We start from the raw sequence: 144179 nt of genomic DNA, 5'->3' as shown, positions 1-144179 counted from the left end.
TGTGAAATTTGCTTAGTAAGGAAACCTGCACTTTTGGAATCTGTGAGATGTCTGCTTGCAGCTCCTGATGGCATGTTCATTGGGTGAAAGATACATGTTTTTTGTTTACATCTTTTGGTGGAATCGGGTTACCTGCTCTTCAATTATTTTAGCTGTTTGGTGGTTGTTGAAATGTTTTAGCCTGGTACCGGGGGTATTAGGGTTCAACAGGTTTTAACTGCTTATTACTTAATTATTTTGTGTAGTATGAATGGAGGTTTTTATCAGTATGAAAAACTCTAAAACAATTAAAAGTCCAAAAAGTCCTTGTGCTTGTTTGTGGTGAGCAGCAGATCAAACAAGTTAAGAATTAGAGACGGATTTAAGTGCCCATTCAGGCCTACAGGTTTTCTCTTAGCCATTGACTAAGCAAAAACCTGTAGTGATCCCGTATGTGTCAGGATTATCAGAGCAGTTGAGACGCATCTTTTCTAAACACCGGGTCTCGGTGGCTTTCAAACCCCAAAACACGCTGCACCAAAAATTGGTCCACCCCAAGGATCGCGTCCCCCGACACAAACAGACTAACATAGTGTACACTGTTAAGTGCCAGGAGGATTGCCAGGATTTATACACCGGAGAAACCAAACAACCTCTGGCGAAGTGGATGGCACAACACAGAAGAGCTACCTTGTCAAGCCAGGACTCTGCAGTCTATTTACACCTACAGGCCAGTGGACACTCTTTCAATGATGAGGATGTACACATCCTGGACAGGGAGGAACGCTGGTTTGAGTGCAGAGTCAAGGAGGCCATTTACTTGAAAAGGGAAAGACCATCTTTGAATTGAGGAGGGGGCCTAAGGGTACATCTTTCACCATCTTATAATGCTGTGATTGCAGCCATTCCGCAACTCTCTGTGAATGGAATTTGCATAATCATGATGAAGTAACTGACTTCCCAGCCCATTGTTCCCTCAGTGGGCTGGTTTCAGTCATTATGCGAATGTACTGTTTATAAGATTGGGGAAACCTGCAGTCAGCTGAGACTGAAGAAGTCACTTGGATGAGTGACGAAACGTTTCTCCCACTGAAAACGCTACATTCAGATGAACAGAATCAACTTTTGGAGAACACAGATCTCCTTCCTTCCTTCTTTCACATAATGGTATGAGCCAAGTCTTTCTTTGCATGTGATTGGCCACATGGTGTGCCCCCCATCCCTACCTGCATAGATTCTCAGCAGAGCCAATAACAATTGGGCAATTAACAATTGACATTATTAACTGCCGTATGTGGCCTGCAGGCTGGAAGTCTGGCACCCCTGTTGTAAAATACTTTTTTTTAAAGAAACTCAGGGGAGCGTTATTGTAATACAAGCCTTAAGTGTAGTCTCTCTGTCCCCCTCTCTGTCTTTGCTTAACAGAAACCAACCAGGAAGAAAGTTGTGAGAAGCACTTCACACACACACACACACACACACACACACACACACACACACACACACACACACACACACACACACACACACACACAGTTCTTTACTGTCAGGTGCCATGTTTATTTTTAGCTTTCATTTATTGTGACAGTCCGTAGTCTGGACAGCTCCGGTCTCAGCTGATCCCCGCTCCCCCTCCGCTCCTATCCTCTCACTAAAAAAGGGCCATCAGCTGTTCTCACCTGAGTCTCTAGCACCGCCCCGTTGAGCTCACTGCACCACTCCTCCCCTGCAGCCGCGCCCGGGACCACACCTCCTCTACAAAAGTATTTCCTCCTTCTAGTGCAAATCATGTGATTGTCTCACAGGGTCAAAGAAAGCTCCTCCCCCAGTGTTCTTTTCTTCTTAGTGGACAGGAAGAAAGAAATGACATCTGCACCCACAGCTGTCCTGTATGTAGATTTTCAAAAGAATAACAGGATAGATAATCCATAAAAGATAATCCATTAAATAGTTATAATAGTTGTTAAGGTCAGTTAATAAGAGTTTTTGAAGCTGCTTCAACCGTGAGTACTAAATTTGAGCAAACTGGAGTGACTCTTTGAAAGTGAAAGTAAGGCTGCTTAAGGAAAAAAACGACAAAATGGCTTCTAATGTATCACAGTCTGAGCTGGACTTCACCTGCCCTGTTTGTTGTGATATATTTAAGGATCCTGTTGTCTTGCTGTGTGGTCACAGCTTCTGTAAGTACTGTCTTGAGGAGTGGTGGAGGCAGAGTAGCCTTCAGGCTTGCCCGGTCTGTAAAGAAATATTTCCTATGTCTCGGGCACCACGTAACCTGGCACTGAGAAATCTCTCTGACAACCTGAGAAGAGAGAGGAGTCAGGCTGCATTAGCATCTAAGGAGCTCTGCAGTCTGCACAAGGAGAAACTCAGACTCTTCTGTCAGAATGATCAGCAGCTCATCTGTGTGGTTTGCAGGGATGCAAAACAACATAAGAAACACAACTGTGTCCCCATCAACGAAGCAGCAGAAGAGCACAGAGTAAGCAGTGCATGGATATTTGTTTTTAATTTGGTAGTTAACAAAAGTTAACAAATGTTTTTTAAATAATCTGAGTGAAACCTAACTAAGTGATCTCCCGTATACTATGTAATAATTATTCACTTTATTTATAGACTAAAATCAAGATTGAGGTGATGCACTTAAAGAGCAAACTGGGGACGTTTGAAGCAGAAAAACTCAGATATGATAAAATGGCTAACCACATTAAGGTAAGTTACAGACATATAATGCTATTGAAGCTAAACCAAACATTGTATCTTGTCTTCCATCAGAATTGTGTTTCTCCTCAGCTCCAGGCCCAGGATACAGAGAAGACCATCAAAGGAGAGTTTCAGAAGCTTTACCAGTTCCTGAGAGCAGAGGAAGCTGGGAGGATAGATGCAGTGAGGAGGGAGGCAGGACTCAAGAGTCAGACAATGAACCTGAAGATCGTAAACATGACTGCTGAGATCTCCTCACTTAGAGACAAAATCAAAACCTTAGAGGGGGAGATGAAAGCTGGAGACATGGCATTTATGATGGTATGTGTGGTAATCAATACTTTTGATTTAAATTTTGCCATCTAACAAAATCTGAAGCACAGATTTTTAAAAATAATAATTTTATTATAATAATTCCTCTTTATTTGATAGAACATCAAATCCACTATGGAGCGGTAAGTACAAGAAACTGCTGGTTAATGATGTATTCAAGTATGAAAATCTGTCCATCATAACCACTCACTTCTCTTTGAGTGACTACATGTGAACAAAAAGGCAAAATAAATCACATAAAAATCAACGGCGGTGCATTTGATTTGTTTTGTTTAGTTTTGTTTGGCCATTCTTTTAGATCTCAGTGCACACTCTCAGATCCAGTCACTCCATCAGGAGCTCTGATCGATGAGGCCAAACACCTTGGGAAACTGCTCTTCTCAGTCTGGATAAAAATGAAGACTCTAATCCAATACAGTAAGCAAAATATTGTTGTTTCTGACTCACCTTTTTGACCTTATATCTGAAGTTCCCTTTGAACATTTTCATTAAATAAAAGAACAGGGTGTTGTACTAACACCTTCTATTTCTGTTTTTTCCCAAAGCTCCTGTAGTTATGGATCCCAACACTTGCTCCCAGGAAATGACTGTATCAGAACATTTGACTTGTTTAGCATCATGCGATTCTACATTATTTCCTCAAAACCCTGAAAGGCTGCATCAATCAGATATTCTTGGATATGAAAGCTTTAGTTCTGGAAAGCACAGCTGGGATGTAGAGGTAGATGGTTACTGGACTGTTGGTGTGGCTGCTCGAACCAGTGTTTCTTATTCTAAAAAGATCTGGGGCATCTATGTGTGTGTTTGCACTAACATTCTGCGTGAACTTACACCAGAAGGTGATTCCAAAGAGGCAATGGAAAGTTCACCTCCCCAAAAGGTCAGAGTGAACTTAAATTATGACAAAGGAATACTATCATTTTTTGACCTTGGCCGGAAAGTGCCCATACATATTATCAGATACACTTTTACCGAAAAACTCTTTCCATACTTTCGCGGTAAGACAAAAATTCTTCCACCTGAATTGTCAGTAGGGATAACACAAGTAAAATAGACATTCTGCAAAACTACAAAGTCCTCATAAAATAAGGACTCATTTGAAACTCTCTTTTTTGTAATGTTGTGGATATTTACAATGTAACCAAAATTTTCAGTGATTGAATGTAATAGATATACAGTATTTCCACAATGCCCCATATTGTGGCTAATATCGGTCTACATGTATACAGAGTACATGAATGAATGGTTATGAGGTAATACCACATGACAATAGTGTACGACAATCTCGCTCTCTTTTTCAGTCTTTTCACCACTAAAACACTCCCATGTATGAATCCACAGCCGTGCTGATACTGAATCTCGGTGGTATTACAGCTGGAATGCCTGCTATGTTTTTTCAACTAATGAAAGAATGAAGAAAAACAAACAGAGGGGCCAAATTAAAAGAGAAAAGGGATCGAGAGAAGAAAACACTGAGGGAGAAAAGGGAAGAATGGAAGAACGGGGCATACGGCTTCATTTAGTCTGGACTCCTCTGCATGTTTTACACGAGTGTGAGTCTGCTTTTGGCAGAGCTAATGAAGGTTCGAGATGGAGAATGACTGACAAGCCTGCTTAACTGTGGTTGTGAGGGAATTATGTTTGAATTACTTTAATTTGAGAAACGTGTATTTTTCAGATTTATATGAAGGGAATTTTGCTTTTGCTATTTTGAAAGTTGTTTTAATCATCAGTATATTGTTCATATTTACTGAGTTAAAATTGATTTGTAAATGTACAAACCTTACTGCAAACTCAATTGTGTCAAATTTCAATTTCTGGAATAAAAATGTGTTTCCTCTATGGTTTGTTGTTGTTGTTGTTGTTGTTGTTGTTTACTCACACTGTTTTCCCTACACAGTCAATTTCTTTAAAAGTGTAGCAACTGTTTTTCTCTCTCAAAATCCCCTTTAAATAATCAATCATTTGATATTTGAACAGAGAACTGAGCCACTGAGCAGAATATGTCAAATGTTATTTTAAATGAATTTCTCTTTAAATCAAATCTGAGAACTTTCAAAGCTCAAGCCGTTGTTTTTGTAAGTTCGTGGACATTAGTGTTGTCCCAAAACATTACAGAGAAAATCAATAATTTTTTTTAGCACCAGTTAATTTCCTTAAATAAATTAAGAGGGACATAAATATAATCGTTGTGTGTATATTGTACATGGGATTCAAACATGTAGGTACTTTATGTGAGTGTGCTGTTCATAAATCACTGCGCACAGGTCAGAGGTAAAGAAGCACCGAACTAATGAAGCAGGACAAAGATATCAAAAGTGGAGCAATGATGTTTATGAGATTGACAACACGGCTCCGAGCAGGAGTGGTAACAGTAAGCAGGTCACAAGTTTAGATGGGAATAGAAAGAAAACAAACGAGACGAGCAAAGGGAGGGGAGAGATGTGCCAACTGCCCTGAGGTTGGAGACATAAGATCTATAGTACTTCGGACCAGCGCCTCTGTAGTCACACTTGGCTTGGCTTCTGAGGAGATGACAGTGTGTCTCAGTGTATGTGCTCAGTTGGTGATGAAAGAGTTGCAAATGTGCAATACTGTGCCAATTTTCTAAAGAGCCCTTGTGGAGATTTAGATTATTTATCATGTAATACCATCAGGTATCATTTGAGTGACCTCAGATTCAGTCTGCAACATGGAAATGACCTCAAACATGCAGGTTGGTCCTGAATACACTATATGAATAAAATGCCTTATGAAAGTATTGAAAAGTACTAGGCCACACCTCTTGATCTTTGAATCCTGGTCCTAATGCCACAACATCAAGCACCTAACCATACACTGTGCCTTTACAAATATTTGCAAAAGAATGGGTCATTCTAAAGAGCTCAGCAAATACAAGAGTGATACTGTAATATGATGCTAATATTGCCCGTAGATAATCCATTATCAAGTATCAAGTCGTATTAGTGCAAACTCAGCAACAAAGTTACAGAGCGGGTATTGTTATCAGCATAAAAACTGTGCACTGGGAGCTTCATGGCATGGATTCCATGGCTAGGCAGTTCCTATAAGTGCAATGTAAGTGGTCCACTACTTTTGCCCTTGTAGTGTAGCTTGAGCGACAAGAAGAAGTTCAGCAACAGACAGTATGGTCTCCACAGAGCCGTGTGTAGTCCCAGACTCACTGAGTCAGGCTCAAACTACACAAAGAGAACTAAGACACATAGAAAAAGCCACAGAACAGCTTAATTATATGCACTATAAATGGGAGCAAATATCTGTTTTTCTAATTTTTTCACAGTATTATTAAAACCTGACTTTTTTTTTCATTAAGAGCTTGCAAACCTTTGCTCAGTGTGCAGAAATGGATAGATGATGGACATACAAATCAGTTAAAATAAGTGGTGGAATAAGAAAAACAGCTATACGCACAACAACCTGTATGCACACGCTACAGTTACTGAAAACACCACAGCAGTCAGTGTACATAAAGTAATATATAGATAAATGAGCATGAGCATGGAAACACACGTGTGCACTCTTATGCGGTTGTTTTTCCATCTGCTCCTTGTTTTCAGGTCCTTCTTGGTCACTTTTTACTCTTGTTATTGTGGTCTGGATATCTTCAAGAAACAAGACTCCGAGTATAGGATGTTGTCATCTCTCTCTCTCTCCTGCATTATGTTTCGTTTGGAGGCAATCACCGAGAAGAATCTGAGCAGTACGTGTCCTCAGCAATCATAATCATGAACTCCCCACTGGTCTGATACACACACACACACACACACACACACACACAGGCCTGATTGCTCCTCAGTCTGGTCTGTATAATGTTATAGATGCAGATTGAACATGCCAGTCAGGACCTCACAGGAGGACACTGGGAGGAAAAGTGATGCAAGAGAGGAAAGTAATAATTTATTAGAAAATCTGAGTAAAATGTAGCAATGAAAGAAAGTTAGTGCCAAATAAAATCTTTCTCTGACTAAAACGATGCTAGACTTTAAGAGACTGGACTTTCACCCCGTAATAAATGATTAACAAACTGTTTTGCAAATGTTGCTTCTTCCTATCTGTAACATAAAGGCGCACACTAATACACACACTTAACGCTCGTTGAGCTGCGATATTCAAGTGCTCTGATAAAGTGCTGTCTGGTGTTCTCTCACTCTCTAAGCCCCCTGAGACTAGATCAATACTCACTCAGCGTCAAGTTACTGCTAATGTCTTCATGTTTTTAACCAGGCAGTGTGTGCGTGTGGTTAGTGAACCTATGTGTGTGTGTGTGTATGTCCCCCTGATGTGACCCAAGTTATAATTATCATTAGATGTCAATGAAAGTGAAAGGAAGAGTTAGACTCTCCAAAAAATCCCCAAAGTCCTGACCCACAGCGCCCCCTAAGGACAAGTATTGGAAGCTGCAGCTTTCCTGAAAGATTGATTTACTTCTGTGAGAGGAAAGAAGCTCAGTTAACTTATGAGAAATTCAATGGTTGACTTATATTTGAGAATACCCTTATCTCTTCCATAATTAGCCTACATTCATACCTATAAATTACAGGGTCATACAGAAGAATATTGTAGCAATATATGTCCTGAATCAACAGGTATACATTAGCTCCAACATCCAATATAGTGTGGTTTGCAGGATTTTAAATAAAAGGATGCTCTGTTTGATTAGGTGTCTGCACATCAGACAGGAAACAAATAGAAAAACTTATCAAGAATCCTGGCTATGTAGTCAGGTCTGAAGAGAAGAGAGTCCAGCAGTTTATGGAGAGATGAATGCTCTAGGAGCTGAAATCAGTTATGACCTCCCCTGCACATCTACTTCATACCCTTCAGGTTGTCAACAGTAGCATTTTCAGTCGAAGACTGCAACTCTGAGCATCCCAGGAGGTCCTTCATACCCACTGTGATAAGACTGTTTATAGAAAAATAATTATATATTTTTATCTGCATATTTCCCTGCTGGCAAATATTAGTGATTGACAGTTTTATTCATTTATATGTTACAAACTTTATTGGGAATTTATATTGTTCTGCTGTTTGGGATATGTGGTGTTATGTCCGTGTTGTAGTTGCTGTGGCAATGTAATTTCCTGCAAATGATTAATGAAGGATCGATCTATCTAACGGGCAGAGAAAGCACAATATGCATTCTTACATATCAGGAATAATTTTACATTGCAGTCGAAAGCCACAGAGCAGTAAGCTTGGTAAGTTAGTAATCCTGTGTCCTATAGGTTGCATCTTGTTTACCTACTACAAAGATTACTTTAACAGTATTTCCAGTCCAGGAAGTAGACATAAAGCAATAAAAATGCTTTGGTTCTTTTAAGAGAGATCACTGTGAAGTCAAATGTGAAGCCAAATGTTTAGAAGAATTGACAGAAATGGACAACCTGGATAAAAAATAGAATTAAATTGGGTCGTCGGAGATTGATCAAAACCTCTGTAATGGTCTGATTTTTTTCTAGATTTCAGGAAGTTGGTTGCAAATAATGGCCAAAACAGAAAAAATAATGGCAGGTTGAATGAAAAAGACTGAATATACACTTTCAATCATATTCAGAAGGCAGGTGGAAGTCCTGTACATATACAAGCTTTGACTGTTATAATAAAAAGAAGTGTTTTTCCACATTCAGCCATTCTCTGATCTCACCTCCACCTCTCTTTATCCGTCCCCTCATCTCTTCATCCCAATCAATCTCTCTCTCTCTCTCTCTCTCCCTCTCACTAATGCACTCTTTCATGTGCTCTCCTATTTCTCTCTCTCACTGCTGCCCTCTTTCCCTCACCCTGATGTCTCATGGCTCTTTTGTAGGCCCTCTACATTTTTGGGGGTAATGTGATCTCCCCTATTCCTCCCCAGGGTGGTCCACTCCTCTCATTCAAATAACAAGGTCAGGCTGAATGGAGTTGGTGAACAGAGGAGGGACAGTGAGAGAACAAGTCTCAAAGAGAGAATGGGGAGAAAGTTAGATGACGGATATGTAAAACTGCCATTATATCTCATTTGTGTTCATTCGCAGGTTATGCTACAGGTAGGGTGTGCATAGAGTGTGCAATGTGATGCATTGCATCATGCAAGCAGAGTGTGTGTGTCTTAGCAATGTACCTGTACCATCTGTTAGATCCCATCCAGCAGCTGCTGCTGTTTTCAGCCTAACAAGGCAGGCCGAGTATTTTCCCAAATAAGTATTCCATTAAAATCTACCTTATCTTTATTTACACTTACAGTGTAACAAAACATACTTATTTCATGTAGTCAGTACAATTTTTCATTAGAGTACTAATATCTAGTGCTTCACATTTCAAGCCACACTTAGCCATTCACACATCTCTTTTCACACTCAAACAGATGGATGTATTTAGAGCTCTGCCGATATATCGGTCAATATTAGCTATTTGTTAATATATAAGTATCAGTATTTAAAATCGTGGATGAGAGAGATAAGAAACACCTTGTTCATCAGAGGTAAACTTCCCAACTTCCCTGTTGGCAATAGATCTGTTTGGAATACCGTGAACTAAACAACCGACTGATCGCAGCAGAGCGTAAACAAGTAATGCATGACTTACTTTAACAATAAAGCAGGATTCTTGTTAAAAGCATTTTCACTGTATCTGAAAGAAAAATGAGTCCTGCCTAAGATCACTTCGGTGTGCAGAGACCAAACACCAACCTTGCTATTAATGAACTCTCAGCTTTACTTCCTGAGCAGCAGCTGTTTAGATCTCTAACTGCGCATTATGTCTTTCATTTCTTGTGGTACACCAATGGCATACGATACCTTTCAGCCCCCCACCATCCTAGATGCTGGATGAACGCAATGAGAATGATTACAAAACAGTAATGTTACAGGCTATGAAGCCAAATTAGCAATTAGTAAATGCATTCCACATTAAACATTGGTCATCTGATGTACCGCCAATGTAAACATAATAATTTGCGCAGCTTTAAGATTGCTGTCAGAATTAACTTTATTGATGTTTTACCACAATTCAGTAACAAGTTTCTCTTTCTGCAATGTTGTCAACTGTTTTACTTGGATTTCCATATAATGAAACTACAATAAAACAGGAGGATTAAGATGGCATTAGTGAAAGTCGTGCACAGGCCAGTCAGGGTTTAGTATTATTGCCACTCTGTTTATAACAGCAGATCTTACAAATAAGGATTTTAAGCATACAGAATGAAAGCAAATTTACTTCCAAAAAGAAATAATATGTAGTATTATTCCCTGTGTTTCTGTGCTATTTTTTCTGTTTTTATTTCAGTGCCTTTTTCTTGGTTTGCTCTTACTGTGGGTTACTATCTTACATATGATAGACTCACGTTTACCTCTTTTTCTACCACAGGCTGCCATCTTTCTTTCCCCATGCATGAACCACCATGTTTCCTTACCAGGAGATGAGTATGCACATCCACACCCATACACACACCTATGCACACCGCTGCAGTGCCCCAGGCAGCACTCTATAATGTAGATGCCCCAAAGGAGCATGGGTAACTCAGTCCCCTCTATCTGCCAACTGCTGTGACACAAAGAGGCTCGCATTACACACACACACACACACACACACACACACACACACACACACACACACACACACACACACACACACACACACACACACACAATTAACCACACAAGCTCATGCATTTATACAAGCACATACTCCATATTTTAGCTCTGGTTGTCATGACGCAGACACATTTCAAGCACATAATCAGCCAAATTTCTTTCATTCAAACCTGAAGCCAAAAGAGCGAGGATTAAGAGAAGAAAAAAGTGAAACCGAGCTAATGTCCTAACACACTGTCAGGAACGCTTTAAGGCATCGTACACACTCACCGCTGCACACTCGCTCACACAACAACACAAACCACCCATTTGCTTTTTTACCAGTGCACACTGAGAAAGTTCCAAGGACAAGTTACCCATAATTAAACGTCGAAAGCTGTGTGTTCAAATGAAAATCATTTTCACCCTCACTTGTCACCTCACAACGTGCAAATGTGTTTAACAAAGTCTGTGTTTGTGTGTCAGTGTGTGTGCGTTTGAGTTTAAAATTGTTGTTATTGGCTGGAGGAATGAAGTTCAGCTCCAGTTTGGCTGCAAGCAAACCTCAAACACACACACACACACACACACATACACACACATTGGTCTGCTAAAATGTACAGAGGGAATGCTGTGGTCACACCTGGGAATGCTCTTTCAGCTAACCTGCCGAACATTTTCTCTCTCCCCATCATTTCCTCTCTTTTGCGGGGAAAAGTAACATATCAAACTGACTTTACTTATGTTTACTTCTACTTTAAAGCAGAGCTTTAGATGTAGGAAGAAGTGTAAAAAAGGAACCTTTTGTTTGTGGGGAGAGAAAATCAGTTCAAGGGCCATCAGATTCTGTCTAATGTATATGCACTAACACATCTAAAAAAAGCATCCATCATGCATGCTATAATATATATTATAGAGCACATATTTTCTACACTGAAATGAGATAGTTTTTTTTTTCAGTTTGTGCTGTTTAATAGAAATATTTGCTCAAATAATGTTCTTAGTTTTTTGTTTGTTTGTTTCGTGCTCTTATTTCTTAGTTCTGTGAAAATTATTAACCCCTGTCAGGAAACTGTCATAACTATGAAGTAAATATTAAATTAAAGCCAGGAGATGGTTGCGTCACAGCATGTGGACTGGAGACAGATTTTCTAACATTTTCTTTGTTCTGTTGTAAGGAAATCACCTGACACTGAGGTTTACACTGAAATGAAACATATAGGAGCAGTACTGATCATCAATGGGAGTTCCCTTTGTTGTGTTATGTACTGTTGTGGTCAGATGTTCACACACACTCATCATAAATGTCATATAGCTTATAATTTGGGGCTTTGAACGATTTCTGCAAACTGTCCTTTTTTGAGGGTGAAACGATTATACAGCATACATCTTTAATTAATTTAAAAAAACTATAATTGGGTGCACAAGTTTGATTTTTTTATTTAATTTTGCTAACCCACACACAATATATACAGGCTCAAATACATACACTCATTTAAATCCTTTAACATGTGGTACAGAAGGTTCTACACTGCCGTGTAGTTCGAAAATGACTATTAACCTCTGATTATTGATCACGACTGACTACAATCGAAAGTTTCTCTTGGCCAACATAAAAGAGACTTGATTGACTCGCTGGATTGAGAAATACTGAGAACAATGGGAAAGTCCAGGAATCTAAGAAGATCTAAGAAGAAGAAATACAAACTACAACAAAACTATTGTATGTAAGTACATTCAAATGTGTCACCACTTTGGAAGAAAGCCCAAACTGATCCTTGGTGGTTCAGGAGGCTATCATGAACAGGATCATGAACCAGTGTTACTATCCACAGTGAAGTGAGTTTTACATTGCCACTGATGGAGACGGTGTTGACCGGGAAATAAGTCCTTGCCCTGAAATCTACATCTTTAGGCTTGACTAAAATTTGCAGCTGCTTTTTATGTTGTTATGCTGCTTTTTAAGTTGTATGACCAGATGAGGCCAAAAATTAAACAGAATGAAAAGAAATATGTTTGGAGGAGTAAAGGTGAGGCTTTCACACCTAAGAACACTCTACCATCAAGCATGGTGGTGGCATTTTTTGCTGCCAGTGGTTCTGGAACATTGCACAAAATGGATTTAATAATGGTTGAAATTTGGACACAGTTTAGACCAATAGAACAATAGTTCATCAGGAACCCAATCACTTAAAATGAACTCTACCAATTCGTCTAAGAGAAGTGGTCAAATATCCACGCAGAACTATACCAAAAGCTTGTTGATGGATACCAGAAATATCTTATCGAGGTGCAACTGTCTTAGGAACGTTTAAACAAATATCAGTGGAGGTGTATGTGTATATATGTACTTTTTACCCTCGATTCAAACTTGTGTGCCCCGGGGAAAGGAAAAAAGCTGTTAAAAAAAATTAGGTACCCCAGATTACCATAACACTCATGCCCATAATGAGTGTACGTAAACTTCAGACCATAACTGTATGACCCACACATTTTGTTACAATGGTGAATGTTCATATTAAAATTCGACAAAGTTTCAAATAGTCAAATAAAGTTAAAAGATTGGGACATTGGATGTCAGTAAGAGTGAATATCTTTATTGTGGTTAACTATGAGGCACAGCTCTTGCTGTGAGCACAGAAGCCACACCCACCTCCTATTCAAACCTCTTTCATGTAGGAACAGCCAATCACAACAAACTTGGCTTAAAAGAGAAGCTAAAGCTGCTAGTTTCATGCACAGGATGAGCTAAGGAGCTGCACCAGTGCGCAGTAAATGATACATAAGCATTATTTTAATCTGGAAGGCACGGAAACTAACTGTAGTAGTATTCAGGAATAAAGATCTGGAGCTGGAAATAAGAATAACAGGTCCCCTATAAGATATTACTTCAAATTATTTCCTCCTGTGTTATCTTTAGTTACTTAAATATTAACAAATGTCTTGTTCTTGACCTTTCCCTCTGACCACAACAATTAAATGGAATATCATTGTAATAATAGTGCTGTGGTTTCTGTTAAGTATACCCGGTTATAGATCTCCTATCTCTCTCTCTCTCTCTCTCTCTCTCTCTCTCTCTCTCTCTCTCACACACACACACACACACACACACACACACACACACACACACACACACACATAATTTGACGATTTAGCACATAGCAGACTGCTATCACAGAGTGTAGGATGTACATAATCTCACAAAGTGAATTTTAATTCTGATTTAATTGGAATTAAAGTGGTTTTAAGCCAGAGTTAATGGATTTAGACGGACTCTAATCCTGGTTTAATGAATGCTGGTTTAGTGTGCTGCTCGCCCCTTTCATCATCCTAGACATTGGACCACTGCAGTCCAAGTGGTGAATTAATCAGCCACTTTTTGGTAAGCGGAGGATGAGTGTGTGTGTCTGTATGTGTGGTCTTTGCTTTGGGAAACATGTAAGGAAAGAATCTCTGCTAAATTTCTCTGTATAAATTTGTGAAAATGTTTCATCTTTTTCGACTTTAGTGCAAAGCATTTCTGATTTTCTTTCCTAGTTGTTTCCATGATGTGTGTGCGTGCGCACATTCTTCACCATGTTCTTGTGGGTGTGTGTTGCTCGCTCGCTCTCCATCCCTATGTAACTGGAGCCCACCCTCCCCTGTCAAAAATAAAAATCATTTGTCCGTTGCACGAGTGTGTCCATTAAAAATGCATGGTGGAGGGAACTGGGGGACACTGGGGAAGAAACGTGATACTCGACTCTCCGGAAGGGCATCAGAGTACCACGGTGGACAAATGGCATCTAGAGAGAAAGAATGGGATGGAGAGGGAGAGAAGTGAGGGAGAGAAGGGTGAAGTGAATGGGTAAGTAGGTGGGCATTGTGTTCTTCTCCTGAACAGCTCGCTGCTAATGGGCAGACGTAACGACTTTTGGGGTCCTTTGCTCTTCTTGTAGGTATACAAATAATCACACCACACAGATCCATCACGTCACTGTTATATTATATCATGAATAAGCCAAGGTCTTTGCAGATGTGTTTTTTTTTTTATTAAACTAGTACAGAAGCTCTTCTAGATTCCAAAACAAATACCAAGTCAAGAGCTCTACAGTAAATTAGAGTTGATTTCTTTCCCCTTATCGCATGTGTCTCTGTAATGAGAGACTGTTTTAAGGCCAAAACACACAACGCATGACAGCAAAACGTAGATTGGGGCTAATTGAACATGCACTGAATGCTGGGAAACCCCAGAGCAAACTAAAAAGTTTGTTAACTACTGTAAGTTGCTGAAAGTGAGGTCAAATAACCCTCTGTTTGACTATAGAGTGTGCAAACTGCTCTGCTTTTGTGCAGGTCCAACTGAGGACACAATGTTCAAGTGGACGGTGCAGTACTTACTCGTTTTAAAATCAAAGGCCAGGGCTGAATAGGTAGGTTACTTTGTGCAAATTTGCCTGTACAAGCTCATGAAAATGGAACATTATCGCTACTGCACATGTCTTATTCAGCACGGCAATACAGTGGGGCAAAAAAGTATTTAGTCAGCCACCAATTGTGCAAGTTCCCCCACTTAAAATGATGACAGAGGCCAGTAATTTGCACCAGAGGTACACTTCAACTGTGAGAGACAGAATGTGAAAAAAAAATCCATGAATCCACATGGTAGGATTTGTAAAGAATTTATTCGTAAATCAGGGTGGAAAATAAGTATTTGGTCAATAACAAAAATACAACTCAATACTTTGTAACATAACCTTTGTTGGCAATAACAGAGGTCAAACGTTTACTATAGGTCTTTACCAGGTTTGCACACACAGTAGCTGGTATTTTGGCCCATTCCTCCATGCAGATCTTCTCGAGAGCAGTGATGTTTTGGGGCTGTCGCCGAGCAACACGGACTTTCAACTCCCGCCACAGATTTTCTATGGGGTTGAGGTCTGGAGACTGGCTAGGCCACTCCAGGACTTTCAAATGCTTCTTACGGAGCCACTCCTTTGTTGCCCGGGCGGTGTGTTTTGGATCATTGTCATGTTGGAAGACCCAGCCTCGTTTCATCTTCAAAGTTCTCACTGATGGAAGGAGGTTTTGGCTCAAAATCTCACGATACATGGCCCCATTCATTCTGTCCTTAACACGGATCAGTCGTCCTGTCCCCTTGGCAGAAAAACAGCCCCATAGCATGATGTTTCCACCCCCATGCTTCACAGTAGGTATGGTGTTCTTGGGATGCAACTCGGTATTCTTCTTCCTCCAAACACGACGAGTTGAGTTTATACCAAAAAGTTCTACTTTGGTTTCATCTGACCACATGACATTCTCCCAATCCTCTGCTGTATCATCCATGTGCTCTCTGGCAAACTTCAGACGGGCCTGGACATGCACTGGCTTCAGCAGCGGAACACGTCTGGCACTGCGGGATTTGATTCCCTGCCGTTGTAGTGTGTTACTGATGGTGACCTTTGTTACTTTGGTCCCAGCTCTCTGCAGGTCATTCACCAGGTCCCCCCGTGTGGTTCTGGGATCTTTGCTCACCGTTCTCATGATCATTTTGACCCCACGGGATGAGATCTTGCGTGGAGCCCCAGATCGAGGGAGATTATCAGTGGTCTTGTATGTCTTCCATTTTCTGATGATTGCTCCCACAGCTGATTTTTTCACACCAAGCTGCTTGCCTATTGTAGATTCACTCTTCCCAGTCTGGTGCAGGTCTACAATACTTTTCCTGGTGTCCTTCGAAAGCTCTTTGGTCTTGGCCATGGCGGAGTTTGGAGTCTGACTGTTTGAGGCTGTGGACAGGTGTCTTTTATACAGATGATGAGTTCAAACAGGTGCCATTCATACAGGTAACGAGTGGGGGACAGAAAAGCTTCTTACAGAAGACGTTACAGGTCTGTGAGAGCCAGAGATTTTCCTTGTTTGAGGTGACCAAATACTTATTTTCCACCCTGATTTACGAATAAATTCTTTACAAATCCTACCATGTGGATTCATGGATTTTTTTTCCACATTCTGTCTCTCACAGTTGAAGTGTACCTCTGGTGCAAATTACTGACCTCTGTCATCATTTTAAGTGGGGGAACTTGCACAATCGGTGGCTGACTAAATACTTTTTTGCCCCACTGTATCTTTGAAACGGATTTATTTCAAGGGTCCTAATTTTAAGTAGTGACAGCATTTGGTTAAACAAGAGAAAAAGAGACCAATATAAAGGAAATGCAGGGAAAGTGTAAATGCGTTCTGAGTCTGAATCTGTGAGTATTTCAGTAGGGTGTCATTATTCTATCTTTAAATTTTACCAAGATAAGAAAGTAAGGCTTTCTATCTGCCATACATGAAATCACTTTGGGGTTCTTTAGAATATGTTGTTTGTTAAGATAAAAATAAATATGAGAGTGAATTAAATGTCGTCTTTTCTGCTTATGTGAACAATAGTCTTTTTTTTTTGGGGGGGGGGGGGGGGGGGGGGTTGTCTTTTGTTTTACTTTTCTTCCCTCAGGGGTGTCTCTCAGCTGTCAGTGCCGATGACGTTCAGGTGTGACTTGCGTCACTAAGCTGTCACTGTGTACGTGACTATGTGTGAATCAGTGAGAGTCTATGGATTTGGGTTTTTTCCCCAAACTTCTGGCCTGGTGTGCTAAACTCATTAAGACAGTAAGCAATCAGATTTGAATGTTCTGTGTACTCTGGTATAAGTCATACATGCACATATTTTGAGGAGTACGGTGAGGCCGTCTTCCCATGTTCACATTGCTTGCTGTCATCTGTCATGCTAACTCTTTCTATATCTTACTGTGAGCCTTACTGTGCCTCTCTTAAGGGACTCTCTGTTTTCTTTCCTTAGTCCGGTCCATCTGCTTCCTATAACACTCGGGCAGTCCAACCTGGCTTTCCAAAAACGCCTTCGACAAAATCAGACATTTATTCACGTACAACCAAAATAGTCCCCCCCCTTCCAACAAAATAAGCCCACTAAAAAAACTGTCCTGGGCCTGTTTCAATAGGGTGGTCGAATCTGGACCCAATTAAAACAGGGGACCCCCTAAATTTCCTTCACACCCAGCTTGAGGAAGACCCCAGATTAGAGGAATATTTTCCTTATTGCCGACTTTCACTTTTCACGGGACGGTAATTGAGCCCATGTGTGCTCGGCATTGCGAGGTGTTCCCTTTTTTGGTGGAGTGTGGATAAAAACGGCTCGTTGTTAAAGCCATCGGGGCCGGTCACAGACTTGATAAATCTGTTCTTTCTACCTCTTTCCTTTTCTTCTGGGTTTTCGCTACAATCCTAGGAATGTTGTTTGGAATTAATAGGAGAGGGAGATTTTCTTCTTTCTGTGAGACTTGGTCAGACGTCCATGTGGGAAGAGGCCTAGATGTAGATGAGATCAAATAAACAAAGTCACCTGTGAGTGATTCCAGGTTCTAATGAGACACAAGTTTGCCTGTTCAAATGTGCACCCACACACACATACATACTCACACATGCGCGCGAGGCCACACATAGTATGTTCTCGTATGCAATCACAGCCAATTTGATAAGCACGAAAGCAGGTGTTTGTGTCACTGATATCCTGCACATGCCGTATGCCACCGCACCAACATACTGGCATACACATGCACGCTCAGTGAGGATTAGCCACAGCTTCTCATAAACTCCGTGACTCAACAGTGAGAGCTTGTGTTGTGCTCCCCTATGCGGTGACCCATCATTATCCTCACTCCGGCTTTGTGAGTGCTCTGCTCTGACAGAGAATGAATGGGCGCTTGTTAAATAAACTCAGGACATTGCTTAGGTACCACATTTGTCCGCACGATATTATTCTAAGTGCTAATAATAAGAAAAGCATCCGCCTGATTCGTTGCTGTTAAAAAGTCTGATCCGTACCTGCAAGTGCGCTGCGGAGAACTGCACAAGTCAGGCTTTGATTCATGTCTTCCTAATTGTAATAGACCTGAATCCTCTAAAAACAACATGTGGATAACTCTTATGCACACACAGATACCCACATACAGAGGACTGCGTGTATGCACACACATGCACACACTCCACACACAGGTAATTGTGCCCACCTGGGAAAACATAATTTAGTCAGGCGCCCCTTCCTTCTACTAACACTGCTCTAACGGCACGGATGTGTGTTCCTGTGTGTATGTGTGTGTGTGTGTGTGTTAGAGTGACCTTTTTTACCCTTTTCTTGCTCTTTGATCCCAGAATGCGTTTGACTATCAAAACTCCCTAAGCCCTAAAAAATCCAATTACAATGCAACACTTCACAAACTTTGCACTTCAACGTTTGAAATGATCAAAATGCTTGTCCGCGCAGGCCCAGCAGCCTAGCTAAATTAAATAATAGTAATAATAATCATTTATTTGTCTTCTACACTGTAAAACTAAGGCCTCCAATTGCAGACTGGTGCATATATAAAAGCAATTTTTAATTGCTGTAACATAAGCACCAAAGTGCAAACTGACAACCACCATGCTTAGCTCGAATTCCTTCACAGTCTGCTGAATGTGAGGCTACATAAATCTGTGCCTTCAGCGAATATCTCAAGGATGAAGACACAAGCATCTACTCGAGCTTATGTTTTGGTTTCACCAGGAAATTTGTTATTTTAAAACTGTGCTCTGTTGGAGGATGGGGATGGTTGAAAGCACCCAGGCTGGATGAATCTTGTTCTAACCATCTCTGAAGGTGTCTGAGGAAAGTGATGCTTAAGTGACCTTACTGGAAAATCTGTGAATTCTGACCATACCCTCTGAATGTTGCAAGAGAAACGGAGTCTCATTAGCCTCAGTTTCCTATTCCGATATAGCTCATCTTCTTCAATATTCAACATGTTGTGTGTTAAGAGATATAGAATAGAATCTCTAGCAAATGGGCTACAGCAACAGAAGTCCACAGCTAAGAACAGGCAACTGTGGCTACAATTCACACAAGCACACCAAAATTCTGCAATAGAGGACTGAAAAATGCAGCAGACTGTGACAGCACTGAGCAGCTCCTTCAGTGGGAGACTGCGGCACCCACGGTGTGGGACGGAGAGATTTCGCAGGTCTTTCCTCCCCACTGCTGTCAGACTCCATAATAAAGACTTTAACTGATCAAGCACACACATCCATACATATGCAATAATACTAAGTGCAATAATCCTTTCTGTCATCGTTGTATTTTTACTCAGTTGTATATAGTATTTGTATTTGTATTCTATTTTTATCTTATTGTATATTTATTTTATTTTATTCTACTGTATATAGTATTTTATTTTATTCTATTCTGTACAGTTGTGTACTGTATTTATTCTTATTGTATTCTAATTTTTGCCTCATAACTTTTGCACTGTCCACTTCCTGCTGTGACAAAACAAATTTCCCACGTGTGGGACTAATAAAGGTTATCTTATCTTATCTTATCTTAAAATATTGCCTGGTCTGAGGAGTCTCAATTTCGGATGTAACATTCAAATGGTAGATTCAGAATTTGGCAAAAACAACATGAAAGTATGGATCCATCCTGCCTTGTGTCAACAGTTTAGGTTCTGGTGTTAATAGTTTGAAATGTGTTAACTAACTAACACAGTCTAAGTAACTATTGTTGTTATGTGGTGCTATAAAAATTTTTTTTAATTGAAAATGTAATTCATTTATTGCTGGTCATGTCCACCCCTTTATGAGTACAGTGCACCCATCTTCTGAGGGTTACTTCCATCTATACAGTGAAGAGTTGTCCAACTGGGCACGAGTAAAGTGTAACCAATGAAATGGCCAGTGAGTGTAGCTGTCAATTTTTGTGTGTGAAATAAACTGGCTGTTTAAGCTTTTCATGTCTCATTGAAGTCACTGTTGTTTCTTCGTCTTCTGTGCAGAAATGTCACATATATCTTGAAACAAATACGATATAGAACCCGAAGCACATAATGGCAAAGGTGAAACATAATAAATACCTGCTTTGATTTGAATGCATTTACTATTTAAGAAGTTCAGATAAGAGATAAGATAAGATAGAACTTTATTAATCCCTCGGGTGGGTTCCTCTGGGAAATTCGACTTCCAAAAAGCACAGCAACGACCGAAGTTACAGTTACAGAATTGTTATATATATATATATATATATACACACACACACACACACACACACACATATATAAATACAGAGACAAATATAAATAAAATATACAAAGGGGATAAATAGAATAAATAGGAATAAAAAATAAAAATACAAGTGAATTGCACATTTCAAGTATTGAGTCTATTGCACTGTTGACTATTTACAAAAAGTATTGCACAAGGTATTGTACAGTGAGGTGAAGAGGCACTACAGCTTAGTTGTTCCCCCCTCCTTTGTCCTCCTGTTTCCCCTCCCTCTCCCCTCCAGAGAGGAGTTAAACAGTTTGATGGCGTGTGGGACAAAGGAGTTTTTAAGTCTGTTCTGTCAATCTAAAAAAAGTTTTCCATGATATCAACAATTTCAGGGATGAAGACGTGCTGTTGACTCCATAGATGACACCACTGACGTAAAGGACAGAAGTCTGATGGCAGGCACCTGCTGTGCCTTTTTTAATAATCACAAAGTGATGCCAACAGTGACACACACACACACACACACACACACACACACACACACACACACACACACACACACACACACACACACACACACACACACCCCAATAAACATGAGCATGAGTCTGATCTGGGCAGGCCCCAGCTATCTTTGGCATCTCCTCTATTCTGGTGGTTGCTGTGCCAGTCTGCTCAGGCAGTGATGTCAGCTGATACAAATTGACACCACTACCAGCTGTTGCCCTGCCTTAATCATGTTAGGATATGTGGCAATTTTTTTTTTTACAATGCAAGTTGAGCATTGAGTTTTATGTGCATAATTTAAAGCAGCTCGTTTGCACTTACTGTAACCGAGCAGACAACAAATCTTTCAGTAAAACATTTACTCAAATATTGCCTTACACGTCATGAACATTAACAAATTAATGTGCTCATGTGCTAAATTGACATTTAATTGACACAGAACTGAAAAGCAGATTGTCCTACCAAACTTCGTCTTCTTTCTCTTAATTTCTAATTTTGAATAATTAAATTCAAATTAGATTCAAGGCTCAATGAGAGCTTCTTTCTTATTTGAAAACAGAACAACAACACATATTCATTATCGACCATAATAATAAGATCATGCAAGACGTGCGATATCGGTGCCATGAACTACTAAATGCTGTCTACTACAGTACTATTCAGGTAACTGCTGCAGTTACTACAGACAGCTAGCACAGTCACTACTGCCTGTTATATGGAAATGTAGTGGCACCTACAGGACATTAGCAGACCTATATAGGTCTGCTTTTTATATAGGTAAAGCAGACCTATATTTTAACACTTGAGGTATGTGTTTAGATCCCAATGAGAGGGTCCTCATAAATAAAGCTCAATAACTACCTTAGCTTTAGCTCGTCTGGCTTACTGTGCTCCATTTAGTTACTGCTCTACGTTACCATCTGTATAGTTTTTGTAAATGCTGTCCTCTAATTGTGCCCTCAGTGCCTTTCTCAATCGTACTTTTTGTTAAGAAGACTCCTCTGCTGCCATCTACTGGTATAAAAAAGATGCTGCAGGCATCATGAGCAACCCACATCACCCTCTGCATGAGTCTGTGAGTGCGCTGAGCAGTCAGAGACTGAGACACCCTTGCTTCAGGAAGGAGCACTCTTGCAGATTGTTCATCCCGACAGCAGGTAGACTCTATAACTCCTCAACAATGATGTCATGAGTCACTTGGACACTGTGGACATCCAGTGGACTTCCACGGTCACCACTTCATGCATAATGCACCATATATATGTATGGACATGTGCATGTATATGTATATACAGAATATATATATAGATAGATAGATATATATATGTTTAGTGTGTACATGTGTGTATGCATGTACATATCTATACTTAAAGATACTTACTTACATAGTAATAGTAGTAGAATAGTTCAATTTAAATCTTATCTTATTTTATGACAGAATAGTTATCAGAAATAGACAATCAGTAAGAAATAAGCAAATCACAAACCCCACAATCCACCTTTTATGGAAATTCATAAGAGAGACCCTAACTCCCTGATTCATAAGCAACATGCTGAGAGACGTATTAGGTGAGCTGAAGGGGAAGCGTGTGCGGCCGGAGTCACAGATGTGTTCAAGGTGGGGATGGGATTACATCATATCAGCCCTCTCTTGTGTGCAATGGTGACTCCTGCATGACCTCATCTGGTCAGGCAGAATGATAATAATAATAATAATAATAATAATAATAATAATAATAATAATAATAATAATAATAATAATAATAATGATAAAAGTAATAATAAAAAGTAATAATAATAATAATAATAATAATAATAATAATAATAATAATAATAATAAAAGTAATAATAAAAAGTAATAATAATAATAATAAAGGTTTGGGATGTGTCATATTTGGTTCGGCATCAAGGATCATCTAATCTGTGGTAAACATTACATTTTTAATATATCATGTCAATCAAATGCAATTTTTAAAAATCCAATAAAATATCAAATTAATTCAAAACTAAGATACGTACTTATTTTAAATCATAGTTTTCCTGAAATATTTTCTTCAATTTATAAAATTTATATCACATGTTCATTATGTTCTAAACCTGATAGTTTCCTTAATAATCTGAGTATTTATCATATCTATGGATATGTGCAGATATTTTAACTGTGGATTATCCAACAAATAAATGTCATTGTAGAAAAGTACAATGTTTTGAAGTGAATTTACTATAACAAACGAGCTTGCAGATTTTGGCCTCACTTAAATTTTGTCCAGGAGATGGCAGTCTGTAGATACTTCATGCATGGCAAATGCAGTATCCAGAGACGGCATTGTGGATAGGCCTGGACAGTAAGAATAGAAAGAACAAAGTTATGTGAGTCATTGGGTTAAATGCTGTTGTTTTCTGCGAGAGTATGTGGTTTGTAGATGGGCTGGTCAGTGCATCAGTCCTTAAAGAGGTTCTAGGAAGTAAAATAAAACATCAGCTTATGCTGTCGTACAGTAGTGACGTACAGCTAAGCCGAGATCAAGTTTTCAAAGAAAAACAAGGGTCATGCAGATGTGAAACATGATGGGATCAGATGGAACAAAATGTGATTTTTTCGTTTCCTCCCCTTAGTGTGTGGACCTTTTCCACACCACAATTTTGGGAAGCCATCCAACAAAACAATTAGCAAGTATGGGAATCCCAGCCCTTCTCTCATACAGTTCCCTCCCTCTCTCCCTCCTCTATCTCTCCTCCTCTCCTGCTCTTTCCCTGCAGCTGGAGCCAGGAGAGAGGCAGCCAAGTTTATTTTCTCCTTGGTGGTCCCTTTGGGGTGGTGGCGAGGCCCCCGCCGTACTCCTGCTGATGTATTAGGTGAGGGTCCTTTAAGAGATGTCGGTGGGACTCTTTTATTACTGCTGCACTTAATCTTATTGTTCCTGTTAAAGGATACTTGTTACTATTCTTATTTTTCTTCTTCCTCTTCTTCTATTTAAGTAACAACTGTGTGTGATTAAACTCACCTACATCCCTGCTGCTAGTTTGAAATGGGAAGTCCTAATCATTAAAGACGATAGTGTAAAAATCGAGGAAACTGAGAATACACCCAGGGGTTAATGTAAGCTTCATTTGGCAATATTTTATAAAATTATTATTTTCCAAATTCACTCATAAAAAAGATGAGCAAAATACAAAAAAATGACTGACTGGATTGACTTCATGTTTTTTTGCCTTGCTCTTTTGCTCCCTGATGTAGTATTCAGATCCTTCTCAGATCTTTGTTTTGTCTTAAAACAACTCACAATATCCTAAATGAAAACTCTCAAACTGACTCAAACTGAGAGTTTTTAAATGGAAATGTCCATTTAAAAACAGAAGAGTTCAGAGGATTTCACTGAAAGACTCTGATGAGACATTATGAGCTCACTGGCTGATTCTCACAGCGCTCTGGAGACATAGATAAAAAAGTAAAAGAAAACAAAACATCTTCTTCTATTGAATGGCTAAATCTACAGCAATGTAGCTAATATATCATAAATAGATCAAAAGATATGGATGGAAAATCGGCCAATAATTATACTAGCTATAGCCAAACGACTTGGAAAACAGGCTGAGATATATATATATATATATATATATATATATATATATATATATATATATTTAATATATATATATCATTTATATATATATATATATATATATATATATATTTAATATATATATATCATTTATATATATATAAATGAAAAAAATTGCCTAAAAATTCTCTACATTTCTAAAGGTATGAAAACTGCGTGTTATTTTTTCTGACTTGAAAGAGTACTTGACCTCCAGAGGTCATATAGGTTATAGCCTAGGTGTTTAGTTAGTTGTTTTTAAGGAGTAAGTGAAAACTAGTGCTTTCTCCCTTTTTTGCGCTCTCTTTTTTTTCATTCCCAATAAACCGCAGTGAGAAAAGTGAGAGAGACAAAGGGGGAGAGGCCTTGTGTCAGAGCGCATAAATAACTGTCGACGTGATGTAAACACAGCGGTCATAACCCGAGCAAATTAAAACAACTGGTCTGGGCGGGATTAAAGCAGGTTTTCTACGTCTAAAAGAAACAAACTCCAGCGTCCGCTGACCTCCAGCGACTGCCTTCTGATTGGCCGAATGCTAATTAGTCAATCCAATCACCGCATGCGCGTGAGTTGATAAGGCAAAATGCAATTAAGCTAACGAAAAACGACGATGGCTGCTCATATTTTAGCGGTGTAGCTTCATAAATAAGATAATAAACTGTTATTAAACAGCCCTGACAGTTAGGTTAAAACAATTTTAAAAAAGTAAAAGTCAGTGACAACAATGATACTTCTCAAACTGGCACCCGGTTTATTTACCTTTCTTGCATTTACCCTATCAGCAAAGTTAGCAACGAGATAAACGTGATTTGGCCTATTTGGCCTGTTTACGCCACAAGAAGAGTAACTCCTTTATAACGCCCACATAATCTACCAAGGCAAACGTTTGTTTATGTAACGACAGCTTTGTCCACTGTTATCTTTCAGACACAACAGAGGGAGACTCGGGCTATCTGTACCTACGCTTTGTTGGTGGGCAGGGTCTGCTATTCTGAAGGAATGGAGCGATAAGGCGGGTTGCCAGGTCAAACTATTGGCCCACACAAGAAAAAAATAATAAGGACTGATTACACAGAGTGTAAAAGTGGTACAAATATATTTCATATACTTCATGTAATCTGTACAACAATTTGAGCAGGTTTCATGTGCCTTATCCAGCCATCCATCAAATCATCCATCCATCATAAGACAATCGCAAAACACAGGCCTGCATCAGTAAAAACGCATCTGCAGATTATTACTGTTTGTTGGAAAAAAAGGAAAAAAGAAAAAAAAAGAAAGAAAAAGAAAAAAGAAAACGAAAAAAAGCAATTTAACCCTTGTGTGGTGTTCGTATTTTTGTTACTCAGCCAGTGTTCATGGGTCTGGTGGACCCGCTAGAGTTTTGGCTTTCCAAATTAACACCATCAAACAATTTTATGTTAAATTACTCAACAGATGTTTACTTCATCCCAATTACAAGACATATGAACAGCAAACATGGTTAATTTTTTCCCTTTACCTTTGTTAGATCACATTTATGAATTAATGTGCTTCTCGTTTTTCTTTTATATAAAATGTTATAAATAAATCAGTTATAATCAAGTGGAGTGAGTGGAAAGACACAACACATTTACACGTGAAAAAATAATTAATTGTTTAATTTTTCTTTTGAAAAAAACTGAACACGGGTCTCACAGACCCGAACACCATACAAGGGTTAAAGTACAAAGTTTATCTTTGAACCAGCAAAGATAAAAGATCACAATGCATTTAAATAAACGATTTTTTTTCTTTACGGGAACGAAGGAGAGTGGGATGCCCTCCCGTTATTCCCACTCAAAGTCTGCAGAGATGAGACTTGCATTTCAGTCACTATAGGATTTTTTTTTTTCATTGTTCCTTTAAAAAGGCAAAGAGCTGCTGCCACTGAGCTGCATCAAGACGCCGTAGTTCCGCACAACCTCGTTGAGTTCAGCATCTCCTTCAAATCGTTCTCCGGTTTACCTGCAACCATGAAAGGCCACGTCTGCGGAGGAAAACGCAACCAGTTAGAGCGTGCACTGTCAAAGAGTTTAGACTAAATCAAACCTAAATTCAAAGCCAGTATGCGTGGAATCACCTTAAACCACTAGGTAAACATAATAAAAACATCATTCATTTGGAGCAAACAGTCTCACTTAGTGCTCTCGGGTGTTATTAAAACAAACATGTTAGTCACAATATAAAGCTTTAACGTGGAACATTTAACGTTTTCTGGCTCCAATATTCATATTTAATTAAGTTCAGTTCTAGCGTTTGATAAATAATTTTGAATTGCAATCCGTTTTTTTTCTCAATTTGCTCCGAAAAGTTATTTTTAAAAAATGACATCACTGCAACATTAATTTCACCTGTCTCCCCAACGAATCACTGCCGGCACTGACGGCCTAACGATGAAATTGCACTTCTTGGTCTGCAGCCTACAGGGATTGTAAACTGTTGGGTATTTATTACGCTTGCACGAGGCTGGCTGTTTGCTTGTTTGTTTTTTTTTACCTCCCTCGTGCACCTGCCTAGTTGAGCGATCGCCCTCCTTTGTCACTTTACTGAGTAATTGAGGCCTATAATTTGGCCTTTGCAGGCCACGTTAAAATAACGAAACAACATTGGATTTTGATTAAAAGTGATTCAGGTATTTCACTACATTATTATATTAAAACTCCAAATTGGAAGTGTGAAAATTTGGGGAGCAAAAAGGTACAAGCCCCTTAAGCCCATTCTCACCAGGTTAACAGGGTGGATATATCCATTTTCGTATTTGTCGTTGGCCAGTATCTGTCGGAGGTGTGCTATGTAGCTAGACGCCAGGCGCAGTGTGTCCAGTTTGGAGAGCTTGGTATCCGGTGGTACCCAGGGTAAGGAGGTCTTAAGCCGGGAGAAGGCTTTGGACAGGACTCTCATCCTGGCTCTTTCCCGGGCGTTGGCCGCGTTCCTCTGCACCTGCTTGCCCTCCTGTTGTGCCACACCCTTGGGCGCCGTTTTCCTGGACTTTGTCTTCCGTTTTTTGCCGGGCGTTTCTCTCCGTTCCTCGTTTGCGCATGAGCCCTCGCAGTTTGAGCTCTCCTCCGTGCTCTCGTTGGAATCTTTACCGGAGGAACCAAACTTCAGGATGCCGTCCAGGAGCTCGTCGTCGACATCGCTGAGAGACCCGGTGGACATATTAGTAGCGTATTCCCACTGAAGCGGGCTCAAAACATGGGAGCAGAATTCTTCGGCTGGACACGATTGAACAGGATGTGCGCTGGATGTTCATGAACAACTAACTGTGCAGAAAGGAACAGACTTTTTTTTTTTATCTTTGTGACCAGAGAGGGCGTTACCACATGCAGGGAGGAGACAGCGGTACTGATCTTTCTTGCTGGCTCCCCAAAGGTTTCGAGGATCCCAAGGGACCCTGGATGAGCCCAAGATGTAGGACATGTGTTTTATTTTAATCATTGTTCAACCCGGAACATGTGATTTCCTCATAAAAAAAAGAGAGACAGGTGCATAGAATTTCTTTCTTTCTTTCTTGAACCTTTTGTCATAATTACTGAAAAATTACATTGGCAACTACATGCATTGCCCACCAATCAGTTCTGTACATCTACTGTATTTTAAGTTAACCTTTGTCTTGCTTGAGACCTCCAAATTATGTAGTTACAGTGATCACAGCACACAACTGCACTCCTTAAACTATGCAGCCTGAAGTAGGGTTCACAATAAAGTGAGTAATAAAAAATATTTTTTAATGCATTAGTTGTAACATGAATAAAGACGTGCATTCTTAGAAACTGGAAATGAACTAACCATTAGCAAAATACAAATGTAATCTGTGTAGTGATATGTTGTCTCTTAATTACAAGAAAAGGTAGTCTTTTTATTTTTTATTTCATTGAATAATGAATTATGAAATTAGATTTGTGCAAAATAATTGCAATTCAGCTCCAAAAGGATCACAGTTTAGCCAGTTCCGCTCACAGTGTCCACATAACTTTCAGCACATCTTGCCAGTAACAGAATAAAGTGCAAGGACAGTGGGTGTGGGGTTTTTGGAGTGGTGTCACGTCTCAAATGGCAAACTGGCGCCTCAGTCCCCTCTGATGTAATAGATACCTGGCACCCACAATCCCCTGTTTGGCCTTCCACATCATTCCACACTGATGCTCCATGCACTGGCCCACTCAGGCCCAAGTCCAAACAACAGAGGTCTCTGGAGCTCCGGTGGGGTACATTACTGATAATCCCATGCTTCCTGTTCACTTGCTTTTTTTGTTTAAACTGTTCATCATTACACTGAAATATGACGAGTTTGCATGAAGCTTCAGGTCTTTCCTCCTGGGATGCGGGATTGTGTTTGTGGGTTTGTGTTTGTGTGAGCAGATCCGTTGGCTACACAGCTGAAGTGTGCAAGGAAAACAGGTGTGTCTCCTGAGAGCTGACCTTTAACCCCATAGCTTCCGGTGTCACAGTGCATCCAAACAGGTATTATCTAATTTATCAAAAAGAAACACACAGTGAAATCCTTCCATTTTGGCTGGGCTGCACTTCTTCAAGTGGAAAAGCCTTAAAAAGGATAGAGGAAGAACAAAGCTCTTTGGGAAGAAATACAGGGCAGATGTAAGGAAATGAGTAAGAAAGTAGAGCAAAGAAAAAAAAAGATAAGTGGGGGGAAAGGAGGGAGAGGGAAGAGAGGAAGAAGGGGGTTTAATCTTCTGGGTGGGCTGGAAATCAAAGCACTTAGTTGAAAAGTAATAATAGAGTCTGTTAGATTGATGATCACCTCTGAGATACATGGATCCACCAGAGAGAAACAGAGAGTGCGAGAGAGAGGGAAAGGGAGTCGAACAAAAATAGCTCACGAAAACCTTTTTTTCTCTGTCCCGTGAGTTGATAAAACACAGGCCCTGATGTAACACTGTCATAAATATAATTTGTACTCTTACTTAAATTCACATATGGCCTATAAGGAAGAGAAACCCTATGTGGTGAGTGGGCATTCCGTTCTTCTTAATAATAATAACAAATAAAGGTCCTGTAAGTGTTTAGGAGAGCCTTTCAGTGAGCATTTTGCCCTCTCAGAGCCTCACTCATACTCACAGTGACATGAGGCAACAGGTGGAGAGGGGGCAGTGAGAAAGATGGAAAGAGAAAAAAAAAGTGGGGACCCTGGCACTTATGGAGGGACATGCTGCTAATTAGCCGGTTTGGGGCCAAAGGTTAGGCTGGTTGTGTGATGTCACCAGGCAGGGACGGGTTCCAGATGTTGTTCCCAGGGCCACCGAGGGGGACATCTGATCCTGTGTGTCATTATCATCTGTCTCTCTCTCTCCTCATGCACAAGAACACCTCTGTTACATGTTTAAGACAACAGTGTGTTAAAAAAAACAAAACAGCAAATGCTAAAAAAGTCATTTGAAAATTATAAAAAAGAAACAGAAGAAAATGCAATGACCAAGACAATCAGTGTTTTGACTTGTAACATGAATTGGATCAGATAGATATATACTGTTGTCCAAACAGATACTAATGAGGTGAAACTTAAACTAAATTTTAAAATGTTCCATGTGTTCATTGCATTCTATGCAATTTGTCCGATACTTTTAATTAACAGAATATGTAGGTGGAAATGAAAATCCATGATATCCCTGTCTTTGCTTTTACAGGGCAAAGTATAACTGCACAATATGCTGAGCACTTGGTGACAGTGGGAAGGAAAAACTCCTTTTTAACAGGAAGGTGCAGCCATCTGCTGTCACCAGATGAGGGTGAGGGGAGAAACACAGGAAGAGACACACTGTTGAAGAGAGCCAGAGATTAATAATAGCTAATGACTGAATTCAAAGTGGTTTATAAACACATGGAGGTGAGTGAAGAAGAAGCTGTTTCAGAGTCTCACGGCCTTCCACACCACTGTGCTACCCCACCCATACGTAACTGAACCCTCATTGAGAGACTACACAACCCATCATGTTCATATACTATGATGTCTACACTTTTTGTCATAGAAGTTGCCTCTGGAAAGCACAAGTTTTATTCACGGTGGGCATGTAAAGATATGTTCGTGCACCATGACATTGTGCTTCCCCCCCTTGAGGCAGCAGTTTATCTAACACTGCTGCAAGTGTTAATCAAACATGATGAAATAGGTTTTATTTCAGTGTCATTTTGTCTGGCACAAAGTCAAGACAGATGGTTTAGAGGAAAATGCACTGCAAGTATTTCACAGCATCAGACAAATTTATCGTTTACTGAAAAAGAGTCTGATGTCATTATTGCTTGATTAGCGTCTATGCAGTGACATGAAGTTATCAGTGAGCAATGACAATAGAGATTATTTTTTTCACCTCATTTCAGTTTTTTTACAGAGCAAAGATGAATAAGTGTGGCTTTAGTTTCAAGTTTCACTAAAACATGTATCTCTTTTGATTTCTTTACTGAGGTTTCAAACCTTGTGTGTGTTTCCTTAAAAAGGCAAAAAACCTTAAGGCACGGTATGTTGCTGCAAAACAATTGACAAATGAAATCGAAAGGAATCGTGGAATAAAGCGAAAACACTGTTGTGTTTACAGTCCATGCTCATGTTTTTGTGACTCAAAGGGGCTGAATTAAAAAAAAAATGAAACTAGCTGGTTGATATAGCTGTAAGGGGAGAAACTATAACTCTGGAGTGAGGCTTAGGGCGAGAAAAACATCATCCATCTAAGTCTTAGCACACCAGTTCCCTGTCCCTTATCACAGCTATACTCCCACAAAACACACACACACACCACACACATGCATATGCACCTCAGTTCAAGCGTTCCTAAAAAAGAAAATCAAAGAAAAATAATTAAATGAGAGGTTGCAGAGAGTGCAAAGATACAGCGGGGAGAGGAGAAAGCAGGGCAAAAGGATGTTGTGGACAAACTGAGCAATAAGAGAGAATTATGAACATGCTTATGGGAGTGGAAATATCATATTATATTTCAACAAGACAAGACTGCAATCCTTTGATAATCAGTGACAGGAACATCCGGGGGAAGGAAAACAGTGATTTTCTAGAATAAGACTGATATTCTGTCACAGTGTAGGTTAATGACCTGGAAGTCTTGTCCTTATAGTGTGAGGGAGCTGGACTGTAATGGTCTCTGGTATGCAAGTACACTTATCTGTACAAGTGTGTGCATCTGTGGTAAATGGCTTCACAAACAAATGGAAATGGATATGAAGAAAATGAGCGATATCTTGGAGAATTGTGGAATCAGTGAAGTTAAAAATAAATCATTGTCCACTTTATCCGTGTTAAAGTGCAGTGAAAAAGTATTTGTCCGCATCCAGATTTCTTCGCATATTTGTTACACTTAAATGTTTCAGATCATCAAACAAATTTTAATATTGGATATAGGAAATTTAATAAATACAGAGTGCATTTTTTAAAATTAAGATTTCATTCACTAAGAAAAAAAAACCCTGTACAAACCTACCTGGCCCTATTTGAAATAGTGATTTTCCCCTAAACCTAATAACTGGTTGTGCCGCCCTTTGGCAGCAAGAACTGCAAACAAACTGGGATAACTGGCAATGAGTCTTTAGCATCACTGTGCAGGAATTTTGACGCAGTCTTCTTTGAGAGTTGTTTTAATTCAGAGGGTTTTTGAGCATGAATTGCTGCAAAGTCATAACAAAGCATCTCAATAAGATTTAAGTCCGGCATTAACTAGGCCATTCCAAATTTTGTCTTATTTTAACTATTCAGACACTCACTGAAAATGCAAATGGAAATTCGTTTACCTGCAAAAATTATTATATGAGACTTTACTTAAAAGGAAAGATCTTCTGGTTTCTGAAAAGTTGAGTATGTGGTTAAAATGAAACCCAACCCTATCTCTAACTGTAGTTCTATCCCTAGACACAGGTCATGTGAGACCCGCTGGATGCTTAAAGGTTAAGGATAGCACCTGAATCTTGTGACTGATGATGGATATATCCAGTGTGAGTACAGCATCATTTGTTAACATATTATATGTAAAATAATAAAATCTTTCAGCCTTGAGATAGCTGAAATAGGTGAGTTTAAAAAACAAAAGTACCTGAAACAAACTTGTGGATTCAAAGCAAAATTTAATTCAATCTGGTGATTTTGGACAATATCGTGTTCCTGTCTTGAAAGTTGCGTTGCGTGCAGCAGGTTAAGGATAAAAGAACAAGTCGTGTTAGAGTTAGACAGACGGAGGTCGATAACAAAAAAAACCTTTTGATAGAAGCACAAACAGATGTGAGTAAGAAGATGCAGAGTTCAAAGAAAATCACAAATTTGCATAGGGACTGTTTCACAGGCTGTAAGTGAAATGGGAAACGCAGTGATTTCTCTACCCTGGAAACATCTACACATAGTTAATAAAAATGTTGCATCTTTAACTTCAGCTGGCCTGGGTGCCGAGAGCAGTGTGCCGGAAATAAGTGAGACATGATGCAGCTGCAGTTCGAGTGTGTTTGCATGTTTTCTATTACAGCTTACACTTTACTAACCTCTGCTGAAACCTATGACTATGACTTGCACCCCAGTCTGTCTGTGTGTGTATGTATGCACACTCTGACGGTGCACTGGGCAGTATATTACAGAATGGGACCATGCTGGGCTTCAGACGTCTGGTCTCTGTCACTGTGATTGAGGTTACAGTTTATAAACACAGAAAAGGAGAAAAGTCCTGTTCGGTTTTCTGTCTCACACAGTGGTACAGTTTAGATGAGTGTGTGTGCAGGGTAAAAGGCTATGATCTTCTAACAGGGCAGAGATTGCAGACCCCAATGCACCACAGAAGCCATTTGTTCCCCTTCCTACTTCTTCATCTCTTTTACCAAGATTTGTCCTCCATCTCTGTCTGTGCTCACGCCTGACTCCACTCACTGCTGCTGTTTCAGGTCTGGTGAGTTCAGTTTAGCCAAAACAAATAAAGTCAAGATGCAGCCAAACTAGATCAAAAACCAATACCCTTTTTCCCCACAAAGTAGTACTCAGCCTTAATTCTATAGCGCAGCTTGAATATGGATAACACAAGTAAAGCCGATAAGTACAGTTGGAAAAAGAAGGTTTTCACAGGACTAAATACACCTTGACTGCTTCCACAGGAATAAAGAGGGCACGTAACATCCAGCTGCTGCTAATCAAATTAATGATTAATTTGATTTGATTTGATTTGATTTATATAGCGCCAAATCACAACACCAGTCATCTCAGAGCTTTATATTGTGAGGTAAAGACGTTACAATAGAACAGAGAAAACCCCAACAATGAAATGACCTGCTGTGAGCAAAAACTTGGTGACAGTGGGAAGGAAAAATTGCCTTTAAAAGGGAAGAACCCTCCAGCAGATGGTTGGAGTGATGCAATTAAAACAGGATAAAAGACAAGCTGTGGAAAAGAGCCAATATCTGATCAGCATGTGTGAGTAATGTTTTAAAATCAATCTGGTCTGGAGCATTCAGGCATTTGTTAATGTTCCATAAACTAATGCCAACAAGTCTTGAGAAATTGAAGCAAGTTCTAAAGAAGAATTGGCAAAAATTCTTCCACAACAATGTGAGAGACTGGCAAATTATAAAGAAAAATACACTTTAAATTATTACAGCTAAAGGTTGATGAGGAAGATATTAAATCATAGAGAGTGTTTCGTTTATCACAGGACTATCATAACTTTTTTTTAGACATAACTGTATATATGTCTTTTATATATAAAGGATGTTGTGGTACGTTACCTCATAAGCCACACTAATAATTATAATTAATGGGATTTTTTTTTTAGATGACTGAAGATACAAGGCAAAGCATCGTCAGAAAAAGCAATCATATCATATTGATAGTTTACAAACAAACTCATTCAACCATGGACTGTAGATTCTGGGTGTTCATTACCAAACAGTGTAGCAGAAAAGCAGGTCTGCCAGCTATGAAGGTCATGAAACTGAAAGAATTTGAGCTCATACAGAGCAGGTATGAGTTCAGAAAGAAAGTCTAAACAAACAAATACCAAATGCAAGTCTTTGCTAACAGAAAGAAGACTCAGGAGTGTTTGAGTGTGACAATGAACAGTCTTATGCCGGTATTCGCTCCAGCCTCCAGTGCTCAGTTCCAGTGGTTTTAGACTAGTAGAACAGAGCAATGTGCAGACACATACTTGGATTTTAATTAGCACTTTGACACTCTTTTGGTATTTCTGTGTTGGTTTTTTTTGTTTGCTTTTAGATATGCTTATATGTTGCTGTTGGTGTTTTGTATAATTACACACTTTGTGTTTTTATGATGTTCCTTTTGTGCATCTTCTCATTCTACATTCTACAACTAATTATATATGTCCTCATGATTTCATGTTCCCTGTGTTCTTCATAAGAGCAAATTAAGAGTACGTTTATTTTTTTCTTTAATTAGTAAAGAAGAAATTCTACTAGATTTGTGTGAGACAAAAAACCCCAAAACAATTCACAACTGGTCCAATAATACCAATACTTAAAGGCATGAAACTAATCTTTTATTATTTATCTATATGAAATGTGTCTGGTACTGCAAAGTTTAAAACAAAGCAACGATATTTGAGATTCAATGGAAGGATTTTGTGATGATCGGCGTTCGTGTGTTCCAAAAGTGCGGCTTATTCAAAACAAACTCTTTGTATAGAGCCGTGCCAGTCTAATCTCCCACTGATCTCTGAATAAAAAGAGATGTAATGTCAGAAATATCATTACACACACCTAATTAAGTGCAAAGCTGGGCCGTCGCTGGTATTATTCACACCTGATTAGTCAGGCTGTTGTTAACACAAAGGGTGATGAAGGAGAGGGATGATAAACAGTGGTGCGCTCTTATTGGCTGGATCAGATTTTTGTGCTTTGATCTCCTTCCTCCTCATTACTCAGGGGGAAGCGACAGGTGTGTATCTGTAGAAGTTTTTGTAGCATTTTTAAATAATGTGAACAAATTCCTGGGTTGTTACAAAGGGGGAGAAATCTTTTCACTGAGTATGTGTGTTTTATTTATTATCAACATACCTCCTTGCGGATGCTGCAGATGCAGATGCATTTTTATCTTATTGGTCTTTATTCTGAAAGCTTCATCTCTTTTTTTTTTCTTACTCTTGCAAATGATCTCACCATCATATCTCTTCTGTCTAAGCAGCCTGGTTAGATCATAGTTGCACAGACCACTGATTCACACACACACAGACACACTTTTTGTGGCATTCACTGGCGATTGCTGGAGCTCGTGGTGCAAAGGGAGACTGAGTACTATCAGACCCCAGGAAGAGAGATAGGAGCAGTCCCTGAAGAGGCCACACAATCAGGCAAAACATGCCCAAACTTCTTCATGAATGCTGTGCGTGTTTTTTCATATATATGTATTTCTCTGCACTCGGTGGAGGGCAGGGTGGGGGGGGGGATGTCAGCCCGCTCTTGTCTGCATGAACAAACTCCAGGCTTGAGTGAGATACACCCACATAACCTGCCGATATCGCCGGATAAACCATCCAGAGCTGCTGATAGCCAGGGATGTGTTGACTGCCCCAGTTGCAGGAAAACTTCTGGCTTCCTGGGCAAAAACATTACACATATCCCTATCCTCCCTGACTGCTTCCTTCCAGTCTAATCTCCCTCCAGAACCCATGAGGAACTGTCATCCCCACCGTATCCACATCTGCTGCTGATACATCCCTATAGGGGTGAATCAGATGGACAACGAGGGAACTTGTACAAACATTGCACATCTGACTTATATGAAGAATCTCTGACGCGCACCCTCTTGCACAAACTCTCGTACACCAGCATAAAGCAAGGCATTAAATTAACATCAACAAATCTCATGCACTCTTGTAATATAAACATGAAAAGCCATCAGTTGTGGTCATGACAGAAAAATTGGATTCGAAAAGGGGAAAAATGGAAAGAAAAGCAAAAAAAATTACAAAATCTGTCTGTCTGTGTTTTATCCAGTCATTTGTAATATCGCAGTCTGGATGGCATCTGTCTGTGTATTTGTGTTAAAATGAACAAACCTCAGCAGCACCTTCTCACACTTCATTTCACCCTAATCAGTTTTTGTGCGAGTGTGTCTATTAATTGTCCCACGGGACACAGACATAATGCTACCGGAGGCTAACTGGAGATGATTAAGAGGCGAAATGTGAGATGTGATAAGCATGGCCCTGACACACACACACACACACACACACACACACACACACACACACACACACACACACACACACACACACACACACACACAGAGAGAGCTCAGATCAATTCTCGAGAGACCCCTGACAACCTATGAACCCCAAGTCCCCGGGCAGGAAGCAGACAAGAGTGTGTGTAAGCTCATTAGTGCACGCACGTGTTTGTTTGTGTACTTGTGAATGTGACCCAAGCTCCGGTGCAGCTCACAGACAATCCCACTTAGAAGCAGAGGACAGACACAACAGCTCCGTACCTTTAATCACAAACAGATGTGTGCTGATCTCTGTGGTTTCGAATTATTGGATGATCACACCTAATGCTCAGTGTGTTCCTGCATACTTCTCTGATGAAACTGCCGCAGCATGTTGTGTAAAAGTTCAGCATGAAAATAAATCTAAAAAAAAGTTGTTAAACAGACTAAAGCATTGGGCTGTTAGCACTTCATAACTTTAACTGTAATAAATATGATAAATATAATACACTTTCTGCCTTGTTCACTAGCAGTTGGACTTGACAATTCAGGTGCCATTCTCTTCATGAGAGAGAATGGCACCTGGAAAAAGCATAGAAAAAAAGGATAGACTTAGGCCTCAGTCTGCAGTTTGAGGAAGGGAATCTCCTTGGTTGATCAGATCCACAATTACTAATGAGAGGTGTGAGAATTGAGAAAAATGGAAGGGCAGATGGGACACGAAAATGAGAGCAAACAGTCAAAAGTGCAGGAAGACGACATGTAGTCACAAAAACTGGAAGGGAAACGTGTGAGCTATGTCCCGCTCCTGAACTTCAGATAAAGAATTTCGACTGCTGATTAATGTAATTATCTAAACAGCTAATCATATGTAAGCAAATGAGTGCATTTAGGCATGTAAACATGGTCAAGACAACCTGCTGAAGTTCAAACTGAGTGTCAGAATGGTGAAGAAAGGTTTGGTGCCAGATAGGCTGCTCTGAATATTTCACAAACTGCTGATCTACTGGTATTTTCACACACAATCATCTCTGGGGTTTTTAGAGAATGGTTTGAAAAAGAGAAAATATCAAATGAGCGGCAGTTCTCTGGGTGAAAAATGCCTTTACTGATTCTAAAGGTCAGAGGAGAATAGCCAGACTGCTTCAAGCTGATAGGAAGGCAACAGTAAGACAAATAACCACTCGGTGCAACTAAGATATGCAGAAGAGCATCTCTGAAATGCACAACGCTTTAAACCTTGAGGCAGATGGGCTAAAGCAGCAGTAGACCACACCGCGTGGCACTTCTGTGAGCTAAGAACAGGAAACTGAAGCTTAGGTTTGCACTGGCTAACCAACATTGGACAATAGTCGACTGAAAAAAAATGTTGGCTGGTCCGACAAGTCTCAGTTTCTGCTACAGAATTTAGATTGAAGGGTCAGAAATTGGCGTAAAGAACATGAAAAATGGATCCATCCTGCCTTGTATCAACACTTCAGTGTGCTGCTGGTGCTGTAATGCTGCGGGGGGATAATTTCCTGGCATACTTTGGGCCCCTTAGTAACAAAGCAGAGATTATCTCAAACTGGTTTCTTGAACATGATAATGAATTCATTGTATTTGAGTGCCCTCGACAGTTCCCAATAGAGCACCTTTAGGATGCCGTAGAACAAGAGATAATGGATGCGTAGCTCACAATTCCACAGCAGCTGTGTGATGCTATCATGTCAAAGTGGAACAAAATCTCTTAACACCTTGTTGAATCTGTGCTATGAATAATTATTGCATTTGTAAACACAACAGAGGCAAGGTGTAACGTAGGATAATGTACACCTTCTGTTTTCCATCCAAAATTATGACAGGTTTTATTTACATAAAAATGAAGATAAATAAAATAAATAAATAAAGATGCTGGCAAGCCACATTCATGAACGAAAGTGTAAATGTAACCAAAAATGAGATTTATAGCCACTTTCTTGGAAACTGACAGAACAGTCAGTGTTGAAAAATTACAGGAAATGAATGGGGTTATGGGAATGTGTTTGAAAAAAAAGAAATGTTTTATATATCTACATCACATATGACACCTCTTGAGTGGCAGGAATGTTAAAGATAAAGAATAAACAGAAACCTAGTTAGTGATTTCAGATCCCTCGTGCTATAGATTTGTAAACTGTGAGGATCTTTTTTCCCATGGAAAATGTTAGATGACTCAGAGCTGAAGCAGCTCTCCTATTTAAATCAGTCCAAGGGATTAACAACTGTGTTGCAAAATATCTGGTTCCTTTATAAAAAGCTAAACGTCCAAGCTTCTGTAGATGAAATGTGTTGGAGGGAAATGTTAACTACGACTCCCTAGAAGCCGATCGCTTCTAAGTGATCACTGATTTTGAGATTTTGTCATGTCTGTGCGATCAGGAGAGTCGGGTGAAGATTATGCTGTTCAAAGAACAATTACAAAAAACATAATCTTAATCATTCTTTGTCATGACATATTTTATTACCTGTGGTGCTACAATTTGATAAACTGGAGAGATAAAGCATTTGTAATTGCTCCCATTTCAATTCCTGCCTGTGACTGGCTTCTTCTGCTATATGTGACCTCTTGACCAGCCAATCACAGGCCATCTGAATACAAAGGGTGGGATGCTGCCCTTCTAGACCTTTTAGCTTGTCATGCATGTTATCATGTCAAAGCAGTGACTTTGCTGTTTATTCTCCTAGTACGTTAAGTTGCTGTTTCATTTTTCTTCCTTAACATTTTGACTTGCTGCCTGGAAGTGGAGAAAGCTGGGATTTTAGTTATACTCCCTTTTCTCCTTTTCCCCTCGTTGATAAGATGTTATTTTCAAGATTGTAACCTTTCTTTGTGTGTGATTTATTAACTATTGCGATGATTTCATGCTTTCCCCTTCTGTGAAAAACTATTGAAATGTTAAACAAATCTTAATTTTCTCTCCTGCTGCTAATATTCCAGAGAAGTGTTATTGCTTATGAAGCACTCTTTTTCAAACGCACACACACAAGTATAGGCAAATAGTCTCCGTCACCGCGGTGTGTCAGCTGTAGTCCAGCTGTTTAATTCATATTTACTTTCTAGCTTATTTATTTGATAGCAGAAGTCTGCATCTTAAGAGGTGAGAAGTGTGTGGGTGAGTCTGTGCGGGTCAGAGGCTTCACATGAATCAGTGGACAAGGAAGCGTTCCTTGAAATGAGGTTAATACTACCTCAGATGAACAATGAAACACGGCATATGACACTGTGTTAATATTAGTTTAACAACGTCTAAATACACCCTTTGTCATGGCTGGGTCTGTGACCCAGCATTTTGAGTTCATTATATATTGTGTATTTCTGTTTTTAGTATGGGGAAATGTTAAGTTCTTGTTTTTGCATTATTAGTTAGAACTTGAGTCTTTGTTTTTTGTCATTTATTGTTTGGGTTAAGCTCATCTAGCTCTCTTAAACCCCTAAGTTGTTCAGCCTTAGTTCTGTTTATTGGATCTCCTCATTTCCCCTTCCCCTGGATCTTAGTCTCATTTGCCCTTTATGTTCCACGTCTCATGTTGTCAAGCCCATGTTGTTTGGTCTGTCTCACCATGTTTCCTGTTTTATTTTGAAAGAGTCCTCTGTTCTTTGTTCATTGCATTTAGTTTCACTTCCCCTGTCCTGTCATTGGGTTAATGTGTGTCATGTCTCCTTGCCTATGTCTGCTCTTGGGCCCTGCTCTAACTAACACACCAGCGCAACGCACTGTGACACCCTTACCATAGAAATAAAGACGGTAAGTAGCAGCCAGGTGCTGATAGTCAAATGAAATTCATCAGCTGATCATCAGTAAGTGTGAGCATTTCGATTAACACTGAAGATTAGGCAGTTTGCTGGTCTGCAGCAGTCAAGTGTGTGTTAATACAATGTGAAGGAGGAAAGACATCAGCAGTGATCCTTTTTTTTTTTTAATTTCTTCAGGGTGCTTCAGGAAAGTCCCCGTCCAGTCATGCATGTAGACATGTGCTCAAAGTCCTCACCAACACCGCCCAAGCACCATCTACTATGCAAAAGGGAAAAATACACACAGTGAAATACAGAAGCCAAATACAGTACTCAAGCAACTAAAAAAAAAGGGAAATTATGTAAAGGCAGTATGCTGGTTCATGCGGTGAGAAAACCCCGACTCCCATCAAGACCACGTGACTAACAAGAGCCCAAACACCAACAGATACAGTGGTGGTGATGGAAGCCCATACGAAACCAGACACTAATGTTTTCAGCTAGAAACATGCAAAAAGGCCTCCACCAGAGCCCACAATACCCAACAAAGGCCAGACAGCACTGACAGCCAGGAAGAGGAGCCCAGAGGACCACAGGAGCTGAGGGACAGCTAACAGAACCAAAGCCTAGGAAAGGCACCAGCTGGTACAACCATAGCGCCAAGGAGCAGCAATGATCTTAATGAAGATGCCCTTCAATCTGGTGAATGTTAAACTTTAAGTGTCAAAAGCCAAAGTTTTGGAATCTAAAGCTGACTGAGATTTTTCTTAGGGCTCGGTTCAGGTGACTGTGTATGTTGGGAGAAGAGAGTGGTCAGTGGGAGCCAGAGGTACTGTGAGGTTGAAATGTCCTTATTGTGTTTCGTCTTTACTTGGTGTTTTCCTGAGAGGCAGCAGCAGGAGGGGAATGAGCTGACCATGGAAACCAGTGCAGGCAGGTGACTTTCCTAAGTTCCCCTCTCAGAAAACGAAGACCAGCTTAGAAATCGAGGAGAGCTTTGCACAGAAAGTAAAACAAAGCTCACTGACCGACAACAATCTGGTGGAGAATTTTGGCTCTAGCTGGTCCTTAAAAGCTGCTCACTGATTGGATGGAAAGCAGGTGTGTCAGACAAGGATCAGGACCTGAGAAGGCTCCACCACCAGGTGGAGCTCGGAGGAGGGCCCACCCATGGCCACTTGTGGGCAGGTAACAGAAGAACCTCAAGCCAGAACCAATCCATGCCAATAAGGGCATTTCCAAATAATTTGTTATTTTACTGTGAGAAAGATTTTTCATGCCAATCTTCCCAGAAGTGGAAATCCCAGCAAAGGTCAGATTGCTCAGAGAAGAATAGCAAAAAACCCAAGAGCTACATCTCAGACTCTACATGCCTCAATTAGCATGTTAAAGTTCATGACAGTACAAAAAAAATACAGTTTGTTTGGAAGGGTTTCCAAGAGAAAGCCTCCTCTCCCCCCCCCAAAAAAAAATCTGGCACAGCTTATGTTTCCTAAATTACATTTGAAAAAAACTACAAGACTTCTAAAACTTTAAAAAAAAATTTCAATGCACAGCACTATGTATTGCAAAAACCAAACCCAGCATATCAGCACAAACATACAAACTGTCAAACACACTGGTGGAGAGGTGATTGTTTGGGCTTGTTTTGCAAGCACAGGACCTGGACACTTTACAGTCACTGACTTGACCATGAACTCCTCTGTATACCAAAGTATTCTAGACTCAACTGTGAGGTCGCCTGTCTGACAGCTGAAGCTGGACCCAAACTGGGTAATGCAACAGGGCAATGATCTCAGGCACAGCAGCAGCTCTACAAGAGAATGACTGAAGAAGTGGCGTACTTAGTTTTTGACACACCTCTTCTGCATTTGGCTGAGTTTTTATTAAATAAATGATGACATAGTGTAATATGGCATGTGTTGTTATTAAACTGAGGTTGTATATTAAAACCTGCCAAGGTCAAGATGATTTTATTAAATTATGTTTTGATATATAAAAACTAAGAACTGACAGAGGTGTACTTTCTGTATTACTTATGGGCACTTTGGCAATGTTGCCATCAACACAGTTGCCATCTTCTTCACTTGCTAAAGTTGGTGTTTTTAGTAAGTTACTGTCCATACAGTCAAGTCAATACAACCTTCCCATTAAAAAATGCTTTTCAGTCTTTAATTATTATTATTTTCCCTCTGGTTTAGCTTCTTGTGATCATAACTGAAGACAATGCATCCACAATACCCTAAATAAAGACATAAGTTGAAGCATCTGGGCTTTACCAGTACTGATGACACCTCAATCCATTTTCTGGGCTTTTTTACAGCAGTGTTTTTTCTTGGTTTGGGAATAAACAAAGAGCAGATCCATCAGCTAAATGGTGGCCCTTATCTATTTCTTTCCTCCTGGATGCTAATTAAAGATAATAAACCCCGCAGATCATTTCTCTGCTGCTCCAAACTCACCGTCACCTCTGCTCTTCTCACACTCACACACACATGGCCAGATGGGGTAAGAAATCATACACACCCGCTGAAAACACACGGTCACTGGCTTTCCCTAAGGCGGCAGGTGTGTGTAAACGCCGTGTCTCTGCGCATGCAGAATTCACATTTACACAAAAGTGAAATGCGTGTTTAAATAAGCAGCAAATAATAAGTGGCTTTTAAATACACATAACGCTAGATCTTTCAAACACAGTGCATAAAAGCAGACACACACACACATTTTTCTGTATGTCTAAGTTTTAAACCCCTCGTTTATCTTGATTCCACGCCTTAAACACAGGTGTTTGGAACGCTTACAGATGAGACTCTGATGCCAAATATCATGATATCATGTATCTATGTTGAAGCCCTCTCTCTCCCACAAGTCACTCGCAATCATTTCCCACAGAACATTCCCCTCTCTGTCACTTATCACAAACACACGGACTCTCTTCTCACCAGCTCAGTCAATACGCAGATATTTATTTAGCTTAGAAACAGAGTCTCATGCTCCTACGATTTTTATTGAGCAAGAAGATAAAAAGGCGAGTTCTGCTCTGTGTCCATTAAGGCCAAAATGGCCAGAAGAGCGTCTGATGAAATGGAGTAAACTGTTGTGGTTATCTTCCCTCTTCCCTGGCTGCCGCCGTGGAGAAGAGCCAGAGAAAGCTAGACCGACGTAAGTTCACGAAGCTACACAATACTACACAGACTCAAAATCATTCACACAAAATCCAGCACACACCCACACACAAATACACTGCTCCTTGGTATTGCCCATGTCTGTATTTATTTCTAACCATAACAAAGCAGGCAGATAATGGCTGATGGGACAGTCGTAAAAATAACCTGGCACAGGTCTGTTTGGATAAGTCTCTCCTCCTTACCCCCTTTCCCTCCTTCTCTATCCCTCCATCATGTTTTATTGCTCATTGTCCACTTCTTTTCCCACTCTATCTATCTATCTATCTATCTATCTATCTATCTATCTATCTATCTATCTATCTATCTATGAAATATGAAAAGGAAACATGGATAATACATTCTCATCTGCTGTATATTTGTTTTGGAGCAGCGTGGACATCCTTATCAACTGAAAAAGCAACAGGGGCTGCTTATTTTCCCTCCAAACTAGCCTTTTTGTTTGCATAACATATAAAATACTTGTCCAAATATGTTAAAAACTGAGCATGAGGGGGAAAAGGGAGACAAACAGAGAACAAAGAAATGCCGTATATCACCACAAGCACTTCCCCCATGGCCAATTTGAACTTCCAGACAAGCACCCACACATGCAGACGGAACCCTGAGAATAACATGTTAACGTTTATTAAACTCACTCTTTCTCTTGGTGGTATCGTGACATTAAATGAACTGAACATGCACGACTTGGTGGGAAAAAAGTGCAATTAAAACCTGTAATGTGTGATTTTTAGACTTTTTACAGCAAAGGAGAACTGCTGTAAACAGTATATCGGAATAACTGACATGTTTTAATGTGTTATGAAGAATTTTATTAAGATATCATTGTATTATATAAAACCTGATTTAAAAATTCTATATCATCTTAACCTGGCCTTTTTTTTAATTTTATTGTACTGGTCCTAAACTCTGTGCAGACATTTCCAGCAAAAACAAAAAAAATCTCTGATAAGACCACTGAATGCTACCTTTATAGCAACTTAAATCCAGCAGATGAATGATTGCTGGCAAGCTGAAGCCCATGATATTTTTGGCAATAAAACGCTGAATACATTTATCAAATATAAAGCACTAAATACTGGTTTGGATCCAGAACATCCAGAATATGTAAGTAGAAGGGATGCACCAGTTCCAGTTAGATACAAGTAGCCTGGTTACATTTAGATACATGAGCAAAATATTGATCAAAGAGGTTTTTTAACAGTAAAAATAGCAACATGAACAACATGAAGCGTTAAGAGGAAGCACTAGCTGTAAAAAGCTCTGTATATATTGTCACTTCAGATTAATCTATTCGCCTTGAAGGAGAGGTCAGAGGTCAAATGTGAAATGATATTTTAAAACTTATATAGTAATTTCTATAAGTTGATGCCACACTCTGTAAGAATCATAGTTTCTAAGTTATGAGGCTTTTCAGTTTTTGACCAATAAATCACTGAACTGACTTTAAAGATGGATGGATGTAAGCCAGATTTTAATGGATTGCTATAATGACCCTTCTCTACACCCCCACAGAGCTGCTTTCTACTTTTTTCCCACTTTCATCTTTCATAAACTTAAAAAAAACCCCTGAAATTTCTCCTCCTTCATCAACCATCACCTAACATCAGTGCACATGCATCTCTGATCATTACTGTTGCCAAATGTGTGAAATATCCATAATGACTTTAAAAGCTGGGATAGAGGACCATATGCATCTTCCCTACCTTCACCTTCCCTACCTGACCACTAGTGGCTGCACATTAATGAGTGCCACTTTAAGTCTTTACAAACATTACGCTCACCCAACATACTTACTTCGAGAATTTTTCTTTGAGAATTTACATCTGATCATTCCCCAATCTGAATATTTTGTGTGGGAAGATAAACCTTCCCACACTGCAAACCTTTTCATTACCCAGGACGCCCTTTTCTTATGAGTCACATTCAATAAAAAACGGAAACAATTAGGTTGAAACTCAACAACAAGGCAGTTGATAACTTCAGTAAACCTTCTGAACTCCAAAGGAGGACATTGTGGGCCTGTAAAACGCTGATCTTCATGTCTGATGAGAATGGGACGCCAATATTTTATATCTTAGTGGAGGACTGGGAACACAATATATCTGACACAGCTTTATTGGCTTACTCTTTAATGACTTCCTGCACAGAGCGAGGCTTGACGAGACAAAGGGAGTCTAACTCACAGGGAGAATTCTTTCTATTCTTTCTTTCGGTTTTTGGACTCTCTTTAAACTAAATATACCCTTTAACTGCATCTGCTGCTCGCACCCATTCACTGCTTGTATGCTACACATGTGCCGTAGCGATTCGTCACTCGCTGCTTAATGTCATTGCGAGAGACTGTAAAGTAAATGCCTGTTCAACATGATAAGTATATGACCTTGTCCGTGTATTCCTCAGTGTACCTCTGTCTCTCTCTGGACAGCTAAGATGGGGATACTAATGAGCGAATGTTCTGATGATGAAGCCTTTTTCCAAGAATCTTTTCTCCCAAACGCCCGTGGCCTTTGGATGACTCCCCAAGGAGACCATTAATTTAGATATCAGTGTGTGTGTGTGTGTGTATTTCTGTGTGTCTGTGCGTGGGCATGCCTTTTGTGTGTTGCTCATAAACGAGTGGGAGAATTTTTATTTTTTATTTTTTTTGCTGCTTTGTTTTATCAGTCACACATACAAGTCTGTGCAAAAGCAGATCAAGTAGAAAAGGGCAGATCTGCAAAAAAACTCAACAATACCACACACGGTGCAAACAATCCTCCCAGAATCTTTGCCACTAAAACACAACACCCCCCTTATCACATATCCCTCCTTCCCCTGACATCATTCTACACCTTCACCCCAACTCGCTCCCCAAATGCCACCCCAAAACATCCTTCTGTGTCAACACCTCCCCACCCCTCCCCTCCATTACGTTCAAATTTAGGCTTCTACCAGCAGAAAGTTTAAGAGGGTCCTAAACTTACACACACTTGAAAACACACATGCAAGAAAGGCCAAAATGTTGACTATGAATATGGCACCTGTGCTCTGCTTTTACATAGACTAACATGCACAGTATATAAAGGGTTATATACAATCACCTCCACACACGGGGGTGATTGTCCCCCGCGTTCTGTGACCAGCCCACGTGGTTTCCAGCTTCTTCATGTTCTTACAACAGTTTGTTTTCAGAGTGCTCTGTTTTGTAGAAAAAGAGGAAGAAGCCACTCTTCGAAGCTTATAGCAACCAATTCCCTATCCAAACCAATCCCTTTTTTTTTTTTTTTTTTTTTTTTTTGCCTGTCCCATTTGGTTCTTTAGCCATCAGAATTGTTGTCTGAAGACCAACAAGGATACCCAATGGATTTACTTTGCCAAATGGATCATCGTGGCATTGCCGTATTGGTCCATTTGGTCGATCTTTGTTTTTATTATTTATTATATTTTATTTTCAGATGTTACAGACGGGACAGACATGAGTGAGGGATAGGAAAGGGAGAAAGAAAGAGGAAGGAAAGGAAAAACAGAAGGGGAGAGGGACAGTGAGAAAGGGGGGGAGAAAAAAAATAAAAATCTCCTGGATCACCTGTTGAGAGAAGAATAGAAAACAAGCAGAAAAAAAAAACAAAGCAACATACTAAACACAACACCATCGCATTAATCTAGCTAAGTGTAAACAGCAGTAAATACTAAATATTCAATGTTGTTGTGCAGCACGCAGGACAGATGTGCTTCGAAGTAGCAGCCAAGAAAGGTGTAATTTGGGTCTACGAGCAGTGAACACCCATGTGCATACCTGTGTGGATCCGCGCGCTTGCATTCCAAAGGTTTCTCCATGTAATGATCTGCTAGGGAGTGTGTGGGGGGGCCACAGCCCCGTCCTCCGGGGTGTGAAGCGGGTATGGAGGAGATCAAAACTCCAGACATCCAGAGGCCCCCAGAACACAAGAGACCATGGAAGACCAACAGAGGGGCAGCCGCGCCACTGTTCCAGTAAGAGCTGAGGAGAGTCCCAGATGAGGGCTCACTCAGCAGCCGCGGAGCAGAAGCCAGGGGGAGTTGCAGTGACGCGCCCATGAGCTCCGCCGGCCCCCAGCTGTGCCTGAGTGACCGAGCCCCAGGCCGAGAGGCCGGGGGCACCCCACCTCCGAAGGGGCCCAAGCGAGCCCTAGGCTCCAGGCCCCGATAAGCGGCCGCCAAGGAGTGAGCCGGTGTGTGCCTGGACGCCCACCCCCAGACACAAAGAACCACCAACGCACCGACACCTGAGGGAGTCCGCCACTGGCAGGGGAAGTGGTGGTGGGCGGAGATAGGCCTCCAAACCTTGGAGGGCCTGAGGTGTCCCCCAGAGAGGTGGCGTCTGATACCCAACCTGACATATAGACACAGACATACAGGCACACACAGACACAAACATCCATTCCCCCCCCCCCCCCCCCCCCCCCATGCTCTCATATGCACTCACTCCACACTCAACCAACGTGGAGACAGACATAAAGAGTACACACGATCACACTCCCCAAGCGTACTCTACAAACCGGGTCTAGGTACCCTTGCCCCTGGAGGGGGGAACTGCACCCAGACCCAGGTGGTGTTACCCTTTTCCCTGCGGTGGGGAGAGGCAGACCACCCCGACTCCGTAGCAGCAGGGAGGCCCCACACTCCAGACCGCAGTCGGACGGCCAACTCCTCCTAGCCCTCCCGCTCCAGCAGGCCGCAGAGAACGGGGGTGGGAGAAGACTCCAAACCTCACTCCACCCGCTCATTGTAGTGTTGATGCATGTGTGTTCTAAGGTGCAATTAAAACCCAGGAGGGCATGGAGCTACCTGCCAAGGAGCAGCAGGTAAGCGCATAGTCCCTCCTGCTAGCCCTCAATGTCTAAGTGTATTTAAAATCGAGAGGTGGGCAACGACGCCAGGGGTGAGGTGTACACCCTGATGGTAATTTGGACTCCGTGATTGTGCCCACCCCCAAGATCCTATATGTGTGTGTAATGAGAGTGTGAATAATGTGAATGTCTAAGTTGTGGGATAAAATTGAGGCAGAGGCAGCTAGAAGGGGACAGAGGGGGGGGGGGGGGGGGGTAGCCTCCTCTGCACCCTGGTGACATACCCCTACTCCAAGGCCCTGCATGTGTGGGTGGTTGTGGTGGAGCGGGAAGAGGGAGGCAGCTGGAGATGGGGAGGGAAGGAAGGGAGGGGCAGGTAACCCCTCCCTGGGGCCAGCTCCCCCGCTGACCCCAGTAGGCACTCCCATACTCCGCGACCCGCCAGGGAAAGGGGGCCCAGGCCCATCCAGACCGGGGCCCAGTGCAGCAGCGCCCCCCGGCCCCACAGAGCCCGGGACAGTCCACCCAACCCCACCACAGAGAAAACTGCACCCACCCCACCATCCACTCATCTTCCAGACTACATAAGACAGTAAACGCCCAGGCTGAGATCTTCCTCCACCTCTCCTGTATCTCCCCCTCCTGCAGAGAGAGTTCCTGAAGAGAGGAAAGCTCCTGCAAGATGTGACCATCTCCCCCACCAGTTGAAGAGCCCCCCAGGCGGCTCGACGCACCGGCGGCACCCTGCTCCAGGGCTGGGCCCCCATGCACCCACCCGCCCACAACCCCGGCAACACACCAACCAGGACCCAAGCCCCCAAGGCCCGGCCCGGGCCCCAGCCCAGAGACGGAGCACCCCCAGAACCCCACGCCCATCCCGGACCCACCCAGGGCCAGCCAGGCTACCAGGTCAGTAACCCACGTCCGTCAGCACAGACCCTCCCCTAGCCCCGCTGCACGCAGCCGCGAGGAAACAGTCACCTGAGAGCCAACAGAGCCCCCAACCGGACATGACCGCTACCCCGGGTTGAGCCCCCCAAGGAAGATGCCTCCGGTGAACCCCCCGACGCCCTAAGCCTGTCCCTACCCCCACACCAATCACAACAGTGAAGGCGGGACCAAACTATGACCCCCCACCCCCACTAGGTGATGGAGCTGATAAAAGGAGCCCAGAGCAATTGATCTGATGTGGTGGCAGAGGCTGTGTCAAGACTAATGTAATCTAATAGATAATTTCTATATTGGTTAGAATTAAGATTATTTTTATTTTTCCAGTTCATGAGGACTGTTTTCTTGGCTATGCATAGGGCAGTGAAAATCATATGGGCTATATTCTTTTCTGAAGGGACATTATCTAAGCTGCCCAGTAAACACACTAAGGGGGAAGTTGGAATGTTACATTTCAGACACTTTGATAAGTCTTCACATATCTCGCGCCAAAACTTTTGCACTGGTGGACAGAACCAAAGAGCGTGGATGTAATTGTCTGGTGTATTGCCTTGACAGTCTGAGCAGTTGTTGGAAGATGTAAAGCCCATCTTGAACATCCGATGACCTGTATAGTGCACTCTATGTAGTATTTTGTATTGTATTAATTGCAGACTGGGTTTTTTAATTAATTTAAAGGTTTTTAAGCAAATCTGAGACCAGAAGTTTTGGTCTAAGCTGACTGATAAATCTGCTTCCCACTTTGCAATAGGAAGGGATATTGATTCATCTAATTTAGAAAGTGTTCTGTATATTTTAGATAATAATTTGGGGGATTTAAGAGTAAGAAAATGTGCCGCGCTTGGTGGTGTTTGTAATTCAACTTGACTGAGGTTAAATTTTTTTTTTTTTTACTATGGATTTAATTTGTTGATATTCTAAAAATCTTGTCTTGTTGATCCCATATTGTGCAACTAGTCTGTCAAATGGAATAAATTCTGTTCCCTCTAATATATGTTCTAAGTATTTAATTCCTTTACAACTCCATTCTGGGAAATTAATCATATTATTGTTTTGTAATATGTCAGGGTTATTCCAGATAGGTGTACGTTTGCATGGGATTAATGAAGACTCCGTTATTTTTAGAAACTCCCACCATGCTGTCAGAGAAAAGCTGATGTTGATACTTTTAAAGCATTCATGTCTTTTGATGTTTGAGCTAATAAATGGTAGGTCTGAAATCTCTAGATCCTTGCATAGTGCCTGTTCAACATCTAGCCAGGGCTCAACTAAGAAGGTATGTTTTAACCATTCTGAGATGAACTGAAGCCTGCTGGCTAAGAAGTATTGGTGAAAATTAGGCAGATCTAATCCTCCTCTATCCTTGGTTCTTTGTAGCGTTTTTAAGCTGATACGCGGGGGTTTATCTTTCCAAAGTTCGTTTAAACCTGTGACAGGTTTATGAGTTTCTTGTAATAAAACAACATCTGCCTGTAGTTTTTTAAGCTGGTTAAATATCTTTAACCTCTTTCCTCTGGTGCCAGCTCCATTTACATTCCATGTGGAAAACCTCAGCATGCCCATAATTGTGTGTGTATGTCTAATGATGTACGCTGGGTGTTTCGTTTAGACAGGTGGAGAGAATGTGGAAACATCCCTTGTTTGTAAATAGAAAGAGAAAAAGAAGTGTGGTGAGAGGCTCCATAAGTCTGACTATGTGTGTGAATATTCACTAATATGAACAAGCGTGGCTTGCTTATGTGTCCTGCAAGTCTGTGCGTGCTGTGAGGCTGTTGTAAATGTGCTGCCCTTGAGCTGATGTGTTTGCGTGATCGTGGTGTGAAAATATGGAGAAATAGAGGGTGTTGTTTGTAGGTGAGTGGGGAAGTAGGTGACCACAGCAGTGAAAGACAAGAGAAAGAAAGAAACCACCTGAACTGTGAGCAACAACAACAAAAAAGAAACGAAACGGAAACATTCCAATTAAAGCAATGACGGAGGGTGACGGTGTTATATCTGCTATGACATCATACTGATATTACTAGGTTAAACCCATGTTAAAGGGGAAAGTGTGAATGAATAAGAAAAGAGTGTAGCGGGTTCTTATCTGGAGTGCAGTCAATATAACCACGGTGTGGTGCCGGGGTCGCGGTACAGCTGTCCGTCCACGTAGAGCCGGTCCACGGCGATGACAGCACGGGAGCCTTTCTGGATGAAGCTACGTCGAACTGGGAACAGGACCTTGCGTCGTTCCAGGATCTCTTTGGGGAACTGGTCGTTCACGCTGAAGTCCGTTCCTTTCAGCTCTCTGCCGCGACTCTTCACCTGTTCCTTCTGTTTGAATTGACCGAATTTGGCCACAATAGGCCGTGGTCTCCCGGTCCGCGACCGCGCGCCCCCCAAGCGATGTACTCTATCGAAGTTGATGTTCTTTACGGTGTCCTCCGGCAGCTTCAGGTGGATTTTGATGAAGCTTTTCACCGTTGCCTCTGCGTATCACAAAGTATCACACTTTTACACATAAATATAAATGTATGAAACAGGCCTGGCTCCACAGTTTGATGCCTAACAAGTGAAAGATCCCTAGTTTGATTCTGGGAGGAAACACAAATCCTCAAAGGTTGAGTCAGGAAGGGGATCCAGCATATATCCGACCCCTTGCAAATAAGGAGCAGCTGAAATTAGTAAACATATTAGTGTCCGTGATGTTTGTTGTAAAAAATACTAGGCATACTTTGCACATAATTAATTACTCAACCCTTATACACATGTTTAAAATATTTTATGTGCAGATGAAAAGAAAGTTGGTGTTTATATCTAAAGTTATCGACATTTGGAGGCATCAGTCTGTCTGGGGAGAACCTTTACCATTTCACTTGGAAACATAATGCCAGAATAGCATGCTTCCGTACCCATCTAATAGTATCTATTGAAAGCTGGAGATTGGACGACCCTAGTAGGGAACTAGGAAGCTAGACATCAATGACACGAAATGAAAGGAAGAGACAGGCAAGCACGGGTCGTTGATGAACAGCAACTCCAGGCAGCTTAAACAGTGTCACTTACGTGCTACTTGGTTACTTGGATGTATGCCAGCTGAGCCATCAGCTCATGCGTGCTGGGGCTGAGATCAGCTGATCTGCTGCAATTTGCGGCTGAGGTTAGGTTTCCAGCTAACGCTACGCTTGATTTCTCATGTTGCACCACTGAAGGCAGGCTGTGATGGACGGGTGACCTGTCTGAAGTGTTCTCCATATCTCGCTCTACTATAAATCAGCTTCTGTACAGGCTTTGGCCTCCTGCAAACCTAAGTTGGATAAACAGTTAAGAAAAAAAAAATCATTACCACAATTTGCATGCTAATGATGTGAAAACAAGGGCAGGGCAAGAACTGTAAAACTGCTGTGCCTGACTTCTTTTTTTTACTTCAGAAACTTGGATTTCATGCTGAACCAGCTGCAGCACTATTCCCCTTCTAATCTGAAAATAGCAGGTGCATTCTCTGAGGAGTGGGCTTGCATCAGATAATGCTCATGGTAATGTCATCCTTTCCCAAACTAGTCTAAACATGGCTGACTCTGTAACATTTTTGCAGGTGTGTTAATGTTACAGCTGTTAATCTGACATGATGAGTGTTGGGCTGATTGTCTGTCCTCTGGAGTTGTGATGAGAGGAGAGAAGATTTTTACTTCTTTATATATACCCTTTTTATCCCCCACCCTTTTCTTTCTTTCTTTCTTTCTTTTTTTTTTTTGCTGTGTGATCGACAGTAAAAGTTTGCTCTGTCTGACTTTTCTGCTCTACAGTTCTCCTCAATTATTTAGGTGAATGAGCAGAGAGCAGAATTGGGCTCCGCTGACACATTTGCAACTGTTTAGTGTTAAAAATCAGCTCCTCATTATATGAACTCTATAGAAGAGCATAAAAAGATGCAGTATTGTGTCTGTAGAAAACATTAAAACATTGCCTTAAAGCAAATAAAACAGCTGCTGCATTCCTGTTGTTAGTTAAGTTAGGAAGGATTTTCCTCAAATCATGCAAAACCTATAAAACATGATGGATTCCAACAACACCTGCTGCATTTAGGGCTTGTCAGGGATTGTGTACATCTCTCTCCGAGCAAGCCTGTGTACAAATATTTCACATAAGGGCGTCTATAAATTGTATGAGTGTGTATGTGCTTGAGACCAGTGTGTTGGCTGTGCCCCTGATGCCTGGCTGACTGGTCCCAGTAAAGAGTGGAGCTGATATAAACAGGCCTGGTTGTTTCCATGTCTCTGTTTACACTGGGAGACCCCAGAGCAGCACTACACAGGGTACTGGATTCCCTCTTCAGAGCGAACTCGCACACTATTCATCTCTGTCTCATACAGAAACCATTACTCACAAGCATACACATACAGTACACCGGCACGGAGGTACAGCGTACATGCGTCAAAGTGGAAATTCACCTACACACATGTTACTTAAGCATTTCTGTTGTTGCATCTCCTTCCCCTTGTGCTTATCACTTAGACCTTTTTCTTACTGTAAACATTCCACACAAAGCCATCAAACCAATGCTGATCTCAGTTGTGCAACACTCCTGCAAACACTCTTAAAAGCTCTCTAAGTCCTTTTGAAATGGGCCTGTGATGCACACCCAACATAAACAGAACCTAACAAACACTCCCAGTTTACAGGGAAAAGTGAGGTCCCCCCCCCCCCCCCCCCCCACCCACCCTCTGCAAAAGACACTAACATAAGGAAGTCAAGTTTTTCAAAGAAATTTGGTAGACGTTAGAAGGCAGGAAGAGACTTTTTGGTGGAATGTTTCCAGGAGATTTTTGTGACTGAGTCGAAAGAATACCAAACTGTCCAGATCATCTGGGCATTCTGATGAAAACAGACCTCTTGGGGCTTGGGAATTTATGGATACGCAAACAACTTTCACCCTTGTTAGCTGAAATATATTTTCCACCCAATAATAAATGCTTGACCAAAATTATTACCCTTCTATACTACTTTTTGCTTTTGGAGGGTTATACATATGTATTCCCAGGAATAAAAAAAAAGACAGATTTATCTTTCACTTTCCCTTTGTAACTATCTCCTTGACATGCACACACAAAGCAGTTTCAGTGATGGACCGTCTATTTATTCTTAGACATATTTGCATCTCTTAAACCGTAAGTGCTTGCATCTGTGCGTTTACATGCCGTATCATCTGACCTAATGAGAGTAAGAGCATTGTTCCCCTGGGAAGAGGCTGCCCCAGTGATATGCGGCCCAACAAATTGTAAACATACTCCTGCGCCCTGCGTCAGCTATCTCACAACACACACAAGCGAGTGCACGACGACAATGCGAGTGGTCTGACTTTCCTAACCTGCTCTAAATCTGAACCTTTATAGTAAACATCTCGGGACATCTGAACAAGCTTCTTATACGGGGATGGATGTGAATTACAAGGCTATATTTCACCGAGAGAAGACTTGTATGATTAAATGAGAGGAGGGGAAGACACAATTTGGTAACTAGGGAGGAAGAACAATAACAACAAGGCTGAATCATAAAGAAGTTATTTTGCTGTTTTGTTTGGGAGCAAGCCAGGAAGGAGAAGTGTTTGCAGCGAGCCAAGATGAAGAAGCTGGGCCACGGCTCACAATGCGCACGTGTTCATAAGCAAGTCATAAGTCAATGGGTATTAAAGCACACAAACAAACACACATGCGCACACGTACACACAGAAACTTTGAAATCTGCGATTGCTTTAGGCAACATTATCTCATAAAGATGATATGTTGTTCTTATCAGTTTAACATTTATGCTGTATTGTGCAAAGTTTATAAAATGTAAATAAATTAAAAAGAGCTCAAGTCAGACCAACAATATTCATATATAAATTATCAGTCTGCTTAAAGGTCAAAGTCCCCACAGAATGCGACAGCATGCAGGCACCTCAGCATCCATTGACTAAATTCATTCATGAGTCACAAGAGCGACTGCAAACGCTCTCATTGATAACATAAACTTTCCAAACTTCAGTCTGCTTTTGTAATCCCGTTCAGAATTCCCTGGGGAGTGTTTACTGATTCACAATCCTTGGAGATGCCACTAATCCGCACGTCTTAAATGTCAACACATCATAAAAACTGACAAAGGTTGCACACAGCAGCAGAAAATTAAATTTGCCTCATTTTCCTTCTTATGAAAGCCAACCTTCCACAAGGTGGTGCCAAACAGCTTTAAACCAACATACAGTTAGTCTGCCTGCATAGGCAGTACATTTGTATGCGCTGTAACCCAGCCTATTGCAGGGCAGGTAGGCAGTCATGAAATATTAAATATTTGTGATATGCTTTATTACTATGCTTTATGCTTTATTAGTCATAGGTGATTGTGATTCCATGTGCTGTTAAAGTGAGCTTTGTTAAGGCTTTTTCAGTGGTTCAGTACATTCATGTCACCTGGAGCAGTATAGGTACTAACAACCTTGTCTTTAACTTTTCAAAGATGGGAAAAAGGTCGTGTAATTATCATGTTTTTGATAACAAAATCCATGTAGGTCTACAATATCATAAGGCAATAAAAACAACAAAACAAAACTTTACAAAGAAATAGAATACGAGTTAAAAACCAACAAACAAACTGACACAAAATCAAAGAACACACACACTAACTAAAAGCCTCCTCAACCCAATTGGATCTAATTCTGGGAATTTAAAAGACCTCCATCCATGGTGACTGAGATGTCTAATAGACACTGAGAAAGTCAGACTTGTACTGGGGGCTAAAGTCACTGACTGGTTAAAGAACTAATAGCAGTATTTTGGTGGTAAATCTGGATTGAACTGGAAGCCAATAAAATGACTTCAGTACTGGTGTAATCTTTCCATGTGCATGTCAGGACTCTGGCTGCTGCATTCTAGATGAGTTTACGTCACCCTACTGATAATTTGGATAATACTGCACACAGAGCATTACAGTAGTCTAAGCTGCTTGATATAAATGCATCGGCTACTTTCTCAGAGTCAGTTTGAGGTAAGAATTTTCAGAATTTTCATATATTTTTAAGTGGCAGAATGCAGTTCTGGTGACCTTATTATTATGACTATCAAAGCTAAGATCGCCATCCAAAATCATGCCAAGGTTCCTGACAAGCTCATGATAAACATGAAAAAGTTTCTGTCTCTGACTGTTTGGATCAACAGTGTGTCTGTGTTCACCCCCCCCCCCCCCCCCCCCCCCCCCCCCCACACACACACACACACACACACTTACACACAAAGCTATATATTAGGAGTTCTTATTAAATTTTTGTTTTTCATTTTTTTGATGGTTTATAGTTTTTTCAAAAAAAAAACTGTATTATTGCTGCACAGTTGTTTTGCAGTGTTAGTATTATATATATATATATATATATATTTATTTTTTATTTTTTATTTTTTTTTTTTAAATGTAAGCAGCTAGGTACAACTTCGCAACAGAAATATATAGGCATTTGAAGTTCCCCCAGGGATCAATAAAGTATTCTGATTCTGATTAAATTATATTTTATTTTACGATCCGGAAGTTGACGTTAATTTAGCGCCCACTAGGAGCGGCTTTATTTTGTAAAACAGAAGCGGAAGGTGTCGTGTTTGTTACTGCTTGTTTGTGTGCGGAGGAAGTGGTTTGTCCACAAATTTTACTATTATCCGCCTTATTTGTGTTTTGGAATAACATCACAGAAAAAGCGAAAGCGGTAGCTGGATTCTTAAGATACAAACACCAGCCATTAACTTGCTTTAGACAGCTAGTCTGCTAGTTAGCATAGCTGACAACTTTTCATTCATTGCTGCCTGTGTACTCTTCTTTGTTGCTAGCTAACGGAAAGACCTCTTCACAACATTAGCTAGCTGAGCAGTTGCGAAATGTCGTTACCTCTTTGTTTTGCTTACAATCCCATATTAGTGCAGTTATTAGCGCAAACACCGACTCAGTGCATGTAGTTATGTTGAATTAGTTGCCGATTAGCTAGCAACATTTCCTCAAGCAAGCTTATCAGTTGCATGAGCTATAACGCAGTTTATAATACAAAGCAACGGTCTATACATTAAACGTGTCTATAAGTAACGAATTATTGACGTCGAGGGTCATATTTTGCTGTTACTTTCTTGGTTGTTAGTAGCAGTAGAAAGTAGCTAACGTGTTAGTCTGTATCGGTTTTTGTCGGGAAATTAGCTGGACGCTCAGCTAAAAGAATAATAATTGACAAAATAATATTTTCTTGCAGATATCTGAGTGATTCGTGCTTTGAGACACAGTCAAGTCTTTCAAGTGGAGGAGAACACCTTGTGGGCGAGGAGATAATTAGATGGTGGTGTGCAACTGAGGTGATAACCAATCTTCTTAGCATTTTTACTTACACTAACATACTAACTGGACTCATGAATTCAGCAAACACAAAATACATCTGCAAAATTCTGATATAGAGCAGGCACCGCAATACATATTTTTATTAATGAATGAATACATATTCATTCGTGTAGTGCAATGCCCCTTGAAGTATTTCTGATTTTAAATTTCAGAAATATTTAAAAAATGGCTTCATTTGGGTCTTTTTTTTGTTTGTTTGTTTTTTAGCCCATCTTGTCTCCTGTCCCATCGGTGCAATAATGGTGAGGGGTGGCATTTTTCATGAATAAGTGAGAAGAAAAACCTCTGTGGTCCTCTTGCTGCACCACACACTTCCCCATGGATTCAAGCAATGATGAGGCACTTGATATTATTATCACCAATGTGGTGGCAACCTTTCGGACTCGGTGTCACCTCAACCTCCGCACCATTGCCTTAGAAGGAACAAATGTCATCTATAAGCCAGAAGTAGGGGTAAGTGTATTGTTATTGGTGAAACTAGAGAATGCTGCATTCATGTCAACAGTTAGAACTGAGACATGAAATTGTGACTTCTCTTTTTTTGTCCTCAGAAAGTCCTGATGAAGCTTCGTAAACCAATGATAACTGCTTCAATCTGGTCTTCAGGGAAAATCATCTGCACTGGAGCAACAAGGTAGACTGACACTCATAATGCAACATGGATACACACACCTATACCTAACTAAATGTCAAATTATTTGCTTCTTTTGGCCTCAGAAGTCTTGCTACTTTATTTGTGGGGCTGTACTGCTACGTCCCTTATCATATGTAACTAATGCAGTTAGCATTTCTCTCACATGAGAGCTGAATTACTAGTCCCCCGAATGAAATTTAAAAGTTTTGATTTAATTTAAAAGTACAGAGTAAACTAAATACTAAATTGGTATAACTATGTTTCAATTTATCAGCAGTGTAGAAATTTCAACAAGGGTTTGAGCTGTCACTTGGGAAAGCATCATGCCAAACTCAAAAGAAATCGGGTCGGACTTGAGAAAAAGAATTGTTTATGCTCACAAAGCAGGAAATGAATATACAAAGTTATCACATTGGATATCATCAAGAAATTCAAAGAGAGCCACAGAGTACTTACACAAGTGTGGCAAAGGTAGGAAGCAAAAGATTGCAAACACTCTGGAAAGAAAAGTCGTGACAGATGTGTCTAAAGACCAACTCCAAAGACACTAGTGACTGACTTAGCCAAGTCAAGAATTGTGGTAACAAAGAAGACACTCACTAGGATACAGACCAAGAAAAGCTCTACTTCTGCAGAAGAGACATCTTAGGGCAAACTGAAACATGCTAAGAACAACCTGGAGAAGGATTATACATACTTAAAGTGAATTTTTTGGTCAGATTAAGGACTGAAAACTCCAATTAATGACTGGAGACTGTTATCCAGCAGCATCCACGCAATTGAAAATTGGCGTCGGGAGGCTAATGATTTTAACCCTGGTAGTTTTTGTCAAATATTTTTATTTCTCTGTGCAAAGTCAAATAATATAAGCAGCCCAAGTAAAACTAGAATGTGCATGAATAATACTTCTGCCCTCATCTGTATTAGCCCAGTTTAGAGGTTTGGATTGTAAGTATTACTTAATTACTCAAAAAGATGTTAGTTTCTGATTATGGTTTGTATACCAAGGAATTCATTTCACTGAGTTATGCTGCCATTTATCTGTTCTTTTCTCTTCCTTCTTTTTTTTTTTTTTTTTTAAAGTGAGGATGAGGCAAAGCTCGGTGCTCGCAGGTTAGCACGCTGTCTGCAGAAACTAGGCTTCAAGGTAAGAATAATCACAGCAGCTGGTTTTGCATGGAAATACACAGTCAATCTGTTATTTGTTTAAACTCAGCCTACCTGAACGTTGTCCCAACTATTAAGACCACAGAGTCCCCATCTTCTGATGGTTGTTACTAGCAGGGTAACGCACAGTGTCACAAAGCTCAAACTACCTGAAACTGCAGTTATCTACATTAAGGCCATAAGACCTAAACTGGATTTCTCCTTTAATTATTGGACCTAAAATAAAAAGAAGTGTAAACTCATAAATGCGTGTATTTTGTGTCTCATATGTTTATGCTGTCTGTTCAGGTGAGGTTTTCAGCCTTCAAAGTTGTGAATGTGCTGGCAGTGTGCTCCATGCCATTTGCAGTCAATCTTATAAACTTCACGAAGAATAACCGACCCATTGCCAGGTAATGCAGTGCTGCTAAGTCACAACTGTTGCAACATTAATTAAAATCAATGCCATCATTGTCATCGTCATTATAACTATCCTGATCAAGCTGTAGCATATGTTTATCCACAGTCTTATTGCTTTCTGCTGTTTTCTTTGGGTCGTTAGCTTCATGGTGTGATACCATATTGAAAGAAAATAGTGACAACTGTGATTTCAAGTCCTGACATGAGCAGCAATAATGTGCAAAGTGAACGGGGAATAAAAGTTTAATGTTTGCTAGTGGAGGATGACCTCTAGTGGTTAGAGTAAACCTCACCGCATTGAGTGCATGTACCTGACACTACAGTGGAGCAAGCAGGCTGAAGAAGTATGTTTGTGTGTACTCTAGTTGTTGGATTTGGATTACTGTTGTACATGCTATCTGAACAGAATATAGGCTGGCATCTAAACATGCATCAAGTCCGTTACTCACAAAGCTGTAGGTATAACTTTGCCGATGTGCACACATGTACTAAAAACTTTTTACCATTTACAGTTATGAACCTGAGCTCCACCCAGCTGCTACATACAGGATCAAAAATCTAAAGGCGACTATACAAGTGTTCTCAACTGGCAGCCTCACAGTTACAGGTATCTCACTCCTTACGAGGCTCAACACACACAGACACATTAAGTATCTTACCCCTTTTTATGTACAGCTAAGAAGGCACATTGGCTTAAGGGATTGAGGTCATGTAAAATGAAAGCATTTTATAACTTGTTTCAATGAGGAAAGCGGTTTGTAAATAAGCCAATTCCTCCAAGAATTTTACTCAAGCGAAATTGTTTTTTGTGCTTCCTTTCGTGTGGTGCACTGTTTATCAGGCTAAAGTTGAAACCCAAGGCGGTCTTTTTTTTCCTTTTTTTTTTTTTAAAGCTTCTATTCCAGTTCTGTTGTTTTTTCTTTGTCCTGATATATTTTTGCTGATCTTTTTCTGCTTTCACACCATCACTGGATGGCTTAGGACCAAATGTCCAGAACGTGGCCACAGCAGTGGAGCAAGTCTACCCGCTACTGTTTGAGTGTCAGAAACCCCGCTGCAAATGAAACGATACAAGACTAAGGACTCGAGCTATTGAGTACTCAAAACGGACGAAGAAGCACCTTATCCTTGGAATTGCTTGCTTTGGTTTCATCACTATGTGGCAACAGCCACAAACGTCTGAACTCATTCATAGGCTGGGCTTGGAATACCACACTTGTAACGTCCTAAAATGTCCTCGTTATTTTTTACAAAATTTTAACGTTGTTGTGGAGTTGTTGGGATCTTGTGATTTTAACAGCCTAAACCTGCAAATGTCTTCCAAACTTAATATCCTTCAGCAGGCACCCGTCCTCCTCACCTGACAGTGAAGAGGCAGGAAGTTATTTGCTGTAGCTTATTTGCTTTTGGATGTCTCTGCATGGACAGTTAAAGACCATTTTGAAACTATTTAAGATTTGGCTATATATATATGTATATATATATATATATATATATATATATATATATATATATATATATATATATATATATATATATATATATATATATATATATATATATATATAAACCGCCGTCCAAGGTTTGTAAAAGTCCTGCACAGGTACTCTGTATTACCCGTGTTATTGCTAAAGGAGAAAAACAGCAGACAGAGAAGTGGAATATTATCAGTGTACACAATGTAAGAGCAGGCCGATATGCAGAAACACATCCACTTACAACTTAAACACACCTCAAATTTACTTCCTTTTGTTCACAATAAGGCACATTTCATTTCTTGTTGTTTCTTAATAGTTTTAAGAACATTTTGCAAATATGCTTGATGTATTTTAATGTTTTGACATGTTGAACACTTCTCAAAGGTTAAGAATATTTTCAGTTTTCAAGTGACGAGTTAAGCTGTTCATTGAACACAACCACTTGTTAGACAATATTGAGGAGATTTTTTTATTAGCAGAGGACTAAGAAATCATTAAAACACTGTCCACAATTGCCAGTATACACACACACACACAAAGTAGCAAAAACATAACATGAAAAAGTAACTGACTCATAATTACAAAAGCAGCCACTCTGTGGAGTCGTACAAAGTTGTATGGCAGCACTAACACTTGTCGAAAAGGTTTCGTAATACATTCATGTGAATTCTTGAGGCAACCATGAGTGTTCGGACAGGCATAAAGGCAACATGTATGTATGTATGTATATAAATGCATCTGATAGAAAAAATGTTGATTAAAAGCTTAGACATGCTGTTTAAATGTGTGTATGATGGAGTACTTTTTGAACTAGTGTCAACTGAAAAATTGTGGCACTTGGATTTTTGTATTTTGTATAAAAAAAATAAAAGTGAACAGGCAACCAGTGGACTACTGTGTGGTGTATTTGCTTCCCTTTGCATGACATTGTTTTTGTGTGTGTGAACATATCCCGAGTACATGTGGAGAAGGCACTTCCCAGTTGATTTGTTTTTTTGTTTTTTTTTTCCCTAGAATGTCTTCCATACTGTCATTAACGACTGAGATTTCCATGTCAGGCTTTGCAAACACACATTGCAACATTTAAAAGGTGATGTAAGTCAAAGTACAGGTTATAAAATGTAAATGTTTTACTCGTGCATAGGGCATCCGCTATAGAATTTGTATTCTTAAACTCATTACAGCATCGTACTAATAAAAAATAAAAGAAGGAATCGGTCTAAATCACAATTCATGCCAAACATGGCTCCTGAACCTCGTGATTTGCTTTTTTTCGCCGATTCTTTTTAAACATTCAGTAGCCGGTCTTACACAGCTAGCTGCGTGTTCCCATAAAATGCAAATGAGGAGACAAACAATTCCTTCCATATTTCATGTGGGTTTTGAACACATCCACTAACATAACTGGTATGACTGGTTTGGCCCTTGTGTACCACGTTAAATATAACAATGGGCACCAATAAAATGACACTGTGCTTAGGAATAAGCTTGCCCTCCTCCAAAGAACGAGTACCAGTTTGGGCTATTGGTGTTTGATTTTAGTTAATATAATGCCAGATTTGCTAGATGAATTTTTTTTTTACTCAAAACGGAGAAAAAAAAATGTAAAAACTGATGGAAATCTGAGAAAAAGATTTGCTTTTTCTTGAATATAGCAATTAATACTAGAATATAATACTAGCTATGCTCATTTAAAAAAAATCAAAGGCTCCATGATGGGATCACATGTGGGCATCATCATCATCAAGAAACAGCTGTAACTACAGCCAATATAGCGACGTAGATGAGATGATTGTTGCTGAACTGCAGGCTCCTTCAGTGACAGACTGCTGCATCCTAGATGCATGAAGGAGCGTTTCCACAGGTCCTTCCTCCCTGCAGCTGTCAGACTGTACAATCAGAACTGCTCCCAACAAACATAGATGTTTACATCTGCGCTGTAACTGCAATAAGTTAATTAACTAATTCGCACTACAACCTGGTTTGCCTCTTACCTGTAGTTATTTTTATTTAATTTAATAACTGTACAGTACTCTGTTTATAATAACCATTGTCCTTAATGTAAATATGTAAGAAAAATTGTGTATGTTTCTGTTCCGTGTCCTGTGTACTGTTTGTTTGTATATGTGTCTTTTTGGCTGCTGTTACAACCAAATTTCCCCTTGTGGGACAATTAAAGGATTATTCTAGATATATGGATATTTTTGATTGTATATTGTCTTGATCGTTGCTCTTGACTCTCAGGACAGTTGTTGTGTAGGTTTGCTGTCCCTGATCAGGCTCTCTTGAGGCTGAACCGGCCTGGAAATTCTCACCTTAAAAGTCTTCCTGTTAAACAGGGAGGGGAGAAACAGAAGGTAAAAATCACTTTCACAAACCAGTTTACTAGATGTTGATGGCATAGACGTCGAATGTTCAAATTCAAATTCTATTTGTCACATACACAGTCATACACAGTACGATATGCAGTGAAATGCTTAGACTGCTCGTGACCTAAAGAAAAAAAGACTGAATAGGATAGGAAATAAATATGAAAATTAAAATGAAGGGTAAAGGGTAAATTTAGCTAGGAAGTGTTACCACTCACTTCTTAGCTAGCTCTTTTGAGATCTCCTCCAGTGTGCGACCTTTGGTGTCAGGGACAAAGAGGACGACGAATACCAGCAGAACAAAGCTCATGGTGGAGTACAGGAACATAACATTGGGCACACCGATGTTTTCTTTAAAAAACAAAAAACAAAACAATTAATATAATGCAATACCATACTTGCTGCATAAGCAACCCCGTTTCCCAAAAAATTGAGACATTATGTAAAAAAATAAAATAAATAAGAAATGATTTGCAAATCATCCAAATTTAATTTAAAAAGTCCAAATGTTGATACTGATGAATTTTATACGCATGTTCATTTTCCTTCAATAGACCAACAACACGTCCAAGCTATATACCACTATCTTACTATGAAACCTGGGATAACAATTAAGTTCCATGATTGCCCACAATGTTCAGGCAGCAGCGTATTAAAAGCAAAAACTGAAATTTGCACCATGAGTTCAGGAATTTGTAAGACCATATGAGTGCACTACAATATATGACATGCATAACTTGCACATCTTTGAATGGATTATAGCTGAGCAATGTATACAAGGACATCAGATGTTGCCATCTGGTCAACATCTACTTCAAGGAAGTTCTTGCTTATTTCAGCAAGCCATTGCCAAACCACGCTTAAACAAAAATCTTCAAACAGTATAGCGCAGTAACTCAGCTGATTAAGCAAAAATGTTTGACTGTTTGTGTTACCATAGCAACACTACTTGTCACACACTAAATAGCGCTACTACACCTCTGAGTGTTCCCTTTTTTTAATTAAATATTTACCTGTCAGACTTACAGACTGACTTACATAAGGAGACAAAAGGTCCCTAATTTGCATGTTGCAGCAGTAATTATACAGTTTGGAACTTGCCCTTTAGCATGAATGGTAGGACTGCTTTGAGCTTTGTTTGTGTAGCCACCCTACATATGACAGGGAGCAGTATTTAAATGCTATGCTTACTTAAAAAAGACAATGTCAACACATACACATACCGCATTGTTACAATAGTATGACTAAAAGGTAAAAGAGTCCAGGAGCTAAACTGGCTTCTTTCTTGCAGTCCAGACTTGTCAATCATAAAAGATACACACAAACATTTGGCATTTTAGGAAACCAGAGGAACAGGTCTGCAATTGCTTTGAACTTTTCTCATTTTTGACATTTGGGCAACACAGCGATGCACTGGTAACGCTCATAGTAAGGTTTCTTATTTAAAAACCTCTGGACGCTTCTGTTTCTTTCCACAAGATTAACGATTTAAAGTCAAATTAGTCACAAGTATGAATATAAAAGTCTGGGTTTGTCTGTTTTCTGACATAATGAGAATTTGTCTAGGGTTTACCCTGTCTCTTTCTGTATGACGACTATGTATTTTCATTTTTACATGTTACTAATAAAGTAACATTTAAAATATAGCTGCATAACCTAGTTTAGGTCCACTATATAGGCAAATGTTTGGCAAACAATGCCAACCAGGTGCTAAAATAAAGAGATGCCAAAATGTGAACACTAACTAATTGGGTTAGGTGTGGTCTTGGGCTTGATCTTGGCAGTTCTGTTGGAGGATAGTAAAATTGTAAAAATGTGTTTTTTAAAATGATTATCACTTGTCAAACAGAAACTCTGTGTTAATTTTTACAGAGTTTCTGTGAATTCTTGCACTAGTTTAAACATGTCTGGTGCAAATACATGTCAGTGTAGGCTCTCAGTCGTTCAGGCCATGGTAGTCTAAGGAGCTTGGAAAAGAAAGCGATTCGACTTTAAGTTCAAGTCTTTAAGTTTCTTAAAGATGTTTCACTTCTCATCCAAGAAACTTGTTCAGTTCTAAAACCAAATGGTTGAGAGTCCCAGGTATTTAAACCCAGCTGGAAATTTCTGTTTGGTTTGTTGATTGATCATGTGTCTCACCACATGAGGCAAGGTATGAAAAAAGGCATGGCTCATTATCACCAGAGGTTTTAGGTGAAACCATTGTGAGACCCAATGAGATCACCTGATGTAAGATGTGAGTGGGGGTTGAGGCACCAGGGAAAGGATCTCAATGCGGCATTGTAGGTGGCAGAGAGTTGGTGTCGTGTAAGTATAGCTGCTGTAAGTATAGCACATACCACAACTAGCTAGAACCTACAATTTATAAATTATAAGTAATAAAGTACTCACCCGTGATGGTGAGGAAGGTCATGGAGATCAGCAGATTTGTGGCCCAGTTTACAGCTGACACCACCGATACAGCTCTACCTCTGACTCCCATCGGAAAGATCTCACTGAGAACGACGTACACCACTAAAAAGAGATAAAGGACAAAAAAAAGAGGGGTATAAGAAACTCAGTCTAACTCGTTTTATTTATATAGCACTACAAGGATTAACACTGGGAAGGAATGCCCTGCTGCTGGATGCCAAAAAATGTAAGTGTAGCAAAATGCTCACACATGGAAGACTGTGTATAACCATTCCCTTAACCATTTAAGGTTAATGAGAGTTAATGAAATCTCACTGTCTTACCATAAGCTGACTATATTTGCTTTCCATCTCAGATTTTTGAAACCAGATGTCATGATCATTCATTAATTCAAACTTTAATAAGAGGAAAAACTTGACTTGAGCCCAGGAAAGTGTTTTTACCAATGCCGAAAACATTGGATTAACTTTCCATACACTTCTAAATAACAGGAAGTGGTTTTTGCAACCACGGAAGTCGTCCATTAGAAAAAATGCATGTTTGAAGCAAATGAGTTAGCTTCACTTTTCAGACTCAGAAGCAATGTCCCTCTAGATAAATACAGAGACACTGCATGTGTATGTGAACCATAATGTACGGGTACCATAATGTAAGTACCCATAATGTACGGGTACTTACTTGGTCCAAGACTAATTGAGAAGGCTGCCACATACACCAGCAGGCTGATCAATGACGCCCACTTCAGTGAGGAAGACACTTCAACAAGAGTCCTTCTTCCTACTGATTCCCACACTGCATCATTCTCTGTTTTGAGCCCCTGCACCTGTTCAGTGTTCCACTGGTTTTCCAGGTGGGTAGACAAAGTGCCACTATTCTCAAAGTCTGTGAAGGTTTCGTTTAAATCCCATGGCATATGCGTGTTGTTTAGAGGGCTTTGGCTATTGCACAGGCTTGTGAGGTGAGTGTGACTTTGTAGAGTCAATGTACCAAGGGCAGCCAGCGACAATCCCATAGCGACAGCACCCACACACAAAAAGCTCTTGGGTCCCAATCGGTCGACCAGCAACACGGCAGGGATGGTACCAACTACTTTTACGACTCCGAACCCCGTGGAGGCCAGGGTTGCTGCAGCATCACTGTTGAAGCCAACGCTGTGGAGAAGTGGCGAAGCATAGGAAAGGATGTTGGGCTGTCCAGTAGCCTGCTGGAGGAAGACTAAGGCCACACCTATTAGGAGCCGTGAACGCAGATTAGCTTTGGCACTGAAAAGCTCCAAGAAGCTATGCTCTGATTCTTCTTTCAGTCCAACCTGGATATCCCTGAGCTCCACTTCCACACGCTCCTTACTTACGCATCTCATTCTGGCCAACACTTTCTTCGCCCGCTCCACTTTGCCCTGAGCAACGAGGAAGCGTGGACTGGGTGGGAGGAATATGAGCGCACCTATTTGCAGGAGTGCTGGAGGAATTACTAGTCCAAATGTATAGACCCAGCCATGAGGTACGGTAGCAAAGGCGTAACTACAGCCGAATCCCAGCATTACACCAACAACCAACATCAACTCGTACAGCGTCACCAGGAGACCCCTCCTCTCCCTCGGTGAGATCTCTGCAATGTACAAACAAGCTGCTGTCCCTGAAAGAGATGTTCCCATGCCCACAATTACACGGCCAAGTGTCAGTGCAACAAAAGAAGCCACAGCGATGAGCACAACGGTGCCGCCAACTACTAGAACAGCACTCAGGAGCAAAGAGCAGCGTCGGCCGTAGCGATCTAAAAATGTTCCTCCGGCCAGGCAGACGAGGAGTGCACCGAGCAGGTGGGAGCTGACCAGCAGTTCCTGTTCCCTGCAGGAGAGAGAGAGGAGGCCCCGCAGCTGCAGCAGGACCCCAGAGGTCAGCCCCATTTCATAGCCCAACATCAGGCCGCTCAGAGAGGCCGCTATGGCTGCAACCACCACCAGCCAGCTGCAGCCTGCAGAAAGGGACAGAAATACAGAGAACACAGTGAGAGAATGTATCTTAAGATGATAGCTATACTGAATTAAGCGCCAAGTGCAAGTTTCCAATCTCCTAGCTTCACTTTTTGTCCCAAAAAAACAAGACCAAGATTGTAGGTTAACCCAGCAAGTGGGCCTAGTTTTATTGTGTTGTGTTTTTCGAACATTATCAGTAATACAGAGAAATACAGAGAAAGGGTTGTGGGCTACATAAGGTAAGAGGTGCGTCTAGAGTATCCAGGTCCTCTTGTCCCACATTCTGTGACAAAGTTCCACATTTGGACTGGCTCAAGTCAATGCCGCTCAACAGGGAAAATGGCATGTAAGAATGAAGTCACAATATGTGTCAATAATGCCTTTTTTGGCCTTAGTAACGTGTCCCGACATCATCCCTGTTCATTCTAGGTGGGATCCATGACAAGGCTAACAGTCATTTACACTCATACCTACAGTCAGCTTAGAAATAAATCAGCTAAACTAACACACATCACTTTGGAGTTTCAACATACAAAGCCAGATGTTTCCTGCACAGGTGCTAATCACTGCACCCCCATGCCATCGCCAGAAACAGCCATTTAGTCTAGAATGGAGGAACAGGTTGAACCTTATTTGATTGGCCACAAAACGGACTCTGCCCCAGGTAAAATGCTTTTACAACATGTTACCAAATTCCTAAAACAGCTTCCAGAACACATGTATCTGCCTGTAAACCAGATAAGATTAAAAGTTTTTATATAGCATTTGACTACCTCAAAAGATTAAAAACTCACTTAAGGTGATCTGATACCATCTAATGTTTTCTTATGCAAGGACACAGTGCTGTGGCTTCATTTATTAAAGTTACAGTGTGTAAAATCTTACCACTAGATGTCTGTAGACTGGAGACTGCAATCAACTGAACTGTTTTCCTATCCCTCCCAATTCAAGTCCACCATCCTAGCTATGGTGGCCACAATAGAACAAATGTCTCTGACTGCTGTTCAGTTGTAGTGAGTGTGAATGTAACAGTGTTGGATTCGGACACTTAGCAAATAAACTCTCATACGATGTGTGAATGTAATCAAACTGTTTGCCAGAGGGACCGTGAGATACTAATGCTAATAACCAGCAGTTGACGGGGGTGCAGTCGTGTTAGGCTGTCCTGCCAAAACACAATTAGAAGGGACGACCACTTTATTCAGTGTGGTGGAATGACATGGCTGCTTCCACAAACTGTTTCTGTGTATTTTTAATGTATTAATTCTAAGTTTTTGCAAATGTATCAATTCATAATTTATACAAAATTAGGATATATAATTATAAACTTACCTATATATCTTAGTGAGTACAATATTATTATTTTTCGATTAAACAGATTAACCTCTGTATCTTTAACAAAGGCTCATGAGAATTTTATGTATACTTGATAATATCCCTTAAGCAGCTACAAGCAACCGCTGGTCCTTTTTATTTGGTGGTTATGGCCTGTTGCAAAGACTAGTAGGAAATATTAACATCTTGAACTAGTATGTCCTAGACATGTTTGATCTGAAAAAGGTTTACTTGCAAACTAATAAATAGTTAAACATTTAGATTTAAAAAAATAACTGTATTCGAGAATGGATGCCATCTTCTTAACACTGCTTTGTTGTGCCTCACATTTAAACAGTAATACAAACAACCTGTATGGATCAGAATCAGAGTGTTGTAATATGTTCTTGTTTATAACTTGTCAAGCTCATATGCAGGATTAAGAACTTGGTAAACAGAGTGTGGAGGGGCAGTAGATGATATTGCGTAAGCTAATGCGGTACTGTGTCCGTTCACCTTCCACAACAAAAAAACTCTTAAGTAACAAATATTCAGTCAAGTCAGGGTTTACGAAGAGTCCTCAGAAGGTTCACCCGACCATGAAGTCACTTTATTAGTGCTGACTGTGTGGAATTAGTGGTCAAGGATCAGAAGAAGAATGAAGCAATCTGGTAAGGCTGTGTGTTTGTGAACATGTGCTAGGAGTGCTTCACGTTGACTAATAGATTATTGTTACAGATGAAAGAGGAAGAAGATGACTTTAGCATTATCTTACATAATGCATCATTAGTTATATTACATTAGGTGATAATATCCCTGCACCTGTTATTAACTGTACTTTCTAAAGCTATAAACACAAATGTGTATCTAACGACCACACTAGTGAGAGCTTTTATTAGATATGATTACATATGATTTTATTACACACGATTCAAGGAAAGCTAACACAGCTGCAAACTATTAAATGCTACGAAGTTTGCTTTGACAGTTCAGCTGCAACCCCAGCACTCAGCCTCATATCAGTCATTTCCATTAAATGGTTGTCTAATAATAGGATTTTATGTCATTTGTTAGCATGTCACAGCCTGTGATACCTTAACTCAAAATTCACACTGGCACACTTGCTAATACTGTTCTAGAGAACAACCCCACTTTTTTTTAATTTGAAACAAGGAATTGTTTATTTCCAACCATGTGCTAGCCTACCTTAGACGCACAAACACACGTTTACTGTGGCTGGAGGGTCCACCACTGGGAAATGTTTTTTGGCCTACCGTGACCTGTTAGCTGTCCTTATCTGACTACCAATGAAGTCCATGTACAGCAGAGCCAGTGCAGTGAAAGCAAAGTGTTTGCTTCTGCATCCAGGTCAAGTGTAAGCCTGGCAGTACCACACTTCAGTATCTGATTATCATAAAATGCACTCTTTCCAACATGTAGTGAAGGCAAATAGCAAGGTGACTGATGTTTTTCCAAACAGTGGGTGGGCATTATGTGAAGAATTTGTGTCACATTTTTGGCACATAAATACGTCGTGACTGAGACACAAGAAATCAGACATCAGCACCTTTTGGCTTAATCATAAATCACTGTTCGAGAAGCTCAGCTCCTGCAATTCATTAAACTATTCTAAGAAGCGGGTTTGTCAGGTTATCTGGATGCTGAGCTAAACCTAGCTCCTGATTGATGCAAATTATTACTTGGAGAATCAATATATCTCAGTTTAGTGACTTATATTTCTAGCGTGTAGTTTAGTCACATATGAAGCTGACTGGGTTATGTTTTTAACATTATGGATGGATACTTGTGAAGAGCCCGTGCAACGTTTTTGCTATTGTGCAACCAAGGTCAGCATGACCAGGACTCAAGCATAAAAAGCTGTCATAAACATGTTTTGGCTTAATCATAAATGAGTGTTTGAGCAACAGCTAATGTGAAGAAGTTGCTCATGCAGCAAATGCCTTTCTTTTGCTCCAGCTTAATAATCATAGGATTCATGTATCCATTCTAAGAAGCAGGTTTGCAGAGTTTTCCAGATGTTGAGCCAAATTATTACATCTCAGTTCCACATCTAGACAGTATTCCTTGAGCAATCATCTACATCTTCTTTCTCTAAGGGACAGCCAACACTGACTTTCACTATATGCATTCTTAGGGATTTAAGTGTTTAGCAATGTTCAGCAGAGAATCCCCCTTTTTTTAAACCCTATTTAGTCTTTTAAATGACGTAAGATATAAGCTCTAAACGGAACATGCACATGCACACTTTTAAACCTGATAAAAGACAACATCAGTGGCTGTTCATACCTGGTTCTCTGGGTGAGGTCAGCTTTTGGTTCTCAGCTGAGGGTTTGCTTGGGAGGTAAGAGGTCATCCTCTTGGTTTCGCTGCTGGACTCCATCATTAACCGCCACTAACAATAGACCTACAAACAAGTACACACCAGCGTATTTAAACAAACAAATCATTGTGCAAAGGCAAGAAAAAATACAGCAGATATTATTCATGTTGCACAAGGACAGATACATGAAATTCTAATTCACATCAACATCCCAGGCATCATTATAAAATATTTATTATACAGTAACATGAACAGATCCAGACAGAAAAACATAATTAATCATCAAACATGATCCCCAGTCACAGGTGAAGAATCAGCTGATGCCTCTTTGTGGCTCTGGCTGGGCGCACCCAGGTTTCCCTGTCATACAAACCAGCTGTGTGAAGCTCACCACGGACAGCTGCAGCTGGATCTGTAAAGAGCTGACGACTGTGTGGCATATAGTTGTTTAAAGCTGAAAGTGTTGCACGTGTTTTTTGAAAATCTCTGGAAATAGCTATAGAAACTGTGCTCTCTCCTTTACCTGTGACCAGATACTGCACTGTGATCAATGCTACTTCAATGTTGCAACAGATCACTGTTATAATTAGTGATACTACAGACAAAGTCCACGATCGCGTGTTTTTCTGCCTATATAATATACAAGAGTTGAGCTAAACCCTTGCAGTGCACTTCTGTAGAGGCTAGACAGCACTGAGTACCAGGAATCACAGACGTCTTTAGTGCAAAAGCCCACGGCGCTCAAATACGGGTGTGTTTATGTGCAAACAAACCGTTTTTGCTACCTAAAAGTTTCTTAGAGCACACATTTAGGTTGTAATGACAGCCGAGTGCAGTGACATTATTCCTACCTGGCGCCACAGGCTTTCTTTCTGCTGTTGGCCTACGCCCGAGTCTGTCGGTCCATTCGTTCTCGTGTCCACACTTCCAGAGTTCCCCGGACTCCTCTTTCGCTCGTGTTACTGCACGCTCTCGGCTTGTTTTTGCTCAAGTATTTGCATAACCCCGCACACTTATTCCCGCACTACCAATAGAAAACTCTCCTTAGCCTTGGACCTCCTATCGTGACCTCTTATTGGACCAAAGTGTATCTCCACGTGCCCCTCCTAATGAATAATGCACACCCGAGTTTCTGATCTTTCTTTGATATGACTTCCAGCTGTAATCACAGACAAATATGATGTAGTGGTTTCAGCTGTGATTCCTAATATAAAGCAGGCTATAAAAAAATGCACCTGTATCAATAATGCTCAGTCACTCATAAAGGCACTGGATGCATGTGACAACAAGCAGTCCGGCCACCTGCTGTTTACTGAGTTTCCCATGCCCTTTTTCTTCGACTGCTTCAGTCACACCTGCCGCTCTTCACAGATGACAGAATGTGGCCTAACATGCCTGGGGAGCTCTGTTTGTGCTTGGCCTACTTTCACTGATATGTATTTAGATGGTCCGACCTATATGATCCAGTCTGACCTTTTTTTGAAACACATCATCTGATCCTCTTAGAAGTTTGCCAAAGGTGTGCACACATGCCTGCGCTCATAAGCTATGACAATATTTGAGTCAGCAAATACTGGACTTTTCATATCCTCTATTGAAAAGGGGGATATTTGTTATAAAGAATCTACCGTCTCATTTCCCGAGGTGCCTAATTTAACCAGTTATCTGATCATATAACCCCGGAATGTCAAACATAAGGCCAGAGAACCAGAAGCAGCCTTGTGAAGACTGCAATCTGTCTCAGGGGTGGCTTTGGTAAATATGATGGACAACATATATTTTGTACTTTTAATGTCTCTGTAAAGCACTTTGAATCACCTTGTTGTTGAATTGTGCTATACAAATAAACTTGCCTTGCCTTGCCTTGCCTTGCCACATTCCAGACATTCAGACATTGTCACTCCCCAGTTAGTGCTTTCCACAAAATAACAGGAAAAACAGGATCTGTTTTGGTTCCTAGAAAGGTAGAATTATACAGCTATCATTTGCAATACAGCATAATACTTTTTTCCCCGTTTTTTGCACTTTAGACAGATTCATGGTTAGAGCCTGATCCGTGTCTCTGTGTATGCCTTATTTTAGTGAGTCAAAAATGCACAACAGTGGCATTACAGATTAAAAAGTTTACAGGTTTGCTGTTGTTGGTGTTCAGTACTGCCATCTTGTATTGGTAACTTGGGGTATGTCGGTCTGCTTTGAAAGAGTGATGTACATTTTTTCCAGTAAATTAACAGATAATTTCTGTTTTAAGATTGCAGGACAGTAAAGGCAATTACACATTTACTTATTTTATACTTACAATTCGAAACTAAACATTCATGCTAGCAGATTTTTTTGATTCACTACAGCACTATGCCTTTATTAAAAACTGAGATTTTGGATATGAGAAGTTCTGGCACAGGAAAATACATCATTACAACAAAAACAACCTGATGTTAACGTCTAAGTTCTTGGTCACTGTGTGGTTGCATTTCTAACAGCTCGGCAGCACTGAATCAGAAAAAGTGATGAAAAGCTGAAGAAGATGCTGCTATACCAAAACCAGTGAGGTAAATCTAAAATAAAAGTGACACTAAACACTAACTGTAAACTTTTGGGCTCCTGATACTTTTTAGAATTTAACAGGACACTTTGTGCACATCTAATCTCACCCGACCCTTTTGTCATTGCGGTTACATCAGGTGATGGCCTTGGACCGAGGGTTGTGAGTTTTCTGGAGTTTGGTTTCTCTTCTGCTTGAGTTTGATGTTAATGGGCCTTTAGTTTTGATTCATGTTCATGTTAGTCATTTATGCTTGGTTCATTGTGTTTTGCTATCACTATGACTCCTGTTTTAATTTCATTCCTAAGTTGTTGGTAAATGGCCTGTATTTTGTATAGCACTTTACTAGTCCCTAAGGACCCCGAAGCGCTTTACCCATTCACACACTGGTGATGGCAAGCTACATTGTAGCCACAGCCACCCTGGGGCGCACTGACAAAGGCACCACCGGGCCCTCTGACCACCACCAGTAGGCAACGGGTGAAGTGTCTTGCCCAAGGACACAACGACCGAGACTGTCCAAGCCGATTACAAGACAAACTGCCAACTCTTGAGCCACGATTGCCCCTATCTATCTCTCAGCAATAATCAGGAAGCACACCTATTGATAGTCTAAAGGCCAAAAGGTACATGTTGTTGTGTAAACATATTCAAATACTATTTGTATAATGTAGCATACAGAAGGTGTTATAGCAAAAGCACAAAATAAACAGAAGACTGACCCTTGTCTTAAATAGCTAAATGATAGATTGCATTATAATCTGTTTGTTTGTCTATTTAAGTCATGTAGTGTTGTAGTTGAATGGATAGCATGCATCCAATACTATTTTAAAGACTGGTCACATACTTTGACTTCGACAGTACTTTGACTGAAATCACTAAAAAGTGTTTTTTCATGCTACCTGATAAGTGAAGGGAAGAAAGAACAATATTACAGAAAAAAGTACAAGAAAGTGCAACCGTGTTTTAGATGCTTAAGAAAAGTTACTGAGTTAAGTTCTGCTACTTGAAGTTGATGCTATATTCAGTGACTAATGAGGGAGTGCGTACGAGCGTGCATCAATAATGTATAAAACACATCAATAATCTTTTGGAGGGTTAAACACGGACGCATGTGCACAAATTGTTTTGACTGCTCACTTGCACAAGAACATCTTCACACATCTTATCAACTGATTTAGAAATATGACATGTGATTTTGCCCAAAGTATCAACTTTCAGAGGCTGTAAACAACAGAGTAATGAAATGCGAAGGAGACAAACTGGAAACTTGGTTCAAAAACATTTGATTTTAATGCATCGTCCTAAAACGTCCTGGTTTCATTTGTCAGATGAATCCTCTGTTCTTGATTGATTTAATATATTATAAACAGGTCCTATTGAATTGATAGTTTTTTCTTTATTCTTCTTTTTTATGTTCTGTGTAAGGTGACCTTCAGTGTTCTGAAAGCTGCTTAAGATAAAATGTGTTAATATTATTATTAAATAAATACTGCCACTTTTCACACACCTCTTAGAGTTTATTAGTGTTACAATTACATTGTACATTGTACATACATTCCAACTGCTTCTGCTAACTCTACCTCTAAAATGCCTCAGCCATCAACTAAGAACACCAAATGTTTTGCTGTTGGCTGCTGTGTGTGTCGTGCTGTGACACCCACTGAATTTGAATCAAATGTAGAGTAGGGCCATTCTTTCCTTGTTGCTAGAGGGGCTTCATTAAATGTTACCAAGGGACACCTGGGGGCAGCACTGAGATCTTTGAGGATCCAAGGAAGATGTTGAAGATAGGATTTATTTATAAAGCCTTTATAAATATCATTGTAAATGTGAAAAAAAAACCCCAAAAACATATACAACTCACATAGAAACTGGAAAACCACGGACCCGGCATCTGGCTTAAATACTCTTATGAACAGGGTGAGCAGGAGACAGATCATATCTGTCTATCACATGCATTCTATTCTCTCTGTATTTATAATGAATGTTGTATTATTACTCATGTTATTGTTAAACCTATTCAAGAAGATCCTGAAATAAAACTAAAAACAAATTAGTACAATTTGTGCCCTTTAACCCTAGAACACTATTGCTATAAATAGTAACACCATCACTAATGCCAGGTGATTTTTACCCGATATAATATACCTAACAAAAAGCACTTGGCGTCAAAATATATCAAAATATGACAACACATGACAAATTAGAGTGGTCTTCTTTTATTTTCAGCTGTGCCATGCTCCAAAAACAAATGCTCCAAAATTACTGAAAAATTAGGAATTCGAGAACAAAAAATTCCTGATCAAAAAATTAATGACACTGGAAAGTTGGTCTTTGGTCCACCCATTCCTGGGACACCTGAGACTTCTCTGGTGAAAGCACAGTTTCCTCGACATGCAAACAGCTGCAGGAGAGAGAAACAAAAAAAAATGCACTTTTTGGTGGGTAAAAATGAACATTTGCCTAAAATATTTTTTTCATCATATGAATTCCCTTGGAAATAACACTTTTGTGATATGTATTCATAACCACTGCAATAAATTAGGATAACGTGCAAATTCCAGGACCACTTTTACTTCCTTAATTCCTTACATGCAGTCAATACACGCAGGGTAGTAATGGTGTGGATACACTTCCTGTCCAAGACAGTCAGCACACCTCACTAAGGGACTACTGCTTTCTGCTGCCACTGGTCCTGCCTCAGCTGCAAGAGTGCCAGGGATAGGGATGTCGTGCACGCTAAAGATCAGGACGTGAAGTTTTATACACTAACACCATCACAGAGTGAAATCCACCCAAAACCTACTTTACCCTCCACCACTATTGCTGGGTGAAAATCACCCGAACACATGTTTGTAGGAAAAAGCGGGCTTTGGGGTAGGGAAACACCAACACCTTCGAATACGTCAAAGACAATGCTGAAGCTACCCAAGGACTCATGACACTCAGACAAATGCAACATATTGAAAATCATGTAAATATATCTTCTCAGGTGAAAATCACCCGGCGATAGTGTTCTAGGGCTAAGAAAGGTTATGGAAGGAAAATGGTGGACGTTCTGTTGGTTTGTTGGTTTATATTGAGTGGTGCAGTTGTATTCAGTCATATGACATTCTACACTCAACAAAAATATAAACGCAACACCTTTGTTACTGCTCCCATTCCCCATGGGATGGACGTAGAGACCTAAAATTCATTCCAGATACACAATATAACCATCCCTCCCAAACAGTGGTCACAAATCAGTCCAAATGTGTGGTAGTGGGCACATCTGCTATATTGAGATAATCCATCCCACAGGTGTGCCACATCAGGATGCTGATCTGACATCATGAGTAGTGCACAGGTGTACCTCAGACTGCCCACAACAAAAGGCCAGCGGAAATGTTTGACTTGTCACATCTTCACTGTCTTCCTCTCTAAACCGTCTCCTAAATCCTCTAGGAAGCAGATCCTCCTCTGCTTCTCCTGCATCCGGGTTGACTTCATAGTCAGCTTCAGCAGCAGCAAGGGCATTTTCATCTTGATGACCTTCATTGCGTTCTTCTTCATTGTTGCTGCTGTCAGCATTTTGATTATCACCATAATTGTGGTCATGTTCAATGTCGCTGTTATTGTGGTCATTTTCAGCATCAGCGTTGTTGTCATCAATTTCAAAATGAACGTTGAAGAAAAATTCCAGATCGATGTGATCATCATTGTTGTTGTTGTGAAGCTGCAGCGGTCTTGCAGCTGAACGTGGTATAATGGCTATAAACAGATACACAGGACTTTCAATGAAGTTGTACCTCTCTACCCCGTCACCATCTTCAGCCGTTTCATGTGGTTGCTCTACGTGAAAGATCAGTTAACAAAGTCACAGCTGATCAAAATAAACTTCAACACTATATTACTTTTCTTTTGTGCAATAACAGATCAAGTTCTTATCCTCATTAGGCTGAGAATGGGCCCTATCTCCTTGTCCCATCATCTGAGATTTAAAGATACCACAAAGAAATAAGTTATTCAAGTTAAACAGTACATTTCCAAGCTCAAAAATCTCACTTTAAATATCTACCATCAGCTATCAATGTTACAGCATCGAAGTTAAGTGTAATTATAAAGCAGTTCCCCTAAACTCACCTTTTTTTTTTAAAGAAACTGCTCTATGAAAGGATCCTAGTTCAGCTGTGTGCGTATCTGCTTGTTGCTGAAGTGAAGAATAAGTTTCAGTTGCAACATTTAAACCTGCATTGTAACTGTGCAATAGCTGTCATAAGAATGACTAGAATTCCATCCCATGAGTGTTCCATGAAATTCCATCTCAGGAAGGCCAACTCTGATGGCCTTCATCAGAGCTTTTGTAAGCTTTCTTAAGGACTGCCAATTGAAACCAAACGTTTCATTTTAATAGAGGAAAAAATGTTTTTAGTTAAAACACATCTCAAACAAAAATAAGCAATCAGCACATTTCCTGTACATTATTTAACCATTACCCTGAAAGCTAAAACACCAGAGGTTATGGATGGGTTGTAATCTTCATTTTTTTTCTATAATACTGTGCAAAAGTCTCGAGTCACCCTTTATTTTATTTATATTTTGCTTCCAAGGGGCCAGAATTTCTTGTAATTTTTAAAGTGGTCTTGAGCCATAGTTCTTCAGTGTCACAACAGGACTGAACGGACTCACGCGCAGGCTCTAAGTTTTGAAAACACAAGAGTCTTTATTACAGCAACACCGGGTGATCTATTTACAAAAGTGAGGGGAAAGCCGGGCTCCGGGGGTCCACACACAAATGGGGAAAGACGCTGAAAGTCCACACACACTCCGTCCACTCCTCACGCTCCTCTTCACACTCCACTCCTCGCACACTCGATCACTCAGGTAACACAGGGGTTGGTCCAGGGAATGAGGGTCGGCAACGGTCCAGCGACGAGAAACACAGAGCTGCCATCTTATAAAGGAGCTGGAACACTCTCAGGTGATGAGCCACAGGTGCGTGGGCCAAGGGCGGGAGCCCACAGGTGAGCTCCGCCCAGGCAGAGGGAGGAGGGAAAGAGAGAAAGGGAGAGAGCAGGAACAAAAATGAAAATAAAAACATATGTAGCCATACTGAGCCGACCGGGAAGGCACAGGGACCCTGACATTCAGACTTTCTGAAGGTCTTTCAAAGGGCTTCTTTGAACACTGGCTGCTTTATATCATGCAGTACTTGTGCCCAATTATTTTCAGAGGAATGTTTTTTGTTGTTGTTTCTTTGTTTTTTAAGCCAGTTAACACTGACCTTTGAATCAGTCGAGCAATAAAAAAATCACTTAATTCAAGGGCTGAACCAGTATTGTGTTTGTTTTAAATTATATCTTTAGGAAGTTTGTTACTTGCAGCCTGTTGCAAAAACACGTTTTGTTCCAATTTATTCAGCTGAATACACAAAGAAAAAATGATAATGCACTTTGACAGGCGTAAAGTAGTATTTTACAGACACAAAGTAAGTCCCAAAGAAACAGGATGCATTTTCAGCATGATAATGACCCCAAACCCATCACTACAGTAATGCATACCTGGATAGACAAATACAGAATGAAACACTATCACTCATGCAATGGCCTCTCCAGCAGAGCCATTTATGTTTGCAAGTTTCAGTAAACTCCTGCATGTATTTCCCATATTTCCCTAGCAAAATATAAAGGAATGAGTGATTACTTAAAACGTTTACACAGTATTGTATAACAAAGGTTTTTACAGTCATAAATTAATTGTTTTGACCTCCTTCAGCCTTCTCTCTACTTTCTTGTTACTTTTTTAAGTCATCCTTCCAGTCCTTACCTTTTGTTTGGCTCCCAGTGCACAAGCTGAATTCAATGAAGTTCTCTGTATAGCTGTGACATCATTCTGTCTGATAAAACATTGTCCAGGTGATAATGAAGCATCGTCTGATCAACCACAAAGACGATGTTGGCACCTGTAGCTCAGAAATTTAGCCAGCAGATGGCAGTGCATGACAATGGCTATTTCAGCAGCGGCAGCGTCATCACAGTCAGCTCAATACAGCAGGAAGAACAAATGAATGAGACAAAAAAAAATGAATTGCAAATGCCACGTATAGTATACGGGGATTGAATTCTGAGTATTTCACAGAGATTAAAGGGATTTAGAGAAATGTGCTTGTGTGATAACCTGTTAGGAAAGTAGCATTTGCAAAAGACAAATCAGGATTGTCTAATTCTGCTTCATCCAAAAAGGCAGACATCATGTGGTTCTGAAATGTGTTCATGTAAGATTTCAGGCCAACATGGCAATCTGTTGGTACAAACCAACCAGGAAACATTTCTGAGCCCCCTTACAGAGGTGTACTTATGTAGAATTTTGATGTATCAGCACTTTAACTGAGTATTTATTTTTCTGAAAACTTTTTACTTTTATTTCCTACATTTTTAAACAGATATCTGTACCTTCTGCTTCTTTAACAGGCTTGTTACGTTAGGTTAAACGGTATCATTTATAGCGTTTATACTCGGGGGTTAAAGTAGGCCCTGAAGAGGTCCAGGTGTCCATAAGTTGTGGTCGTGGCACTTCAGATTCAGATGTTTCTATCAGCTCAACAAACATCAGCAAACACACAAACTGTCTGTGTGCATTCTGCCTCACGGTGTGTTGGTAACTAAAGGTCCAGCTGCTGTATTTCACAGGGAGAGAAAAGAGTGCGCGATAACTTCACTCAGAGATGTAGAAACATGTAGGAAGACAGAAAGGAGAGACTTTATATATAAAGATAAGAACTTCTCAGTGACGCTTGATTAATGGCAAATTTAAGGCTTACGTGTGATGTCATAATTTTAATAACATGATGGATTTATATATGATGTGTTTTGATTAATTATGCATTTTCGTTTTGTGAAACGTTCCTGCAAAACAAACAAAGCTACACTAATGTTGTGTTACTCAAATGGTGCACGAAAATACTGTTTAGTAGTTATGTGCAAGATAAACAGGTTAGTTTGCAGTACTGATGTGAACTCACAGTGAAGCACTGTGTTGGACTGGTGCACAGTGGGTGGCTGAGGTGCTGATAGTCAGATTTAGGTTACGGCAAGTGTAGCAGAGTTTAATTTGTATATAATCTGATGATGCTTAGATGAATTCGCTGAATTCTTACTTTATACCGTGTGGTGTAAAGGCAGTATAAACAGTATAGTGTCCGGGTAGGGGATGGACATCAGCCATGATAGCTTGTGAAACTGCTGACATCTTGCTTAATTCAGTTGTGTAAATCCACAAAGAACAGCAGGTCAGCTGATCACGCCATGTACACAAAGAAAATCTGCTGGAGCTCACATTAGAAGTTATTGTGAGCTGTAATTCTTTTCCCTATGCTGATCTACTTCAACCGATCTTAGGGTTTTCCAACCTGCTGAAGTAAAGGGTTCAGTAAAGGGAATTTTAACACATAACAGATTCATTAGAATTAGAATTTAAATTTGAATAATTCTTGGTTTTTCATGTAGCAATATTATTTTACTAACATATTAATGTAGCACAAGGCTCAGTTAACTTTGTACAGAAATAGCTCGTATAATTGTCCTTCAAGAAGATACTTTTTACTTTCTTTCTTTGAGTGCATTTCAGAGCCTGTACTTTTTCACTTTTAATGGAATAAAAAAACATCAACGTTTACTGGAGTATTTTTTTAACCCAGGTATCTGTACTCCTTCTTAAGCAAAGAAAGTCTGTACCTTTGCCACCTCTGCCCCCTTATAACACTTGTCTCTGGTGGCCAATTCTTTCTCCTTTTCTTCCCCTCAAAGGAACGTAGAGGTCAGGGTTCACCTTCACAACAATCCCCTGGATGTTATTGAGTACTGACACAACCTTGAACTCTAGCAGAAGGACATAGTAGCTCATCAGCATGCCAACCTGTTAGTTTATTTTGTTAATATTAGTTTATTAGCACTGGAACAAAATGCCTCTCACCTATGTGCCTGTTTTCTAGTTCAAAGCAAAGCATTGCTCATGGGTGCACTGACTTTTGTTTAACCTGTACTGGCTTTATTAGCAAATACTTTGACCCTTCACACACCCAGGCAGACACAGCTGAATGTCATAGTCACTGTTGTGTAAGGCTGCTGACGCATGGAGGAGGATAAAGTTCATTCTAACCTAAAGTGGGACATTCAGTAGTTCAAATGTGTTCCAACCAGGACTAGTAAATGTTTCTTCATGCTGGGCTTTTCTTTAACTCTGAAGTACTTATTTTCTGTAGAGGCAAAGACATTTCAAGCCAAAGGGGAATCAGCTAAGCTTTTCTGTGCACAAGTCATTTACCAATAATAATAACACATTTGTAAGGTGTAATAAAGTTAAACTTTTATTGCAAACCAAACATGGTCACATAAATCTTAAACAATTTTTACAATTTACAGTACATTTAACATTGTTACATACTGTATACATATTTAAGCATACCTTTAGTCATTTTTTGTTGTTGAATATACATTAAAACTAGTACACAGAACTCCAAATATACAAACAAACTTAAATACCGTCAAACTGCATTACAGCAATATTAAAATGGAATGTTCAGTTAAAGTGTCAGCCCGTCCGCGGGCTGCCGTTAACATTACTGCGTGGCAGGTGGAAGACTGGAGGAATGAGGGGGAACTCGGTCGGCGAGCAGCTCTCCCCAAAACATTGCACAACACATCCCTCTTGTCGCCACCTAGCAGCAGCAGTGCGCTCTCTTTCCATCTATCAGCATTGTTGTTTTATGTGCAAAAGAAGACGTGAAACATCATTCGAGTTCTAACATGTCACATGTTAAAGACAGAAGAATTGGATTAACTTAGTGCTACATCTTTCCTCGATAGTGACTTCAACAAAACCAAAAAAAAAATCAGGTGCAGAGCAGATAAAACTCTGATGTTAGTGTCGACACAGTCAAACTCAAATGATGTAAGTTCTGATGGAGAGAAAAAAATATAAAGGCACCTTGTAGAAAAATTAAATTACCCCATCTGTCTCTCTGTAACATTCAGTTTTTAAATAACTCCCTTTTCAAAACACACGGAAAGTACATGAAAAGAAACTAAAGCACCAAAATGAATGTCATCTCCAAGCTACTCATTCGCGCTCAAAAGGTAAGGTCCTCACAGGTGGTAGCAGAAATCTCAAGAGGGAAGGTTCTTTCGCTACAGAGATGAAAATGGAAATCTTCTCTGGGCCTGGTCCGGCCTTCCTCTCTTTGAAAAAGGTGGGAACTTGGACGTGTGCTTGTATCTCGTGGCGTCGGGATCAAGGGGAGCTTTTAAGCTGCCTGTGTGCAAACGACCTCCACTATCAGGAAATAGATGAACAACTGAAGGCTGAAAGGGGACTGCAGGTAGTGAAAGTAAAAGCTTGAGGATCAGAACTCCAACTGGGCATCCTCTTGTGGCAAGCATTCAAGAGTTGCAGAGGATGTGGCAAAGTACACATGTTTAAAGTCTTTGTAGATGCAGAGTTGTCGTGGGGTTAGGTTTCGGAGATGTCCATCATTCTGATGGTAAACATTGAGTGGGGTCACGATGCAAGTCCACGGGCATGCCTCGTTTCATGCCCAATAAGTCTAAACTAGTGTCTATGATAAGTGCCTGTGTTTAAATCCTATAGGTAGGAGTCCATAGACGGGGCATAAGAGAAGCCCACAAAGGCCTCGGCCGCCTCTTTGATGCTGGCTGTGACGAGTGCACTGTCTGGGGAGCAACCGATGGAGCTGGGTACCGGCTCGTCTGTGAACTCCGGATCAAAGTGCCGTAGGTCATTGGGCCCCGTCTGCATGAGAGAGGAAGGAGCAGGGAGACAAGCAGGAATTAGCAAACCTTTAAAATACCTTACCATAGTTGGAAATTTATTAAGTGACGATGTTTCATGCTCTTTAGTTACGTTGTGTAAATACTAAGAGCGGGTACAGTGAAAATTCATAAAGCTGACTTTCTCAGGGCTTAACAGAGTATTAAAAAAGGGGAGCATACCACATTGGGGTTGAAGGGAGGGGTGATCTTCTTTGCATTGAGGTCATCCCAGTTGATGGGGGTGAAGAATATGTGGTTCTTAATTTCAATCTGGAAAAGAAATGACAAAACAATTAAATGATGCTCGTCACCACGTGTGGTGTGTAAACAATCAAATGAGATGGAGACTTACGAAGTCGTCGGAGCAGCCCAGTCTCTTTGTCCGGTCTTTTTGCAGCAGGCCTTCCAGCAGGTGTCTAGCCGAGTTGGAAATGTTGGGTTTCAGCTGCAGTGGCTTGTTCAGGATGTTGTCGTACATCTCTGCTGTGTTGCGGCTGTAGAACGGAGGCTGGTGGCAGAATAAAAGAGGAAATTAGCATAAATGCCTGTAATATTTTCAGTGTTCCAAATAAGACAACAGTAAATATCTAATTTTATTCCAATTTAAAGTAATGTAATATGATTAGAAGTACTCACCAGGCCATACAGCATCTCATAGAGAACAGCTCCTAAACACCACCAGTCTACTGTCCTGTCATACGGCTGCTTGTGCAACACCTCAGGAGCCAAATACTGCAGAGGGAGAAAAAAAACAAAAGATGATAAGAAATGGTAAGTTAAAACGGTCAGCTATTACAGACAACTGTGAGAAAACCTTAACAGCAGAGCCACACTGAACAGCTTCTCCTTACCTCTGGAGTACCGCAGAAAGTTGATGTTGTCCCATTGGGTTCAATGTTCTCTTTGCAGAGTCCAAAATCTGTGAGAATGATGTGTCCTTGGGAGTCCAGCAGGATGTTTTCTGGTTTCAGGTCTCTGTAGACAATGTTTAGTGAGTGCAGGTATCCCAGTGCGCTGGCGATCTCTGCTGCATAGAACCTGGCTCTGGGCTCGAGGAAGCAGCGCTCTCTCTGCAGGTGGTAGAACAACTGGAACATAGAGGGAAACAGAAAAAAGTGTCTTTGAAACAAGTGCAGAGAGCAGTTTTGTTCCTGATAACTAAACTTGATTACACTGTTAGAATTATATATATAAGTAGGGGTAGGAAATTAATGGATGAAAAAAGACAGAGACAGAAAGGAAACCGGATGGGAGGAAATTAAGAGGCAGGATGGCGACAGCTTAAAAAGTTTGACAAGAGAAGACAGATGAATTGAGGACCAAAGGTGGAGTGAGAGACCGGCAGGATGGAGGGAAAAAGAGAGAAAGGAGAAAAAGAGAGTAAATGCATCCTGCTTCCTGATGAGGCCCATATTTAATCAGCACTGTCTTTGCTCGTCCAACAATCACAGGAAATTAGCTCGATTAGAGGCACACCAAGTCTGAATGGCGCTGCTATTTTTGGCCCACAGTTTTTTCTGCTGTCCCAACCCCCCCCCCCCCCCCCCCCTCCTCGATGATTTCCTGAGAGGTGTTTCCTTTAGTTTAAAAGAAAAAAAAAACAGAGAGCAGCAGCTTCTATTCTTCTTCTCATGACAGGATATCCCCTCTGTCTGTCTCTGCTCTGTCTCATCTTTGTTTCTGATCTGGAAAGGCATTACTATTCCTTTAAACTCCTCCTCAGTTTACAGGTCACGTCTGGTGCCTCTGTTCCCTTTCGTTTCTTCCTCTATCTCAAAGTTATCCTCTAATTTATTCGACCTTAATTCCAGCATTAAATAGATCAGACTGTCCATCTTTCTACGTGTCAGCAGTTGAGCTAGTAACTCACTTCTCCGCCATTGATGTAGTCCAAGATGAAGTACAGTTTGTCCGCTGTTTGGAAAGAATAGTGCAGGCCCACCAAGAATGGGTGCTTGACATTCTTCAACAGCACATTCCTCTCTGACATAATGTGTTTTTCCTGATTGAAACAAAGAGAGGTGGTTAGGAGGGATGACATGAACACACCTTGCGTGGTATGCTTGCAATTTGTGTGTACGAGTTCAAATTCAAAAACATGTCTGCAAGCACACATACCTCCTTCTTCTTGAGAATGGCCTTCTTCTGTAAGACTTTCACAGCGTAGAAGTTGTCATCCGTGCGATGGCGTGCAAGCAAAACCTTTCCGAAGCTACCCTTGCCGATAACCTTGAGGAAGTGGAAGTCGCTGGGCTTGGCCGAAGGATTGGATGATGGGCCGAGGTTGATCTGTTGGGATGGACTGGGCTGTGAGGGAAGGACAGAGATGATTAAAAAAAGTTGGAGCCATAACATGTATGATAAGCATGAAAACAGAGGATATGCCCGTATATTGCACAATTCATTTTACTTACAGGAGGAGAGGGGTTTGTGTTCATGAGCTCAGGATCCTGAGGAGGACTCAAGTTCAGGATGGACTGAACCTCGGAACTGAAAAACAACAACAACCACACCGAGTTCAAACTTAGTTCATCTCCACACAAATGACCAAAGATTTGCACTAATATGAAAAGACTAACATCATTCCACACATCAAATATTTCTTCAGTGCAGTATAACTAGAATGTTTGGTTGGGTTTCCCAATGTTTCAATCTCCACTCTGAGCGCAGAACAATAATATGAGTCAGATGTGAGTTGATACTCACTGCTTGCAGGCGTAGGAGTTTGTGGCTAGCCTCTGAATGAAGTCGTTCAGACCCATCCTCCTTTGTTTCATAAAAGCTGCAAAACAATGGAAAAAATAAGACGGATGGAAAGATTATTTACACTGGACTAAAAAGGAAAAAAGCAACATAGAGATTCCACTAATCATCATCATAAATTAAAATCTTGTTGTTATCCATACCCGTGACTAATGCCACTAGCCCTCTAGACTTCGAGTAAGTCAGCACAGGCTCTTGCGTTTCTGTTATGACCGTCATGATGAGTTAAAAAGCAGCTCCGCGATTCCAGACTGCCAAAAACCAAACTCCATCTAGCCCTGGCACTCGCTTTACATAGGGCTACGAAGAGGGAGGAGCTGTCTCTCTCCACCCCATACGCCACAACACTCCATACCCCCTACTCCACCTCCCGGGTGGGCGTGATCCTTGGTAAACATTTAGCTTTGGTAAGTGAACCAAGAGAAGGCGATCGATCCCGTTTTTCGACAAATCAGCGGTCATTGCGCTCCCAACGCGTCATGGCCGCACATCAGCCGTGCTTGCGTCAAAAACATGGACAAAAGGCAGAAAAAAAGATGTGATTACTACTGTACTCACTGTAAAGTTGGAATGGTATTTGCACATAAGTTTGTGCAATACCATTCCAACTTTAACACCCCCGAGAGTAAGGCGAGAGTCAGGCAGTCTGAACCGACCACGAAATAAACACATTTTCAATCTACACACACAAAAACTGCAAACACAAACCCTATGGGCAAATGAAATCCAGATGTATCCAGTAAACAGCCTAACATATGGTGCCACTTAGTGTTTCAGGCATACAGGATGGACTTTGTCTTACAAATGAGTGCACACTAAAACAGAACTGATCGAGACATTCGTGACTGTTCCACAAGTCCCTGTTTATTTCTGTCATTCCTGCACCGTGTGTATTCGCGCTGAGTGTACAGTAAGGTTCAGTACAAATAATTTGATAGCCTCGTCACGAGGACTATCAAGTTCAATTTTTGGCTGTTCCTCTTTTAAAACCGTCGGGAGTGACGCAGGCTGTCCCGGCACACAAAGGACAAGAGGGAGAGCCTGAGCCGAGGGAGGCCAGATGCCAAGAAAAGCCACTGGTAGTGGAAAAGTACAGAGTGAAACTCCTGTACACAGTCAGTCCAAAGTAAAACAAAGACGAAACAGTGTGTTTTTAACTTACCAGTAAGAAAAAAGCAAAGTATTAGAATATGAGGGTTGAAAAAATGTGTGTAACAATGCAGAAAATGATTAGTTTTCTGCGCTGGCACACTTGAAGAGCAGACGGGCTCAGTTATACACGGTTATGTAAGGCACCTGGTTCAAGTTCTATCTACACCCCTCCGTGGAATGTGCGTAAGATGATATCTCATGTGAAGGCCAAAAGCACTTAATCGAGACGCCGATCACTGTGCGTGAGGAGAACGGAGACAAACGCACTCTAAGTACCAAAGTGGCGCCGCACAATTTTTGAAACACAAGAAAAATGCATTTTTAAAAGATCTCAATTCCGTAGTTAATATCAAAAGAAAAAAAAAACTGCACTGCAATAAGATTCCACAGAAAACAAACCTTTCAGCTCGGAAGTTTTCATTTTGTCTACCTGCAGCATCACCGGAGCTCAACAAGTTGCAAGAGAGACTTACCAAGCTCTCACCTGCGCTTTTAAAGAGACTCTCTATCAGCAAGACAATTAAATAGATATGAGCATCATAAATGGCCTGCATTTGTATAGCGCTTTTCTAGTCCATAGGACCCCAAAGCGCTTTACACTACATTCAGTCATTCACACACACATTCACACACTGGCGATGGCAAGCTACATTGTAGCCACAGCTGCCCTGGGGCGCACTGACAGAGGCGAGGCTGCCGGACACAGGCGCCACCGGGCCCTCTGACCACCACCAGTAGGCAAACACGGGGTTAGTATCTTGCCCAAGGATATTTGGCATGCAGCCAGGATGCAGCCTGGGATCGAACCACCGACCTTCTGATTAGTGGCTGACCTGCTCTGCCACCTGAGCTACAGCCACCCCTAAATCCAGGTCATGGGATTATGGGATGAATGGGAGCCCCCCCCACCCCCCACATACACCAAGTATGTGTGCCTGTGTTTTCTTCGCAGGACACACTGACACACACAGACATGCACAAACTGTGTTAGAAGCGCTTGCTTTGCATTAGTTAACTATTAAAATACGCATACCTGCGCCGTAAGTGTATAAAAAAAACCCCACTGCGGATTTGTAGTTTCCTACAAGTGTACGATCCAAATACAACAGCGATTTTTTTTCTTTCTTTCTTTGTAAAACGATTGCCGGTGTTTTCAAAAGTATACTGAGCGTACTTACACGTCAGAGATGTCGTTTTGTCTTTCATGTGGATGCTTCTATATCCCAATCACTACTAGAACAAAGGTTTGGCTCCTCGGCAGGGAGGTAATCGAACTACACCGCATTCCTTTTCTTGAAGACCTTCATCCAGCATTTTTTTTTCTTCTTTCTTTAAAAGGGCGGAGACGTCCCGCCTCTATTTCCTTCCACTCTCCAAGTTTTGTGTTTCGTTGCATGGTTGCATGACTTTTCTCGAGGGCGGGGGTTTTGCTGCCTTCAAATGCTCCCCTTGAGTTTGCTCGAGTTGTAAGTTAAGCGTTTAAACTTTGAACTTTAATTTAAAAATACCCCGTGATCCTGATGATAAGTGGAAAAGGATGAATGGATGAATAAAAGTGTCCACACAAAAATGCACATGTTTATTTCCACCCTACATTGATATGGATTTAAGGGTAAGGCTAATATTAAGTATGAGCTAATAATCCTCATCATCCATCTGTATTGTATACTTGGGATTGTACTTCCCTGTGACAGCATTACGAAGCTGGGTTATAGTTAAAGGCTAAGTGTAGAAGAAGAATAACATTTCCCCCTTTAAAAAAAAGTTCATTTTCATATCCAGTGTTTTTCCACCAGCCACCCGAGGTTCACACGCTGAGCTCAGAATTAAAAAAGATGCAGAAATTCACAGAGTTGGCAAGTTGGCCGTTGCCAGTGTTTGGGCCTTTAATTAGCCTGTCTATTGATGAAATGCTTTCTCATTATCCTGAGTACTTTTATCTACCTGATATGTTCTTACGGTAGTGTCTTTCATGAATTTTCCCATATTTCTTTTTCTTTGGGAGTCTTTGGGAGTGAGTGAGATAAGGCATCTCAGTGATAAGTGAAAGGAAGCAGGGGAGGTGAGGATACAAATGACAAGGCAGTGATCATTTATTGCAGTTCTGCACGAACTCTGACGTAAACTGCGCCTTTTTCAAAAAAAAAGTTGTGCAATGCAGTTTATGTTATTTTTATCTTAATTTTTTGTGGGTATTTATTAACAGTGCCTTGGCACACCTGTGTCAGGAGCAACAGGAGCAATGCCGAGTTCTTATCGATTAATGAGCTAAACCTTGGAGCCTGAATATGTCTGCTTTTCATGAAATTATTTAGCCTTCGTCTATTCTGAGAAGCCGTTTTCTCTTTTTTGATCAGCTGCAAGCATCAACATTTATATAGTCGGTTAAAAACAGATTACATAAAAGTTATAAATTCCTTTGCATGTTATGACATGACAACTCTGTACTTGTTGGAGAAACACTTGTTGGCAAGCGCAGCTGTAAGATGTTTCTTGTGGTTGCACACCAGGTTTGCACACGTTACTAGGGGGGATTTTGGACCACTCCTCTTTACAGAAACTCTATAAAACCTTTCAGTTTCAATTGTCATGTTGGAAAATCCACCTTCAGTGTTCTCTCTAAGGGAAGGAGGTTCTCTGCCAAGATTTGATGGTGCATGGACCCTCAGTGCCAAGAAGTCGTCCTGTACCCTTAGCAGAAAAACAGCCCAAAGCATAATGTCTCCACCTCCATGCTTGACTGTGGAGATGTTCTGTGGAGATGTTCTTTGGGACATGCTCAGCATTTCTGACATAGCAGGTCGAGTTGAAGCCAAAGAGCTCCATTTTGGTTTCATCTGACCACACTTTCTTCCTTGCCTCTCTGAATCATTTAGACGTTCAGTGGCAAACTTAAGGGTCTGTACATATGTTTCTATTACATCGTAGCGTGTTACCACTCGTGTCCTTGGTGACTGTTGTCCCATCTGCCTTCAGATCATTAACAAGCTCCTCCCGTGTAGCTTGCAAAGCAGTTTATAACTTTTATGTAATGTGTTTTTTATATCTGGATTTTTAGTTGACGTTCTTTCTCTCTCCATTAAAATGAAACTTCCATAAAAATTAAAGACTGTTCACGTCTTTGTACGTGAGCAAACTCAAATTCAGCAGGGGATCAAATAATTATTTCCCCCAGAGTCTGATTGATATGTTGGCTATTAGGAATCTGCACACTGTAGTTTTGCTCACGGGCACTTATAAAACTACCCTGCCAGTCTTGGTGTTCTGAATCGAACTTTCTAGTCTCACACTCAAAGATGAGAATTGTGCAGAGTCAGGTTGTTTCCATGGGTGACTCTGCAGTTTTTTAAATACAGCCTCAACTTTTTACTGCTGTCTCTTCTTCTCCCTTAAGTCAGGGCAAAATCTATTATTAATCTGCCCACCACAGCCACCTGATTCACACACTCACACATACACATAACGCTGAGCTGGAGGGCAAAACAAACCTGCAGGGAGTCTGAAAGGACATGCAAGCACCCACAAGCCTGAAGAGAGACCCACAGAGCACACTTTCTAAAAAAGGGAGAAAGGGCACAAGAGTACTTGGAAGCACATCCTAAATTTGCTCCACATGCCCGTCCTCACTGCACCACCAAGAACTGAGTGAAAGATATTTATTACTGAGGCAGTGCAAGGTGCTGTGTGGTAGTGACATCCTTCAACGGGCATTTAATCTACGATTCTGCGTGACACTTCAGCAACACTCCGCGTGGGATTAAAACTGACATCTTTTATCAACATTCGGAAAATTCAGAAATGCCACACAAGTTGAAGCATCTAATATTTCTTCCTTCAAAAAATAGCAAGATGACAGGAAAATGACATACCAAGAGAGAGCTACTGTAGTGCTGAACTTGAAAAATTAGTCTTTAGCAGAATGACTTGCATTTTGTCCTCAGAGGAATGGCTGAAAATATAGCCATTTCTGCACTGAGGGAGAAGATTTAAAAAGATGACGATGAAGACGAAGAAGAAGACGCTGCCTTACCTTCGTCAGGGTGTAAGCATTGATCTTCACTCTGCACTTGTTTGGTCATAGCCAAGAGTCGAATGAAATGAGAGCAAAGTGTTGAGCGAAGATCAGAAGAGAGGAAGAAATTGGAGCGAGGGAGCGGCTGTAACAAAGGTTCTCTCAGTGTTTTTCCTATCTGGCCTGCTTTCGCCTCAGGATTCGCAGGCTGCTCCAAGCTCAGGCCTGAACAAGAGGAGGCTCCCACAATACTCACGCTGTGTGTTTGCTGCCTATGTGTGTGAGACACTAGTATGTTATGTAACCCGTGAGTGGCACTGCCATCAATGCCAAAGAAATAACTGACTCACACAGAGACCCTGTGAGCCATGAAAGGACAGGATGGGGTTGACTTGGTGCAGGATATTAGAGTTGTAGTATACATGGAAACACAATCCTGCTGCCTCATCCCACCCACCTTTAGCATAGCCACACATACACAAAGACCGGCATATGCCCATTTTCATCCTGTTTCCGGCATCTGGCATCCGTTTATTAAATACGCTCATCTCTTTCAGCCTCTCATCCGTCCACGTCCTAATGTCCACTCTTTGTGTGTCGAGGATGGTGAGGGTGCTTGTGAGTAAAGCTGATCTGGTGATGAATGTGAATGAGCCTTGGCGATGAGGAACCAAATGACACTGTTATATAAAGTCCTCGGCTGTTCACAGAGGACAGCTAGGCTTTTATTTTGGACATGGAGGACTGTCAGATGGCCCGCTTGACTATCAATATCGATACCGCATCCTTTGCTTCCCGGTTTGATCTTTGCTTTGATGGACATGTCCACTGGGTCACCTGTGGCATTTGAGGCGTATATGTTTGGCCCTGAAGTTTCCTAATCACTTCCTTGAAGTAAAATGGCAAGTCACTCAATCACCAAAAATTCCCATTTCCTTGAAATGTTTATGTAACTCCAGGAAGACACTCATGATAGTGTCAGAGATGGCATAGCGTTTTACTAGAAAACTGTTACATCACTGTTACATTTTTATTTTTATCTGTGATTAGTAGCTTAGCTGAGAAAAGTGGAGCAAGCTAATCTCGACCTATATATATTTCTATTAAAGGTCTTATTATTAATTTTTAAGGTGTAATACAAATTAATGTGTTCAGACTTTCTTCTCAGTCCTGTGATATCACTTTGGATTTGCAGTGTTATTATGGAATTGTATATTATATTACGAATTATATGCATATATTTGTGTTGTATTTGCAAATATGTGCGTGCTGTGTGTAGGCGTGAGCAGCATGTTTGTGTGTTAAGCGCTGAAAGGCAGGTTGACACAGGTAAATGATGCGTCATACACGCAGGGAAAAAAAGAGTAAATAATAGCTTTAAAACAGACCTTTTGATAATATTGTACATCAGAACAAAAGGAAAATTTGAGAACACGCACCCCCGCATGCACACACTCAAATCCAGGCTTAGCAATTAACATGTTATATAAACCTGCTGCCACAGGGAAAAGCACCATAAGTCAATGTGTACATGCTGATTTATAGCACTAGCATATTTGTGTTTCCAGTAAGGGTTTCTTTTGCAAGTAGTGTTGGTTACATAAGACTGCCCTTATTGAGAGGAGTAAAAAAATAACACAGGCATGGTTTCCTCTGTAAAAATTAGCCAGTCAGATCCCTGCTCCCTATAATTATTATTATTACTGGATCAATCCCTCAGTCTTTGTCTCTCTGCACCGCTTCATGTGTCACATACATCGGTGCATCACTGTAAACGACTCATATGTGACGGTCCTCAACTTCTAAGTACTCCAAAAGCCACTAATTGCTCAATGTGGATCGACAGGATGTAGCAGCATGACAGCGGAGGCCACAGGAACAGCTTGTCACCATCTCCGCTAATTGCTTGGATTTCTATCCATCCGCTGAAAACTCCCATTATTAACAGGCACACTACTGCCAGCCAAAAAAAAAACAAAAAAAAAACCAGAATACGGTTCTTGTCACATTTCTTACCTGCAGATCTGCAGCACAGTTGCTGCAGTAGTACAGAATGCAAGTTTACTTCAGGACTGTGCTTAAGCTCAAACAGGCACTTAAACTTCAGATTTAAAATGTTTTGCCGACTATGAAATACCTTTCTCTTGTAAAGGAAAATATATTTTTTTAGCTATAAAAGCACTGAATTTTACGAGGTTTTGTACAGGCCTTGATAAGCAACTATCACACCGCTGTTATCGATTGCAAATTTATCATATTAATTGTTAACTGATCATTTGAAAACCCTTTTTAAAACTATGTGAGCATAACTCTAGTTAAGTGTCTGGTTCATCAGCCTCCACACATTTGAGAACACTTTCAAAATGGCTAGTCATTTTTCTAAAACTCCAAAGTTGTTGGTTACTCCAATGCAAAGCAACCTAAAATCTCAATACGAGAGTGTGTACTACTCCCTTCACAGAGCAGCCCAACTGCCTCAAACCACAGCAGAAAGATAAGCTGCATCAATGAGCAATTGGACAAGAAGAAACAGACCTCTAACAGGTCCTCAGATGACAAAAGTCAGATTTGTGTAGGGAGTAGTACACGCCATTGTACTGCACCTTTAATTCTTAGAACAAAAATATTTGTTCTAAATATTTTGGGCACTACAAATGCTTATGAATGAGAACATTTCTGTATAGATAAAGTTTATATGATAAGCTTTTTGCAAATGACGCACTTTGATTGTCGTCTAATCACTGGAAGGTCACTGGTTCAAATCTTAGCTGCTCCAACAAGTCAAAGTCAAGCAAGGATACAGCCCAAAGAAACAGAGCCTTGAGCTGCCCCTGATGCATTCATCAGTGTGTTTTTGTGAATGTTAGACGAGACATACAAAAAAGTACGTATAGAATTGTTAAAATGAGCTCAACCTTAGCCATTAAAAGCTTATTTCTGCAGTAATAATAAACAACAATATAGTAACAGTCATATAACACTGGTATTTAAATGCAATATGGTTCTTCTTGTGGTTCTTTATAGCACTAAGTGACATTTACGTATTACTTAAAATTTCACTTTCTACACAGTTAATGATAGTACAAGCAAATAATTTAATTGGAAACAGATAGCTCCTAAAGATTCTGTACAATTCCAGTGCAAAGCAGGAAATGCTAAATGTTGCCTTTCATCTGATATTTATTACTTAGAATTAATAAACTGAATTTGCAAAGAGGGAGGAAAGTGGTTCGTGGGAACGCACACACAGAGACACACACGGACATACTCGGTGGAGCCTATGCTTTGGCTATTGTGTTAATTGACAGCCACTGAAAGAAGATAGGCAGTGTGTGCCAAAACATGTCACGCATACAGCCTATGCACTTTGTACTGGAGCTTGATTTGTGGCACAACTGTGAAGCATGATGGAAAATTAAAGTACAGTCACTTACTGTCATTTTGGCCATAAACCAAGGTAGACTTTCACCCAACTGTACACATGTAAGCAACAAGCGCCCGAGAGGTTGTAAACAGAAAAGGTCACTGCATTGTGTGCATAATGATCGGTCCTGAGGATTGCCTCTGTAACTACTGCTTTGCAAGTTTCCACAAAACAAATAAGTAATCTTGGTTTCTGAACAACAGTTATTATCCCAGGAGTTTAGAGGGTGGATCAGAGGGCAAAGTGGTGAGGTAAGGTGAAGTCACAACCTCATTAGGTTTGGACTAAGACGCAACAACAAACAAGTAGAGCAAAATGAAGATTACTTTGGACTTACAGAAAAAAATAAACGTCACTGGCGACAATAAAGAGAAATGAGCTGGGACTGCTGGAGTGGGATGGTGGAAAGAAACAACAGAGGAATATGAGTTTGTGATGTGGAGTCACAGTAGGAAAGCAGAGGGAAAGAAGGAGGAGGCAGGAAATGGAAGAATACAAAACAACAGGCTTAGTTGCTGGTTACTTACTGCTGTCACCAGGGCAACAGTAGCTGTCTGGGTCTGACTCATTGTGGTAGTACAGGTCCATAGCCTGGGGGGAAAATATGGCACCACTTAGAAAAAGCAAGTCAAATACTCAAGAGAAACAAATATAAAAGTAAGATTGTTCTTGTTATTTTAGTTGGTGTTTTAAAATCCATTTTATGGCATACATCTAAATACACTAAAGGAACAGCTATATACTGTAAAATAATATCTATGTACAGTAGAACAACACCCAAGTACAACAAAATAACATCTATCTACAGTGAAATAATCCATATCAAGACAAATTCGATTCATTGCTAGTTGATTAAAAGGTCAAAATCCATTCCTTCCCTTTAGTCGATGCTTTTTTGCTTGATTTGCTAGAATAAAATATAAAGGGGGGAAAATGCAATAAAATAAAGCTAAGCTGTTTTGAAATCATCAGTCTAAGTTGATATTCTTAACTATATAAATGGTGACTATATGAGGTGTGACCTTTTTGACTGCTGGCATTTTAAAGCACGCTGGTTTTCTCCCACACTGATTTAGGCCTTCATTCCAGCTAGCTCCCCTCGACATGTCTTATTAAGGCTGGATTCCCAGTGTGAGACTTCACTGATTCTCTTGGTTTCCTGTTCTAAAAAGTGGTTGGATCGCTTGCTTTAAACGACAGTATAACAGCATCATTGTTCTTCAGTCAGACAGAATGCCAAAATGAAACTCATCTCGTTCAGTTGGGCCAAAGACATTTACAGGATACAAGAGTTGCTGCAGGAAGACTGCAGGGAGAAAAAAGTGCCTCTGAAGCTGATATACTATGCTACATATTGATACATAGAATTTAATTGTTAATGATACTTTGGTGTCTAAATAGCATTTTATTGTTGAGGTAAGATGAGCTAGTCAACTTACAAACTGGAGCTTACATTTGCTTCTAAAAGAGCAATGCACACAGGAAGGGGCTGGGATGACTAGGCAAAAGTAATCACTGTGGATGGGTACACAGTTCTCATACTCTCAAAGGGTACCAATGGGAGTAAAGTATCCACTAACTGACCTACGACTAGGTGTGAAGCAAAATGCAGGGTTTATATAATGGATTATGCATTATATAGCTACGGGGCTTAGTTAATAAATGTCTAATATGCTTTCCAACCTATAATTTATCAATCACATGTATCCTTTGCTTCCATTGAAAGCCACTTTAATTTTTGACTCAAAGCTGAGTTGTATTTACCTCAATATCTGACCATTTCTTCTTCTAAATGATTATTTAACCTGTTCAATTACCCAGGTCTTTCAGTTTCATTGAGTTTTGATGGTCTTTGGTCATCACACCACTTCTAGTCTCTTCCTGTGTGCATGGCTCTTCATAAGTAAGCTTTCATAGAATTTTCTCTATTATTTATTTGGATTTCTGTGAATCTGTTGCTTAAAACAAAAATAGCTAACAACTTGAATGTGGAAATGACTCTTTAATAAATTTGCTTAAAACTCATCTATATTCCAAACATGAAAAATGGGCCCTGACTAGACCAGGCAACAGACTAGAAAGACTAGATTGATAACAATAAAAGGAAAAATGTATTTTTAATGCAAAACCTTTATCTGGGAAGCATAAATAAATGTAATGGAGTCAACATATCCGCATCTGAAGTTGGATGTCTTTTACTTTGTCAAAACATTTCTCTGCATGTGACAGGCAGAAATGACTCACACATACGAGTGTAAACACACAAGTCCCAATAGTAGCTTCTTAAGCTTGTCCCACTTTTTCTTTTTCTTTTTCCACATACAACATAACCGGCAGCTGTCACAGGACCGGCAGCATTTGCATCTCAGGGCATTCCCATCAAAGTGCACTGCCTTGTCAGATATTAGTTTTCAATGATGTTGCCGTCATCAACTTTTCTAAGTGGCTCCTGGTAAACACAATCTTAGCCTACTTTGTTGTTCCACATTGCAGCACGGAAAACTTAGTAGTCTCCCATGAGTGTTTTTTCAAGATCGAAACAAGCCGAGGGATAAGGATGTGTGTGCGTGTGCCTGTGTGTCTGCACAAAAGTTATTCCAATCCCATCAGTTTGTTCACTCATTCAGAGGCAAAGCTTTGAGCAGTCTGCCTGCCACATCAGTCATTTTACCTCTAAGTCTTTATATAGCTGACAGTTGCTGCATCTTTCCATCGTTCCTCTCAGACACGAATACTGTAAACATTGTTCATATCCCCTCATACTGTCAACATCTTTCTCTACAGTCTACAATCGCTTCACCATTCATGCTCCTTTCTCATTTCTCCTTGGATTTACACTTGCATCTGTCTTTCTGCCTTCCCCGTTAACCCCCTCCTGACTAACTTTCCTTTTCTTCAGGTTGTTTATTGATTCAGCGAAGGTCTGATGGAGATGTATCCATAGCGATGGTGAATCTGGGGTTTCTGTTCATTAATATTTCATCATATTTTCCAAAAGAAGACCAGTGTGGCTTGTTGAAGCAGAGAGAACAAGGTTGAAGAATTTATTTAATTTAATTTTTTTCTGTGTTGGGATCAAGGGGAGGTAGCGGTCTGTGTAACTTGACAGTGAATCATCGGATGAGGCACATTTAACAGCAAAAAAAGAAAAGAAGCATTTCGACTTTTACCAACAAAGGACTGAGGAACTCTGATCTGGGTTCGTTTTAGCAAAAGAAAGATATAAAAAATAGAGTTACTCACAGAACTTCATTTATACCAACAGAAAAAAAATCTTGTCATCCTTTCTTAAACTTAACAGCTTACCGCTACCATAGCTAGGTAAAACCAGTAAACTGTTAATTATTTATTAAGCTGGCAGATAAGAACTTGAGTTCCCTGAATAATTTTGGGCAGTAGGAATGTGGCATGCCCTATTATCCAAGGGGAGAGAGGCAAATATTAAACCATGTTAACTTGTTATACATTTACCTCAGTAGCAACATTTTGAAGCAGGTGAATGACACTTTCATTACATAAAGACGAAGAATGGCGAAGAGGTAATAAAAACTGGTAAGCACTTATCTGGTAAAGGTCCTTAACGCTGCTACAAAGGTGAACTCTACTCTGAATACAAAAGGGAGGCTCAGCAATGCAACTAGTGTGCCCATCAGCATTTTGCACTACAGAGAGTAGGAGTCAAATGATCCATAATAAAACTGTAGGTGCCGTGGAAAACAGATCTTCATGTAGAGAATTATCTTCTAAAATCATGTCAACATTCACGGAAAACACACTGCACCACAGAAAAAAGAAAATGAGCTGAAATTAATGTTTGGGGAGGATTTGACAGAGACCTTTAGAAATCCTGCAAAATACCACAAAGACTTCCATTGCCTACTTTATGGGAGCACTGTAGCAGTAACTACTCCTACTGCCTGGTGGTGCATTTATTTAATCAGTCTTTTCACATATAACATATAGATTTGAAATGTTTTATTTCCACATACAGGTATTATAGATATTATATAACAACGGTTTTGGTAATGATTTCTTTGGAGATTTCCTTAATTTTCCTGCTTAATACACCTGGAATTCCCATCACTCTTGGATCCACTGTTTATCTCAACAAGTTAGCATTTGATGCAATAATCTGAGTAGCTGTAGAATAAACTTGCCTGTGTACGCTGGCGTGGCTGCCAGGTGTCCTCTAGGGCGTAGCTGATGTAGGGCCCGCTGCAAATAGAACACTCCAGCATGACGGGACTGGCCAAGAGGGGTGAGGCGTGAATCCCCCAGGATGAGCAGCCACACAGGTGGAGGTCGGGCTCTGCTTCCTTCTGCTTGCCTGTACCGTCACCATGATGGCGAGCCAGCATTTTCCACTTCCTAACCTGAAAATTTAGAGAAGTCGTGTTCTTTCATTAGCCAATAAAGTTTCAAACAGAATAATATCCAAGACTAATAGAGCTTTATTGATACGCTGGTTATAGCAGTAAAAAACCTGGATAGTTTTACAGTATGACACATTTACCGGTCAAGGCAGTTTAACCAATTTACTAGTTAAATTATGCCTCAAATTATGTGTTTAAAAAAATTGTGAGTGACATTTTTAAATTTGATGGATTAAACTGTACTGGGTTTGATCCATTCATGAATCAAATAACTGAGACTCGGATTTGCTTTGCACTGGATAAACTGAGTGAGTCAGGCTCAGTCTTAGCAGTAATCTTCTCTCTTGTGACAGCTGCACAGTGACACATGCTCCAGAGGACAATTTCTCCACAAACATCCTCTTCTCAATCACTACTTAGTGAGTGGCCAGCAACACTGCCAGAACACATATCAGAAACAGAAATAATTTAAGAGCTCTGTCACACACACATATAAAAGTGAGAGGAGGTCTGGGAGAGAAATATATCACACATGTGACAGTGTAAACTAAAGTCAAGGTGCAAATATTTCTTGAGGAAGCCAAATCACACTGATATATGTGCCAGTGACCTAGAAAAGCTCTTATGTAAGGGAAATGTTGCCCTTGGCATGCAGAGTAGACATGTTCAGTGACTGGAGCCATTTCAAATGAATCTTATCAAGGCCTCTATCGGCGGTCACTGCTCTGCTCACCCAACATTACAGTTGCATAGGAGTGCATGAAGAAATACAGTGTGTGAGTGACGTTGCATGTGAGCATATTTGAGGTGAATTTTGCAACTCGGTGTAAAAAAGTTTCCTGTATGTGGATAGTTCAGGTCTTGATTATAGCTGTTACCCAATGTTAGAAGGAGAGTTCATAATGAGCTGTTTTCTCTGGTCACATACTGTTCCAATGACATTTAGTCATAGTCACTGTCTTAAAGGAACAATTAAGCATTTTATAAAAATGTGTGTTTGCTTCTGGCTGAGGTTTACATAAGAGTGGATGGATACGATTTCCTTATCTGTTTGTTAATTCAGCTAACGCCAGCAGCCAAACAGTCTAGCTTAGCAAAACAAATTTTTTAAAAAAGGTGTGAAATATGTGAAAACAACTTTTTTTCGGTAACAAAAGTTAATAAAATCTATGTATCAGAACATCAGAAAGAGGAAAAATTATGTTTTTTATATTTGTAGAAAAATGTGAGAGAGTCACGTTAGGTGCTGTTTTGCTGTTCTGAACAGTGGCTAGCAAAACAAACAAAAAAAGACTACAAGGAGTAAGTAGCAAGAAAAACAGTTTCTCTTTAAAAAAAAACCCCATCTGTCTCATGCACACCAGGAGGACTAACAGCTTTGTGCTTTACAGTGTGTTGTTAAGCTGTGACACAAATACTTCACTGCCAGTGTCGACTTGTTTCAGGTGACCCAGATAAATGGCTATTGAACTTCACTTCACACTGAACCTCAGTAAAATAGTAAGTATGCACACCCATGAATCAGTGTCTTCTTAAAATGAGGTTAGATTCAGGCAGAGAAATTGTACTGGAAATCTTTTAGAGTGGAGGCAAACTGTATATGATTGAATATCTTAACAAATCAAGCTAATAAGTTAGCATTCCAAGTAATGCCCCATAAATTCATGAATTATTACTGTCAGTCTGTTTATATGCAAATTAAAACCAAAAACCTTCAGGGAAAAATATGAGTTTGTGCCTCTGAGGTTGTTATTTTTGTATTTTGACATAATCAGGCTAGCATTTTCTGTCTTTGTGTTTTTGCTAGGCTAACTACTGTAGCTAAAGACATGAAGTCAATATCAGTCATCTTATATAGTCAGAGAATGTATATATTTCCCCAAATGTGACTATTCTTAGTGATTTACATAAACAGGAACATAGCTCTGTGGTTTTAATAAACTTAAATGTACCATTGTGAAACCAGTTAGAGACTTGTTGATGTATGAAAGGATGTACACATTTAACTTCATATTAGAAAGGAAATGTGATAGACCTGAGTTGTCAGTGACTGAATGTGTGTTTTTGTGCATTTCATCATATTTAATTATGTGCAGTATTACCCTCGGTATGCAAGTCTAAATCGAACGAGTGCTATTCATTCGATTGGACCGTACATGTTTATCATGCATGCTTTTTTATTGAATGGCCTCTATCTGAGCCTCCTTCTGGGGTTATGAAAATTCATGTCCGCAGGGAGTGCATATCACACGCACACATACAAATATATGTATGCCGTTTCCACATTCCCAGTCCTTTCCCTGCTCCTTTGACCTTGTTTTGTGCTGTGACCAATAAGAAAACAGTGGTTACATTATGTAAGCACTCTCCAACAACATCTGTCCTTTCACCTCATCAACTCAGGAAGTAATATTTTCCATGTTTATACCAGGAGACATCAGCTACATAGCTCTGTGAAAACTCAATCTGAGCAATTTTTAAAGCTTCCTGCTTCCTGTCAGCAAGGAGAAAGATGGCTTTGGCCAGTAATAAATTAATATAAAACTGCCTAAAGGTATGCCCTTAAGCCCCATACAGTAGACTTTGCCATGAAACTGTATGATAAAGCTCCAAGTCAAGAGGCTTTTGCACAGCAGATAACAACAGTGTTTTTTGGTGCTGTCAACAGCCAGCCCACGGCTCAGCTCTCTCTCTTGGTAACCCTTTTGTGGCCTTCTCCTGCTTATCCGTTCATGTCCTTCACCAGCTCCCCTCAGTGTGTAAGTCTAAATCGACCTGGCTTAAATTGAACAGCAACGTGAAGACAAAGAAAAATATGTTTGAAAGACAGAACGATAAACCAAGATGGTCTTACATAAAATATCCAATTATAGGTCCCCCAACCTCCCCAAACCGTTCTTAGATGGCAAACAGGTCTTAAAATTAATGAGAGATGGTAGGAAATCTGATCCAAGTAGTGAACAGGCTATGCCTAAACTATGATTCAGACAGTCCACGTGGAATAAAATCACCAAATGTGTGCAATATATCCAACTGGAAATTGAGCCCCAGAGCCAGAGAAAAAAGGAGAGTTCTGGAGACCCGAAATTAAAAACAAGACAGAGAATAATACCACTGTTAAAGAGAGAAGTGGATAAGGAGTAAATTTGGGATTTCAAGATTTGGATATTGACCCTAAGCTGCTTTTGAGCTTTCATCTGGGCTCATTCTAATTTTCAATGGATTTGCTTGAATGCTTTCATCTTGAAATCTCAAGGACTGCGGTGACAAGGTCTCTGAACCCTGTCTTCTTAGCAATACATTAATATTCATGGTCATTTACTATGCCTCAGCCCATGGCCCCTTTTAAAGATAATATAATGCTATCTTTTCCCATTTTTTGGAAGTTTTTCCCCACATTTCTTTATATATTATCTATTGATAACTATACATTTAAAAAAAATCCTCAGCATTTAAATTAAAATTGATTAAAAAACAAGGTGGCAACATGTCTGGCTGAATTTAAAAATGCTGCTTCGTGGTTCATTGTCCTATGTTGGCTTTTCTGCACCTTATACTTCATTCTGTTCAATAGTTTCATACTTTGTTAAGCAACATTAACTTTTATGTGTTATACTTAAAAAAAAACAAAAAACAGTGAACCCATGTGAGGACATACAGGTTTTTTTTTTAAAAAACACAGTAAAATAACAACTTCCTGCTCAACTTCCTGACTAAGACTTGTTTTTATATTCATCAGGCCCAACTAATCCCAAATAGCTAGGATAAATTAAAAATGTTTCCCAAATGAGAACTCAGGAGGTTATTTATTTAAAGCTAGAATAAAGATCTGTTGAAGCTAATTTGTTGAAGATAGTTGAAGCTACTTTCTCTTGCAGTATAAACTAGGATGTTTTCTCATAGGACAACAAATATCCAGTTGAAATCTATACATTACACACATAGTGTACTACACAGGGTGTACTAACAGATTTAGGCCAAAATTGAGACACAAATTACAGCAAAATGCACACAATGCACAACAGGAGCAGCTTGTATTTGGGTACTAAGGCCACAGCACAGCACAAAAATCATTTCCAGCTGAGATGAGCATGTTACTGGGAGAAGCAAATGTTTTGCCTCAGTCTCAGGGAGCTACTGAGCCTCTGTGGCACAGCATTTCTGGCTTTAGCTCTGGGACAGCAAGGGGGAAGATGGGATTAGCGGGGTTCTCAGGGTAGATTAGAACAACAGTAATTCCTAAATTCCCTCACAATGAAACAAGGGATTTTTTTTCCAGTGGGTCAAGAAAAGAGGAAGAGATGTAGTAACGTGAATGGGAATCTCAAGACAGTCATTAGCATTAACATAATTCAAAATACTTGTTTGTGTCAGTTACTCTTATTGTTTAACCCTGTCTTCAATCGTTCTTTGTTCAAAATATCAGGTAAAAACGTCCTCAAACTAACCTGTCACTACATGTCAAGCAGTCATAAAACAGGTATCTCTTCCTGTGTACCTTGAATGCCTTCAATGTCTGTTCAAACTTCAGAGATTATCAGAATACCTCTTAACACCACAAACAATCTGCCTTACTTTCTCTGCCTCACCTGCCTCTAGTTTGTTATTGATAGATCTGGCTGAATCTCCACAAAGCAAAATTCCCACAGCAGATACAGGAAACTGTAGCCAAGGTATGAAGTGCCTCCACTCTGTTTATTTATCTTTTCTTGGGGCTTGGCAAAGAAAAAAGCCCGCCTGTATGATATTGCAGTAACAATGGAAACAAATGCACTGTGCCATTTTAGAGCATATATATGCATTCACTGTGAGCAAAGATGAGAGATCATGTGAGAAAAGCAACTCCAAGTTTGCATGCCAACCACATTCTTCGCCTGCCAGAGCACTTGGCTGTGGAACAAAAGAAAAGGAAAGGATTAGCAGTTTTCCATTGCTAAGTTTATGCTAAACAGTGGTAGCTTAGAACTGCTTTCCGGGGCCCTGGGAGACTTCCTTTATTTATATGTTAATTAAATATTTTTAAATTGGGGGAGATATTATTAGTCATTGGCATGACTGGTAATAATGTAAAAGTATCAAGGTTGTAAATGATATGACGCATCCTTTGATGTAGGTAAACTGATACAGTCAAAAAAAAGTCAACCAGTTGACTTCTTCAGGTTTTTCCAGGTGAGCAAGCCAAAGCAGGCAGCAAGCCAAACTGACAGCAACTATCTTCATACTGGTGCTAAGCAGGTGTCATATGTGGTGGGGGCTGCTCAGGTGGTAGAGGAGGGTCAGAAGGTCTGAGTTCGATCCCCGAGGTCCTCTAATCTGCAATTTGAAGTTTCCTTGGGCAAGATACTGAACCCTAAGTTGCGTCTGATGTATCCAAGACACTGTGAGGTTGTGAATGTTAATAAAAAAAAGTTCTGTGAATGTATGGGTGAATGGGGCTTGTTGCAGGAAAGCACTTTGAGTGCTCAATTAAAGTAGAAAAGTGCTATATATAAGTACTAATCTATTTACCTCACCCCATCATCATACCTCACCAAGTGCGGCATTCAACAGACTGGTGTGGTTTTAAATTTTTGCCGTCACACAGATGGCAAAGATTTGTGACCATAGGCTATTCTAAACTATTCAAAAGAGTACCATCAGAAGTTTGGAATGAGAGGTATTTTTCCCCTGGTATTGGTACAGTATGCATGACAAGCCAACAACTTGGAACGGGATTTTGGCTCCCAGTGCTCTCTGTGTAATTCTTTGTATCAAATATAATTGGGCCTTGTGGGTTGTTACTCTTAATTCCTTCTTATTCCCAGTAGTAGCTAAGACCTATATTTCGACAGTAATGCGATTCACGGTAAATGCGACTCAAGCTGGTGAACAGAGGACAAAGTTCAGTAGTTCATTAAGTACACCTAGTTGCAATTAATACAGGGCCAGCAGCCCTGCAATAAATCATGTCATTTTGTTATTTTGTGGAGGGCATTGTTAAAAAAACTGTAAACTTATAAATTTAATTGAAAATGCAGCAGCTTGAGGGTTTCTATCCAGTTTTCACAGGTCACATCCCCCAGCTGGGAGATCAGACTGGAATCCAGAATGAGTTTGTGTGCCAGTGAAAAGGTCACAAGTAAATCAGTGGAATCTGTCTCACAAGTCATTAACTATCAGCGTCATCAAAAAGTAACAGAGTGTACAGCAAGGGCTCTTCTTAGGTAACACTACGTCAGGAGCCAGAGTCTCAAGTGCAAAGTGCAGCAATAGAACATTTACACTTTAAAAAGAAAATACCACTTATCTGAGAAGTCAGTGTCAACAGCCAATATGTGGGCCTACAACAGGGCCATTTCTACCTCTGAAGTCTGCCAGCATGTGTGATTCAACACCTTACATGCAGCTGTACTCGTGATCACCCCTACAGTCACTTGACAGGATCTTGCAAAGGAATTAACTCTAGCATCATGCTTCCTCCCTGATCTCCTTCTCTGACTCAGATACAATGCATCAGCATTCGTGGAAGAGGACTTTAGCCCGCAGGGCCTTGTCACTTGCTAAAGGAGAACAGAAAAGGTAGATTTATGATAGACCGCCTCCCTCTGTGGAGAACAAAACGTCACGGCCAACTGACCCATGAGACATTTGCTTTAAAATGCAGATGACACCAGTATCATCTGGGCCGGTACAAAGGTACACTATGATCTAGCTGACTCTGACAAAATATTAACAAGAAGAACTTACTAACTGTCAAATGAGGCTTTTTTCTGGGTCCGAGAACATTTCAAAAGAAACCTTTTGAAATGTGCTTTGCTGTGAGTTAATGGATAGTGAATCCTGTCTCACAGGGATGCATCAGCGTAGATAAATATCACTGTTCTTCTTGACTTCCCTCATCTCTCAGGATTTCTTCGGCCGGCCCTCATCCTTTTTGCTTTTTCCTTCCTTCCTTCCTACTTTGGTCTAATGCACTCTCTCTTTTTCTCTTGCATGAATGAGTTTTGGACAGTAAACAGAAAAGGGAATAGACTGGGCCAGGCGATTCTGGGTAAGGTTGGTGTTTAAAACATACTGAGTAGATGGACTTATTAACAATATCACCTGATCAGCTTCCGGAATAGGATGTAAGGAAATTACTAAACACTAATCCCACAGAGCAAATCAGAGCCTCTCTTATGAGAAATGAAGTCATATACAGTGTTAAGCGTTACAAAGTAATGCATTATTGTGCAAAATTAAGTAATCACATTACAGTTACAATTATGTTGTAACTTGTGTTATAATAGTATATTCTTGAGTTATCTGCGCACCAGGTGGATAGAAAGAAAAAAACATCAAACAAACATGCTCTTTTCTCCTTCCTGCGCACTTGCACTACAGTTAGCTGATTTTAGTTCAGGTGCTGCAGGAATAAAATGGTGAAGTTGGTCCAGCAAGACAACTTTTGAAGACTGTGGACGTTACTTTTATTTTTATTGCACAAAAGGACAGCATGAAGGTAAAGTGGAAACTGCATCCAGGATGGAGCAATTGTATCATACTGCTAACACAAATTTATCTCTTTGCTTACATTTGCACAACCAGCATGCTAATGCTAAGCTAGCCAAGATTGCGTTGTCAGCTTTGTGCTCAAACCTAAAAACTGAAGGAGAGATCTTGTGTGTGTCCTCATTAGGATAGGGAATTGTGTTGGTGTGCGGGACAGTAGCCTATAGGTTTATATAATTACCTGGTAGTCATGAGACAGTGCTTTTCAGGTCATTTTACGGAGTAATGAGAAAGTAACAAGTCTTGTAACAACTTACTAATTAGGTAACATTCAGCATTACTTTTAAGAAAAGTAACAAGTAATGTGTAATACATTACTTTTCGTGATTAATGACAATATATTGCTCTTATATTATACTATTAAACTGTAATTATTTTATACAGTATAATGTTAGGGGCTTTGCGAGAGGACAAATAAGTAGAAGGAAAGAACGGTTTAGGAAACAACAGGGATGAGATGCACTTCTATAGCAGTGGCTGACAATTAGCTCATGGAGGTCAGTTATGATCCTCAATCCTGCCATCGCTGCAGTTAACATTGCATGTGGGTTTTTTCTGTTAGTCAAAATGTAGTCAAATCTCAATGCACAGACGTAATATACACTTTTTCAAAAAACACAAAAAAGGGACCCCTTAAAACTCCAGTACTTGCTTAAGAATTATTCCGTTTTAAAGACTCCCATATGGAAAAGATATATATAAATCTTATAAAGTTTGTATCTGTCTTGTGTGAAACTTGTATGAAAAGCATACAAGAGTGAAAACAGATATAAGATCCCTTGAAAAATTATATAATGAAACTTGTATGTTTTGGATACTTACTAAAACAATATATAAAAGTAATGAGAAAGTGGCCACTTTCATGAGTAAATCATGTAAGCCTTTGTTACGTCCCTCTGCAGCCCCTAATCATCTCAATGTTTTCAGCTGGTGCTAATTGGCCACACCTAGTCAGGTGTGGATAAAAGCATACCTGAGGCAAGCTTCCCGGGGAGCTTACTAGTCTTTGCCTTGGTGGCACTAGCCACTTTAGCCAACCTGATAGTCCATTTTAAGATAAAACCTCTTTTCACCTACACTCTAGTATTCGTCTCCTTTTTTATGTTGCGGCTTTTGAGCCGGGTCGTAACACCTTATATGATTTACTCATGAAAGTGGCCACTTTCATGAGTTAAATCATATAAGTTTTTACTATTTCTTTTCCATATGGGCTTTTTCAGTGTCAAGGTAATCCAGGAGTCACTCTTCCAAACTGTGAATAAATACAACACAGTACTTCCTTAAAGTTCCCTGATCTAAAACTCACGATTAGCCCTTTAAATGAGATAAGATTAAGTATAAAACTTAAATATTAATGAGTTATATAAGATTGTCCATGTTGTGAAATTGTATTTTTTGTCAAATTCTTAGAAAATAACAGTTTGGACAGTTGTTTTGGTTTTTTTTTTATCTATTTATGTAACGAAATTTCAAAGATTTCTGAGAAAACCTGAATAAAGCACATTAGGCACTCTTGAAATCATAAGCCGAGAGAGAGAAATCACATGTTGGGACAACCAGGAGTCACCAAAGGTTCACGCTGTTTTCATTTTTCATTAAGTCTTCATCAAGAATGGTGCAGGCTCGATTTAAGAGATTAGTGGAAAAGCTGTATTTGCATTTAGCCATGTGTGTGCGGGTGTGTGTGTTCGTGAGTGTATCTGGTCGTCTGCTGTTGTGTATACGGGACAGTGCAGGCCCTCCTTATCAGGAGGATTTATATACTTTTGATTTCTGTTCATGCGTTGGCAGTGGGACACAAACGCTGACCTCATCTTCAATCTCGTAATAAAACTATCCTCTCAGCTCTTCTCATCTCTCTCTCTATCACAGTTTTCCTCTGTTTGTGCCCCTCCCTTTTATTTTTCTCTCCAACAATATTATTATATTTCCACCTTTTTCCACTTCTGTTTTCTTACATTCACTTCCCCCACCTTCCTCTTGCTTCCAGTAAGCCTCATTGCCCCTCAATAAAAACTGCTGTGTCATAAATTTAGCACACTCACACTTTATGACATAATCAGCACCATAAAGCTCGGTCTATATTTAGCATCGCTCACAGGCGCTGTGGCGGTGGGGTGAAGGTGATGTAGCGCACTGTGTCAAGGCCAAGCTGAGCTACCTGCATTTTTAATGGTACTGATGCTTTGTTATTAGAGGAGGTGGGCATTCTGTCAGCGAGGACTCTCTTGGAGAGAGAACAACACTTAAACTTTTGCCTTTTCTAAACTTATCAATTCAGATATTGCACGGTTCATATTTTACTTATTGCTCTGACCTCTTGTGGGTTGGTTAAAACTTTAATTCAAGTTCAGCACAGCTCATCTGGCAACAAACAACTGCAATGATATTTTGCTGCCAAGCGCAGATTAACAGTTTCAAAAGCCTCTTCTCTGAATGAGAAAAGCTGCAGTAAGCCGGGCTAAAGTTGAACATTCATATTTAACAATGCAGAGCACAAAAAGCGAAGAACAAGGAGCAACGTATCAGACCGCGATAAGTGTCCCGAGAGCGTTTCCATCATCTGGTGTCAGCAGTGACAGCAGTCTCTCAGCGTCATCATCCCACTTTTTGAAGTTCCAGTCTGAGAGAGCTGTCTAAATTGTTGTTTGCTTTGACGGGCTGTTGAAATTTCATAGTGAAGATTTTTCTCATTTAAATTTGAGTCAGGCTGAAGTTGGCCTCCTGGAGAACAGAGCAGCGAGCTTGACGTGCGAGGGAAATGTTTCTATCAGTGTTCCATTTGTTGAACAAGCATCACGCTCTGCCAGTGTTTGGCAAGCTACGCCTGATGCCCTGAGTTGTAAAGTATTTGGACAATGTGTGCAAAGATACAGCACAGTATGCCGGGAACAAGACCAAACATGATGTTTGTGTAGTGTTTGGCAATAGTAGAACAAGTCGAATGGTGGAATCCCTCATATTGAGACACATAGTAAGGGCTACTGTTTGCATGCCGTCAATCATTGAACTAAATCTTGGATCAAAACCCATTTTCGACTATGTCTGAAATGTGAACAACTACCACAGCTCAAACACTACACTATAAACAAGCTGTGACTCACCACCGAGCCCCCTCCTCTTTAACCCCAGAGCCACACACAAACACGCACACACCAATTACACCCGCTGAGACACATCAGTACTACTGAAGACACATCTATTGGTTTTGAGGTCAAGAGGTGGAATAGATGGAGAGTCAGCGAAACAAAAAAGCAACACAGGAAAGGGAATAGAGTGCTGGGCAACAATAGCGTGCTGTTTCATATCCAAACACACCTTTAGCATGGTTTCTCAACAAACACAGTTTAGCTCAGTGGGATAGTGATGACTCATTCCCTACTGATGCCCATGGGTCTGGAAAAACACACAAGCAGGGAACCATCTGATGGCTAAAATGATTGATAGGCAGTGGGATAGCTATTGTAATCGTAGTTGCATAACCAAGTACATCTGAAGCAGCATCGACATAAAAGGCCTGCCATGCATGTTTGGGCAAGTCGTGTGTGTTGACAGTTACTTTTCCTCCAGTGCACAGGTGTGAATTTACTTCCTCTTTGGTAAAGATTTTTAACAGAGTATCCGCGTTCTGTGCTAAATGCAGGCCTCCTGCACTAATTTACAGCAACAACAAAGGTGGACTTTGGAAAAACACCCCTTTCTTCAGTTGCCTTATTGTTTATGTTACATAACAGCACTCGTGAAGGAGCTTAAAGGGAAAACATGAGGATCACAACATTATCTAGAGTCTTCTAAAGCCTAATTTGGTTTGTTTGTTTGCCTTCGGTGGGACATCAGTGAAATGAGTCAAGTGATGTTCTGGAGTGTATCGGGGATATGCTTCCTGCTGCAGGCATGAGGAGATTTTAGGTGAAAAGGCACCAGGTGAGTGGGCGGCCTCTCCCTTACCATGAAATAGGTCACATTCTTCTTGTTAACTTCTCGCTTGCTCTTTAAATTAACAATTTGTTCACATGTACGAATAAAGCTTATGTGACAGAGACATTAATCCAATTTAGTTTGTCTACAGATGGTGATGATTTTTCTTGTTTCTTGTAATGGCTGTACCGTTTCACACATATTTGATTTAAATTCAAGATTGAAAATGTTTTTTTCCCTTCTGTAAGCTAAAGACAAATATTGGAATTTTATTAACTTTTAATTTTGTGGGGCAGAAAACCATTCTTGTTGAACTGACACTAGAATTTGGTGCTCAGAAAATTGATTTATGAGATTTTCAAATGTGGAAACATTTTTTTTCTCTTTAGATCTAGAATAAATACATTAAATCCTTTGAACTTCCCCAAATGTCCCCATAATGTGTTGAAAGCGCACACTTAATCTAAAGCTAGTCAAAGTAATGGGTCATAAGTAAACAATGACTTATTTAGTGGCACAAGCCCAAAAAGTTCCACAAAGCTGGTTTTGTTCCTTGACTTTGCGTGGTACGATAATCGATAAAAATCAAAAAGCTGCAGGAATTACAAATTGCAGTTCTTAAATTATGATTCACCTATTGTGTTAAAAAGTAATTGCCCCCTAAGCCTAATAACTGGTTGTGTCACCCTAGCCTGAACAGCCTGCAATCAAGCTTTTGTGATAACTGGGGAATAATCTGTCACATTGCTGTGGGAGAATTTTAGCCCACTCTTGAACATCAACAGCCTGTTTAAGGTCATGTTAAAGTGTCTTGGCTTATATAGTAAACTCCAAAACCTTCATTTTATTTATTTTTTGAGGCATTCAGAGGTGAACTTGTTGGTGTGTTTTGGATCATAACCCTTGAAGCACTTGAGCTTCAATGGCCAGGCATTCTCCTTTAGGATTTTCTGGTAAAGAGCAGAATTCATGGTTCCATCAGTTACAGCAAGTCGTTCAGTTCCTGAAGAAGCAAAGCAGCCCCAGACCATCACACTACCGCCACCGAGTTTCAATGGTGGTATGATGTTCTTTTTATGAAATGCTGTGTTAGTTTTACACCAGACACCAGCTCAAAACTTCCAAAAAGTTCAAGTTTTGTCTGATCAGTTAAAAAGAAAAATTTTTTACAAAGAGAAACTATTTAGGAACCACAGCAATTCAGTGGGAGACCATGGAAAGTTACAGAGTGATGAGCAGCATAGTCCATAAAAGTCACACTGGTGACTCGATAACTAAGCAGTTCCAAACCTCCTCCAGCACTAACTTCATGGCATTGCTTTCCATGGAAGCACAGCCCCTGTTGGGATAATGTGTAGGTGGCACAGTACGTTTGTTCATTGTCCACGTACAGGCAGTCCCTTCATCGGTCAGAAATTTGACTTTTGTGTACTGCATGTGCAAAAGGGTGAGCTCTGTTCATTATTCACACAGTGACATCAACATGGACAAACTTTCCAAATATCACATTGAATAAGCAAATATATGACAGGCCAGAGTGAGACCAAAGATCAAAAGCTAATATTACTTGCACGTTTTAAATGTGCGACCTGTGAAAAACATTGGACCTTTGCTGTAACTTAGTCAAGCTGAAATTTTTTGCTAAAATGTGTCTTTTGCCATATTTTTTTTTACTTCTTCTAGTTTTAAATTTCTTCTAAGTAGCTTTTATTTACCAAACTAGATTCTTCTGATACAGTTTCTCTGTAGTCAAATTACCAAAGTGAACTAATAGCTAATAGCTTGGAATTCCAAGGTAGAATTCACGATTAGCGACTGTTTGTTTTTCCATTTACCTTGCAGCCCTTGCTTTTTTCATGGCCACTCGTTTTCCCATTTGCAGGACAAGGTGAGCAGGGCTCCTGGTGGTAATACAGGCCACCCTGCAGTCCTGCATAATGACAGCAGCCATACGGTGATGGGAAGTGGGTGTACCACAGGTCTTCAGCCAGCGGACACTTTGGACAGGAGTAAAGGAGGCCTTTCCCCTGAGCTTTCTCCACACTCACTTTCGGGTTCCTCATCCATCTCCGTACCTGCACAGGAAAAAAAGAACAATATTTATTCTAAATAAGAAAAAAAATGCTCTGATCTGACTTATAACGTCTCAGTTTCTTCCTCTGTTGTTAAAGGTAACAGCGCAAGATCTCCACAGACGGAAATGTGCATACAGTGCATATACAGACACACCTTACCAGCTGCAACTCATCATCAGCTGTTTGTAATCTTATCCATGATTACATGTTGGCTAGAATGAGATACACACAATGCACTTACGAGAGGCACAGATTGTGTCTCCACTCTGCCACACATTAATCAGAGGGGGTGCACTCACACGATGACATATATGTATTACACACACACATGCAAGCACACACAAAGACATCTGATGGCGCAAAGTATGATGTTGAGTCTGTCTTTGATGAAGAATGAAAGAACAGCCTTGTTTGTCTACTCCCGGGTATGTTTTTGGCTTTCGTGTCTTTTTTCAACACCAGTGTTGCTTCACCGATACTTCATAAAAGCTGAGGAGAACATCAGTCTTCAAGTGTGCTTTTGTGATGAAGTACCACAAGTCAAACCTTCATGCATTCACGTCATGAGCACGTGTTCTAATTATTACCCTTATGCTGTCAACAAACGCAGCACAAGTCGGTGCACGCAAGAACAATGCATACTGTACACACCGTGCTCCTTCAGTGACTAAGACCAGAGAAGCACTGTCACTTACAGGAAACACTGGTGTGTTTACGTTTGTGTGTGAGTGTGTGTGTGTGTGAGTGTGGAGGAAACAAAAAAAACCTTGGTGAAAGTGGAGAGGAAACCGATAAACAGACAGAGAAACAGAAGGAGATTGACAGTGAGAGGAACCTTGTGAAATTTCATCCTGCTGCGTGACTCGAAAATTTAGAAAACACACACCACAGGGCTGTAGCCTGTGGCAGCTGAGCAGCACAGAGTCCAAAATGCAGTAACACACACACACACACATACAGCACACACACTGAGATCGAACGCCTAAGTCGAAGGGCGGCCTCGACAGCCTGTCAAGGCATGTCGGGTCGAAGAGAAAACAGACTTGGAAAAACACTCCAGCAGGTCAACACAAAAACAAGCCAGCTGCTGTAGGGCTGCCACAGAAAACGGATGACGCACACCTAAAATAAGAAAGCAACACAAGCTTCTTCACACATCGCGAGTCATGAACTGGCTGCACGTGATTGGAGTTCCATCTAATTAGATGAGTTTTCCCTTTGTTGTTTTTGAGATCAGGTTCAAAGAGGTAACGGAATGTGACAGATCAAACAGTGTTCTGTCATACCTGTTGTTCACCGCGCCACGCTGACAGTGAAACTAATTATAGGTGCTGAATCCACCGAATTTGGCACAAAAACACAGTCATCCATCGCTCATTGGAACGTGAAAATGTTAGCTTTTGTTTGGATCACTGAAAAGCCCTGCACGACATCATCGCTGTTACGTATTTGCTCCTGTGTAACAAGTTGTAAATGTTCAAATATACAGTGACAGATAAAAGTACAGTTACATGCAGAATGCAGCTGTATTGACTTTACATTTCTATTCCTTGTTCTGCATGACCCAAGGCTCTGTTTGGACTCATGCTTTCCTTATTATGCAATTAGGATTATTCTGAAGCAATTAGAGAAATAAATAAACCCTGAAGGGCAGCAATAACATCAACCGGGATTCGGGAATGTTCTGCAAGGTTCTGTTTTTTTTTTGTTTTTTTTATCATCGCTTGGATGGAGCAGAAGGGAAGCCAAAATTGAAACCATTTTGGAAAAATTGAAAAGAAAAATGTTAAGTTTACATCGATAGATACTCTGTGGGAAATTCATTGCAGCATAGAGCGCCTGTGGGAGTACATGCGTAGTTGTGTGTGTGTGTGTGTGTGGGTGTTAACGCAATCTGTCCTTATTCACTAGGCGATTCATCAGTAATCCACACCATACTGTACTCCATCTGAGCCAGCACAGACATTTTGGACCACTCATATTTTGAGTAAAAAAACAACAACCAAAAAACAAAATAAAAACACAGCAGTGACACAATCAGATCAGATATGTATGTAAATCTATCCAGTAACCCAGCGGATAAGAAACTAATATGAATCAAGAGCTTAAGTGATTGTTGCTGATTTGTTGCTATCTGGGAAGATGTTCGCTGCCTAAGGCTGAAATTGTGGCAACATGAAGTAAATAACAGCTGCAATCAGCCCTTAACTTGTCATTTGAATTATTTTACTACATAAAAAAAAAAAAAAGTTCTGTTGTATCCCCAAAGCAGCAATGTGATTATTGACTGAGTGCATTACCTCTCTTCCACAAGCGGGAAGTAATGTTAGTCATATCCTTCCTGTTATGGCCTGCAGGCACCGCGCGCTGTTTTGTGTTTTGATCTCATGTAAATCGACTGCAAATTATTCAGGGAGCATAATTAAATTTGTTTTTAAGATTGACATGTTTTAGTCAGATTACAGCATACAGTGACTTTTCGAAATCTAACAAAGCTGCGGCAGTCATACACGGTCATTTCTCAAGATGCAATCAAGTATGCAAACTGATTTATTAACGTCTGTGACATGCAATTTACTGATAACTGCCCTGATATGTAATGCAGATAAAAAGCACGTTTTATTTTTGTGCTTGATGTCGAAGTGAACCTTCTGTGCTTGTGTTTAGAAAACAGTACAACATTTGTAAATCACCCATAAAACGAATTATGTGTGTTTTTTTTCTGTTTTGCCCCATTTAGTAAATCTTGCCGCTAGTTTCTTAGGGCTACAACTAATGACTGGTTTACTAATAATTAATCAGTTATAAAACTTGAAAAAGTGTGGTACAAACTATTGTTGTAATATATTCGTTATTGTTTTAAGCGAGGTTTAGGCTAGTGCAGATAGGAAGGGCATTCGGTATAAAACTGGTGCAAAAATGAAATAAGAATGAGCTTTTCATACTGCATACTGGTTGAAGCCTGGGTTGACGATGACTGAAACCAATGCAGTTGACCAGCAGGGGCCCAGTGGATAGTGCGCTACTGCTGAACAAATACAAAAGAGTAGGAGAGGGAGGGAAGGCATGTTTAGAGGCAGTGAGAGAGAAAGAAGGACAGGAGTGTAGAAGCAAGAGTGGGGACTGTGATGGTTTGGACATGTGCAGAGGAGGGATATTGGACAAAAGGATGTTAAATATAGAGCTGCCAGGCAGGAGGATAAGAGGAAGACAAGAGAGAAATTCATGGATGTAGCGAAGGAGGACACGCAGAGATGCTAGGGACAAAGTGATGGAAGGAAGCAGATTATCTGCTGTGGGGATCCCTAAAGAGAGCAGCCGAAAGAAGAAGGAGAACGAGGTGTTGTTCACTTTTGTGTTTAGTTCCCCATTAAATGTAATAACTTAATGAGTACACATTTATTTGTTCAATTATTTATTTAGCTAGAACTTGAGTTTTACAACATATAGCTATGATAGTCTGAAATATGCAATGCAAAGTCTTGCAGATGTTCTGCAGCCCACAGATGTAATGATTCTGCAATTTAACAGTAATATGCAATATGCATAATTCTGATTTATTGACCTCTAGTGAGGGTGACAGTTATAATGTATCCTTGTGAGGTGAACCTTATTAGACAGTGAGACCTAAGTACCGTTTTGAGTTTTGAGTACAGTTTTAAGTGATGCTTTCATAAAAGCCAGGGCACACATTCATTAGACCTACACAAACAAACCATCACAGAAAACATTTAATACGAACCATCAACATTACACACCAGTAATGAGCCTTGTGGCAGCACTGCAGCAGAACCCAGGATATGCTGACTAGATCCTAACCACAGGACCTCTCTTCCACTCAGTGATTTCAACACAACACACACTTGTGGGTCCCGAAGTGCAACAGTGTTTTGGAATACACAAACACGCAAGCAAAAAAAGATAAAAACCTAACACACGCTGTAAACACAGACAAGCAGGGAGTCCAATCTTACGCTTGATTAGAGCAGCTTAGCCTTCACAATGACATCATCTCTGGTTTGCACACACACACACACACACACACACACACACACACACACACACACACACTCTGGCTCTGTGTCACCACCTCTCACAGCCAATATGCACAAAGATGCACCCCCACCAAAATGTTGCTTGTTATCCAAACTCACCTTTCTCTTGACAAACTGGAAGGCAGAGCACTTCTTAAAGGAGAAGGCAGTTTTCTCTCCCCCACCTCCACCTCCCACGCCACTGCTTCCCCCTCCTCCTCCTCCTCCGCCGCCTCCTCCTCCCCCATTAACCAGCTTCATGGCCGACACCGGCACACCGCTTGCTTCTGTAGATCCCAGGATGACGGGCAGACTGGCAGACAGGGAGAAAGCAAGAGAAAGAGTTCAATACGGGAACGAAAGCAGGAGTGATGCCTCTGCGATGAGAGGAAGATTTGAGATGCAAGAGGAGAGCAAGAGGCAGCAGGAGGATGCAGATGGACCAAAAACTTGAGGGTGAGACACTGTGATATGAATGAGATTACCTCAAAACCAACCTGTCAGAACAGAGATGAAGACGGGCTGAAGAAAGTGAGAAATTCACAGAAAAGAAAGAGATGGAGAGACAAATACACCGGCTCCTGTTGATGTGGGCAGGAAACAGCATTGTTTACAGCACCCCACACTCAGCATCTCAGTGAATGTCAGCTGTGTGTGAAGTTTACACGTGCATCCACGAGTGTATTTACAAGATGGATGTGTTTAAGCACGGTTCTACAAGTCTAGATGAATGCCTAATTTCTCCATCCCTACCTTTATGCCGTTGCGCTGGCTGGTTTCCCCCGATCCTGCTGCAGCCTGTCTTTTTTTATTTGTTGTTGTCCGGAGACTCCTCCGAAGCCCGGTCCCAGATCAGATGCACCACCAACACCAACAACTCCCAGTTACAAGTGTCCCTCTCTGGGCTAAGCTTACATTCCCAAAAATAGGATGCAGAGAACAGAAGCAAGTCTGAGGCGATGGTGTTGTTAAATAAAGAGCATGTCACTGTGTGATTAGTGGGTGAGCGTGTGCGTCCTCACTGGTGCAAAGACTTGAGGTGCACTGTGGGTGGGTGCACAGAGGAAGTCTCGCGAAGTATATGAATGAAAGCATGATGAAGCGTGTGTGTGATGAGTCCAGCTGCAGTCCTCTGGCTCACTCCGGTGCTACTTTATCAATGAAAGGCTCTGCAGCAAGCAGATGCTGCCTCCCCTCCCCTTCTCTTTCTCTTCCCATCTCTCTCTCTCTGTCTCTCTCCCTTCCTCCAAATCCTTCACTGTTTCCTCATCACCACTCTGCCCTCCCCCTTTTTCCCTCCGCTCACTCATTTTTCTGCTGCAGTCAGGGCTGGCTCCTCCCACTCTCTCTCCCTCCTTCACCTCACCTCAGTCCTCCCTTGTTTTCTCCCCTTTTTTCTTAATCTGTATCGCTGAGGACCAAAGAGGACAGTGACATCCATCACAGCAGGCCTGCATGTGAGGGATAATGGTAGTGAACCACTGTTACTGGCTCTTTTTGATCCAGCCGGACATCACGCTCACACTGACACACATCTCATCCCGTCTATGCATATGCCCTTGCCTCTGTACCAATAAGGCAGGAGCAGTTTAATTTCCTGATCTGACACCCGAGTACAATAAAGCTGAATCACTTTCTGGTTACGCTTTCATGGATGTTGTGTCCTGTAAAAAACAAAAAACAAAGCTGTGTTTCTAGTTGCGAGCTGGCTGCTGCCTTTAAAGTAAAACAATAACACGTGAATTATTAACCATTACATACGCTTTATATACGATAGGCTTCATGGCTTTTCGTGTAGCAATTAGAAGCAAATGTTTACTCACTCTGCTGCACTGATGAGAAAATTACTTTCTACTTGACCTTCATCTCGAAATTCATATTGCTCAACGGCATTTCTAGCAGCTAATGTCAACGTGTGACTTGAATTACAAGTAGGAAGAGCTACAAGGCAGTGTTTTTGTTGACCCACCCCACCAACACGATTACCAGGATTATGTTAGGTTAGGGTAAAGATTATAGGAAGTAGCATCCAACACCTGTTGGCTGCCATATCTCCATAGTAGCATCTTAGAAGGTGGTGTTTTATATACACTTATGACAGAAAAGCCAAGCCATGACTACATGAGTGGGTTTTATTTTAGCACGAATGTCATCGTGCTAAAATAAAGACCTGTGCAGTGAGCGTCAAGATGTCATCACATGACATCTTGGCGCTCTTGTTCTTGTACTACTTTTTAAAAGTTTTTATAACTCCAATTTTGTTTCAGAATTTTAAAGCATAATTGGTTGTGTGATATTTTAATTCAATTAAATTTTATTTATAAAGTCCCAAATCACAACCCAACACAACAGTCACCTCTTTAAATTGAAAGGTAAAGACCATACAATAATTGAGAGAAAACTTCAACAATCAGACGACTGCGTTTGAGGAAGGCCTTGGTGAGGGAAGGAAAAACTCTCTGATAACAGGAAGAATCAGGCTCAGAGAATGGCAGCCATCTGCTGTGAGCATTTGGAGGAGACAGGACAAAAGACATAAAAATATTACTGTCTAAAATATCAGATGTACACTCACTGCTTTGAACTAATCAGAGACTAACACATATTGTTTTTGATTGTTTGTTTACATAAAAGAGTGCATTTAGAATAGAATAGAATAGAATAGAATAGAATAGAATAATCCTTTAATTGTCCCACAAGGGGAAATTTGGTTGTAACAGCAGCCAGAAAGACACATATAGAACAAACAGTACACAGGACACAGAACAGAAACATACACAATTTTTCTGACATATTAAAATTTTTACATTAAGGACAATGGTTACTATAAACAGAGTACTGTACAGTTATTAAATTAAATAAAAATAACTACAGATAAGAGGCAAACCAGGTTGTAGTGCAAATCGGTTGATTAAATTATTGCAGTTACAGCGCAGATTAAACATCTATGTTTGTTGGCAGCAGTTCTGATTGTACAGTCTGACAGCTGCAGGGAGGAAGGATTCTTTTAATTGACAGTATAATTGTCTAGGACACACTGTATATAAGAGATGCACAGAATCACTTCACCCATTAGTTAGCAAAGTACTTTATGTGTTTAAAATACCAGTTGATTGTGAAACACACAAGTTTTACTGATTAACTATTGTGTTTATCGGAGAACAATGGTGCAACTGTGTTGAGTGGCTGTATTGATGAAAAAAAAACATTAGAAAGGAAAGATTAAGAACCAATTTCACCAAAAAACACCTCTGCACTGCGTGCAAATTAAAAGGCACCCTGCTGTACACGTGGCAAGCATTCAGACAAAATGAAACTCTAATTAGGCAGCAAGTGAGTCTGTTTGCCTCAGCTACAAATTGAGAGGGATGCATTTCTTTCTCGGAGGGGAATCAGTGACTGTGCAGAATAATCAAGATCGGTCATATGACTCAGCAGTAATGACACAAAATGGTTAATGATGAAATGAAGTGTGGACTTTACTGGGCTTAGCTTCTACAGATGGAAGGAACATCTGGAAACCTCTGAGCTTTGTTTTTCTTGAATGCCTTCACATTTAATTGGTCTCTAAAATATTCTCTCTGATTGTATATACAGCATAGTTGTTGACAGAGGAAAACAATGGCATGTTATAAAGCAACAGTGGGGAGGGGTTCAGGGTGGATGGCTTTGTCGGCACAGCACTACACTGATTTTTAATAGCTTGTCTGTGTCCTCCTGCTTGTGCGCTCTTGAAGATCGTATCAGAGAGAGGAGACAAATCACACCAGTGGTAATTTAGGTTGAAAGCCTCATATGTAGCACCAAAGTTAAGAGAGATTGTTTATTCTTTGATGTGCATTTTAATATTTGCCTCACTGCATCTAGTCAATAGAAGAAAAAGGGAAGAAGCCTATTCTGGTTTTAAGCATTAAAGCACCAGTGATTTGCTTCACTGAATCCAGTCGGGGGAATAAAGACAAAAACCTAGTTTGCTAAAATATCTCCTCATCCAGAGCTGTAAGGGCTCCAGGGTGCTATTACATAGTCTGACAGCAGCAACAGACTTACATAACCTTAACAGATTCTCACTAAAATATATAGCTGCATGGCACATGAATAATTCTGTGATCTCCCAAAAGATTGTGTGCTTCTCTTATGAATTCAAATCCGACCAATAAATAATTGACAATGGGGCTACTTAAATGTTTCACAGACTTGCCAAAATGAATGCAAAGTCTATAAATTATAGAATTTCCTCAAAGTTATGTGAATGCAGTGAAGTGTCATATACAACCAGGCCCTCCTCCAAAGAGCTTACAGATATTATCGCCTGTGTGGGAGCTGCAGCTCACAAACCCTACATATCACGTGGCGTTCACATGCCTTTTCAAGCATATTATTTACTGAAAGTAATGAGACATTACATTGGAGAACAACAACTTTCAACTAAAAGCCAAGTGAAGCTGTTTCAAGCCTCTGTGATGGTCAGAGATAATATGCACTTGCGATCTCAGACTGCTAATGAGCTCCACTGGGTATGTTTTGATTGTATATTGAACGAGACCTGGTAAAAGAAAAAGGAAAAAAAAATCTCCTTTTAAGTCTTTTCAGCTACTTTACAGAGAAAAACACCCCAACTTGACTCAAGCAGCACCGACAACACTAAAGAAGTGAGAAAACATTGGGAGCCAATTTTAAACTTTTAAAATGTCAAAAAAAAAGGAAAGAAAATGATACAGTCTTTTCTGGATATGAGAACAAGAGAAATAAACATTAGTAGTGTAATTTTATAAATGGAAATCATAATCAGCATAATATGTATTTGCCTCTTTAGCATAAAGGTTTGTATGCATCTGCAGGCAGTTGATCAGTACTCACCAGACACATTTCATTATGTGCATCTGTTCAACGCAAATATCAGCCAGTCACATGCAGCAAGTCCATAACCTGCTGACGTTCAAACTAGAGATGGCACGATACCACTTTTTTATGTCCGATACCGATTCTGATATCATAAATTTGGATATCTGCCGATACCGATATGAATCCGATATAGTGTTTTTTAATCAACACAACAGTTTTTTTTTTAAATATCTTGCTGCATTTTGTATAAGTTCATACTCAAGTTTAAAACAACAACTACACTAAAGCTATTCTGTTATACCTGTATGCAAAAAAAAATATTTCATAGTTCAGCAATACTGATCAATCTAATAAACTTAAACCTACACCATCCTCCCTATTCTGGTATTTTAAAGAGTACTTAGCATAAATATTAAGCAACCTAACTAATAGGGTTCCAACTGCCAGCAACAACAAAAATAAATAACAAAATTGCAGACTGCACAGATGGTACCTTCCCAAAGGAAAAAGTACTATAGCTTACTAGGGTATATATATTAGACTTAATAGTTACTATATACAGTAATGGACTTCTATTCATTTTGCATCAAATTAAAACTTTGGGTGTCAGATAATTATTTATTAAAAGCTAGACATTTTAAATGAGAATAAGAAAGAAAAGTATGTCTTTGTGCCCCCTTTTCCCTGTTAATGCCCTATCGGCCCCCCTGGCTAAACTTTGCTAGATCCGCCCCTGCACAGTTACCAGCGTCAGCTACGTAGAAAAAGATCCTGGTGTAGAAAGTAAATAAATTCTAACAACAGCTTATCAAGCTTAAACGAGCTGCTGTTGTTCAGCCGCTGGTTTCCTCTTTCTGGTGCAAAGTGGGCCAAAAGCAAACAAGAGAGACGGACTCGCAACAGAAAGGCCGATCAGCTGATCGTTAAGCAGTTTCATGATTGAAGTAGCAGCAAGAGGAGGCAGTCGCTCCATATATCGCTTGTTAAGCTTGACGCAGGAATGCTTTACAAACATTCAGAGATGGACTTACACACTTGCTTTACTTCTCTCGGGGATAACTTTGTCGGAGATGAAATGCCGGGTTGCTAGCGAAGCTCCAAATGCTATCCAGACCACCACAGGTCCCGCATGCCACAGCCGCTCTATCACGTGATGCATACTGCTCCGACGTGCTAACGTTCTGAGGCGAGTTACGGCGTGTTGCAAGTTTTGTGAGGTGCTTTCGTGATATTTAATGGATCGGATTACATTTTTTATTTTTCTCCGATATCCGATCCAGTAATTTAGGTCGGTATCGGACCGATACCGATACGTAATATCGGATCGGTCCATCTCTAGTTCAAACAGAACATGAGAATGGGGAGGAAATGAGATTTGAATGACTTTGAAAATGGAGTTTCTGAGTAACTCAGAAACTGCTGATCTTCAGATTGTCTGTGGGGTTTACAGAGAATGGTCTGAAAAAGAGAAAATACTCATTGGCAGTTCATAGAGATGATGTCAGAGGTCAAAGGAGCATGGCCAGACTGTTTCCTGCTGATAGGAAGGTTATAGTAATTCATATAACCACTTGCTAGAACCAAGGTATGCAGAAGAGCATCTCTGAATCTCAACAGAGTGGAAGACCACACCAGGTGCCGATCTTAAACACAAAAAAGAGGATGCAGTTTGGATAGACTCACCAAAATTGGACAATTTCTTTTTAGGATGCTTTGTCATGATATGGGGTTGGTAGGCAGTAGAGTCAGAATTTAGCGTAAACAACATAAAAGCATAGACCGATCCTGCTTCATCTTGATGATTTCAGGCTGCTGCTAGTGGTGTAATGGTATGGGGGATAAATCTGTGCCATATTTTAGGGACACCTCAGTATCAGCTGATCATTGTTTAAATGCCACAGCATTACCTGAGTATTTTTGGTGACCATGTCCATTCTTTTTAAGATCACGGTATTTTAGCATTACATTGAGTTTACTGTACTCAAATGCCTCCATAGTCACCAGATTGTCATGCAATAGAGCACATTTGAGATGTGGTGGAGTAAGAGATTCACATCATGGAAATGCAGCCGACAAATCTGTAAAACTATGTGATGCAATCATGTCAATATGGACAAAAATCTCTGATGAATGTCTCCAGAGACCTGTTGAATGATACCACAAAGAATTAAGGAGTTCTGACGGTAAAAGGATGTTGAAGAGTAACCCAACCAGCTTCTCCGTTTTTGCCCCTGTCCTCTCACTTTTCTCTACTGCATCAAACTCAGTTAATTTCCACTGTCCGCCTCAGCTCTGCTCATACGGTTCCAGGGACAGGCTGACCAGTGACATCAAGTACTGAGCTCATCACTTGGAACAACGCCCAAACCTCGTGACCCTGGCTGCAAGTGCGCATCTTTGCATTGCTTCATGAAACACACTTTCATCCACTGCCTTCTCTCGCTGTCTTCCACTTCTGAGAGGATCCCACTGACTCTGAGTCACTTTCATAAATTAACCATGTTCCTACTTTGCCTCTACAGGCTTCAGCAAGGAGCATGTACAGTGAAAAGTGCTTCAATTTTACACCAGCCGCAAGTTCCCTCCCATTCTGAAAATAGCAACCTTTTTTTATACCATTGCCATAAAGCACACAGCTTCTTCAAATGTGACTTTCTGGGTGTATATGTGTTTCTGTACAGGAATTCATGCATTGCTTTTTTCCCTACTTTTTCTGGATGTGACATTGTTGGCGTATTCTGTACGCAAACTGCAGCATTTGTTAAGTGTGAATTGTCTCAGGAAGCAAAGGTGTTAGAAGACAAGATTATGAAGAAAAGTATATTTTGCAGAGAGAGGTGTCTGTATGTGTGTGTGTGCATATGTGTGGGTGGGTATGTGTATGATGGTATCAGGATGATTGAGAATAAGTGAAGGACTCCCATCTGCAACTAAAGGCAGACTTGTGAGCAAAGTGAGCAAACAACATTCATTTTCCTTTGACACCCATATTTAACTAATAAATAGGGTGATGAACACTATTTTGGGTGTGATTATTTTTGTCTGTCTGTATGTGTATGTGTGTTTCAGTGTCTGTCACCCTTGCTTATTAGGTTTTAGTTTACCTCAAGGCTCTCCCAGGGCCTAAAGTTAAGCTTACTGAATTCATTATTGCCTAATGAGCAGCACGCACACAGCCACGAGTCTACTGTTGGTCCAAGGTTGTGTGAGTGCGTGTGCATATGTGTTTGTGTGTGTGTATTACATGCGTGGGAGGTAACAGTGGTGGTGCTTGCAAGTGTAGAGAGAGGTTGTGAGAATGTAGTGGCATGTATACAGATCCCCCATGTGCCAAATTGTGTGTTTGTGTATTTGTTTGTGGTGCTTGTTTGCCTCGGTACAGTATTGCGTTGGTGTCTGTGTGTGATGGTGTGCGTAGGAGGGAGTTCAGCAACGAAACTCCCAGTGGGATTGACAATACTGCAGTGCTGAGCTAAGGAGACAGAGGGAAAGAAGTAGAGAGGAGAGAACCAATTACAGTGGTGCTCATCACTAAGCTCAGTCAGCTAAAAATATAAGCAGAAAGTCCATGGAAAGTTAACTATACTTTATCTTAACAAAAAATTATGGTTACCTATTGTGAATAAACTGATCCGATAACAGTTGTTTTCTCAGTGGCTGCAGCCTAATGTATGTTTTTGTGCTATAGATGTCCATTTTAGATCACAACCATAAACCCCTTCCCTTATATTTGAAATATATGAAACTATATATAGTCTCATCTGCATATACTATATATACTATATATTTTTGGCATATATCTATATTCTTGAATTAACTTCAGAATCTTTAAATAGACTTGGGGCACAATCATGTTGGGGCACAATCATGAGAGGAACTACCAGACCCCCATCATCAACGAGTGCCCAGTGGAGAGAGTGGACAGCTTCAAATACCTCGGAGTTCAGAAAGTTTGTTAACTGTTAAACGTCATGACAAACGCAGGACACGAGCACAAACATCTCACACCAGCTGTCAAGCACGGTGGTGGGGGGCTGAGGATTTGGGCTTGTTTTGCAGTCACTGAGTTGACAGTGAACTCTTTTTTTTTTTTTCTTTTTTTTTTTTTGCCTGTCCCGTTTGGCTCTTTTGCCATCAGAATTGTTAAGGCAAAGAAAGATGCCCAACGGATTTACTTTACCAAATTGACCATCCCAGCCTTGCCGTAATGGTCCATTTGATTCACCTTTTATTGTTCATTTTATTTTCACTTACTGAATACGGGACAGACTTGACTGGGGGAAAGAAGGGGAGAAAGAAAGAGGGAAAGAGAAACAGCTGAGAAGAGGGACGGGGGAGAAGGGCAAAAAACAAAAACCAACAGAACGGGCAGAAAAGAAACAAAAAAAGAAAAAACAAATATATATATCAATCACCTGGATCACCTGCTGAGAAAGAAAAAAGAAAACAAGCAGAAGAGAACAAGAGTAATAGAATAAACAACATCACAATGATATATGGGAATATGACAGTAAATACTAAATATTAAACATTATTGTGCAGCACATAAGATCAACAGAACACAGTGTGCTTTGAGGTAGGAGCCAAAAAGGGTGTAGTTTGTGGGTGTGATCACCTGTGTGTACACCTGTGAGCATGGACGCGCTTGTTTTTTTGTTTTTTTTTAAAGGTTCCTTCATGTAATGATCTGCTAGAGGGTGTGGGGGGGCCACAGCCCCGTCCTCCAGGGCATGAAGCAGGTATGGAGGAGATCAAAACTCCAGACATCCAGAGGCCCCCAGAACACAAGAGACCAAGGAAGACTAACAGAGGGGCAGCTGCGCCACTGTCCCAGAAAGAGCTGAGGAGAGTCCCAGATGAGGGCTCACTCAGCAGCCGCGGAGCAGAAGCCAGGGGGAGTTGCAGTGACGCGCCCGTGAGCTCCGCCGGCAGCCAGCCGTGCCTGAGTGACCGAGCCCCAGGCTGAGAGGCCGGGGACACCCCACCTCCGAAGTGGCCCGAGCGAGCCCCAGGCTCCAGGCCCCAATATGCGGCCGCCAAGGAGTGAGCCGGTGTGTACCTGGACGCCCATCCCCGGACACAAAGAACCACCAACGCACCGATGTCTGAGGGACTCCGCCACTGGCAGGGGAAGTGGTGGTAGGGGGAGATAGGCCTCCAAACCTTGGAGGGCCTAAGATGTCCCCAGAGAGGTGGCGCCTGACACCCAACCTGACATATAGACACAGAAATACAGGCACACATATACAAACATCCATTCCCACCCTCATGCTCTCATATGCACTTACTCCACACTCAACCAACGTGGAGACAGACATAAAGAGACGCTGTACACACGATCACACTCCCCAAGCGTATTCTACAAACCGGGTCTAGGTACCCTTGCCCCTGGAGGGGGGAACTGCACCCAGACCCAGGTGGTGTTACCCTTTTCCCTGCGGTGGGGGGAGGCAGACCGCCCCGACTCCGCAGCAGCAGGGAGGCCCCACACTCCAGACCGCAGTCGGACGGCCAACTCCTCCTCCTATCCCCCCCGCTCCAGCAGGTCGCAGAGAATGGGGGTGAGAGAAGACTCCAAACCTCCCTCCACCCGCTCATTGTACTGTTGATGCATGTGTGTTCTAAGGTGCATTTAAAACCCAGGAGGGCTTGGAGCTACCTGCCAGAGAGCAACAGGTAAGCGCATGGTCCCTCCTGCTAGCCCTCAATGTCTACGTGTATTTAACATTGAGAGGTGGGCAACGACGCCAGGGGTGGGGTGTACACCCTGATGGTACTTTGGATTCCGTGTATCGTGCCCACCCCCAAGATCCTATATGTATGTGTAATGAGAGTGTGAGTAATGTGAATGTCTAAGTTGTGGGATAAAATTGAGGCAGAGGCAGCCAGAAGGGGACGGGAGGTGGCCTCCTCTGCACCCTGGTGACATACCCCTACTCCAAGGTCCTGCATGTGTGGGTGGTTGTGGTGGAGCGGGAAGAGGGAGGCAGCTGGAGATGGGGAGGGAAGGAAGGGAGGGGCAAGTGACCCCTCCCTGGGGCCAGCTCCCCCGCTGACCCCAGTAGGCACCCCCATACTCCGCAACCCGCCAGGGAAAGGGGGCCCAGGCCCATCCAGACCGGGGCCCAGCGCAGCAGCGCCTCCCGGCCCCTCAGAGCCCGGGACAGTCCACCCAACCCCACCACAGAGAAAACTGCACCCACCCCACCATCCACTCATCTTCTAGACTACATAAGACAATAAACACCCAGGCTGAGATCTTCTTCCACCTCTCCTGTATGTCCCCCTCCTGCAGAGAGAGCCCCTGAGGAGAGGAAAGCTCCTGCAAGATGTGACAATCTTCCCCACCAGTTGAAGAGCCCCCCAGGTGGCTCGATGCACCGGCGGCACCCTGCTCCAGGGCTGGGCCCCCATGCACCCACCCGCCCACAACCCCGGCAACACACCAACCAGGACCCAAGCCCCCGAGGCCCGGCCAGGGCCCCAGCCCAGAGACGGAGCACCCCCAGAACCTCACGCCCATCCCGGACCCACCCAGGGGCAGCCAGGCTACCAGGTCAGTAACCCACGTCCGTCAGCACAGACCCTCCCCTAGCCCTGCTGCACGCAGCCGCGAGGAAACAGTCACCTGAGAGCCAACAGAGCCCCTAACCGGACGTGACCGCTACCCCGGGTTGAGCCCCCCAAGGACAGTGACAGTGAACTCTAAAGTCCAATGTGAGGTCATCTGTCTGACAGATAAAGCTTGGTCAAAACTGGGTCAAATGTGACAATGACCCTAAGCAGCAAATCTACAACAGAATGGGGCCAGTCTAGGCCTGTACTTCAACATGATTGTAATACTGTGGTGGGACCTTAAGAGAGCTGTGTTAGAGTGGGCCAAAACCTTCCACAACAATGTTAGAGACTGGTAAAGTCAAACAGAAAATAATGACTTAGAAGCTATTGAATCATAGACTTTACTTACTGTAACTTGGTTGTTTTGTTTTGTTTTAAATAAATAATGACACTATAAAATGTAACGTTGTTCATCTCAGCTTGTGTTTACCTTATTTTAAGACCTGATAAGGAATATATACCAAAACCAGAGTGGATATTTAATTCAATAATAAAATTAGCAGTCAATAAGACTGTTATCCTCATTTTAGAATTTTAGACTGACAGTGGGGTTAAAGTTAAGAGAGAATTGTGGCTATTACAGTTACATTGTGAAAATTGTCACTCGAATAACAAACTGAATTATAGTTAGTGATTTGATTCAGTGTCACTACACAACCATCCACCATCTCTACCTCAGTATATAAAGGAAACATTGCTTTCAGGATTATTACTTAACCTTGGCACTGGAAGTAAAGGTGCAGTGAGGTGCAGAATCATGCATTATGGATTCAATCCCTGGTACCAGAGCTTATGTAAGAAGTTTTATTTCATCATGCATTTCATTTTCTTTTCTTTTTTTGCATGTATTAGCACACTCCTAGTACCTGAAGTGAAAACCTCAGATGGTTCAATGATAATGATGATTAATAAATCATCATTCTACAACGAGAAAGATTATTCACAAGTGGAAAATAGGTTACAGGTTAGGTGAATTAACAGAAATGTTTTACACTAAAATGAAATCCAATGCGACTACAGCACCATGTCCTTAAAAATGAACACAGAGCCGAGTCACCCATCATGTTAGCCTGATGCAAATAACTTATTTCATTTTGTCCAACCCACAAGCCCATTAAGTGAAGGAGACAATCCAAATTTTCACCTTTTTACGATCACTTCAGATTGATTGAAGATGATGTACTCATTTCACAAGTTTAAGCAGAGCGGGCTCTGGTATGTTACTGTGTACACTGCAAAATACCAGAGAGATCAAGGAATCGCAGCAACCAACACAGATCTGGGACACAGATAGTCAGACTGCATTCTAAAAGCAAAGTGAAAGTAAATAGCAAACTTTCTGCGCACATTTGCAATCACTGAAGATTTTCTGTATAGCTGGAGTTTGGGCACGGGTGCATCCTCTGCATTTCATATCAAAGGGAGCAAAGACACAAAACAAGTTTAAACATTAAGTCACAATCGATTTGTCAACTTACTTACAGCAATAAGTAAGTAAGTTCTAAGTACATACTTTTTGAACAAATCTATATCTGCTGATGTTACTCAGCATTAACAGACATAAAAAACTGAAAAAAGGCATTTTTATATTTGAATTATTACACAGTGCAGGTAACTGTAAGTGCTAACTGTCAAACATGATAATCACAAGTTTAATGCAGGTCTTAAATGTGAAGTTTGTACATTACAGTATCAATCTTATTATTTTATTATTTGGAATTTAAATATGATCAGTGCTGATAATTAGTCATGCATCATGAGGGAGCAATTCTCTTATAGATTGATTTTAGTATAACGCAGGGCACATTAACCATAACCGAAACTGTGTTAGTTCATTACAGCTTGTGACTTTGCTGCACTGCTTTTTTTTCTTTGTATACTGTGTTGCTTGAGTGCAATCTCGTCGAAACAGGAGCAAGATAGACACATGGTACGAGATACCTGAGCAGGTGATTCATGTGGTCCACAGATTGAGCAGGGTGTGTCCGGTATGAATTCAAAAGAAACATCAAGTTCCCTTCAGACTTGATGTGGAACAAGGAAAGAATGTGGAACAGAAGGTTATCATTTGCCTTTCTGATGTGATCAGGCTTCCAATATAGGACTAAAGAAACAGTTATTATGGTGAGATTGAGTGATATTTTTGTAAAAGACAGTTTAATTCCCTTCCTTGTATTTTTTTCCTCATTAAACTTTAAAATATTCATCTCTCTCTGTATCTCTTTCCCTGTTTAGCAGATGCTGTGTGACCTTTTCAGTAATGCAATCCTCAAATGAGTGATTGACAGGAATACGCCTGGAGACTTTGGGACATTATTACCTGCTTACACACATGCATATTTGCATACCAGCTGATGAGTCATGCGTCTCCGAGGACACAGATCAAGAGGCATTTAATCAGATCTTTTCTCGATACTGATCATGCCTGAAAAACACAAAGGTTCAAGTAAAGCCTGCCCTTTTGTTGGCTGCACATATAAACTCCAAATCTGGTGATTTCACTTGAGCTAACAGATGGTTTAAACCTATTGTTATAGTGACCTGATGCGTCTTATGTAATTTATATGAAAGGCTAGAGCAGGATGTTCAGCATCAGGATGTGTAGTCAGCCTTGTTAATGATAATCTCCACACTTCCTCTTTAAAAGCAGGTTCTGGGGATTTTTCAGAATCAGATCATTGCAAATAACATAAAGTATACTACGTTGTTGTGGTGCGTTATACATTACAGAAGGTTCCAACATTGCAAGGTGCTGTCTCATCTGCATAAACTCCACCTCTGAAGATGTGCCATCTGCCACAGCATAAATTAATTTGTTTTGGGTGCATGAAAAATGACACTGAGCTTGGTGAGCTACCCCTGTATAAATGAATAAACACATTAAAATCATTTAATTTGTAATGAAAACACAATGTCAAGTTTTTGTAACACAAATTTTGATTTTTGATGAACTTTGTAACTTAATAGTTACCAATGTGGCATACAAAGCAGGCTGTAAACTTTCGCACTAGATATGAAAGTTTAATTCTTTTCAGGCATATATTAAAAACTGAATATATCTATCTATATACAGAGCTATAGAATTAGATATTCATTCTTTTGAGGTCATATTTAGATCATCTTGTCTAATGCATGTACTGCATATGTTGTTTTTTGTAGGTGTTTTGTGTTTTTTTCTTTTTAGCTTGCAGTAAATTTTTGTTTAAAAATCGTGTGCATTCATAAAAAATACTGGATTTTGTGATGTCTTTTTACAGCACACATCTGGCTCACAGCTAACAAAACAAAGCACCAATCTGTCTGTGAAGGTTCTCAGTCATCCAGGTCATCGCTCCTTAGACCACCAATCCAAATTTATCCTGTGTTTAATACGTTTCCCATTGTAATTTCTTCTACCATATATGTCCATGCCCAACCTTTAATTCTCCCCATGTCCCTACTCTGTCTCTCCCTTTGTAGCAGCTGTGGAATTCCATCCTTCTAGGAACAATGAGAAGCATTGACTTCAGAGGACCGATCAAGCCGATGACTCTCAGATAAGGAAGTCTGCAGGAGCCACGGGGAGCACACAGACGTACAGGAGCACTATTTACAGACGTGCTTTGTTTCTGTCTTTTGTCTCTCGGGCTGCTCGTGGCATGCCAATCATTTCCCTTTGTCCCATATGTGCCATGGATATGAAATCACAGTTTATATTTACTGCCCCTTATGGCAGATTTCATTCTGTGTTGGATAATCATTACACAAATCACAGGTAACCAGTTTTACCCAGCTATGCAATTTTATGATTAATATAACTTTTGGATAACTTGTTTAATCATGAGGTAATTCATTTTTTGGATTTGGATTTTAAGGGAAGAACCAGAAGCAGAGCTGGTTAACAGAATTGGGTAACCTGCTATTATTAATATTATATAATGAAATATATTTTATCTTATTAAATATTTGAATGTTTTCAAATATGTAATTGTGTTATTATCTCATTAAATATGTATGACTTTCCATCAGCGTCCAATGTGTCAAAATCAATTTAAAATATTTAATAAATTGCATCATTGCATAAAATAATAGCTTAAAACATCTCACTTTAAATAGAATAGGCACACAATAAATAACTCATTGTGATTGGACAAGATGATGTTAAATTTCAGTTAATGAACTGATGCGACGCAACACACTAATTTGACGGTTACACTCATAGACAAAAGTATTGTGTGCTAAATAGTATGTAGTAATGATAATATAAATGGAGGGGTAAAAATATTTTGTTGACATTATCAGGCATTTAATTATTATATATCCTACTGTTACCTCATGAGCTATAGTGTTATTTAATATGGGTTATTGAACTGTATAGTGCTTTTCTACTCTACCTGAGCACTCAATAAATGTATAATAATATAATAATAGTATAATAAGTTGTTCCCTAAAGACAACTGGAAAAGTGCAGTTTTAAGCCAGGACTTATTTGATCTCCCATGGCACCACTGAAAACAATGGTCGACATATTTACGTCTATAATCTGCACACTTAGTGACACATATGATGTCAACCTACTCGTGGACTCTTCTTGCCCAAATGTGTGTCCTTTATTGTCCATTTCCTGCACAAGCGGTCAGCTGCTTCCTATCTGGCGCCACACCAATGACCAGCCACAGACCCCCACATCGCCACGGTAGCACTATTAGGGAGGGTCAAGAGCGGAGGGAGAAAAGATGGAAAACGCTGATAGGAAGAAACAGGACGTTCCCTCGTTCACAGTTGAGCTAGTTGCAGAAACTGCAGCATGATTTTGTGGGGCGACACGCGCTCCACCACTGGAAAAAAAGGTGTGTCAAAATTGCAACCCGATCTCCCAAGCGAAGTCCAAAAGATTTTATTTCTGCGAGAAAATCTCGAGTCAATGTGCCTGTTTTGGCTGTAAGGCAAGAATTTCAGTTTCATCACGAATGCCCTCAACATGTACAGAGACAGAGAAAGAGCGAGAAAGAGAATAAAAAACAGTTCAAAGTGAAATCCTGATAGATTCTGAGAAAAGATGCGGCGAGCCAGATAAATGAAATACAGGGGATGGTGCTGGAGGGGTGAGTAGATGTGAGAGGAAAGAAAAAGATGAATATAAAGAGGAGGGAGAGATGAAGGCACAGGAGAGGAGAGACAGGGAGATCTGACAGGGCGGACAGCTCTCTTTCATAAAGAGCATTAGATATGAGCCTCAGTCTGTCTCTCCAGGGGATGTGGTGTGGTTTGTCTTTTTTTCCCCCCACCACACTCTCACACAGAGACACACACACACACACACTTACTTATATACAGTGAGCTGTCAGTAGAAGCTAAAGCTGTTAACCTAGAGCAAACAAGCAAAAAACAAAGCTACTGAGCATTCTGATACATAAAAGTCATAGTTTATTTAGCACACAACCCCAAACTAATTTAACTTAACACGTGGATTAACTTAAGACTTTGATGCAAACTTAAAGGTGAAAACGCCCTCGTATCAATTGCAAATGTCAGCTTTTGGTACCAGTTCCCTCGCATCAACATCTCTCTCCCACTGACACTTCTGTCAAAAGACTTTAAAGCAACTGAGTGACATGTTGTGTTTAGCAAAGTCAGTTCAGAACAGAGCTGCAACTGCTAGTGGTAAAACTATTCCTAAGTTTGTGTTGTAAAGTCCTCCCAAAGGTCTCGGTACTTGCTAGTGTCAAACTATTTTAGGAATGAAACCACTGCAGAATAAATGCTGCCAACAACAAAGGTTTTAAAGGGCTTTGTGCTCTCAAACCAGTTTGAGATGATTTGAGTTTTGTGACATTGTGCGTTATCCTGCGGCAAGATGTGTACAATGTGGTTATAAAGGGATGAATGTGACCTGTGGCTCAATTGGTCAGGTCCTCAAAGTGTGCCAAGACACTATATCTATATCATTACATTACCACGAGTAGTCTGAATTGCTGATCCAGGCAGGATAGATTCATGTTGGGTATGCCAAATTCAGACCCTGCAGGTGAATGTTGCACCACAGGTCAAGGGTCATCAGACCAGGCAGCATTCTTCAAATCTTATTGTCCAATCATAGTGAGCTTGTGCAAACTGTAGCCTCAGTTTCTTTTTCTTTATTGGCAGGATTGGCAGCAATGGTCTTCTGATGCTGTAGCCCATCTACTCCAGGGTTCTATTTGTTGTGCTTTCAGAGATGCTATTCTTAATTGCTCGGGCATAAAGAGTGGTTAACTGAGGTGTGTTCATGCAGCTTATGATAAGAAGGAAACCTAATCAGTTCTAACTCAGGCCAACATTATTAGACTATTTGTAGGCTATGCATTAAATAATTACTACTCAGTATTTTTTTTTACCGAGCCTAGATATGATTAGATATGCTCAGTATTATTCTTAAAAAGTACTGCTAAAAAAAAAAACAGGATCCTAGCAAGCTAAAATTAGCCTATTCGGTTTCAGCAGTTTAGTTAAGCATAAAGCACTTTGTACCAGGACACTTGGTCCTAGTACAAAGATGACACAAATCACGCACAGATCATGTAAAGTCCCAAAATAGTAAGTTTATTGGCAGATGGGTATCATGAAAGGAGTGGAAGAAAAATAGGCATGTGCAGTTCTATTTGTTCCTTTAACAGCACAAACACAAAAGTAAAGAATGCTTAATGTGTATCATCCTAGAGGAAGGAAACCACTCCATTTGCGATGACAGCAGAACACTGCTGCGAGATCTGGTCAGCCATAAAGGAGATTTTGTGAAGCTTGTGGATAGGACGTGTGAAGATAACAAGGTATACTCAAACTACACGCACCTGACCCACAACGTTTTTTGGTTAACCAAACTGTGAAAGACAAAGTTTTGAAATTGTCAGGATGCATGTAGTATAACTATTTTACTCCTTTGCTAAAAGTTACCTTAGTGCATAAATATCATTATACAAGTTATGACATTGTCCCTATAATTTATCTGCTGTTGCTGTGCAGTCTAATATTAAACACACAGACAGAACGACAACTAAAAGTAACCTTTGCAATGTGAAATCTGCACTTCTCATAGCAGACCAATGATGCATGGTAAGTGTCAGCATTTCCAGTGGAAGGATTTCACTAAAGGCTTATCAAGAATTGCACACTAGTGTGTCAAGGTCAGCCGTTCGGAGTTGAGTTGTGTGTCCAATTCACCCAACTGCCTGTAATGTGTTATCAGTTGTGCCCTGGATAGATAACCCCAAAAGCCTGAGAGCAAGTTTCCTGTTCTTGGTATTTCCTGTCCTTTTAAACTCCTTTCGGGCTAAAAATTCCACCTAAGAAGGACAATTCATTGCTACTGACCCAGGGAATTTATTATTGCCAGTGAAGTACATCCTGATAAGGGCAAGGCTTTTACCCGTTTATTTCCTTTCTTCACTGTGCAAAGAGCATGTCTTATAGACTACATGGAAAATCACATCAATTTATTCGCAAAGTTGCTGCTAAAGAACATAAAAATAAATATAAACTTTTGCAGAGGGAAAATGTGGAGAGCTGAGCCTGAGATCCCACTGAGAATAACTTCATCGTCTACTGCTTCCTTATTCTCTTTCATCTTTTAGGCTTGCTGTTTTGTTCCCTCTGTTTTACATGCACTTCTTATCTTTACATAGGAATTTTCAGCTCCCTGTCTTACACCCACTCCAACCTATACAACAAGTGCATATTGCTTATTCTTGAAAACGCACACATGCACAATACCGGAGGTGTTTGTGCGTGTGTGTGTGGGGGGGGGGGGTTTAGGTTTAGATCTTTGGGTTTAGGTTGACAGGGTGTATATGTGTATATAAATAAGTCTTTGTCCTGGAGAAATAGTTTGCTGCGTTATAAGAAAGCCCTCCGCAAAGCTAGAACATCTTACAATTCGTCACTGATTGAAGAAAATAAGAACAACCCCAGGTTTCTCTTCAGCACTGTAGCCAGGCTGACAAAAAGTCAGAGCTCTTTTGAGCCAACCATCCCTTTAACGTTAACTAGTAATGACTTCATGAACTTCTTCACAAATAAACTTTTTATCATTAGAGAAAAAATTACCAATAATCATCCCACAGATGTAATATTATCTACAGCTACTTTTAGTACCATTGATGTTAAGTTAGACTCTTTTTCTCCAATTGATCTTTCTGAGTTAACTTCAATAATTACTTCCTCCAAACCATCAACGTGTCTTTTAGACCCCATTCCTACAAATTGGTAAATGGTAAATGGCCTGTATTTGTATAGCGCTTTTACTAGTCCCCTCTAGGGACCCCAAAGCGCTTTACACACCCAGTCATCCACCCATTCACACACTGGTGGAGGCAAGCTACAGTTGTAGCCACAGCTGCCCTGGGGCAGACTGACAGAAGCGAGGCTGCCATATCGCGCCATCGGCCCTTCTGGCCAACACCAGTAGGCGGTAGGTGAAGTGTCTTGCCCAGTGTCTTACAAAACTGCTCAAAAAAGTCCTGCCATTAATTAATTCTTCAATCTTAAATATGATCAACCTATCTCTAATAATCGGCTATGTACCACAGGCCTTCAAGGTGGCTGTAGTTAAACCTTTACTCAAAAAGCCATCTCTAGACCCAGCAGTCTTAGCTAATTATAGGCCAATCTCCAACCTTCCTTTCAGATCAAAAATCCTTGAAAGAGTAGTTGTCAAACAGCTAACAGATCATCTGCAGAGGAATGGTTTATTTGAAGAGTTTCAGTCAGGTTTCAGAGTTCATCACAGCACAGAAACAGCTTTAGTGAAGGTTACAAATGATCTTCTTATGGCCTCTGACAATGGACTCATCTCTGTGCTTGTCCTGCTAGACCTCAGTGCAGCTTTCAATACTGTTGACGATAATATCCTATTAGAGCGATTAGAACATGCTGTAGGTATTACAGGTACTGCGCTGCAGTGGTTTGTATCATATCTATCTACACTCAACAAAAATATAAACGCAACACCTTTGTTACTGCTCCCATTCCCCATGGGATGGATGTAGAGACCTAAAATTCATTCCAGATACACAATATAACCATCCCTCCCAAACAGTGGTCACAAATCAGTCCAAATGTGTGGTAGTGGGCACATCTGCTATATTGAGATAATCCATCCCACCTCACAGGTGTGCCACATCAGGATGCTGATCTGACATCATGAGTAGTGCACAGGTGTACCTCAGACTGCCCACAACAAAAGGCCACCCTGGAATGTGCAGTTTTGTCTCACAGCAAAATGCCACAGATGCCACAAGCAATGAGGGAGCGTGCAATTGGCATGCTGACAGCAGGAATGTCAACCAGATCTGTCGCCCGTGCATTGAATGTTCATTTCTCAACCATAAGCCGTCTCCACAGGCGTTTCAGAGAATATGGCAGCACATCCAACCGGCCTCACAACCGCAGACCTCGTGTAACCACACCAGCCCAGGACCTCCACATCCAGCAGGTTCACCTCCAAGATCGTCTGAGACCAGCCACCCAGACAGCTGCTGGAACAATTGGTTTGCACAACCAAACAATTTCTGCACAAACTGTCAGAAACCGTCTCAGGGACGCTCAACTGCATGCCCGTCGTCCTCATCGGGGTCTTGACCTGACTCCAGCTCATCGCCGTAACAGACTTGTGTGGGCAAATGCTCACATTCGATGGCGTCTGGCACGTTAGAGAGGTGTGCGCTTCACGGATGAATCATGGTTCACATTGTTCAGGGCAGATGGCAGCTGAGAATGTCCCAGTTCTTGCATGGCCAGCATACTCACCGGACATGTCACCCATTGAGCATGTTCGGGATGTGCTTGACCGGCGTATACGACAGCGTGTACCAGTTCCCACGAATATCCAACAACCTTGCACAGCCATTGAAGTGGAGTGGACCAACATTCCACAGGCCACAATTGACAATCTGATAGACTCCATGCGATGATGTGTTGCACTGCATGAGGCAAATGGTGGTCACACCAGATACTGACCGGTTCTGGGTCCCCAGACCCCCAATAGCGCAAAAAACTGCACATTCCAGGGTGGCCTTTTGTTGTAGGCAGTCTGAGGTACACCTGTGCACTACTCATGATGTCAGATCAGCATCCTGATGTGGCACACCTGTGAGGTGGGATGGATTATCTCAATATAGCAGATGTGCCCACTACCACACATTTGGACTGATTTGTGACCACTGTTTGGGAGGGATAGTTATATTGTGCATCTGGAATGAATTTTAGGTCTCTACGTCCATCCCATGGGGAATGGGAGCAGTAACAAAGGTGTTGCGTTTATATTTTTGTTGAGTGTAATAGACTCCAATTTGTATATGTAAATGGAGAGTCCTCTGAGGTTAATTATGGCGTTCCACAGGGTTCAGTGCTAGGACCAATTCTGTTTACATTATACATGCTTCCCTTAGGCAGCATCATTAGAAGACATAGCATAAATTTTCACTGCTATGCAGATGACACCCAGCTCTATCTATCTATGAAGCCAGATAACACACACCAATTAGTTAAACTGCAGGAATGTCTTAAAGACATAAAGACCTGGATGGCCGCTAACTTTCTGCTTCTTAATTCAGATAAAACTGAGGTTATTGTACTCGGCCCTGAAAATCTTAGAAATATGGTATCTAACCAGATTCTTACTCTGGATGGCATTACCTTGGCCTCCAGTAACGCAGTGAGGAACCTTGGAGTCATTTTTGACCAGGACATGTCCTTCAACGCACATATTAAACAAATATGTAAGACTGCGTTCTTCCATTTGCGCAACATCTCTAAAATTAGAAATATCCTGTCTCAGAGTGACGCTGAAAAACTAGTTCATGCATTTATTACTTCCAGGCTGGACTACTGCAATTCATTATTATCAGGATGTCCAAAAAACTCGCTGAAAAGCCTTCAGCTAATCCAAAATGCTGCAGCAAGAGTCCTGACAGGGACTAGAAAGAAAGAGCATATTTCTCCTGTTTTGGCTTCCCTTCATTGGCTTCCTGTTAAATCCAGAATTGAATTCAAAATCCTGCTCCTCACATACAAGGTCTTAAATAATCAGGCCTTCTTCTGTGGAACCAGCTTCCAGTTTGGATTCGGGAGACAGACACTATCTCTACTTTCAAGATTAGGCTTAAAACTTTCCTTTTTGCTAAAGTATATAGTTAGGGCTGGACCAGGTGACCCTGAATCCTCCCTTAGTTATACTGCAATAGACGTAGGCTGCCGGGGATTCCCATGATGCATTGAGTTTTTCCTTTCCAGTCACCTTTCTCACTCACTATGTGTTAATAGACCTCTCTGCATTGAATCATATCTGTTACTAATCTCTGTCTCTCTTCCACAGCATGTCTTTTATCCTGTCTTCCTTCTCTCACCCCAACCGGTCGCAGCAGATGGCCGCCCCTCCCTGAGCCTGGTTCCGCCGGAGGTTTCTTCCTGTTAAAAGGGAGTTTTTCCTTCCCACTGTCGCCAAAGTGCTTGCTCATAGGGGGTCATATGATTGTTGGGTTTTTCTCTGTATCTATGAAGCGCCTTGAGGCGACTTTTGCTGTGATTTGGTGCTATATAAATAAAATTGAATTGAATTGAATGTATGCCTTATTTCTCAACACCTGATGCGGATGACTTTTGGTATGGTATAGGTATGGCTTTAGTTATTTAACTGTCCCTGGAATAGTGTCTGATATTGCCTCTTTCCTGTTTTACCATAAAAAATGAAGTTTTGGATAATGAATAGAAGAGGCCACCCTTTCATTGGTCTATAGTGCAGCACACAAAGCTGCTAATTCAGGCGTCCTGTTCACTATGATGAAATAATTGTCTCAAGTTTGTTTTGGTGTGTTAATTTTTCATACAGTGCCGCAACAAACAGGAATCAGCCACGAGGAGAAAAAGAAATATAAAGGAGTGTTTCCATTCCCACTGCTTCATCCTGTCGTTCTGATGTTTTCAGGTTAAAAGCAGACATTCAGTTTGCTTTGGCAAAGGATCTTTTCATGGATGAGAACGAAATCTTCACATTAGTCTTGCCCTTGTTGCATAACCTCCATTTCAACTACTTCTTTTTGCGGATACGGCTTCATGTGAGACACATTCACGAGTATAATTGTTATTCTAAGACTGTAAAGATGGATTCTTAATTAGCTTTGACTGTCAGGTCCATTGCACTTAGTCTGGCCTGCACAGGCCATAAACATGAGCAGTTGTTAAAGCATGTCACTGTGAATACTGTGTAAAACACACATTCTTTACTGCAGGCAGAGCACATCTCGACTTGGATCAGCTTAAGTTGAAGATTTTGTCCCTGTTTCCCTCACTTAATAGAGCACATTTGCTCCTCCTTTTTCATTTGCGTGCCTTTGAAGAGAGTCTAAAAAGATAACAGTTTTGCTTTTGGGTAAGAGGTGATGGCGCTGAACATTTGAGCAGGAATTTTTAAAATGCTCGTCCTTGCCAAGGAGTTCAGCAGCCTCAAACACACGTGCATGCACACACACACTCATCGATTCTCAAGCACTGATGCACATATACGCACACATCCACGAACACCAAACACATAAATGCGCACACACACACACACAGATGCAATTATTTAGATGCTCCAGCGCTGCTTTGAAATGTAAATGTTTCATCTTTTTTTTCCTCCGTGAAGAAAACAGAAAAACAAAAAATACCAAAAGGATCGAAAATGACATGAGGGAAACCTGGCACCTGCAAACAAATCACTCTGCAGCATTTGTTCTCCAAAGACAGCGTCTGACTTTGTGAGATGTGAAAGTTTTTCTTGTCAAAGTGCATGTGCGATTTGTGAAAAGTCAATTGTGGTATATTCTGTCATCGCTTTAAAAGCGGTTTAAGAATAAAAATAACTGCTTACTCTAGCGAACTGTCGGCAGACGGGACATTTGTTTACCTACAAATCTATCTGTAGCTAATGAGTGTTTTAGAAAGTAGAAAAATGCATCCTGATAGCAAAGTTATTTAATGCAAGTTATGATTTCTAAAATACCCTCGTGCATGTGGACAGGGCCTTACAGTAGGCACTGTGCTTTTTTAGCTCTTCCTCAACAAACTCTAAACAATTACTGTCCAAAGTCCAAAGGATCCAACACAAGACTACTTATTGCCATCTATTATATCATGGATGGCAAACTATTCTCACATTTTTAAAAACAGTATTGTCATTATTCCAAAATTATACCTCAGATCAAATAGAGGGTGAACTTGTGTTAAAGGCTGAAACACATCATCTCTCATTTTTTTGTTATATTTGTGTTTGTTTGTGCATGTGCCTGCTTCTGCTGTGCCCATACACTGGTCTCTGTGAATCCCTAACACATGGCTACACCATTTCCATAAAGTAAAAACAATTACATGTGAAAATAAATGGCCGGGATGAAAAAAGTGGAACTCTTCAAGTATATGACATGAAATCCTGCATAATTTTAACACAGCATCTATGATCATTTAACCCCTAATCTTTTGAGGCACACTCTGACCACACTGGCCGTGGGGCGTGCCCACTTGACTCTTGCGATAAATCTCCAGAAGAGTTTCTTGCTGCTTTGTTAACCTGCTCTCTCTTCTTCTGTGTGTGTGTGTGTGTGTGTGTGTGTGTGTGTGTGTGTGTGTGTGTGTGTGTGTGTGTGTGTGTGTGTGTGCAAACAGACCATGGCCATAAAATCTTGCTGCAACATCATTGGCTGAGGCAGCACATCTCTAGGACCAATGAGCAGACAGCGTAGGTCTGTGGACTGGCGGCCTGGTGAAACTACTCAGTGACTGAATCTTGATATGTCAATGCACACACACACACACACACAGACAACCAGGGCAGGTACAGAGAAGTGGGACATGTCTTGCATACAGAGCAGGCAGATCTATTTCAAAGAGAAAAGGAGACAGAGTTATTGAAAAGAGAAAAGGTGACGTCACTATTATTGTTACTGATTGCTTGTGTCGCCATGTGCATGTGTGTGTGTGTGTGTGCGTGCGTGTGTGGTCTGTCTCCTCCTATCATCCTTCCCCTCTCATCACCCCTAACTAATTGACTTCTCAATGTCAGCGAGCATTACTCGCCTTCCTCTGCTCCCATCTCTATATTTCTCTCTTCTGTCCTCGTTTTTCTTCCAAGAGAATTTATTTATTGTCAGCTAAAATATTATTCCACTCCATCATTCTCCTCCCTTTGTTGTTCAGCCATTAGCTTTTCCTCTGATTTGGTAATTATTTTTCTTCTACCCTCCCTTTTCTTTTCTTCCGTGAAGCTTATCTCCTTTTCTTATCTCCTAAATCAGTTTCCTTTCCTCCTCCTCCTCCTCTTCCCTAGCTTTGCACGTTTCTCTGGCTGACTGAGACATTATTTTAGTTTCCTAGGCTGGCGATATGCCACGATTCCCAGCAAGGATATACACATTCATTAATCAGCAGTGTGCTCGGAGAGCCCTTTTACAGCACAACAGCTAATGCATTACCTTAGGTCACGTAGATGATCATGAAAATGATGAAAGAACAGTGGGAAAGAAGGAATAAAGCTCAATACCTCTGAATTAAACTCTTCTCTTAAATTAAGTTAATTTGTTATCCCATCGCTGTCATTTTGTCTGTAAGAATAATTCTGATTGGATGAACACAAGACCACATTTCCACATGTGTAAGAAAACGTGAGTGATAGGAAAAGAGACAGGAGGTTGTTTTTCACCTTCAAATACACACACACACAAATCATACAGTTACATAACAATCAAATTCAATCATTTTGACAGTTTTTTTCTCTACTGCTACTCCTTATTAACATCAAAGTTCAACACGTGTGTCCCTGTGTGCGTGTAGCCAAAGGCTATCGATGCATTACACCGACATTGCATCACTGCCTTGTTTGCATCATGCAAGCAGGACGAATCCCAGGAGGTCACTCACGTCAGAGAAATGCACAAACATGTGCATATATATGCCTGTAGATGTCATAGCTGTTAATAGAGCATAGTGTTGTGGACCAGT

General features: G+C 40.7%; 5 protein-coding genes across 16 annotated transcripts; 2 read left to right on the top strand and 3 right to left on the bottom strand.

Moving 5' to 3' along the window:
• Nucleotides 1–1826: 1826 nt before the first annotated feature.
• Nucleotides 1827–4857, top strand: LOC309689844 (zinc-binding protein A33-like). The gene is made up of 6 exons (XM_082506506.1): nucleotides 1827–2461; nucleotides 2596–2691; nucleotides 2773–3003; nucleotides 3115–3137; nucleotides 3314–3432; nucleotides 3561–4857. The coding sequence occupies exons 1-6, from the start codon at nucleotides 2060–2062 to the stop codon at nucleotides 4067–4069; spliced, it is 1380 nt and encodes a 459-aa protein (XP_082362632.1). The 5' UTR covers nucleotides 1827–2059; the 3' UTR covers nucleotides 4070–4857.
• A 20980-nt stretch (nucleotides 4858–25837) lies between these two features.
• On the bottom strand, nucleotides 25838–28252 carry tcf21 (transcription factor 21). Its single transcript, XM_082506731.1, has 2 exons — nucleotides 27504–28252; nucleotides 25838–26766 (listed from the first exon to the last, which is right to left on the bottom strand). The coding sequence occupies exons 1-2, from the start codon at nucleotides 27936–27938 to the stop codon at nucleotides 26677–26679; spliced, it is 525 nt and encodes a 174-aa protein (XP_082362857.1). The 5' UTR covers nucleotides 27939–28252; the 3' UTR covers nucleotides 25838–26676.
• A 28917-nt stretch (nucleotides 28253–57169) lies between these two features.
• Nucleotides 57170–62579, top strand: tbpl1 (TBP-like 1). Of its 6 annotated transcripts, none has more exons than XM_082505119.1 (8): nucleotides 57170–57264; nucleotides 57868–57967; nucleotides 58218–58463; nucleotides 58562–58644; nucleotides 59728–59791; nucleotides 60100–60203; nucleotides 60723–60817; nucleotides 61192–62579. In XM_082505119.1, the coding sequence occupies exons 3-8, from the start codon at nucleotides 58329–58331 to the stop codon at nucleotides 61272–61274; spliced, it is 564 nt and encodes a 187-aa protein (XP_082361245.1). In that variant the 5' UTR covers nucleotides 57170–57264; nucleotides 57868–57967; nucleotides 58218–58328; the 3' UTR covers nucleotides 61275–62579. The 6 variants fall into 6 exon arrangements, with proteins under 6 accessions (XP_082361245.1, XP_082361247.1, XP_082361246.1 ...); XM_082505121.1 differs by having other exon boundaries at nucleotides 57171–57264; nucleotides 57877–57967; XM_082505120.1 differs by having other exon boundaries at nucleotides 57186–57250.
• slc2a12 (solute carrier family 2 member 12) lies at nucleotides 62144–73091 on the bottom strand. Its single transcript, XM_082505116.1, has 6 exons — nucleotides 72951–73091; nucleotides 72066–72183; nucleotides 67148–68443; nucleotides 66449–66571; nucleotides 64276–64408; nucleotides 62144–64016 (listed from the first exon to the last, which is right to left on the bottom strand). The coding sequence occupies exons 2-6, from the start codon at nucleotides 72160–72162 to the stop codon at nucleotides 63929–63931; spliced, it is 1737 nt and encodes a 578-aa protein (XP_082361242.1). The 5' UTR covers nucleotides 72163–72183; nucleotides 72951–73091; the 3' UTR covers nucleotides 62144–63928.
• A 9884-nt stretch (nucleotides 73092–82975) lies between these two features.
• On the bottom strand, nucleotides 82976–118869 carry sgk1 (serum/glucocorticoid regulated kinase 1). 7 transcript variants are annotated; one of them, XM_082504621.1, is made up of 14 exons: nucleotides 118485–118869; nucleotides 117852–118044; nucleotides 113458–113697; nucleotides 99959–100174; nucleotides 96329–96392; nucleotides 87157–87232; nucleotides 86865–86940; nucleotides 86569–86757; nucleotides 86321–86452; nucleotides 85302–85538; nucleotides 85087–85182; nucleotides 84803–84958; nucleotides 84631–84720; nucleotides 82976–84430 (listed from the first exon to the last, which is right to left on the bottom strand). In XM_082504621.1, exons 2-14 carry the CDS (start codon nucleotides 117990–117992, stop codon nucleotides 84263–84265), a joined length of 1881 nt encoding a protein of 626 aa, XP_082360747.1. In that variant the 5' UTR covers nucleotides 117993–118044; nucleotides 118485–118869; the 3' UTR covers nucleotides 82976–84262. The 7 variants fall into 7 exon arrangements, with proteins under 7 accessions (XP_082360747.1, XP_082360750.1, XP_082360749.1 ...); XM_082504624.1 differs by lacking the exons at nucleotides 96329–96392; nucleotides 99959–100174; nucleotides 113458–113697; nucleotides 117852–118044; nucleotides 118485–118869 and adding exons at nucleotides 88765–88813; nucleotides 89057–89529; XM_082504623.1 differs by lacking the exons at nucleotides 96329–96392; nucleotides 99959–100174; nucleotides 113458–113697; nucleotides 117852–118044; nucleotides 118485–118869 and adding an exon at nucleotides 92396–92657.
• Nucleotides 118870–144179: the final 25310 nt, after the last annotated feature.

This window comes from Aulonocara stuartgranti (genome assembly GCF_965226115.1).
Source record: "Aulonocara stuartgranti genome assembly, chromosome: 15".
NCBI classification, from domain to species: Eukaryota; Metazoa; Chordata; class Actinopteri; order Cichliformes; family Cichlidae; genus Aulonocara; species Aulonocara stuartgranti.
This window is presented reverse-complemented; position numbering and strand designations above follow the sequence as displayed.

Bases quoted from the DNA above. Each gene is read 5' to 3' on its own strand.
- LOC309689844 (XM_082506506.1), top strand. From the start codon at position 2,060: ATGGCTTCTAATGTATCACAGTCTGAGCTGGACTTCACCTGCCCTGTT. The intron at 3,004-3,114 runs GTATGTGTGGTA...TTTATTTGATAG, and splicing joins GAGACATGGCATTTATGATG to AACATCAAATCCACTATGGA. The intron at 3,138-3,313 runs GTAAGTACAAGA...CCATTCTTTTAG, and splicing joins ATCAAATCCACTATGGAGCG to ATCTCAGTGCACACTCTCAG.
- tcf21 (XM_082506731.1), bottom strand. From the start codon at position 27,938: ATGTCCACCGGGTCTCTCAGCGATGTCGACGACGAGCTCCTGGACGGC. The intron at 26,767-27,503 runs GTGAGAATGGGC...TTTCCTCCGCAG, and splicing joins ATATCCACCCTGTTAACCTG to ACGTGGCCTTTCATGGTTGC.
- tbpl1 (XM_082505119.1), top strand. From the start codon at position 58,329: ATGGATTCAAGCAATGATGAGGCACTTGATATTATTATCACCAATGTG. The intron at 59,792-60,099 runs GTAAGAATAATC...CTGTCTGTTCAG, and splicing joins TGCAGAAACTAGGCTTCAAG to GTGAGGTTTTCAGCCTTCAA. The intron at 60,204-60,722 runs GTAATGCAGTGC...TACCATTTACAG, and splicing joins AATAACCGACCCATTGCCAG to TTATGAACCTGAGCTCCACC.
- slc2a12 (XM_082505116.1), bottom strand. From the start codon at position 72,162: ATGATGGAGTCCAGCAGCGAAACCAAGAGGATGACCTCTTACCTCCCA. The intron at 68,444-72,065 runs GTATGAACAGCC...CCCTTTCTGCAG, and splicing joins GACCTCACCCAGAGAACCAG to GCTGCAGCTGGCTGGTGGTG. The intron at 64,409-66,448 runs GTGAGTACTTTA...TGTTTTTTAAAG, and splicing joins GACCTTCCTCACCATCACGG to AAAACATCGGTGTGCCCAAT.
- sgk1 (XM_082504621.1), bottom strand. From the start codon at position 117,992: ATGAAGCTGGTTAATGGGGGAGGAGGAGGCGGCGGAGGAGGAGGAGGA. The intron at 86,453-86,568 runs GTATGTGTGCTT...TGTTTCAATCAG, and splicing joins CCATTCTCAAGAAGAAGGAG to GAAAAACACATTATGTCAGA. The intron at 85,183-85,301 runs GTAAGGAGAAGC...CTCCCTCTGCAG, and splicing joins CTTTCTGCGGTACTCCAGAG to TATTTGGCTCCTGAGGTGTT.